Source organism: Mesoplodon densirostris, chromosome 14, assembly GCF_025265405.1.
Source record: "Mesoplodon densirostris isolate mMesDen1 chromosome 14, mMesDen1 primary haplotype, whole genome shotgun sequence".
NCBI lineage: Eukaryota > Metazoa > Chordata > Mammalia > Artiodactyla > Ziphiidae > Mesoplodon > Mesoplodon densirostris.
In genome coordinates this window covers 19,817,802-19,939,697 of record NC_082674.1, presented here as the reverse complement: position 1 = coordinate 19,939,697, position 121,896 = coordinate 19,817,802, and the positions used below count along the sequence as shown (strand labels likewise).

At 48.1% G+C, this 121,896-nt stretch overlaps 2 protein-coding genes across 3 annotated transcripts; one reads left to right on the top strand and one right to left on the bottom strand.

Annotated features, from left to right (window-relative positions):
- The first annotated feature begins 12,401 nt into the window (after positions 1-12,401).
- On the top strand, positions 12,402-15,452 carry POMC (proopiomelanocortin). The gene is made up of 2 exons (XM_060117670.1): positions 12,402-12,533; positions 14,796-15,452. The coding sequence occupies exons 1-2, from the start codon at positions 12,402-12,404 to the stop codon at positions 15,450-15,452; spliced, it is 789 nt and encodes a 262-aa protein (XP_059973653.1).
- A 2,708-nt stretch (positions 15,453-18,160) lies between these two features.
- EFR3B (EFR3 homolog B) lies at positions 18,161-107,134 on the bottom strand. Of its 2 annotated transcripts, none has more exons than XM_060117666.1 (23): positions 106,910-107,134; positions 68,761-68,837; positions 67,348-67,475; positions 58,179-58,329; positions 45,769-45,890; positions 40,950-41,099; positions 39,601-39,735; positions 38,861-38,939; positions 37,976-38,111; positions 37,535-37,696; positions 36,700-36,811; positions 36,266-36,317; positions 34,131-34,303; positions 33,534-33,609; positions 32,907-33,068; positions 31,363-31,494; positions 29,888-29,955; positions 28,863-28,990; positions 28,019-28,110; positions 24,742-24,790; positions 23,460-23,566; positions 22,074-22,123; positions 18,161-21,631 (listed from the first exon to the last, which is right to left on the bottom strand). In XM_060117666.1, exons 1-23 carry the CDS (start codon positions 106,914-106,916, stop codon positions 21,526-21,528), a joined length of 2,454 nt encoding a protein of 817 aa, XP_059973649.1. In that variant the 5' UTR covers positions 106,917-107,134; the 3' UTR covers positions 18,161-21,525. The 2 variants fall into 2 exon arrangements, with proteins under 2 accessions (XP_059973649.1, XP_059973648.1); XM_060117665.1 differs by having other exon boundaries at positions 37,976-38,084; positions 106,910-106,975.
- Positions 107,135-121,896: the final 14,762 nt, after the last annotated feature.

The following is a 121,896-nucleotide window of genomic DNA, read 5'->3' as shown; positions in this document are numbered from 1 at the left end:
AGATCACTGAATGGCACCACCCCTCCTCCAGCAGCCAGAAATCTGGAACCATTTTTAACCCTCTCCCCTTTGCCTCGCTTCCACATCTGCTCCAAGTCCTATTGGTTCTGACTCCCCAAAAGAGGCTGTTAGTTGCTTGCTGTCTGATTCGTTCTCCAGACATTAGCCAGAGCCATCTTTTCAAGAAATCCTACTGGATCCTGTCATTCTGTTGCTTAAAACCCAGCAATGGTTTCCCTCTGCACTTGGCATAAAATCTAAGTCGTCATCTGACGACCTTCATAGCCTCCAAGGCCTGGCCCCTCATGTCCCTCCTCCCAAGAATCGCTCCCCGCCCCTGCTGCCACTCCAGCAGTGCTGAGAACCTCTTCTCTGCCCCAGGGCCTTTGCATCCTCTTCCTTCTGCTAAGAAGCCTTTCCCCTCCCCTCTCCCACTCTGTTTCCTTAATTGTATTTATCACAGCTTGTCATTATTTGTGGACTACTTTGTTATAGGTTTCCCTAGAGCTGAAGTCCTCTTGGGAGCACAGACCAGATCTGTCCCGGTACATGGAGGGGTCAATAAACATTCATCGAGTGAATAAGTGACAGAACAAAACCCGGGCCCTCCAAGCCGGCACTTTTCCCACCTCCCAGTAAGCCCTGTGTGAGCACCCACTGGGGGACTGGCACTGGGCAAAGGGCACATTGAAGAGCAGCTGCTTCAAAGTCACTGTGTCTTAGCGATTCCTCACCCGACCCCACACCGCTTTCTAGTCCTGCCCTCTGCTCCCCCAGCCCCACGCCTAAATACCTAAATCCTGCCTGACTGCCTTCTCTCACCCTCTCTCCCCGGCATCCAGTCAGACCCCAAGGCCTGGCCATGGCCCTTTTCTGCCGCTGCCTCCCAGGGTCCCTCAGCTTGTCCTTTCCTCGCCAGGCTCTCTCCCTAGCTTGCCCTCCCTTCCCTCCTCCACCGCTGGGGCAGAGAGGCCCTGCCTGAAGCATGCTCACCTTCCCACCCTGCTGTGTGCTTCCCACGGACCCCCTCTCCGCAGTGCAGGGCGGGCCCGGGTCCTGCTTCCCGCCCTCCTCGCCCACTCCAGGCTCCACATCTGCTTTACTCTCTCACCGGGAAGCCCCTCTCCGTGGCACCCATAACGCACCAGGCAGGAGGCTCCCCTGTAGAAGGACACTCGGTGTCCTCTCTTCTTATCTCTGAAAGGGGAGATGCCTGGAAGGCGAGAAGCCTGCAGTGACCTAGGTTAGGGTCATGGGGGACCAGAGCCACCCCAAAGCTGCCCGTAGTCCCTGGGCTGCTGCAGCCGGGGAGGGGTGAGCTTTCCCCGCCATCCCCAGCAGGCACACACATAAAGGGGCAGGTGCTGGGCTATTTTTTTTTTTTTTTTTTTTTTTTGCGGTATGCGGGCCTCTCACTGTTGTGGCCTCTCCCCTTGCGTAGCACAGGCTCTGGACGCGCAGGCCCAGCAGCCATGGCTCACAGGCCCAGCCGCTGCACGGCATGTGGGATCTTCCCAGACCGGGGCACGAACCCGTGTCCCCTGCATCGGCAGGCGGACTCTCAACCACTGCACCACCAGGGAAGCCCGATGGGCTATTTCTAATCTAGACACATTGTGAGGAGGGAGATCACCTGTCAGTTTTAGGTTCATATATCCTGCAGAGGAGGTTTGGGGAGAGTTTTAGAGGATCGTGAGCTTCTGCAAATGGAGGCTTCAGAGGGGCTCCCTTCCTCAGTCACTCCCTCCAGCCCTCTCTCTGCAAATCCTCTTGAGCACCAGTTCTTCTCATACACTGGCTTGGGAGCTGTCCCCTTGCCGGCAAGGGGCACCAGCGGAGCAGGCCTGAGGCCCGTGTGACCCAGACAATAGCAGGAATGAAGTGCTCCCTGGGGCAGAGGCCCCGGCTGGGCCCAAGGAGCCCTGAGAAGGGACAGCTGTTCTGACCTGAGGCGGGGCTGGCAGCCTCCCTGGCTTGTCCACCGAGACTTGGAGCATAAGTGAAGATGGGCGGCCAGGACGGAAGGCTCGGATTCCCTCGCACCCTACCTCCACCCCTCACCGCACCCCTCAAGGCTTGAGTTGGTGCTTGTCCCAGAGTCTGCGGAACACAGGTAACTGGCAGCCTCATCCCTAAGTCTTCTCTTTCCCCAGTGAAATATCCCCTGTTGCCCGGCCCCAGGGCCTGGAAGCTGAGCCGTGAAAGCTCTCAGCCACCTGGTCCTTGTCCTCTTGCCTTCCGCCCAGCACTTCCTCTCCCCCAGGAGTCTGCTTCCACACCTGTCTTTGTAGTGCATTCACACCCTGGTGACATTGCTTTTCCAATTAAACCCTCAAAGGTGAAAAGCTGGGGTGACGAGAGCAGCCGTGGCCCTGGCCCACAGCCAGATGTAGATGCCTCACCCCGGCCCCAGGCCCTCAAATGAACACATCAGCTCCCTACCAAAGTCATGTCTGCTCCTGTCTCCTTCCTGCTTTCCCTCCTTCCCTTCCTCCTCCCTTCCCCCCACCCAGCCCCTCTCCTTCCCTCCTTCCTTCTATGCCAGGCGGGCTCTCCTGGGACCAGCACTTCCATGATCAGAAGGACAAGGATAATAATAACTAAGGCCAGGCCTTGCTCTACCATCTTTACATGTATTACCTCATTGCATCCATATGGCAGCCACGTGGGCTGGTGCAATCATTTCCCTCATTTCACAGATGGGACAACTAATACAGAGAAGTTGGGAATTTGCTGAGAATCACACAGCTAGGCAGTGGTTGAGCAGGATTAAGACCAGCCGTCTGGCTCAGAGCTGTGCTCTTAACCATGACATCACACTGTGCCATCCATGCACCCACGGTAACCTCAGATGGGGAAGTGTTCATGACTCCTTCCCCCACATTGATGCCACCTCTTTAGTATTTCATGAACCTGCCTCTGTCTCCTCTCTTGCCTCACAGCTCCCACTGTTGGCTGGACTGGCCTCCAGGCCCTGGAGGAGAGCAGTGGGCTTTGGGTCATCCCCTGCTGGCTCCAGGCTCCCTCCCCTCTGATCATCCTCCCCACTGCCACAGAAAGCTGGTCCTACGGCCCCTCTGACTCAGTCCCTGAAGGGTCCCCACTTCCTTCCCTCTGACCTCTGACTGTTTCCAGTCTTCTCTCTCTCCCTCTACCACCTGTACCAGCATTCCATGAACATAAGGTTTTTCCTGCCTTGAATCCTTTGCACATGCTGTTCCTTCTGCCTGGAATTACTTTCCTCTCTTCATCCTGGTGACCTATTGTATCAAGACTCAGCCCAGCTCAGCATCCCCTTCTCTGGGAAGCCCTTGCTAACTACCCACCCCCTCTACCTGGAAGAGTAAGTCGCCTCCAGATGCATGATTTGGAGACCTGTACCTATGTTTAAGAAGTTTAGCTCCTCTAAGGCTGCATGCTGAAGAGGTCACGTGGCCAGGCTGCATGGAGATAGATAGAAGTGTCTGAGGAGCCCCAGCTCTCCTTGCCCCCAGCTGAGTCTTCCCAACCAGGAACCAGTTGTGTGAGTGAGCGTCTTCAGATAATTTATAGATGTCAGCCTTTGAGCTGCCCAAGCTGCTGCCAAGTAGAGCAGGGATGTGTTGGCCCTGCCAAACCTTGGCCATACTGCAGATTCATGAGCCGAATAAATGTTTAAAACCATCAAGTTTTGGGGGTAGTTTGTGATTTAGTATTAGACAACCAGAACAACCATTATTAACACTCTGGTATCTCTTAATCTTTTTCTCTATTTCTATCTATCTCTTTCTGTATTTACAGTATCCCTCCATATTCACGAGAGATCGGTTCCAGGACCCACCTCGGATACCAAAATCCACAGATGCTCAAGTCCCACAGTTGGCCCTCTCTATCCACAGTCCCACATCCATGGTCTAACCATGATCATGTAGGACAATAGTATGTATTTACTGAAAAAAATCTGAGTATAAGTGGACCCGTGTAGTTCAAGGGTCAATTGTATATCTATATTTTATCAGTGGTCATTTTTTATGTCTAGAAATAAACATCTATTTTATTTTGAATGGCTGCAAAATATTCTATTGCATAGCTTTACCATAATTTTCATGAGTATAATTTACTGTTTTTATAATTACACCCAAGATGTTTAGTTTATTTCATTTTATTGCTACTATAAACTATATTGTATGAATAGTCTTGAACATTAGGGTAAATGTTAGATATTTCCTCAGGAAATTCTGGATCAAAAGGTAAAGGCTTTGGTACAGACAGAAGTCACTCATCTTCCCATGGCTTATCCTGTGTGTATACCCCCTTCTTTCTTGGAAGAGGAAAGCTTTCCACTGTTTGGAGGCCAGGTTCTTCCTCTGGACCCCATCTCACCTCTACTTAAGACTTGGTTTCAATTTCCCCTTCTCTACTGGATTATTTCCATCAGCATACAACCATGCTCTAGTAGCTTTCTGCCATCTTTATCCTTGATTCTATATTACCCTCCACCACTGCCCCACATTCACCATTAGATTTCTATAAGGAGTTGTTTTTATGCCAGGAGCAAAGGGAGAAATAGCTAAATTTACGAAATTAATGGGGAGATTTAAAAAACATACATATATTAGTAACTAATGGATAAAAATGACAAATAATCAGAAAGGATATGGGTATAGAAAGGATATAGAATATTTGAGCAATCATAGAATACATATTCTTTTTAGTTTACAGGAAGCATTAATCAAAATGGACCATATGTGCATCCATTAAGCAGTCCCGCAAAATTTCAAAGGACTAAAATCAAAGTATGTTCTTTGACCACAGAACAGTTATGCTAAAATTTAGTTTCAAAACAGAACTAGAAACCCCCCAGTGTTTGGAAGTTAAACAGAACACTTCTCAATAACCCACGGGTCAATGAAGACATCTCAACGAAAATAAAGTGTTTTAAACTAAATGGTAATAAAAATATGACATATCAAAACTTGTGAGATGCAACTAGAGCCATACTTAGAAAGAAATTTATAGCCATAAATACACATGTCAAAAAGAATAAAGGTTGAATATCAATTATCTAAGTAAAAGCATTTATTTAATATCCAACTCAAGAGAATAGCTAATTAAAAATTAGAAGGCAAGAAATAATAATACAAGTAGAAATTCTGGAAATAGAAAAAATGTACATGCAATAGAGAAAATCAGCAACATCAAAATTCATTCTTTAAAAATACTAATAGGACTTCCCTGGTGGCGCAGTGGTTAAGAATCCGCCTGCCAATGCAGGGGACATGGGTTCGAACCCTGGTCCGGGGAGATTCCACATGTCACGGAGCAGCTAAGCCCGCGCATCACAACTGCTGAGCCTGCGCTCTAGAGCCTGTGAGCCACAACTACTGAGCCTGTGTTCCACAACTACTGAAGCCCATGCGCCTAGAGCCCGTGCTCTGCAACAAGAGAAGCCACCGCAGTGAGAAACCTGTGCACCACAATGAAGAGTAGCCCCCACTCGCTGCAACTAGAGAAAGCCCATGTGCAGCAACGAAGACCCAATGCAGCTAAAAATAAACAAACAAACAAATTAATGAATTAATAAAATTGGTAACCCCCTAAGAAAATCAGTCAAAAAAAAGAGAGAGGACATAAATTACCAATATCAGAGATAAAAGAGGACCATAAGTACAGATTTCATAGATGCCAAAAAGATAATAAGAAGATATAATAAAAAATTTAAGCCAATAAACTTTAAAAATTTAGGTGAAATGGGGCCTCCCTGGTGGCGCAGTGGTTGGGAGTCCGCCTGCCGATGCAGGGGACACGGGTTCGTACCCTGGTCCGGGAAGATCCCACATGCTGCGGAGCGGCTGGGCCCGTGAGCCATGGCCGCTGAGCCTGCGCGTCCGGAGCCTGTGCTCCGCAACGAGAGAGGCCACAACAGTGAGAGGCCCGCGTAACGCAAAAAAAAAAAAAAAAAAAAAAAAAAAAAGAAGATATAATAAAAAATTTAAGCCAATAAACTTTAAAAATTTAGGTGAAATGGGGCCTCCCTGGTGGCGCAGTGGTTGGGAGTCCGCCTGCCGATGCAGGGGATACGGGTTCGTGCCCCGGTCTGGGAGGATCCCATATGCCGCGGAGCGGCTGGGCCCGTGAGCCATGGCCGCTGGGCCTGCGCGTCCGGAGCCTGTGCTCCGCAACGGGGGAGACCGCAACAGTGAGAGGCCCGCATACCGCAAAAAGAAAAAAAAAAAAAAATTTAGGTGAAATGGACAAATACCTAGAAATACAATCTTACTAAAACTGACACAAGAAGAGACAATTGGAATAGTGCTATTTAAGTAATTGAATCTGTAATTTAAAACCATTCAACAAACGAAAAACCTTAAAAACCTAGAGAGCATCACTAACAAATCATCCCAAACATATAAGGAAGAGATAAACACCATTGTACACAAATTCTTCTACTAAATTAGAAAAAATGGGGGTGGGTGGAGGGATTTCCAACTTGTTTTATGAAGACAGCATAATTTTGATACCAAAACCTAATAGGAATTCTACAAGAAAAGGAAATTACAGGCCGATCTCATAAACATGGAAGCAAAAATATTAGATAAAATATTAGCAAATTTAACCCAATGCTATATAATGGTAGCACATCATAATCACACTGAGCTCAATCCAGGAATGCATAGTAGGAAAATCAACAATGTAATTCACCACATTATCAGAATAAAGGGGAAAATCATATTATCATCTCAATCAGGGGCACCTGCTCCAGGCTTTCAAAAAGGGGCTAGTGATATAATGAAGCAAGGGCAGTGGTCAATCCTTTCTGGTAATATCAGCCGAAGTGGGAATGACAACCTCCCAACCTGGGTATAGAAGTGACATCTATGTCCAATGCCTGTGGTGTTGACAGTACAACTTGTGGCCCCTTGGTCCCAAGAGTGGTCTGGTTTTCTTTCTCATTGGATCCAATCAGTGACCATGATTCCAGCCCATTTTTGTCTCTGCCCATTTTTGGATCCTGGTTGCCCAACCTTCCCAGTGATTCTAAATGTGGTTCAATGGAGCTTCAATTCACATCGGCCAAAGTCGGTTTTGCTGCATGTAATTAAGAACTCGACTGACAGAGGAGGACAGAAGCTGGGTCAACCTGAACTTTTCCTGGTCTGGCTTTTCTGCTACCATCAGCTGCCTCTTAAAGTTATAAAAATAATACAGAGAAAAATGAGATAAAAATCACAATCTGAGAGGGCTCATAAGCCTGGCAGTGGTAGGGGCAGTAGCGGGTGGAAGAGGGAAGATGGAAGACCGAGTGGAATTTGTTCCAGCTGTGAAAGCTACGTGTACAGGTGAGATGGGAATGGGCTTCTCTGGAAAACAGAGATTACCATGTTTCATGCCCTGGTAGGACAAGTGACCAAGGAGGGCTTCAGGGAACAGGTGATGATGGATGAGCTAGATCTTAATGCAAGAGTCTAATTTTCCCAGGTGGCTGGAAGGAGAAAGGGTGTTTTAGTTGAGGGAATAGCATGGACAAAGAGGTGGGGTTTTGAGAAAATAGTGTTTATGGGAATGGGAATGTTGTGGATGGTTGAAGTGCCAGGACACAAAATGGAGAGGTTGGAGATGACCCTGGAAAGAGGCCAAGCCCAGGTAGTAAAGTACCTTATTTACTCTTAAGGAGCGTGAATCTCTCCTGTGGCCCAAAAGAAAAGGATTGCTGAATATAAAGCCAATGTCACCAACCAGAAATTCTCAAGGGAGTCCTGGAGTCTAAAAGAGCATCTGATTGGGAATAAAGAAAGTTCCTGCAAATGACAAATTAAACAAGCGCCTTGAAGTTCAGTTTAGTCCCAACGCTCCTGCTCGCCCCTGCTGCTCCTCACAATTTGCTTTTGCTTCTTTACTCCAGGTTAAGGTAGAGACTCTTCCATTGCAGGTTTGAGTGCTGTCCTCTCCTCCCTGGCCTGACATGTGAGACTAGCACCAAGCCAGACCTCCAAGACCAGGTTTGGAGAAGACTGAGAATCCCCAGACCACGCTATCAGCTCATTGGCACAGGGCAAGTACTTCAGCCACTCTTCACAGAGGACTCCCTCCTCCCTCCGTTAATAGGCTAAGGTCAACAGCACTTTTTCCTTGGGGTTTAGGGCACAGGAGGGAGCCTGCCAGGGACTAGGCTTTGCAGAGGAGGCCCCAGTGGGACAATGCAACACACCTTCACACCCCCAAGAAGGCAACGTGTCCTGGGCCTCAGGTGAGAGACTCCTGACCTTCTCTGCCCCTGGTCTCTCCAACCTGTTACAGAGGGATTGTGACTGCTTGTGACATTTTCACATCACAGTTTCCAAACGCTGGGGAAATCTGAGGCATCACAGACGTACTCCCTGGGCGGTGGTATTTACCTCCAAATGCGAAGGAGGCAGATGCCAGCCCAAGCACGTACACAGGTAACTTCACTCTCTCCTCAATGACCTCAGCGGGCGCGTTAGACCTGCCCCACACCGGGGTGCTAAGCCTCCCGCTTGTCCTAACTGGAGACCCAAAACCATCCTTAATTAAGTTCCTTCCTGCCCGCTGCCAGGTGTGCCCTTCGGCAGGACAGTGTTAATTCCAGCCTCCGGGGGCAGGGATCCAGCCTTTCCGGGCACGTCTGCTCTCGCGCTCAGCCCCTACCTGGAAACCCCCTCCTGCGCCCCACGGCCCCCCTTCCTGTGGACGGGGGAGTTGCCTGTTACGCTGCCGCTGCCGGTAAGTTCACTCCCGTCCAGCGCCCACCCAGGCGAGCCCCGCAAGTATATAAGGACCGCGGAGAGCGAGCGGGACAAGGCGGCGCGAAGGAAGAGAAAGGGGAAGAAAAGTGACCGAGAGGCCGCCGAGCATCCTCGCCCCGGCGCAGCGGGAGTCGCCCGAGAGCAGCCTCCCCGCGACAGGTAGGGGCGCAGCGGCGCGGAACCTCGCTCTCATCCCCGGACCCCTTGCGCCTGGGGGCTCGGGATGCTCTCGTCCAGCTCCGATCTCAGAGGTACCTTTGCCTTGCCGCGGTCCTGAGTTCTTTGAAAACTTTCTGTACTGGGTGCCGCGTGGGAATCCGCCGGCAGCGAGGCGGCGAAGCCCAGCCTCTGGACGGTGGGAGAGCGGCTGCGACGGCTGAAAGTGGTGCCTTCCACGAGCTGGCAGCCATGTCCCCCCCACCTGGGGAGGGGGGCTGCTAGGGCCCCTGAGACTCCTACCGCGTTCTGGGGAGATCTCGGGAGACCCAGTCTTTCGGGTTTTCTTCTGATTTTCTGGGTAGGTGTCACTTCTTAAAAGATACCATATACTATAGCGTACATTGATGTTGGAAATGGGGGCAGAAGAGACGAGGCTAAAAGTCACAATAAACTCCCTGCATTCCAGACTTGTTTGGATTCAGGTTTCTGAATCCTCGTTTCCCTGTCCGCCTCAGCGCACCCGACGGGGCCGCGCTCTGATGCAGACATGGCCTCCTCTACGAAAAGCAGCTGGTGTTAAAAAGAGGTGGCCCGGATGGGAACTGTCCACGGTCCTGAACCACCCCGTCTCTTCCCTCAATAGGACCTCAGAATGGACCTTCTATCCCGCAGACCCTAGATTGCAGGGCAGAAGCGGCCGTAGGAGCCGATGGAAGCTCAGGCAAGATGGAGGCTCAGGCAAGGTGGGTTCCCAGTGAGGGAGACAGAGCCTGCAGGGCATTTGGATTCCCCCCAGTTCTTCCTGAATAAATGGGGAGGGGGTGGTTCCCACAGAATGGCTGGAAGGAGCCAAGGAAAGTAAAAGTGTGCATTGGTTCTGTCCATTGTTGAGATATGTACAGACTATGGCTTATGTAATGACTTAATGTTCCTTTGACATTCTGTTTTAGGACTTGATACGTGTGTATCATGGTGCAAGGACAAAGCTCTGCCCCTCTGTTCCTCTAATCTTTACAGAGGGCATGGCCAGTGTGCACTTTTATAGTAACAAACAAAATGTTCTGGGTGGTGCGGGGTGGGGGGAGGGACTGGGAGTTTGGGGTCAGCAGATGTAAACTATTATATACAGGATGGCTAAGCAACAAGGTCCTGCTGTAGAGCACAGGGAACGATGTTCAGTATCCTCTGATAAACCATAATGGAAAAGAATACTTTAAAAATAAAATAAAATTTAAAAAAACAAAAAATGTTTTGTTTAGCTCATAGAGAATTCACATACACAAATGAATTTCTAATAAGTGTAGTTCTATTATAAAGTTAAGGTCAAGATTAGCAAATTCCAAATTTCTACTTATTTTTCCAAGCTTTCAATTATTGGACACTCCCTACGTACAGAAAGCACATTTGACATCTCCCTCTTACTTTATTGCTTTAAAAAATAACACAATGTGGTATTTGTTTTTTGTTGAAAAATAGAAAATATACAGAAGCAGAAAGAAGACAAGTTGCTTTCAGGGAGCTATCTAACTTTTTAGCAGGAGATTGCAGCTCTGAGAGGGTGGGGAGTGAGAATGTCACCATGTTATGGTGACATTAGCCAATGGAGCAGGAGAGGAAATGCTCTCTGAGGCTTTTCAGGAAGGTCTGAAATCATGAGGTAAGTTTTTAGAAAAATGAAATCATTCCAGAATGGCCAACTTTGAGAAGAACTGAAATATAGTTGAGGGGACTGTCAGACCTGTATGATTTTACTTCCTTCTTTACTAATATGTTATTTTACAGTTGCCCATAGTGATATAAAACTGCCATTTTTCTGCTTCTCTTGTAAACCTGGGCATTTTTTTCTGACCGAAATGCGTTGTGTGGTCTCAGAGCTTTAACATAAATTGCCTTGTCCACCAAATTCAGGCTTTGTACTTGAACTGGAGCACCAAAAGTCTACAACAGGAGCAGTCTGTCCCAGGTCACAACTGGACACCAAGGTTGACCAATGTTCTCCCAGTTGCCCTGAGATGCTGATAGGCTAGGTTATTGGCTGCCAGCACCACCTAATGGCTGCTCTGAAAACACTCAGGCTGTGCTTGGCAACCATTCAGAAGGGAGCCCTTTTGGCTCAGCTTTTGGGGGAAGGAGTGGGGTGGGACTGAAAGAAGGAAGTGGCTTCCTGAAGTAGACAATGAGAGCCAGGGGGAAATTTCACTTCCAGAGCCTTCCCTATAAAAAAGATTTGGCCCATGCCTCCACAAACAGGAGATTTCTTTAGGCAGATATTTTTAAATTAGGAGAGACAATTAGTCCTCCACACCTTAATGTGAATTACTTTTCTTATCTAATTAGGTTTCTTCCTAACAGCTGGTTGAAAAGATCTTCTGAAATCTAAAATGATTGTGGAGTTGTAGGTGAGCTGATGACAGAACTCAGGGTCATTTCAGAGGGCTGACCTTCATGACAGGGGACAGGGCAGTGTGAAAGCTAGAAAGCTGGGGAAAGAGTCAGATACATGGGGCAAAAGGCAGCCTTGATTCTTCCCTTCACTGCATCCTGACCCCTTGAACTCAGCATCTGACCAGAGGTACTTCCTGACTTCTCTGAGAAAGAGTCTTTGGTAGGTATTCACAATGGGAGGTAATTCCCTTCTGCCCTCTGTGACCATCTCCTTCCTTTCCACACCTACAGCATCTTCAGGTCCAGCTATTTCAGACTACATTTGAGAGACTCATAGAACAAGAGGTCTGACGTGTAATGTGTTCAGGAGATGAGCCAGTTTTAAAAGAATGGGTCTGATTTAAACACAAATCTCTTCAAAGTTACAGGGGCCTGAGAAATAGTGATCCCCTGAGTGATTTGTGTACAGGACATCAAATTGGGTTGGCTGAGGTTTTGGCTTAACTGGACAGAGATTTTATTTGCCTTTATTTAAACCTACTATTCATAGGAAACAGGGTTTCTGAGGAATAATAGAATCCTGGTGGAGAGGAGTAGACCATCTCAAGCAGGAGTTTCAGAGTGCTTTGCCTTTCCCAAGTTACTCCTTGGATCTGGAGTGTTAGAACTATAGTTTCCTGAAGATGGTAAAACAGAAAAGCTCTGTGCTGTATCAGGAGAACTTAGCCTTACCTTGTCATGAACATCTAAGTCATTGTCTCTCTCTGGGCTTTAGTTTCCTCATCTCTCAAATAAGGGGCCAGACCAAATGACCCCTAAAATATCTTCCAGCTCTAACATCCTTTGGGGTCTGATTTTTAATAGGAGATAAAGGAGAAGTTGTACATCGTTTCCCCAGGTCCCACTGCCCTCCTCTCTATTCCAACTCACACGACCACCCTGCACACCAACCTGCTCCTTGAGCTTGTCCTCAAAAAGCCTTGAGCTCCACAAATGAGCGTATTGTTAATGTTGGCTCACGGTCCTTTCTGATGAGTGGCCAACATTGTTCTGCTCCTTGCAGGGGTCCCATTAATCTTGTTTGCCTCTGCAGAGCCTCAGCCTGCCTGGAAGATGCCGAGATTGCACAGCACTTGTTCGGGCGTCCTGCTGCTGGCCTTGCTGCTTCAGGCCTCCATGGAAGTGCGTGGTTGGTGCCTGGAGAGCAGCCAGTGTCAGGACCTCACCACGGAAAGTAACCTGCTGGTATGTGGGCTGTGGCCGCCATCTTGGTTTGGGTATCAGATGGGACTGGGGCTGGGACAGCACAAAGAAAGGGGTATGGGGAACGGGAAATTCATTCCCAGAGATATGGGTAAGTCATCCAAGGGCAGGAATAGACCTCCAGAGTGAAGTCAGAATTGAGCCAAGGAAGGGAGGAAGCAGCTTCAGGGAGATGGGTCTGGTCCCCAAGTTCTGCTTGATTATCTTTACTTCCTGTCCTGTCTTCTTGTATAGAGACCCACTCCATTTAAGCTATTTAGAGACAGTGCCATTAAAGCAAACAATACTAACAATAATGATAACAATAATTGCTCCCTCAACTGATCCTATACTTTCAATCTTTTAGCCCCCAAATTATTCCTTTTTTTTTTTTTTTTTTTTTTTGCGGTACGCGGGCCTCTCACTGCTGTGGCCTCTCCTCTCCTGTTGTGGAGCACAGGCTCCGGACGCACAGGCTCAGCGGCCATGGCTCACGGGCCTAGCCACTCCACGACATGTGGGATCTTCCCGGACCGGGACACGAACCTGTGTCCCCTGTATCGGCAGGTGGACTCTCAACCACTGTGCCACCAGGGAAGCCCCCCAAATTATTCCTTTTTAAATAACCTCATGTCACTTGCCATTTCCATTCCATTTTTCTTCCCTTTCTATCTACTACCAGTTACAAAGCCAGGAAGGTAGTACTATAAACCATCTCTAGAGGGAGAAGGAAAAAACCCTTCAGCAGCCTTTCCAGAAGCATATAAAGGCCCTTTTTGCCAGGCTGGAACTCCCTCTAGGTCACCACAGTGTGTGTGTCTATGTGTGTGTGTGTGTATTTGTATTGAGAGGCATACATGAGAAACAATACCAAGTCAAGGCAAAAGACACGCTGCTGGTGTCTGTGACTGAGTTCCATCCTTCTGCCTGTACCTGCCTGGTGAGGGTGCAATGCATATCACTACATTCTGTGTATTTTGTCAGTAGAGAAGCTGAGTTTAGGTGAGGAGAGAGACTTTCTCAAAAACAGAGCAGGTTGCATGTGGAATATAAAATAGAAATAAAGAGCCTAGGGAATCCTGTGAGCTCTAGTTCAGAGAGACCCAAGAGACTCTTGATCGGAGACACCCATTGCCCAGCCTCTTCCGTTGAGAGCTCACCAGCGAAAGAGCACTGGCCGTGGTCAGAGCCCATGGCTTCTAGTCCCAGCTCTGTCACCAATGGGCTGTGGAACCTTGCCAAGTTCCCTTCTCCTCTCTGAGAAATTGGGTGTCATTATGTGTCCAGGGGAGAGGAGTATGAGACAATTTTTGTTTTCCACTGTTAATATTCTGCAGTGTTATAATTCTAAATCCCTGGAGTATGAAATCCCCAACTCAACAGAGGGGGTGGGATCATTCTGTTCCCTCCTTTGTTGTCCCCAGTAACTGAAAACTCAAGGCTGCAGCCCCAAGGTCATTTTCCTAAGCAAACGTGTGCCACAGTTGTCTAGTTTCAGGGAGAGGAGACACAGGCTCCATGACCCCTGCAACGGAAATAATCCTGACTTTCTACCCTTCCCTCCAGTCAGAAGGTGACAGGGAAGTGAGACACCTCTTCCCAAAGCTCACTGATTGAGGAAAGTATAGGATCAGCTCAGAAGACTTGAAAGAAAGTGCCAGATGGGTGTGGGAAAGTTTGGAGGGAGATGGCTGGGGGAGGGTATGAGGTAGGTTTGCAGACCACTGGGGTAAGGTTGAGGCATTATGGAAAATACAGGCCCTAGAAGCCTGGACTTCTTTTCCCACGTTGGGAGATTCTCTCCCAAATTTCAACCTGATGCCCTTCCCAGACCGAACTGAACCATGTTTGTTTATTCACGATTCATTAAGTGCCAACAACTACCACCCACCTGCCATTTACTGATGAATTCCTATATATCTGGCTTATAAGGTTTAAGACGTTGACCCTGCCCACAAAGCTACGGGACAAGTAAACCACCGAGTGGGACAGGGATTTTGTTGTAGCTGCCAGGCAGGGGTACCAGGGGACAAACGAGGCGCTGCCCGAGCTGAGTCTCAGATGTCTGTGGGTGCTCAGAGGCGGGGGTGGGCAGACGTCCTCGGCAAGGAACCCACAGTGCACTGGCGCCGCTTGTGCGGCCCGCACGTGCGGAGGGAGCAGGTGCAGTTTGTGGGTGGTGAGGGCGCCGCGGCGGGGGGTAGGGGCCGCGGGGCGCGGGGGCCGCGGGCGCGGGGGCCTGACGCGCTCGCCGCTCTCCAGCAGGCGTGCATCCGGGCCTGCAAGCCAGAACTCTCGGCCGAGACGCCCGTCTTCCCCGGCAACGGCGACGAGCAGCCGCTGACCGAGAACCCCCGGAAGTACGTCATGAGCCACTTCCGCTGGGATCGGTTTGGCCGCCGGAACAGCAGCAGCGGCGGCGGCGGCGCGGCCCAGAAGCGCGAGGAGGAGGGGGGGCCGGGGGGCGAAGGCCCGGGGCCCCGCGGCGATGGCGCCGAGCCGGGCCCGCGCGAGGACAAGCGCTCCTACTCCATGGAGCACTTCCGCTGGGGCAAGCCGGTGGGCAAGAAGCGGCGCCCCGTGAAGGTGTACCCCAACGGCGCCGAGGACGAGTCGGCCGAGGCCTTCCCCCTTGAGTTCAAAAGGGAGCTGGCCGGGGAGCGGCCCGAGCCGGCGCGCGGCCCCGAGGCCCCGGCCGAGGGCGCGGCCGCCCGGGCCGAGCTGGAGTATGGCCTGGTGGCGGAGGCCGAGGCGGCCGAGAAGAAGGACGAGGGCCCGTATAAGATGGAGCACTTCCGCTGGGGCAGCCCGCCCAAGGACAAGCGCTACGGCGGCTTCATGACCTCCGAGAAGAGCCAGAAGCCCCTGGTCACGCTGTTCAAAAACGCCATCATCAAGAACGCCCACAAGAAGGGCCAGTGAGGGCGCAGTGGGCAGGGCTTCTCCCCCTGGGAAGTCGACCCCAAAGCCCCCCTTCCTGCCCTCCTGCTGCCTCGCGGCCTGGGTGAGGACTCGCCCAGGCGGTGATGGCACCAGCTATTCCACCTTTTGAAGCTGTCTGTAGTTAGGAAATAAAACCTTTCAAGTTTCACATCCGACTCTGACTTTGAATATTGACTGGGCGAATAAAATAAAAATGCTTATCCATCAAATTAAGAGCAGCACATATTGAAGGAGCGATAGTGGTTTCCATGTGACCAAGTGGTAGTATGTTTCATAGGATATAGTGGGAATGAAAAGAAAATGTACTTCCCACCCGTGACAAATGGGTCTTCAAGGGGTCAAATAGTTTGGGTGATGGCTCAGTATGGCTACATTTCCCACTCGCCATTGGATGGGGAAGGACTGCTCAGCTGGCTGATGTGTCAAGAGGCAGGATTCTTCCAAGTGACCCTGCTTTCCAACCAACTCCATGAGCCAGCGGGAAGCTGATGAAGCCCAACCAAAACTGGGAGGACGCTCTGGGCTCAGGTGGCAAGCTGTGGTAATGCCTCCGTGAATCTAGCCATGTGGGACCTCGGGCAAGTTTCTGAACTTCTCCAAGATTTAGTTCTCTCACCTACTCCTTTCTTCTTGACTACTGTGAGGGCTACTGTGAGGGTTAATGAGAAAATGGATGGGATCATGTTATCACCGAGAGGCTAAATGGGAGAGCTGAGGGTTGGTATCAGTTCCGATTTGACTGCCTTATCAGACTCCTCTCAGATATTCTCAAACACAGGGCCTCACCCACATAGACACACACCCATGGAGACACATCTGTATAAATACAACACAAAATGCACAGATGCTTCTTCCAGTCCCTAGGGCTCGAGCCTTGAGGTGTGACTATCTTTTCCCCCTTGTCATGCCCAAGCTCTCTCCTCATGTTGTCCAGCTGCAGCCTTCTCTTCATTCTCAGCGCTCGCGGCTCAGGCCTTAACAATCCTAACAGCTTCCTAACCAACTGGTGTCCTTGTCTCCAGTTGCCTTCTTCCCCAATCCATCGTACACATTCTTCAAATTAATGTATACAAAATCTTGCTTTCTCCATATTCCCTAGCTCAAGACAGAAAACAATCACCCCACCCCTACTCTTCCATCAATTCCAAACTATTGGGCATGGCACACACAAGGGCCCTTGTCCATCAGTTTCACTCTCCTTACCAAACCCCACTTCCCCTGGTCTTCTCACTCTTCTCCCATCCTCCTCCACTCTCTGCCTGGAATTCCCCACCTTCCCCCTCCATTTGGAATGTTACCCTTTTTTCAACATGAGCCCAGGCTGAAGTCCACTTCTACTGGGAAAGTTGGGATCTCTTGCAGCTGAGCCTGCTCATTTTCAGGGTTTCTGCAGTCAGCCCCTCTGCACTGGTGGGGGGGGGGGGCATGCAGACCAGCTCAGATGGGAAGCTTCTTGCTGCACATATGTCTTGTGCTTTTCTCTCAGGGAAACTCTAAGTTCCACGAGGGCAGAGGCCAGGGATTGTGCTTCTTTTGTATGTCCCCATGATGTTTTCACAATGTTGGGGCCACTGGTTTGCAGTCACACACATTTACAATTCACAAGAGACTCACAGACACTGATACACAGAGATGCACATCTCCATGTCAATTGCATCAGACATACCCAGGGATGATGCAGATCAAAGCCGGCTGGGGAACATTTCTGTGTGGCACTTCTGTATTTACTCCCATATTTTGATGATCTTAGAAGTTCACAGTGAAAGAAAACTGGAATGCACCTGGGAAGTCCTGATGCAATCAGAAAGCCAGACTTTTAAGATAAAGTCTCCCTCAATGAGGGTTATATGAAAGGGGGCTAGATTCTAGTCACTGTAATGAAGAAATGGCCTAGGCCTTCCCATCTGAGGATGCTCCTATGCTGGGAATCCTGGGCCTTGTGTTTACATCTTGGTCGCATCCTTTCCCTTACCCTCCCTTTTGAGGCAAGTAAATAATGATAGGCGGAGGTGGCTAAATGTCAGTGATTAATACTGGTGGCATTTTCAGATCCTGTTTGCATCTCAAAAAACCATTTACTTTAAAGAAATCAAATAGACAACTGTGTGGTGACAACATTAACATTTATTTGAAAAGGGCATCATGAAGGCTCATTGGGAAATCACGACTAATAGTCCTAAAGAATAATCTTGCTAAGAGTCCTTCTTCCTACATTCCACCCCCGCCCCCCCCAATCCTCCGTCCCCTTCCTTAAACTAATTTGATTCAATGAGTTCAAAATACAGAAAACCGCCACAGGCACTAATTCTGCACTCACATATAAATACGTCAGTTATTATATACATACACTGTCAACTATGAACTACACTATACACACATGCACGCGCACGGGCACACACACACTCAGCCAGGTCATGAACGTCTAAATGGACACAGACATGTTACAATGTATGTGTAATGCTGCAGCATTTGTGGATTTACAGCTCTGCACTCCACAGGCCAGAATCAACAGCCATGGAGGAAGAGCTCGAAAGGGGAAAGTAATGGGCTGGGGTCCCAAGGGTCCCTGAAGGAGAAAAGACCTGGTCAACCTGGTTGGTGCTAAAGGAGAGCACGGAAAACGGGCCGCAGAGCCCCCTCCCACAGGCCTGTGTCCCCTCCCCACTTCCCCAGCTGGCAGGCCCCACCAAGACCATCCTTCTGCAGGCTTCAGTCCTAGGCCGGATTTGGGATACGGGGTATTTTAACTAGAAGATTTCTAGGGTTAGCGAGATGAAGAGGTAACACACTTCACTAAGCCTTCTCCCCAGACATAAGGAAGCTGCCTTATTTCAGCACAACTGCCTGCCAGGGTCTGTGGGTCTGGAGAAGTGGGCGTGGCCTGCTCAGAGGTGCCCACTTCCCTGTCTACCATCAAACTTAATATTCAGCCTAACAGCTCAGGTCTAGTCTTTTCCCACAGGCCCCAGCTGGCCAGCTGCCATTTCATGGTCATAAAGAGGAACTGGGAGAAATAGCCTCACTTCTCAGTGAGACTCTCTGTACCCAGGTGAGAAGCCCCAGGGACAATGGAATAGCAACTGGAGGGTGTCATGACCCAAGGGCCCCTAGTGAAGCCAGGAGGTCTGGCCTTTGAGGAGTCTAAACAACTGCAAGGCTGTTCTGATTCTTAGGCCAGTTGAAACATATCCTCTGGGACTGAGAACACCCAGGGCAAAGCACAGTACATCTGGGACCCCTGCACTTCAAGCACTTCAGATGGTCCCAGCCCCACCTTTTCACTGCTCATGCATCAATTCTTATGCTTGAGGCGGAGGGCTGGACAGAGGAGAATGTCTGAGGACTTTTCTCCTTCTTCTTCTGACCCACTCAGGCTACTTCTCTGGGGAGGAGATGTTTAGGAGTCAAGAAATCACTTATTTCTACTTTTCAAAAAGAGGAAAATGGGAACAGGCACAGGCCATGGGGGACCACTTTGCAAGGAAAACCGGAAGGAGCCTCCAGGGTCACACTGGGGCTCTCGTCTCATCTGCTTCTTATGCATTTATGTGACTCAACCAAGTTCACTGAAATTCCAAATATATCCATGCTACTGGGTTCTGTCAGCAGAGTGCTAACCGACCCTACCCCTTGCCCACGAGGAAGAGTCTTCAGCAGTTTTGGGGAGCGACTGGCCTGGGTGGCCTTGCTGATTAAAATTCACAATAGAGGGGGGGATAGCAAAAAGGGCTGGTCGCTGGACACGGTGCCACCAGACGCCAGCAGGCTTGGAAGGCAGGAAGAGTGATGCTAGGCTGAAGGCTGGGGTACCCACCAAACTCTGCTTGCCTTCTCTCCCAGGGCTCGGGAGGGCAGGGGTGGGTGAAGGAGGCTGCTTAATTTACCATGTAATTGTTCCAGTTAATGTTCATCATGAACTTTCTGATTCTGAGGCATTTTGGCCAGAATCCATATTCTACTCCATGTCAGCAGGCAAGTTAATATTCTACTGAGTGTAAGTTTAAATTGAAACCGAGAAGGAGGGCACTCAAAATGTGGCCAGGTCTCCAAAGGAAGCACATCTTTGCTATGTAGCGGTGACACAAAGAAAAAGCTGCTTCAGACAGAGGAAACAGCAGTGAAGTAGATGAAGAGATGAAGAATGGGAATCCTGCACCTTGTTTCTTCGATCTATTCCCAGGGTGGGGATGAGGGAGAGACAGCTGATGGACATGTAGGTCTCTGGTTCTAGTGCTAGTTCTAGAAAGAGGCTCCAGGGAATGACTCCCAAGTCCCAGAACCAGGGCCCCAGGGCAGTGCTCGGGGTGCAGTTGCCATGGGGGTGGACCCTACAGTCAGAGAAGCACCAGAGAGAAACAGGGCTTCGCGACAAAGCTGAGCAGGGAAGAAAGATGGGAAGATCCAGTGAGGAAAAGACACGTTTGTGGCTCAAGATTTAGATTTTCTCTGAAGCTTCTTCCAAAGGTCATTTGTCTTCAAGTTTGTTTCTAGTTATTTTAAATTTGGTTTCTTAATAAAGAGATATTAAAGTAAAGAGAAATCTCGGTTCATGCCTGTAAAGTTGGGTTGAGCATTAGCCAAAAGCCACAGAGCAGAGCCAAAGGCTGTGGCGGAGGGGCGGGAGCCAGGACCCCTCAGCCCTGTAGTCATGTAGACCCTCTGGAAGCCACAGGCCCACAGCACAGAGGCAGCAACCAAGGGGGGAAACTATAGGAACGAGGGTCAAGCAGCCCCCATACCCAACAAGGTTATTGTACACGCAATAGGAAAGTTCCATGTGTTAAGATTCTCCGAATTTGGACAAATACACCTATCAGCCCTGATAATCAGGCTCTCACAGTGCATCTGTGTAGGGCCACACACAGAGGTGTGACCCGAGGGTGTCCCGAGAAGACTGCCCTCCCCTTAGCAGAATCAGCCCGCTTCCGACCCCACCCCACGCTGCCGAAAATTGTACCTCAAAAGGGGTTCCTTTGGGTCAAGAAATCTACTCACCCTCCCTCTTTTCAAGAGCAAATTCTCCAGGAAGGAATCATGTGACCATTCTCACCTTCCTGTGAGTCATATCAGCTCAGAAAAGTTATGGGAAGTTAGACTGGAAAAGAAGAAGGAAAGGGCTATTCTTGGCCAGAGGGCCTCAGGAAGAGGCCCAGGTGAGGTTCTGCCAGAGGCAGCTCACATGGGGGGCCGCAGGAAGAAGAGCATCAAAGCAGGAGAACTCAACTCAGAAATACATCCCTCTGGACAAAGGAGGGGAGATACAACAGAGGGACGCAGACTTGCCCACTTCTGCCCTCTGCTCCTCGACAGGAGGCTGGCCCGAGCTTCTGCTCCCTGGCCCAGTCGGCCAGCCTGGGGACCCGGGCTCCCTCTATCAGCGGCCTGCTGGCCCCCATGGTGTCTCTACCCCAGCTTCTGTTATACAAGCTCAGTATTAATTAACAATAGAAACAATTCACAAAGAGGCAACTGGCAGGGTGAGCAGGGGAGTGGAAAAGACACCAGAGACTTGAAGGCCTTTGGACCCTCAAATGGGGAAGGAGGAGGGGACACTCTGGAGGAGATCAGTGCCCCATCTTCCAGCTCTCACAGGCCACTGCTTTACAGGAGGAGTTGGCCTTGCTTCCTCCTCCAGCTTCCTTTGAACAACTGTGTTTCTCTCTAGTTCCCTCCTGGGGGAATGGCAGCTGCACACCCACCCCCGTGAAAGCCCTTCACTTACTACTCTAAGCAGGAGTTTCCTGGGACCTCAGCCTCTCTCTGGAGACCCCCAATGACTCTTGACCCCAGGATGACACAGAGGAGGAGACAAAGGGCACAGGTAGGATGCTTCTTGGCCCCAGAGAGGCACGTGGCCGGATCTCCCTCAGGAAAGACAAAGAGGAAGCAGGGAGGCCGAGAGGGGGGCAGGGGGGCCCAGGGCTCCACCTTGCTTAGCTGTCCAAGGTGCTTTTTCTCTGAGATCCCAGTTAGATCTCCATGGCCTCGAGGTGGGCGTGAAGGCGGGCCCCTCCCTCAGGCCCCACCCTTCCGAGAAGCTGTGTCTTGGAATTCAGTATACGCACAGATCGGGAAACTTCATCTCATAGACGGGGATGGAGTGGCTCTGAGGCTGGCCATAGGCTGCGGTGATGGTTCCTGATGGGCTTGGTGGGGGCCTGGGGCAGAAACACACGGAGGGGAAAGGCATGAGGACGGTTCTGGGGTCCCGCCCCGTGCAGCAGAGCAGCTGATGGAGGTTTCTCTTTGAATAGGGACCAGAGATTTTGTCACTCCGTGGTTCCCAGGTTTCAAGCTGTTCTAGAATCTTCAGCTTGAAGTCAAGCTTTACTGCAGGCTCTACAGTGACTCTGTTGCTCTAGAAAGTACCAGCTTGTGACACTAGGACCCCCGGCTCTTTTCCAGGGTTCACTGAGCTGTCTCTTTCTCCCTTCAGTCTCTGTTTCCTTATCTGGGGAGAGTTGGTGGCCAACTCCGGCCCTGGAGACAGAGGCTGGGGGCAGGGAGGGCTGAAGACAGGTGTGAGAGGAGGACTTGGGGGGAGGGGTACCTACACTGGGCCACAGAAGTGGGGATCCCCTGCCCACGGCTGCCACTTACCGGATGGTGATTTCAAAGATCTGATTGAGTTTGCTCTGCAGCAGTGATGCCTAGACACAAACAGAGGGAAAGTGAGCCGGGGGCTGACTCCCAAGTCCCCCTGCCCAGCATGCACTGAAAGTGCTGGGCAGTTGCAGCCTTAGGAAAGAAACCAGTGTGAGCTCGTTTTCAGCACTTATCTGTGGACCCTGGCGGTGGGTTCAGATCAGAAAGAGCTGCCCAGCAAAGGCCTGTTGGGGACAACACAGAGGCCAGGAACCCCAGGAAGGACTTCAGCAAAAGTTCTGGAAGAGCCCTTAGCTCCTCCAAGTGGGGCAATAGGGCCTGCTGGGCAGAGTCAGGAGGCTCAGAGCTGGTTCCAGCTCTTTCCTTAACTCCCAAGGAGCGGTTGTACAAAGTTGGTGCATTAGGGAAGATGTTCTCTCTGGTCCCTTCCGGCCCCACCTAAGTCCATGTACACAGAGAGTGAGATTGTGCTCAACTCTGAGCTCACGAAATGAGCAGCATCTACCTCTCAGGATGGGACAAGAGGTTAGCATAATAGAAGCCCAGAAAAATGCATATTATACTTACATGTATTTTTATATATAATTTATGTATTTTTTATATATTACTATATATAATTATTATAATATGTGAGAAGTTTATGTATATATATTTGAAATATATATAATAGAAAATTACATGTGTTTTTATTGAGAGGAAAAAGTACAATAAAATATAAGTTATTTGTAGACTTTGGATGTTTACAATTATGTTTCATTGTTACGAAGATGGACACTGGGACTAACAAATCCTGGAATATAATTTTCAAGAAATGTTTGTGCTCTTCCCTTAGCCATCTATTCGTCTTTCTACTCATCTGGCGCCCTCTCATTCAGATTTCTTTTCCAGGGCCAGGCCGTTCCATTCCACCTGCCGGGGTCCCCCAGTTGGAAGTGGACCCTCTAGCAAACGCTGGCCATCTTTCCTGTGCCATGGCCCCCTCCCCCCTCACCCCACAATGTGACAACCCTAATGGCAACAAACTCACAGAGTTGTCATGAGAAGGAGATAAGCTAATAAATATAAGATGCTCTGATGAACAGCAAGTGCTACTTACATTCTTGCTCTGATGATTATAATTATTATAATCTATCTATTTGGTACAGGAGATCCTGAGGTCAGGATTTCTCCCTTATATGAAAACTGTGACCTCTGGAGGGGTGTATGACTAATAGCCTTTAGGTTCATGGGGAAACAATGTAGTGCCAAGGCACTGTTGGGATCTAAACCCTAATTTCTGGATGACAACAGTACCAGGATCTCCTAGAAACTCAGTCCTGCCCTGGACCCACATCCAGTGTCTGTCTGATCCCGGGAGGGGCACCGTTACGTCTCACTTACCCGGGCCCCGCAATGCGCTGCAATCTCCTCAAAGGGCGCCTTCTGGAACTTCTCCACCACCTGTCGCCGCCGTTCACGTTCCTGCTCCTCGACGGCCACGCTGTCCACTGCGCCACAAAGAGCTGGGTCAGCCCTCAGGTCCTACCCCAGTGATGCAGTCTGAGATTGCCCCCCAGCTCTCCACTCCGCTGACGAGGGGCAGGGTAGCGTGGAGGGTGCGATGCCATCACTTGCCCCTGGGAGGGCTAGACCCTTTTCTGGTTCTGCCTGAGGGCTCAGCCCCTTTCCTTGCCTAAGAGTTTGAAAACTAGTTGAGTGGACCCTTAAGTGGGGCTAAAGCCCCATGGATTTGCATTGACACTGGGACGCTTAGACGAAAGTTCCTGGAACAGGAAGTACTCTGGGGAGAATATGAAAAGGGACATCAACAGTGGAAAAGCCACAAAAGACAATGAAGAACCCCTATGGCAGAGCAGTCTGAGGCCATTTAGTTTAAGGCTTCTGCATACTCCTCTTGGTAGCCGAAATGAAAAAAAAAAAAAAAAAAAGGAAGGGTATGAAATATGTTCAGCATGCCCAGTTTAAGATGGCAGAGCAGTGGGAACATTTAGAAAGTGTACCATGAATGACAACAGAGAAAGATCTGTTATCAGTTATCGGAAAAATTCTCTAATTCGGGATACTTCATTGCCCAATAATCTGGACAACGTAATACTGCATTTTAAAATCTATTGCCATTATTAAATAAATATTAATAGGATTTGTTCTTATTGGCTTTCATTGGTCAACTTTTTCTTTTGTATCACACTCCACCAAAAAATTGTCAAGGTATTTATACAAATTAAAATTGCAGGTGGGAGGGAGGGAGACGCAAGAGGGAAGAGATATGGGAACATATGTATATGTATAACTGATTCACTTTGTTATAAAGCAGAAACGAATACACCATTGTAAAGCAATTATACTCCAATAAAGATGTTAAAAAAATAAAAAATAAATTGCTTTTTACTTGTCTGATTGGCTGTAACCCTCAACTGACCACTTTTAATGGCAGCGGTCAGTAGAAAAAGGGTTCCTGGCATAGGACATGGACCCCCCCCATGAGAGGGGGGGGACTTTTAATTGCAGCTTCAGTAGTTGTGAAGAGTTCAGAGGAAGCCACCAGCCTCTCCCCTCACACCTGTGTGAATCACACTTGCGAGGGCAGCAGACAGCTGTGCACACCCACACGCCTCTCCAGGATCCAGCCCTGCGATCCCCTCCCTGGGGGGCTCCCGCTTACCAATGGCCTTCTTCAGCGTCTCGTAGGTGATCTCCTCGGCGGGCACGCGCTGAGGGAGAGGGAACAGAAGTGCTCAGAAAGGGGGAGGGGGGAGCGGGGGGTGGGGAGGCAACCTTGGCTTCCTCAGTTACCTGGCAGCCACTTCACTTCTCAGAAGAACGTCCTGAAGGGAGAAACTCCCTCAGGACACTCACATTCTCACTAGGGTCTCTGGAAGCTGCCTGAGCAGGCACAGAGCCTCCAACTGAAGGAGAGCAGGGAGAGAGAGAGGAGGGGAGGCTAGCGCCTCATCAGTCACAAGTCTGGCCTGAAAGAACTCACGGGCCCCTCCTCCCCTCGCCCCCCAGCGGGTCCCATTAAGCTCCCTGGGAAGAAAACACTGTAATTCAAACAAATCTTCAGAGAACGTAACAGAAAATATTCGAAACAGGAGAAGGCAGTTAGCAAATATAATCTCATACGAAAATTTCAAGAACTGACTAACATTTTTGAAGACTTCTGATATTAAATTATCCACCAAGGTGATGTGAGTATTCAGTAAAGGTAAGGCATACTGAGGTTGGTCCCAGGACCTGGGTCACAGGATCTCAGCGTCCTGGGAACCCATAAGGAGGTGGAAAATGATAAAACCCAAAGAAGGGTGTTCTATGGATGTGTGGCCTTAGGTCAGATGCTGAAAATTGTGAAGGGGTGTGGACTAAATTCCAGGAATTCCCCACTAGACTGTGAGCTCCTTGAGGCAAGACCCATGATTTATTCATATTCTATTACTTAAATGTAATATTACATGAAAGAGGCAGACACAGGAGAGAATGATTTCATTGATATAAAGCTCAAGAAGTGACCTAAGTTGGGATAGTGGCTCCCTCTGGGGAGGGGGTACAGAGGCAGGGCTCCTGGAAGACATTTTAGTCCCTGATCCGGGTGTGAGTGCATCAGTATATTCACTTTATTCACTCAGACAATTCACTGAGCTTGGAATTCCATAAATGCTTGTTCGAGTAGGAACTGCCAGAGTTGTAGGTATGGGATAAAGTCATCCAACAAATATTAAGCGAGCACCAATTATGTGTAGGATTCTTGGCTAGTCACTTAGTTGAAATTGCAAAATGTATTACTATAGGAATTACACGCAAGAGAGCGCTATCATTCACTCTGAAGATTCATTCACTGTGAAGGTTCATCCTCTGTAGGTCTGTCCATCCACCTATCCATCCATCCATCCATCCATCCATCCACTGTCAGCACTGACCAACATCAGATATTCACGGGTAAAGTGCTAGTAAACCATGTGGTGGTGGGAGAAAAAGGAAGACAGATCACTGGGTAAAGGCAGGCAGAGAGAAGCTGATGGAGGAGATGGACCACAGGCTGGATGTTGATGAATGGGCAATTCAAGAACGTAGAGGTGGAGGGGAAGGGTGATTCCGATGTGGGTTTCCATACTAGCAAAGACATGGAGGTGAATGAGATAGCATGGGGGAGACTGACAGCAGACCAGCCAGAGAGGAGGGGAGATGGAATGAAATGGGAGGGCATCCCTGACTACAAATGGCTCTGGATGCCAGGCACTGGGTTTGGAATTTAACCAAACCAGCATTTATTGATCACCTGTTATGAGGCTGGCATTTGAGGCTACAGGGGGTTACCGTGAGATTCTGGAGGGGTTGTGGGGGGCAAGGTGGGCTGGAAGTGGAAAGACGTACAGCACGGCAGAAGGGTGGTGGCTCCCACACCCCTGCTTTTGATACCAAGCCATCCCCGGGCTAAGCTGACTCTCTGAGGGGGAGGAACCCATGATGCTGACCGGGGGGCCACGAGGGAGCAGGCGGCTGTGTACCCAGGTGAGCATTTCTCTTCCTTCTTCTGCTTCACTTTACTTATCAATTCCTGAGGGTCTCTCAACTCTCAGGAAGGAAGAATGACAACTATTGAGGGGACAGCAGCCAATTCACGCTGTGCTCCTAATATGTGAGGGTCCCATCCCTGCAGAGCTGGAAGGGCCTTGGAGGACACCTGGCTCAACCTCGTGTTGCTTCTCCAATTAGCCTGAGTCAGAGCTTCCTTCCTTCCATAGGAAGGTTCCAGACAAGCTTGGAAAAGCCCTGCCCTGGAAGATTGCCCCAGTAACTGAGGAGCTGTTGGAATGGCTGAGGGCACAGTTAGGGGGAGGCTTGATCTTTACCCCACTGACTTCTCCTTGCTCCAGGCCCATCTGGGGAAAGGCTGGGTGTCCAGGCTGTCCATGCCCAGGGATCTCGCAAGTCTCCTTGTCCCAGTCCCACCCAGATGTGCATCCTCCCTGCTTCTTGCTAAGGTTCCCCTGCGTCTCTGCCTCCGTCAACTCCCTTAATGGGCAGAGTTACCATTTAAAACAAGTGTACTGCATCCTGAGGCTTCAGTTCCCTTGGGATGCCTTTCTCCCTCCTCCCTGCCTCGCCCACATTTCTTTTTCATTTTAGTGAGTAAATTTGGTATTTCCACTAACATTCTTTATTCCCCCTTACTTGTGGGTACACCTTCTTTAGTTTCTGAGGTAGAAGCAATACTGGTAGGAGAGATATCACATGGTAATTTAAACAGAAATTAGATATTCACAGCCCTCAAGAGATGACGGAAGGAGGAAAGATCGTTAAGCTACCTCTTTCTCTTTAAAAAAGCATTTTTCTTGACATATCTGGAAGAAACATTGTAAAAGCTATTCTCGCCCTCATCTTTTCTGTGAGGCCTTCCAATTTCCAACATGGAGCACGTCCGCCTCCATCATGAATAGGGAATGACTACAAGCAAGGCTTTCAAGACTGATTTTTTTTTTTCTTTGCGGTATGCGGGCCTCTCACTGCTGTGGCCTCTCCCAATGCACAGGCTCCGGACGCGCAGGCTCAGCGGCCGTGGTTCACGGGCCCAGCTGCTCCGCGGCATGTGGGATCTTCCCGGAACGGGGCACGAACCCATGTCCCCTGCAATGGCAGGCGGACTCTCAACCACTGCACCACCAGGGAAGCCCCAAGACTGATTTTTATAACATGCTCATGGGAGTGTACGGGGAGGGGGGGATTCGGTAATTTTTTCCAGATGGAAATGTCTAGGATACATATGATGAGAGTCAGTAAGAAAACAGGACTTACTTGAGAAATTTACTTTCTGTGCAACTTTAAATGTGTGGGGTGGCTAAGGGAGCCTAGATCGTGGAGTGTCTGACCACCTAGGAGGTAGGAAGAGTCCCCTCCTGGGACTGAGCTTCACCAGGACAGTGGATCAAGAAGGAGACACTCACCTCCTCCTTCTCTGGGCTGTTCCTTGATTCTACCTCCACCTGCAGGGAAATGGTTTCTCCAATGCTCTTCCTCTTGGATAAGCGGTCCTCATCTGGGAAAGGATAGAGAAGCTAGAGTCCCCAGCCCCTGCAGAGCAAGCCAGGATCACGCCTCCAGCACCATCTCCCAGTCCCCTTGCCTCTGCCTGGTCCACAGTCCTCGGAGGGCTCAGAGGGAGTTTATACACTGGGGCTACAGCTGGAGTTTATGGAGGGCTGCGGGCCTTCACCGCCCATCTTAGGGTGGTGAGTTTTGCTTTTTAGGGCTAAGATTTTAAAATCACTGATGAGCACAAAGAAGCTGCTTATGACCAGAAAGCGTATCTCAACTTTCACGAGGGTCATCTGCTAATAGCACCAGCAGCTGTCATTTGCATAGCATTTCCTACTACGGGCATTTGCCTCTACCCTCTAAGGCAGGTGTTGTTAATATCCCTATTTTACAGCCAAGGCAACTGAGACTCAGAGATGCCAAGGGACTGGTCTAAGATTCTTCAGGAAGTAAGCTGCAGAGAACTGGGTCTCAGACTCCACAGCCCATGTGTGCTCTTTCCGGCACAGCGGGGTCTCTCCCACGCACAGGCCAGGCTATCCCATGGGCCAGTTGCTCCCAAGGACCCTGCACTGAGGAGGAGAGGTGGGAACATCAAGGATCTCACCATGGATTTCCACTGTGTCTTTCAGCTCTTATGCGACATCTAAGGTGCCATGGAAGGTGACCGACGGACTCACAAGTCCCTTCCTTTCAGGCCCTGGCCAAGAAAAGCCAGAGGCAAGCTCGGAAGTCCTCAAGCAGGGCTCCTACCTGTCAGCTGAGGGATGTAGGGCAGGCAGAGCCTGTCTGCATTGTAACCACTGCCCCCCAGGACTTCACTGATCTTGCTCTGGCGGAAGAGAAACTCAATCACCACTCCATCAACGTTTTGAGACAGCCTGGGAGACAAAGGAGGGAAGAGGCAAATGAGAACCATGAGGGACTAGGATGATTTCCTGATGACCTTCCTTATTTTAAAAGTAATGCTCAAGGGAGTTCCCCGGTGGCCTAGTGGTTAGGATTCCCGGCTTTTACTGACATGGCCTGGGCTCAACCCCTGGTCGGGGAACTGAGATCCCTCAAGCCACGCAGCAAGGCTGGAAAAAAAAAAAGTAACACTCATTATACAAAAGTGACAGAGAAGCAAAAGGAAAAAAACCACCTACAGTCCCACTTTCCAGAGAGAACCACATTCACATTTTGTGCAGAGTCCCTCAGTCACACACATTTTTGCACACACACAAACATCCCCATGGCCCCCACTGTCCTGTTCTAGGATCTATTTTATTCACCTCTTATACAGTGAATATTTCACATGAACTATTCTTTAAGAACATTTTGGATGGGCTACCAGTTGTCTATGGTGTGGATGGGCCATAATTTATAAAGCCATCCTCTATTGTGGGATATTTTGTTTTTTTTTCAGAATATCTTTCCCTTGAGTCCCTCTGATGCTGAAGTGATGTTGGCCCACACACTGCAGGCTGAGAAGGCCACCTGGATTGGTGGCACTGTCTTGTCAGGAAGGACCCCTCCAGGATTTGTTCCCATGGGCTTGGTCAAAGTTCCCAGAGGCTGCATCCCATATTCTACGGTACAACACACTGAGATGGCTCAAGGCATGAATTATGGTCAGGTGAGGGGATCAAACTTGACCCAGGACTTCTGGGTCATAGGCATAGGGTCCACTTTCTGCCCTTGAGCCCATAGAAGCCCAAGTCCCTGGCCTCAGACCGTCCACTTTCTTGCTCAGCTGCTTGGGTTGTCCTTGACCACAGCCTCGGTGTTCTCCTCACCTGGGCCTCTCCGCAAACACATCCTCAGGGAGCATGTATGGAGCCTCTTTCTTCCTGCTCTCTATCACCTGAGGTTTGGGAGGAATCGAGAGAAAAGCTGGGTTCAGCAGGGAGAGGGAAATCCAAACAGGCCAGTGAAAGAGTTCCCACTCCCCTGAGCACCTCCTCCCTCCCACGAACCCCCTGGAAGAGCACCCACGGCTGGGCTTCTGAGGGAGAAACTCAGACCAACAGGGACCTCAGGGAAGCCTGTGAAGCCCAGGAGGACTGCTCAAGCTGTCTCCAGTGACACACGTGCATTAAGTGTCCTCCAAAGGCAGGGGACTCAGCTCCCAAGAGAGTTCAGTTTCTTGCTCCTGTGTCCTATTCCTGTTTTCTATTTAAACCCAAAACGGGAGCATAGGTCTCACTGTTCCCCAAACCCAGGTGCACTGCAAAACACCCTGATGGAGAGTGACATGGTGAGTTTCCCTCAGCATCCTTTGCAAATTTTTGACAAGAAAGCTGACAGTTATTAAGATGCTGAGAAGTGGGAGGACGCTTGGCATGAAAGTATGTGCAGGAGGTGAGGAAGCCATCAGGCTACTATTTTTACTGAAGAGGATGTCGGGGCATTGCCTTTCCTGCCCTCCTGGATCAGCCCAAGGCTGGGAAGATCTTGCCTCATTCAGGGTGGTCTCTGGCACAGCAATACAGCACCTTCCTCCATGCCCGCAGCCAGCCCAGGCTCGCTGAGACCTGAGCTTTCTTGTTTAGTTTTATTTTGTTTTGCTAGTGTATTTTAAAGTTAATCCTACCTATACATAGTTCAGTATGTCTTAAAATGCCTTTTTGCAACAACTGAGAACATTTGATTATAGACCAGGTATAAAATAATACCAAGGCATAACCGATAATTTAATTAGGCATGTAAATAGCATAGCAATTAGGTAGAAAGGTGTCCATATTTTTTTGGACACATACTGATATATGCAGAGGTGAAACGACATGATAGTCAAGGTTTGTTTGAACATATTTCAGCAAAGAAAAAGAAAAGGAGACGGATGAAGCAAATGTGGAAGAATCTTCATAACTGTTTAGTTCGTGTGACAGCTGTGTGGATGTTCACTGCCCTACTCATATTGCTTTTGTGATATTTGAAAATTTTCAAAACAAAAACTTTCCTTAAAGTAGCTTTAGTCCCAGATGACCTGAGAGATGTGGGTATGTGTGCTTCCGGGAGTGGGGGGAGCATAGAGGGGCCGGAAGTAGAGGAGGGCAGGTAGCAGGTTGGGAAGGGGTACAGGATACTGCCTGTGCCTGACCCTGCCCTGCTACGTCATGTCGTACAGGAGGAGTCACTACCGCTGGGAATTTCTCATCATTAGTTCTCATGCCTAGACTAAGCACAGGGCTCATGCAATTAAGCAAAAGTTGTTCTGGGGAAACCCCAAGTCAAGGGCCTCCTGAGCTCTCAGGGTCATGAGGACACCAACCTCCCGGATGTGCTGGCAGAAGGCAGGCACTGTCGTGAGTTGGCTGATGAGGTTCAGGTAGGCGGCACCCAGTGCGTAGAGGGCACAGCGGTTGTAAACAGGCAAGTTCTCTTCATTGACCTGGGCCACGTCCTGTGGCAACACAGAGGGAACAAACTGTACTGGTGCCCCACCCTCCAGCCACCTTCTACCAACCTCCTTTAGAGGTGGCCCGCTACTCAAGACAAAGCCTTTTCCAGCATTTTCCCCACAGCTTCCTGGGGAACAGAAGTCACCCTCATTAAAGCTGAAGCAAATGGTCCTTAGAACAATCCATGAGCTGGAGGCTCATAAATACTTGAGTGGAGAGGCGATGACCTCAATGCCCCACTCTGCAGTTCCAGCTGTAGGGAGCTTGACTGTCCAAACCCTCATGAATCCCACCTCTAGGATGCTGTTACCTTCACTATAGACCTTGGATGATTCTTGGAGGACTGGATTGGCTTGCTAAGCTGGGTTCATATGTTAAACTGACAAAGTTGTGTAAGTTACTAGGGGATCGGGACACAAAGGAATCTCAAATTCTAGAATGAAGACTATCGTAGCATCTGGGTTGGCCTTGTAGGACTTAGCACCATCAAGCAGGTAGCTGAAGAGTCTCCACCACACAATTCCAGGTTTGCCACCATTCAGGATATGATGCCCACCTAGCTTCAGGACCCTGCTGACCCTGGCCTTTGAGGTCTGAAGGACCCACCCCAATTCCCAGCATCTTGAGCAGTAGACTTCCACCCAGGCAGACCGTGAAAGTCTAAAGCCCACACTGGCTGCCTGAGAGTCACGAGGGAAGCTTGTTGAATCTCCAGATCCCCAAGCTTGGGGACAGAACTGGGATTATATATTTTTATTTATATTTATTTATTTATTTATTTTGCGGTACGCGGGCCTCTCACTGTTGTGGCCTCTCCCGCTGTGGAGCACAGGCTCCGGACGCGCAGGCTCAGCGGCCATGGCTCACAGGCCCAGCCGCTCCGCGGCATGTGGGATTTTCCCGGACTGGGGCACGAATCCGTGTCCCCTGCGTCGGCAGGCGGACTCTCAACCACTGCGCCACCAGGGAAGCCCTATATATTTTTAATAAGTGCTTAAGGCAATTCTGAAGCACAGCCAGGTTTGGGAACTAGGTAATCTTTAGACAAACGAGTTTGTTTGGAGATCACTCTGGGCTTGTGAGTACCCTCTTGGCAATACTTGGGAGTCTCATTCAGACCTTGCAAGAGAGCCAGAATACTAGGGTGAAGGGATATTTTTGAAAGACCCTGTTTCCCGGGTCTCCTTTACTCTGAGGATGGGCCAAAGCCATGAATTCAGCATCCTTTGGTGGTTCCCCAAATAGGACCATGGTTTGTGGTCTTCATGGAGGAATGGCCAACCAAGGGTGCCATATTCCTGGGCTCCAGAACGGTCATTAAGCAGTAGCTACTTGGCACTCTCACTAGTGCTTGGCCAAAACAGGTCCCCTCCCCCGATCCCAACCCCTATGTCCTGCCCACAGGCGGCCCCACCTGGACAGCCAGCACCAAGCGGATGAGGTCTACCACCACCTCCTCGTTGGCCAGCTCAATGCTGATGAGCGCCAGCAGGCCGTAGAGTGCCTCGTAGTGCTCCTGTATGTTCGTTTCCTCCTTACAGCTCAGGTAGATGTGTCTGTAGAGCTGCTGGGAGTGCTGGAGATAGGGACAAGGGTGGAGCCATGGCCACGGTGGGCAGGGTGGGGACAGGAGGGGCAAGGAGAATGGGGAGAGCAGTCTGAAGGGGGCGGCACAGCTGTGTGTACCCCACCTCCGCCCTCAGGGACAGGATACCTTTAAAGCAGACCCCAGTGGAATCGGGCAGTGCAGGAGTATGTGCTTAGGGAAGGTGGGTCCAGTGAAACCAGCAACAAAAGCTGCTGCCCAAATCCAGTTTTAGAACACGGTCAAGGGATGCTCCTCACTCTGGCTCGGTGATGAGTATTACCTGGGGGCTTGATCCCCTAGAGGGGTCGGCTGGTCATCCTGACTAAGCATAGTCAAAGAGGAGGAAGTGGGTTCTAGGGGCATGGCCAGTGGCGACTTGGGGGTTGGAAGACTGGGGTCCACAGGGCCTGACCCACCCGGGGTTCACTGTGTCTTGAGGTCACGCTTGCTAACCTTCTTCATGAAGATGGTGTCCTGCCGGGAGCACTTGTCCACTTTCAGCTTCAGGACAGAGATGTCACTGAGGGTACTGGGAGGGGACGTGAGGGGCCACCTCAGTCAGCCCTTGTGTGAGGCCAGCAGAGCTCACATGGTATCACTGGGCTCTACCCCAGTGTTGTTATTGTACCAATGCCACCCTGTGTCCTCCCGCCCTGGTTCTTAGCCTGGTCTCCACTTTCTCCCAAGTTCTCAAGCTCCTGTCTCTTTTTTCTTAAATGCTGATCCAGATTATCCTCTTCCTCCCTTTCTTTCCTCCCTTTCAGCCGCCCAGTCTCAGCTGATAACCCTGCATCCCCTTCTTTCCTCCCCACCTGAGAGCTCCCTTGGGTACCTGCTCTTTACCTCCCAAATCTCCCTCCCTTGCCCCACCAGGCACAAATGCCCTTTCAGTCTCTCCTTCCCTTGTAGGATCCCAGGGTCCATGTCCGTGATTAGCTCCCTGGGGGGGTCCCACTGAAGATCTGAATTGTCTTCCCACCTGAGTGTGAGGTCCTAACGGGAGTCTCCTCCCCCATCACACACCAAATAGAGGGGAGACCCCAAGTTCACCTGATGGTGGAGAACTTGTGACGGTTGCCATGACGATCAATGAAACTGATGAGAATCTCTAGAACGAAGAGACGGATCTCTGCATCCTCCATGAGGGCGGTGGAGAGAAGGCGGTCAAGGAAGTTGCTGGGCAGAGCTGACATCATGTTGTTGCACTGGAAACCGGTGGATACCTGCAAGGGAGCCCAGGATCATGTGCTTAGGAACGCCGGCCCTCCTGGCAGCAGTGAGGAGACGGAGGGGCAGTCGGCAGAATCTGGGTCTGAAGCATCCATCCTCTCTAAACACCTCCCAGCCCAGTTTCCCCGTCCTCCACCTTAGGCAGCTTTTGGGAACCCTCCAACATCTACCTAGGCAACCCGCCCAGCTCAGCTTAGCTAAGTGGATGGGGACAGTATGCAGGGACATTAAGTTACTAAAAGCAAGCAAAGGATGAGCACTAGAAGAGAGCAAAAGCCAGGGAGCCTCTGAACCTAATGTTTCAGCCCATTAGGGCACAAATGGTGAACATTCACCACGAACACGCTTCATTAGGAGCACGAACAGTCACAAAGAAGGAGAGACAGTGGAAGAACTTACAGCTGGGCTGAGGAATTAGAACCCACGGACATGGCAACAGCCAAGAGCATACAAGCGTTTGCTTACATCTCTTCTAGCATGGCCATAATGAGGGTCTTCTGATTAAAGCCAGTAGGCGTACAGAGACATCTCACCCATGATGGTGTCAAAGTAGTTAAAAGCAGCAAAACAGATTTACTGTTAAGTCCATATTGCAAAACAATGCTTTTGATGATTCAGCAGGCCCTTGAGGCTCTGGTAAAGCCTGGTGGCATCAGTAGTAAACATCAATGTTCACTAAAGGGGGATGTATTTGAGTGTGCCCCAAACTGTCACCTTGGTAAGATGCAGGGTACAAATTAATGACGGTAAACTCAGCAAAGAAATGGCTGGAGTACATAGACAAAGGAGGTACCAGATGTGGGCAGTGTCAGCACAAAAAGCCTTTATAAAAATAGCGTGACATGAAAGGTGTGGGCTGGAGAGAGGCGAGGGAGGGCGTGACCGGGAGTGAGGGGGCTATGCAGAGCGGCATGGTTAGAACAGAGACGGGTTGAGGGGTCACATGGGGGGGTCTATAGAGGGAAAGGGGACTGAGGACCTTCCAATTTCAGTCTGAGAAGTTTGAAATCTGGATGCACATCAATTAGAAACTGAGATTAACTCCTTAACAAGGAGCAACACGTGAAGAACAACATTTCTGGAAAATTCTTCTTGGTTGTATTTATGATAGGTGAGGAGGGAGGGAGCAGCTATGAGAATAATCTAGTTCTGAGATGTCCAGAGTTTAGGCCAGGGTTGTGCCTTGGGGAGCTTGTTACAAATACAGATTCCGGGACCTCACTCAGACTAATGGCTCAAAATCTCTAGGGAATCTATATGTTAAACAAGTTGGTCATAGGAACAGCATTTGAGAACAATAAATCTAGCCTCCAGTGATGGCTGCAAAGAAGGATAGAAGACAAATGTAAAAATATTGGTAAAGGGGGGAATTCCCTGGTGGTCCAGTGGTTAGGGCTCGGCGCTTTCACTGCCGGGGCCTGGGTTCGATCCCTGGTCGGGGAACTAAGATCCTGCAAGCCGTGTGGCATGGCCAAACATATTTTTTTTTAAAATAAAAAATTAAGTTACATAAAATAATTATGGTTATTATTTTTTTTTAATGGATAAAGGGAAAGATAGTGGCTGGGAGACTGAGGTGGGCCTAAGTACCAAGGGATAAACAGGTGGAAGGGACCTGGGGAGATACTTGGAGGGAAAAAGGGCAGGAACCAATAGATTCCATCTCAATACAGAGATAATGTTTGAGTGACAAGGCCATCAGTAGCTGAGAAGGTACCTTTGTGAAAGTTAGAAACAGGCATCCTGCCTGCTCCGGAAGACCCAGCCCTGTGGGTACCCAGCCTGGCTAGTGAGTGGAACACAGGTTGGATTTCAGCCCCCTACTCACCCCTTTGGCTGGGCATGTTTGTGCAGTGTGCAACCTGCACAACTGTATGTAGTAGCCTTGTCTTGGTTCCTTGGAGGGCGCTGCCTCCTACAGAGGCAGAGCAGGAATGGGGACAGGAGAGGCTCACCTGAAGGAGGGATTTCAGCAGCATAATCTGGGTCAGCCGGTTCCTGTTCTCCCTATAGACCAGAGACACAGATGATCACCAAGATGGTGATACAGGCAAAGACCCCACACTTGCCTGCCCAGTTCTCTCTCCTGATTAGATTCTCCATGAGGCTTATCTTGTTGGGTTACCCAGGACAGTGACTTCCAGACCAGGGAACTAATGGCTTCCCCCAAGGTGGGAGGTTGTTATTGGTGGGACAGCCTGAGGAATTGTAGGATCCAAAGGCCCACTAAAGGCTGCTGAGGGATTTGAGAGTAGAATGAGAGAAGACAAGTAAGGATAGAACCAGGAAAGTTGAGGTGGAGAAGGGAGAGAGCCCAAAAACGTGGGACGGGGAGTCAGGTGGAATTTAGGCTGGGAGAGGAAGGGGGAGGAAGGCATGGTAGACTCACCCCGTCCTCCCCATCTCCATGGCGTGATGCAGGGAAGGCAGTGGAACCTTGCTCATGATGAAGAGGATCACCTCGGAGCGCTGGTAAGTAGGCAACGTGCTGGCGAAGGAGCCTTCAGGAAAAAGACAGAAGAGAGGGTTTGAGGCCGGCAGCTGCTGGAGTCCCCGCTCAAACTTTCAGCTGAACAAACTACGGTGAAGAGTGCGGGCTGCTTCTCTAGGGAGACGATTAAGATCCAGAGGGAGACGCCTATATGACGGCAGAGGACTCTTCCAGGCTCCCGTTCCTTCACTTGTTATTCCGGAGGCTGCGGTTAAGGTCTCCGGGATGGAGAAGCTCCAGTGGCGCTAGGACCAGGAGGCTCTGAAAGTGATGAGCCCTTACACGCACGTGGTGGCTTTATGGGTCTCCCCTTCCACATCCACGTGCATATCCATGGCCTGTCCCTGTCCTCTTTCCTTCCTTTTCTCTTTCTTTCTCCCACCTCCCCTCCAATCGCTCAAACGTGGAAGCATCAGGCGGGCTTAATGGGGACTGGGGAGCGGGAAGAGTTCGCCTGTCTTAGCCTCTGATCTGAACTCCAGGCTGAGAAACCCAGGGAGATGGTGCTGTGATCTAACTCGGGCCTGGCCCAGGCCACTCTGTGAGCTGTGTGCGCCATGGGTTGACTCCACTTCCCCCAGTGTCCGTGAACAACACGATTTAAGTGGGTGACAATCCTACACTGCCCTGGACTAACATCCTCGCGGGAGAGGCCCCGCCTTCCCGCCCGCCTGCCTGCCCGCCCCTCCCTCCGCGGTTCCGGCCCCGGGCCCCGCCCCCTCCCCGGCCCCACCTATGGTCTTGATGACTGCCTCCTGGAACATGCGCTCTTCGTGCTCCTTGATGATCTTGGTGCCAAGGCTGATGGCCCCATCGTAGCTCCCGGTCAAAGCGTAGTCGATGCTGAGCCGCAGCTGCCTTAGCAGAGTGTTGAACATCTCCAGCACCGTGGGCCCTGAGCGCAGCGGGGTGGGAGACCTGAAATCCGGGGCTGGCACTCCTCGCTTATTCTCCCCTGCCCTGCATTATCGGGCAAGCCCAGGCCCCCTTCCAGCCAGGGGCTTCCTCTGCCCACTACCTTCCCCGGCTGATTTCTCCTCCTGAGGAAAGCCGGCTCTGACACCTCCCTATCGTGCCTTGCCCTCTTCTGGAAGGGGAGGCAGCCTACGGTTAAGGGCAGTTCCTTGTCCTTCAGGGGGTCCCCAGGCTCCACTCCACTCGGGATCCCCCTTACCCACAGATCCCGTGGCGGCGATGACAGCAGCTTCCGACAGGACCTCCACGATGCCCGCCCGCACCGTGGCCGCGCTGCGGCTGTTGGCATCCAGGTGGCTCAGGAGCTGCTGGATAACCAGGTGGGAGTGCTGCGGCTGGGGGGGAGGGAGAGGTGCTGGTCCCCAGATAGCAGCCCCCATATGGCCTCTGAGCCAGGGCAGCCCTCGACGAGGACCCAAAGCTGGGTGGACAAAAGGGAGGTCCCAAGGCTAGCAGGCACTAGAGGTGGCACCCGGATACTCCAGTTCCTTTTCCTGAGCCCCTCCCCCTCCTCGGTCCAACAAGGAGCTGAGTCAAATCCCAATGAAGCCCTGGATTTCCACACTTTTCCTGGGCCCCTTCACTTCAAATGGGTCAAAAGTCAATTTTAAGATACTGTCTTCCTTTTCAGTTTCCCCAGATCCCAGGTCTTATTAGGGCCACAAGAGGCCAGGTGGTTTAGTCCAGTGGTGCTCAAAGTGTGGCCTGTGGTCTGGTGCCAGTTCAAGATCTGTCTGATGCCCATTTACACTGAGCTAAGTATGGAAATTGAGAGTAAGTGTTGAGTAAGCAATTTGACAGAAGCCATGGCAGCCAATTATGGTCTGTGGGCTTGTATTTTGCATGAGGTTGTCGTTTGTTTCTTCTAGCAATTCTTTTTGTGTTTTATAAAGTATGGGTCTGTGACATATTAGACATTAAACTAGTCCTTCTCCACGACTAGGTTAAGCAGTGCCGGTTTAGACAACTAGGGGCTTAGGAGAAATCACAGAGGACAGCTGGTTTTCTCCAGGCGTGCACCGTTCCTCTCCCAGAGGCGCCACCTTGGCCAGAAGGACAGGCTGGACCAGGGGAGCCGCCGTACCTGAATTGAGTACATGATGATTTTAAAGCAACGGATGGCGAACACCTTGGGTTCCCAAAGAGAATGGTTATCCAGATGGCTGTGAGGGAGAAAATATGGAGAGTAACTGTGAAACGCAAGTGATGATAGGAGGGAGAAGCTTGGTGGGAGAAAGTCACCCCCCGAGAGACCCAGCCCCCCTCGAAGCTCCCAGGTAAGTAGCAAGGGCTTTCAGATGTAGGTGAGAGAAGGGAAGCACGAGAAGTCAACGAACAGGGTTCCGTAGCTGTGGGCTCAGGAATGAAGCCGGGCGCCTTCCTCCTGCCAACTCCTCTCCCCAAAACTGTGCTCGGTCACCATGTGGTAGCTTTTTTTTTTTTTTTTTTTTTTTTGCGGTACACGGGCCTCTCACTATTGTGGCCTCTCCCGTTGCAGAGCACAGGCTCTGGACGCTCAGGCTCAGCGGCCACGGCTCATGGGCCCAGCCGCTCTGCGACATGTGGGATCTTCCCGGACCGGGGCACGAACCCGTGTCCCCTGCATCGGCAGGCGGACCCTCAACCACTGTGCCACCAGGGAAGCCCACCATGTGGTAGCTTTTGATGCCACAGTGCGGGGAACATGGGCACAGAGAAGGGACTCACTTGGCCGAAGCACCACAACTATAACACCTCCTTCCCTCCTCCCGAGTCAGCAAGGAGGTGCCGGACCTGAAACTGTTCAAAGCTGAAGGCGGGCGGGTGGGGAAGGGGAACACTCACACGAGAACAGGCTTGATGGCGTTTTTGATGTTGCCAAAGGCAGCCCGGCCCAGCAGTTCCCGAAGGCACCTCTCAGCCAGCTCTGCAGGGTTCTCCTTCTCCTTCTCTGGTGCTTGGAGGGGGGAGGGGGACCGGCTGTGGAAACACACAGCCCATGGGTGAGGGATGGAATGTACAGCTGGGCGTCGCTTTCTGCAGGCCTTCTGTGCTTCCCTCACGCAAATGGTCCCAGTAGGACAAGCAGGAATTTGACGTGGGCTGCACTAGGTCACAGGGGAGGTGTTGAGGCTGTCAGAAGTTAAATGGGGGTAAGGAAGCCCACAGTGGAGGAAGGTTGTGGGGGGAGGGATAAAGTTCTTTTTCTGGGCATCCTAGGGATAGGCCTGATGTGCCTCTGTGGGGAGGACAGATGCCCTGAGCACCATGGCCTGGGGAGGCGCAGACCACTGAGTGTCTCCATGCCCCCAAGGCTTTGGAAGGAACGAGAGATGAGATAAGAAGAGAGGGAGGCCGACAGAGTTGGAGAAAGCAGAAGAAAAGGGGAGAGAGGAAGGAGGGAAAAAAGGGAGAGGGAGAAAGGAAAGGCACGTGGGTTGGCTTAGTTAGGTGTGACTCCGTGGTACCCACCCACCTCCACCTGACACCACCAGGGAGCTTGTCAGTGAAATGCTATTCCAGGAACAACCACCAGAGGGCACACTAAATTTCCCAACCGGCTCTAGCAGCGCAGGCTCAACTGACAGAAAGTGGGGAACCCACGCTATCTTCAGTCGGCGTCATGCCGAGCCAACGTGGACAGCACCATGAAACTTTCCCTCCATCCCACTTCACAGAGGGGAAGAGTGAGGGGCAGGGACAGGATGAATCCATGTCTGGGGGTTCCCAGATTAAAACCCAGTATCTGTAACTCGTGTCAAGTGGCTGCTGGCTGGTCAAGTGGGCATTTTTAAGGGACTGGAGCAGCACTAGGAAGTGAGAGAGAAGAAAGGTCCTCCTCAGCAACTGGAACCATGAAAGGCATTTAAAAACCTCCTTGGCCTGCTGCTTCTAGAAAGACCAAGGGAACCCGACTCTTGGTTCTCTGTGTTTAGCACACACTTACCCCAGAGAGCCCAGCACCATTACTGTTTTTCCTTCAGGAATGCAGACCTTAAGGGGTACAGCAGGCTGGTAGAAGGCCAGAGCCAAGGCTCCTAGGGAAGCAGCTTTGGACTCACTGCAGAACAAGCCACAAAAGCCAAGAGCCCTGACTTTGGGGCTGGGTTTTACCAACCAACCCAGCCGTGTGGTTGCCAAGTGCCCTGGGAGGGCTGCAGGGCCGCGTGCAAGCTCCCCCCTCGCCTGCTCACCTCTCTGCCTCCTCCACGTGTTGCAGATTGAAAAGCAGGGATGGGACGATCTTGTCCATGTGCTGTGGGTCCCAGATATTGGCCTGCAGTTCATCATTCACGGTCTTCCTCACCACCCCTTGTAGACCTTTGATACCTGACATTCGGATTCTGTAAGGAAAAGGGAGACATGGGGCCATGAAGTCTCCAAGCCCTGACAAGTCCAGCTTCTGTGACAAGGAGAGGAGCACAGCGAGGGGATTAGGGAGGCACTCGTCCCTCAAAAGGCAGAACAGAGCCCACCTTCTACTCTTCATGTGACTTGGCCTCCTGGCTGGCCGCCTTCTTGTGCTGGTGGATGTGAGCAAGGAGGCCACGTCTTCTGGCTTGTCTTGGAGATTCCCAGACTGCCCTTGCCCCGTACCACCTGGGCTTCATCCCTAGGGTGCCCAGTTTCTCCAGGCTCGTTAGTACCCAGCTGGGTTTTCTCTAGCTTGAGCCCAAGATATGAGCTCAAAGTGCTGCCAAGAACAGACGAGGCAGAAACCAGGGCTGTGAGCAACTTACAGGGGGAGGGGATCTGCAGGGGGAGGGGATCTGCAGGGGGAGGGGATCTGGAGGGAGAGGCACAGAGCTGTCAGGCTCTCAGGCACAGAGAGGTCTTGTCTGGGACTAAGCTGGCTGAGAAAGCAGAGGGGAAATGAGTAACAGCACAGAGGGGACCCCTTTTGCATATCCCCAGTTCCCACTCTGCTGACTCAGGGATCAGCACAGCCCTGCAGGAGGGGGCCCTCTTTACTGGCCATTTATTTCAACCTAAAGTTCCTTTTTTTTTTTTTTTTTTTTTTTGCGGTACGCGGGCCTCTCACCATTGTGGCCTCTCCCCTTGCGGAGCACAGGCTCCTGACGCGCAGGCTCAGCGGCCATGGCTCATGGGCCTAGCCGCTCCGCGGCACGTGGGATCTTCCCAGACCGGGGCACGAACCCGCGTCCCCTGCATCGGCAGGCGGACTCTCAACCACTGCGCCACCAGGGAAGCCCCTGAAGTTCCTTTTTTTTAACCAAACCTTTTTTTTTTTCCTGATTATAACATAATACATGCTAATTATAGAAAAGTGTAAAGAAGATTTCCCCTGCCATCGCCGCTCAAAGATAATTATCATTGGCATTTTGGTGTCTTTCCTTTCTTCTGTGTATAATATATAACAGAATCAAGAACCTGCTGCATATGTAATTTGTATTGGTTTTTTTCACCTATAGCATTCTATCACAAGCATTTTCCTACATCGTTAACTCACAAACATGTTGAATGGTTATTTGATACACTGTTATAAAAACTTTCTGAACTAGTCGCCTATTGGTCATTTAAGTTGTTTCTAAATTTGCTTCTGTAATAATGCTACAATGGACACCGCTGTACAAAGTACTTTACTACATTCCAAATCATTGCCATGAGCAGAATTACTGAATCGAAAGGTAAGGAATGAAAGGCTCCCAGTTTTGCCAGATTCCTCTCCCACGCCCACTGCACAAGCTGCAGGAGAATACCATCCTTACTGTGCCTGCCTCAGCACTAGGGATCTCATTTTAAACATCTGCTCTAATTTTGTGGCTCAGAAAAATCCTCATATCTTGTTGCGATTTCAGTTCGTATCCTTTTGATGATTATTTGAGTTGAGCAGTTTTTCTAAATATTTAGTTGCCATTTGTCATTTCAGCTTCAGTTTTAAGTGCTGTTACCACGGCACTACCCTGAGCTTTATGCGGAGACCATAACTGGGTGGTGAGAGATGCCTAATGCACCAACATCCCCTGGCCCAGGACCATTAGGGCTGCTGGCAATGGACAAGGATTCCCTGGGCAAACACTTAGCTACTCTAATCCTGAGCCAAGTCAGCACCCTGAGCTGAGGCTGTCCAGACTTGAGAACGAAGTAACTGTAATACAATTCTGCTAACTATTCCTGGCTCCAGGTTAAAGGTGCTCCCTAGTGCACTACAGAAATAAATCCCAGACGTGCTGGACTCATGTCCCACCCAAGAGAGCCTGGCTGGCAGGAAACCAGGCCCAGGGGATGGAAAATTTTCTACCCAGGGCTTCCTTATGTGTGACTGAATTAATTTTTCTTCATTCTTTCAATCTCCCCAGAATCCCTTCCATATAGGTACACATTTCATTCCATGATGCCCAGAGCTGCCTGATCAGGCCTGGGGGAGAAGCAGCCTCTCACTGTTCCTTATAATGGGCTCAGTGGAGGCCTGCCCACGTGCAAGGGACTGGGAAGTCTCTGAACCCAAGGGGACTACACACACACACACACACACAAACACACACCTATTCGTGAGACCCAAGGGTGGTTCTTGGAAAGGAGCTCTGGGCTCTGCAAAGGCTGCGAAGGACCATGGGGAGAGCTCAGGGAGGAGGGGTGCAGGGAGGTTATGGATGGGAGACAAGACAAAGGGAGAAACTCCTCTCACCCCGGCAGCCTTGCTTCCATGGGTGGCAGGTGCCAGGCTGTGGGTGCTGATGGCACCGCCCGGTTGCCAGAAGCAAATCTCAGCGCCCTTCTCCTGACCTTCAGTCGCTCCCCACACCATCAGGACACGGTGCGACCGTGTCTGCTTCTGTGCCTCCTCCCCTCCTACTGTGAAGTGTGTGTGTGCGGTTGTATGTGTATGAGTGTGTGATTTGTGTGAGTGTGGTTATGTGTGTGTGTCCGTGTATGTGATTGTGTGTGTGTGTGCGGTTCCACAGGCCATTGTATGTGTGTGCACAGGTGGTTGTGTACGCAGTTGTGTGATTGTGCGTGTGTGTGTGTAGAGCGGCCTGAGGAGTGTCCCCTCCCCTCCTGGAGCCTGGCTCTACCTGCGGTCAGCACCTGTTACCGCCACACCTGGCCACAGTCCCCCCACCCCATCACCTGCTTCTGGACACACCCCACCTGCTCCAGCCCCTCCTGCCTCTTCACTGGAGCGAGGTAGCTGCTGAGGGAACCAGCGCTGGGGAGACGGGGGCTCCTTCCTCCCGTGACCCCCACTGGCCCCACTGAGGCGCTGCAGCAGCACAGCCCCAGGGAGCCCCTGGCTGGTCCAAGACAGGCGAGACTGGGGAGCAGGGACACTGACGTCAGTCACACAGGGTCCTGCCCTGGAGCCGTCTCACAGCTTGGAAGCTTTGGGAACAGGCAGCCTGGGGGATGGAGGGGTTCACGTCCTGTTTCTCCAACCCAGACCAGCAGCCGTGGTAAGGAAGCTGTAGTTTAGGGGCACACAGGGCTCCCGGGCCGTGCCATCGCGTATCACGTGCACTCGGGCCCGCTGCGGTGCAGGAAGAAGCCAGGAGCTGAGTTCTGGAACAAACCCATGGAGACCCGGTCTCCCGTGGGCATGTTGGCCACCCAGCCTCAGCCCCCAGCCCCTTCCTTCTCCGACTCCTGCAGCTTTGCCTGGTAAGGACAGCTCAGCCCCTTTCCCTCCTTCCTCCTCCTTTTCCTGCGTTTCATTATGCCTCCCCAGGTTGATAAGCACTCTTTGTAGGCAGTGGTTTACTTCTCATCCTTTATCTATCGGTATCAGCATATATTTGTGTGAATTTCTTTGTGATTTCATTGAGGGGTTTAATTTCTATGGCGATGAACGTATTTCTGTAAGTTAAGTATTTTTGTGAGTGTTAGTATGTGTGTGTAAAACTGTGCTCTATAATTCAAGATGTTTATCTGAAAAGCATCCATTCCTTCCTTCACTTACTCAGCAAGTATGTCTTGAGTGCCTGCTGCTCTCCAGGCACTGTCTTAGCACTTGGGATGCGTCAGAGAACAAAACAATGACTCCTGTCCTCACAGAGCTTACATTCTAGTGGGGAGAGACAGACAATGAATGAGAAACATATGTAAATTATGAAACATGTTTGAAGGGGATGAGTGCTACGGGGAAATAAAAACAGAGCAGGGGGCTTCCCTGGTGGTGCAGTGGTTGGGGGTCTGCCTGCCGATGCAGGGGACACGGGTTCGTGCCCCGGTCCGGGAGGGTCCCACGTGCTACGGGGTGGCTGGGCCCGCGGGCCATGGCCGCTGGGCCTGCGTGTCCGGAGCCTGTGCTCCGCAACGGGAGAGGCCACAGCAGTGAGAGGCCCGCGTACTGGAAAAAAAAAAAGAAAAAAAAAAAAAAAACAGAGCAGGGTGAGGGAGAAGGGGAGGGTCAGGGGAAGGCATTGTTGACAAGGGGACACTTGAGCAAAGCCTTGAAGGAGGTGAAGGAGTGAGCTGCACAGCTCCATAGAGGAAGCATCCCAGGCACAGGAACAGACTGTGCAAAGGCCCTGTGGCAGGAATGTCCCTGGTGTGTTTCCAAGGCAGCACGGAGGCCTGTGTGGCGGAAGGGGAATGAGGAGGGGAAGAGTGGAGGAGATAAACTCAGGAGGGCAGCAGGGATCAGCCAATGTGAGGACTTCGGCTTTTTATTTGTGGGTGTATATTTTGATGGAGAGTGGTGAGCGGGAGTGTTTCTAGGGTGTATAAAGGCATGTACTTCTGAACAAAAGAGAGCACAGGTACGTATATGTGTGTGTCACTGGCTCTCAAATTGGGCTCAGAGCACCGTCACCTTATGTCCCACCCTGTTTTCTGTCCCCAGAGGCTGTTCCTTTAGAAAGCATGTGCTGGGAGCCCAGCTCTGCCCACGCACCCACCTAAGTCCCGCCAGGTGCCCCTTCCCCACCAGCAACATCAGAGCCTCGGTAAACGCCAGTGAAATCAGACACGCAATCCGGGCTGAGAGCTCTTCAGGACCATCAATGCCTCTGCCTTTAGAGGCACAGCCGCCTCCACTTCCCTTATACTCACTTAGTCTTGATCTCCAAGTCTTCATGGCCGGAGTGGCACATTTCACTGAAGCGAGACACGAAGAAGTCGTAGCTCCGATGGTAGGATGGGGTGTCCTCCTCTATGTTGGCAAACTTCACAAACTGTGTGGGGGGAGAGGGGAAATGCATCACGAGGTGACCCGCCATGATCCTCGCCTTTGGGCTCTGGGACCTGGCATCCCCCAGGCCCTTTGGCCATAGTAAAGCCACAGGAAAACACATCTTAGGAACCATGCATCTCAGGATCTGGCTATAGTCCATCTCCCAGAGCACACTCGGGAAATCTGAGTTTCTGAGTTCTCCGTTCCTTTCTACACAACAAGAGCGGAACCCCTGGCCCTTCTCAGCCCTCCCCTGCTGGGTGAGCAGAGGATGGAAGAGAAGAGAAAGAGAAGGGGGCTCAGTCACTTAAGCTCCTCCTCCCATTTACTTAAGCTCCTCCTCCCATTTACACCTCCCATTTACTGCCCCAAACATACAGGCTGAAAGGCTGTGAGGAATAACGCTGGAAACTGAGCAAAAACCAAGGCCAAAGCATACAGCACCACCCTAGAATGCATTCTGGGAAACCAGGACAGAGCTGAAATTGGATTAAAACCCGTAATTACATTTTATTGTTAAAATTTTGAGTACACTTTTAACGTTTGCAATTTCAGTTCATTAAGTCTTGCTCAGCATTCTCAGCCTCTAGATTCCTTCTGTCGTCACCAGGCTGCACATTTGCAGTTCTAAATAGGGACTTGATTTCAGATGAGTCTCTCAGAGGAGCAAGAATCACAGACTGAGTGGAGTTAAATTACTAAAAGTTAAATAGAATTTTTATAGGTTATTTTGTTTAATGTTATAAATTTAATACCACAAACAACTCTAAACGGACTAAACTTAGACTACATTCTCCACTATTCTGCCTTGTATTATTATAGAATTTTTACAAACCTTCGTTGGTTCAAAGAGAACATACTGTTATTCCTAAAATTATCTCATCAGCACACTCTCAGAATATTCAGTGTCAATCGTCAACCTGTTTCCCCATTTAACTACTTAAAAGTTGTCAATAACGTTTTTTTTTGGATGAACATTAGCAACTTCCACAAGCATCCTTATTATTACAGTGTTTTGTTCTTGCAATAATAAATATGCATTTATTTTCTGCTGAATCATAAAACCTCAACATGCAAAGCAGATAAGGAAACCTTCCCTTCTAAGTTACATCTAAAATGCACACATATATGTGGAAGCAAGTATTCTGACATTAGCAATAAACCCAAATGACATTGCTTGCATTATTGATGTGGTAATGCAGAAGAGGCATAGTGGTAATCCATGTGATCACAAGATCATTGATTAGGCCCAAGTTCAGGAGTTCCAGAAAAAACGATAGAGCCGGCCTTTGGCTACGTGATCTTCCTAAGCCCCCCGGGCTAGAACACAGACTTAGGCTGATACAGAGGCTGAAACTAAATTTGGGTGCGTTGCTGCTCTTAACCACCAACAGGATGTTCCCAGGCTGCACTCCCCACAGCCAAAGCCTGGCTTGGTCCATCTAGTGAGAGGGGTCATGCAGCTATGCGGTTCTAACCGCAGATCTACCTCTAACTGGTGGGGTGACCTTTGGGTGGGACATTTGACTTCTCTTCTGTCTTGGTTTTTCCATGTGTGAAATAAGCAGCCCAGTCTTCATTCATTACATTTCTTTATTTTTTTTATTGATGCTATATCTACTTCAAATATGATGAGGCAGCTTAAGATAAGACGATGTATATGCGAGAGTGCATGCATTTCAGAATAATCAAAACAAGACTGAAAAAGAAAAGAGGCCAGTAATAAAGGAGAAACAGTCAAAGAAAGACTTTGTCCTTAATATATAGTGACTGTGTAAACCCAAATGTATGTCAAGAGAATGAATAATCAGACTTCATGGTCACTGGTGTAGGAGTTTATGGGCTAATAGCAATGATGTTTAGAACATATATGTATCAGGTACTACCCTAAGCATTTGACATACATCAGCTCTTTTGTTTCTTAAAATGACTCTAAGTTAGAGACATATTATTATTCTCATTTTACAGACAGAGAGACTGAGACCCACAAATGTTACATAATTGCCCAGGGTCCTGCAGGAGAAACCCAGGTCTCAACCACGAGCCTCTCCAACAGAGCTCTGCCCAGAAAACCTCCAGCTCTGTTCCTGCTCCTGGCTTCCTCTAGCGCCTCAGGCCAAATGACCCAGGAGAGTTGCTCTGGGGAGGCGAGGGTGGTGGATATTGTCAGGGAGAACAAAAAGAGGATGAAGAAGCCGCCAGAGGGGACCTTAGTTTGGCATTTTTAAGAGGGCTGCAGGAGTGAGGCCACTGGTTTCCAAACACTGCGGTACAGCAGAGTCAAGGGGTCTCCGTGACCATGCAGATATCTGCCACAAGCCCCAGATGTGCTGAGTCAGCCTTGGAGGAGATTCACCTGTTAGATGGTCTGAGGCTCACGCTTGAGAAACGCAGCAGGATCCCTGACAGGCAACCTGACGGCCTCCCTTCCCTCTGGCCCCCCTCCCGACGCTGATACTTCACGGAACGATTCCTGATCTCTGTGGACGTGACATCAAGCCTCTTCACTTTTTTTTTTTTTTGGCTGCGCCACGTGGCTTATAGGATCCTACTTCCCGGAGCAGGGATCGATCCCCCGTCCTCGGCAGTGAAAGCACAGAGTCCTAACCACTGGCCCACCAGGGAATTCCCAAGCCTCTTCACTTTCAACCTTGACTTTCCCCTTCCTCCAGTGCCGTGGAACCTCGAGCAGGACTGGTGGCCTGTCAGGTGGCATGGCCGGAGCCCTGTTCACGCCCAGTCTGCTCTGACTGTTTTCCGCACTGTACAGGCTGCTGAAGATTTCGACTACGACGCCCTGGCTGCAAGGTTAAAATGGAGATTACAATCAATTTTTTAAAATTAATTAATTTTATTTATTTATATTGGCTGCATTGGGTCTTCGTTGCTGTGTGCAGGCTTTCTCTAGTTGCGGCGAGGGGGGGCTACTCTTAGTTGTAGTACGTGGGCTTCTCATTGCAGTGGCTCCTTTTGTTATGGAGCACGGGCTCTAGGCACGGGGGCTTCAGTAGCTGCGGCACGCAGGCTCAGTAGTTGTGGCTCGCGGGCTCTACAGCGCAGGCTCAGTAGTTGCAGCATGTGGGCTTTAGTAGTTGCGGCACACAGGCTTTAGTAGTTGCGGCACACAGGCTCAGTAGTTGTGGCACACAGGCTCAGTAGTTGTGGCTCGCAGGCTCTAGAGCGCAGGCTCAGTAGTTGTGTCACACGGGCTTAGTTGCTCCACGGCATGTGGGATCTTCCCGGACCAGGGCTCGAACCCATGAACCACTGCACCACCAGGGAAGCCCCAATTTTTAAAAATGGAACATGCTGTGACAGCCACAGAGGTAACGCAGGGTAGAAAACACACATGAGGATTCCTTTCCTAGAACCATGGAGGCTTTTTTCTAGGCTGGCCCAGCAGTCACTCCTGAATCTCCCCTAGCTGGGCCAGCCACAGCTGCTACGCTCACTGGAAAATTCCCTCACTCTTTTCTCTCGTGACTCTCTGCATCCCCAGATTTTTTTTTTCTTTTCTTTTTCTTCTTTTTTTTTCTTTTTTTTTTTTCTTTTCTTTTTCTTTTTCTTTTCTTTTCCATCCCCAGATTTTTACACTTCTATAGTCTTCTTCCCTGGAAGCTTAGTTTTGAGTCTCCTCAATTTTCGATTTTAACATGGTGGTGCTTCTTTTTTTTTTTTTTTTTTTTTTTTTTTTTTGCCTTACGCAGGCTTCTCACTGCTGTGGCCTCTCCCGTTGCGGAGCACAGGCTCTGGACGTGCAGGCTTAGTGGCCATGGCTCACGGGCCTAGCCGCTTCACGGCATGTGGGATCCTCCCGGACTGGGGCACGAACCCGTGTCCCCTGCATCAGCAGGCGGACTCCCAACCACTGTGCCACCAGAGAAGCCCTGGTGCTTCTATTTAAGTGGACTACCCTCTCCTACATCTGCTGGACCCACAGCCAGACAGCTGTGTCCTCACTCTGCTTCTTGTCACTGTGTGACTGTGGACATCATTTAACTTCTGAGCCACTGTTTCCTTATCTGAAAAATGGGGGTGATGGGGCCCATGCCACGGGGTGTCACCAGGGTTAAACGAGGGGATGTATGCAGAGCCTGCCCGGAGGAATGCTCAGGACCCAGTGCCGCGGTGAGCATGGTGACAGGGGCCTTTAATGGTCTGCTCATCAACTCCGGTCCTCGGCTCTGGTGCAGTGTGACCCTTGTCCTTTCCAGCCAGGCAATCACAGAGGAGGAGCCCAGATGGGCAGCATGAACCATGCAGGTGACCATGCAGGATGCCAGGGGCAGGTGTGAATATGGAAAGAAGGAAATGAGTTAACAGCCACCCCAGTGAACTGGTGCCCGAGGGTGGGGGCTGAGGACGGTGGCAGAGGGCAGGGGAGTTGGAAGATGAGGGCCAAGCCCCCTGAAGCACCATTCAGGAACCGAAGGTCAGTTAGTGCAATAGGATGGGACAGGGCCCAGCACCGAGAGACAAGGAGGTGCGGCTCGATGGGAGCTCGGGCAGCCGGCACAGCGAGACCCGGGAAGATGTGGCCGAGCATTTGTTTTCATCTCTTTAAAATGCATATATCACCTCCTAGGAACGTGAATGAGGTAGAGATAATTAAGAAAAGCTCCCTGAGTTCCTGGGATAACAGGAACTGAGTGAATTCAAGGCTTACTGTAAGTAAGGTTCCTAGTTCTAAGAGGCTTAAACTTTTTACGGGTCTGGCAGGATTCAGCACCGCACAGTCGTGGAACGAGCGTTTGCGGGGCAATGTACAAATACATTCAAGACACTGCTTCACAGGCAGCACTCGACTCTCCACACGCCTGCTGCTCCACTTCATCAGAAAAACAATTTCAAATATGGTTATCGTGAAGCATGTCTGCTTTGTTTCGACTCATACTTTGTTCCATTGGGAGCCTTCAAAATATTCCTTGAAGAAGCTATTTATAGACACGGGAGTTTGTGTCTGGAGGAGCCACACCAGGCCCCGTGCCCCGTCTCTAACGCCACGTGTGGATGGCAGCACCCTGCGAAAGAAGGAGTTAACGCCTATATTCTGAGAAATAACAACATTAAATATTTCTATGGCACTTGCAGCTCAGGCATCATGTTAGTTTCCCGGGGCTGCATGCCTCCAGTCTCTGCTTCTGTCTGCACATTGTTTCCTCCTTTGTGTCCAATCTCCCCCTGCTTCTCTCTTCTAAGACTCTTGTGATTGCACTTAGGGCCGACCCGGATAATCCAGGATAATCTCTCCATCCCAAGATCCTTAACTTGATCACGTCCGCAGAGACCCTGTTTCCGTATCAGGTGACATTCGCAGGTTCCAGGGTTCGGCACGTGGACATCTTTTGGGGGACCATTTTCCAGCCTACTGAAACATCCATTACCTGACGTAATTTTTGGCAAACCAGTGAGTTTAATAGGAGCGATATTGCTCCCATTGTGAAGATGAGGAAACTGAAGCTCTAAGGGAGCTGCTGAATTATTTCAGGTTAACCCGCTTGTGACAAGTGGAGCTGGGGCTCAAATTTGGGAATTCTGATTCTTTGATGCTCTCTGCCCTCCACCAGTGGTTTTTAAATTTTACTGTATATCAGAATGACCTGGGGAGCTTGTTGAAAATGCAGACTTTGGAGCCACCCCAGGCCTGTTGAACAAGACTCTCTGTGGGTAGGACCTAGGCATCTGCATTCTGAACAACCCCCCTGCCCCACCAACTCCTACCCTGGAGATTCTGGGGCAGGGCATCTACAGACCCCATGTCCTTTGTTCTTTTACTGGAAAGCTGGACCAGTAGCTGTGGAAATGATCCAAGGCAGGCTAGGAGGGAGAAAGCTTAAGCAGTACATTTTGGCCTCCTGTCCTTGGTAACAGAGGCCAGTCAAGGCTGGAGAGATGGCCACCTCCTTTGAACTGGGGTGGCTTGGGGTTGAACCAAGGGGTCCATCTCTGAGGCCGGGTAGGCTGCAGCCTGCAGGCTCAGGCTGTCGACCAGCCAGGCCATTGCCTCACTCTCCAGGACTCTTGCTCTGTTACGAGATCTGGTGATGAGGCTGCACTTGATGTTATCCAGAGGGACTGAACCCCATTTATTACACTGTGGGTGGCACCAGGGCTAATAAAAGAGGCAACATTTGGTCCCAGGATCTCTGAGCATCCTTGGGAACCCTTGGTTTGATAGCTTGTCAGGAGGAGCTTCCCTTCCCTGAGTCTGAAACTATGATAGCACAGATGACCTGGTCAGGGAATGTTGGCCTGCAGTATCCCCATGGGGGCAGCTCCGAGGGAGCGCACCTCAAGCTGCTCCTGAGTCCTCCAGGGCTGATAGGAGGAGGCCAAAATGGAAACTTTGGTAATTGTGGTTCAGAGGATCAAATCCAGGGGACCTGGTCATGGGACCGCACCCACTATAGGAGTCCACTTGGGAAACATGCCCAAACCTGGCTGAGATGGGGTTGAGACTCTAGGGTTTAAAATAGAGCCTTCGGGGCTTCCCGTGGCGCAATGGTTGAGAGTCCACGTGCCGATGCAGGGGACACGGGTTCGTGCCCCGGTCCGGGAAGATCTCACATGCCGCAAAGCGGCTGGGCCTGTGAGCCATGGCCGCTGAGCCCGCACGTCCGGAGCCTGTGCTCTGCAACGGGAGAGGCCACAACACTGAGAGGCCCGCGTACCACAAAAAATAAATAAATAAATAAATAAATAAATAAATAAAATAGAGCCTTCAACCCTCCTATTAGAGGTAGAATGGTGTTATGATTATGAGAAGGGGTTTGGAGCCAGAATGCATTTCTGAATGCCCCCTCTCACTTAGTAGGAGGCTGACAGGAGGCACGTTTCTTAAGCTCCCCATGCTTCGGTCACCCCATCTGTACAATGGGGCCAGCAAGAGCAGCTGCCTCATAGGCTTGGTATGACCAGCCCATCAGAGTTAACAGTTATACCTCATTTTCCCCCAGTGGATTTCTGGCTTGCTGTCAACACTCCATACGTTTTCACTGGGCCCGTTTACCTGTATGACTGACTAATGTTTTAAACACTTGATACAGCAGGAACTTCCGGGCTACTTCACCCCTACCATTGCTAGGTCATACCTTACAAATGGCTTTTGTTAAAATGCTACTTGCCTAATGCACAAGATTGTGAAATAGTAAAGTTGGGGTTTTTTTGTTTTATTTTTTTAAGATATTGCAATGATGAGGAAGGTCTCCATAGCAACAAACTGGCGACTGTGAAGATGTGACACTTCAAAGGTCAAGGGCACCACTAGGGCCACGCTTGCAAGATCAAAGTTTCAGCTCTTCATATACAACAATGGGTGCCGAGTTTGCTGGAGGAGATCACCAACCCTCTGGCACAAGCAGGAAGGAGACACGGTTGTGTGAAAACTGAGAGTTACTAAGGGGCTGGGTCAATAGAGAGAAAGCAAGCTCCAAATATTGACATTGCAAAACCAGCTCTCCCTGGGTCTGGAGAAGAAGCTGAGCTGGTCAGCCTCACTTCAGCACTAGCCAAGTCTCTCCAAGCAGAAGTCAGCCTTTCTCTCTTCTGTAGATGGGCATTCTGAACCCCACAACTCCCTGCCATCAACAGTAGAACCACAGTGTAAAATACTGGGCATAGGGATTCCCTGGTGGTCCAGTGGTTAAGACTCCGTGCTGCCACTGCAGGGGCCACAGGTTCGATACCTGGTCGGGGAACTAAGGTCCCACATGCCGCTCAGCACGGCCAAAAAATAAAATAAAATAAAATGCTGGGCATAGAGAGAACCCCAACTCTTTCGTGGTAGGACTGCAGGCCTTTTCGCTGTGTTAACCTACATAAGGAAAAATGGGAACAGTTTTTCTGTTGCACTAAGATGAACCCTAGCTGGAAAAGACCTTGTAAACCACATGGTTTTGGCTTTAACACCCCCTACCCCATCCTCCCACCTGCTCTTGTTTATAGCAACTCCCGGGAGCAGTTTTCATTAAAGACAGAGGAATAATGAATTATACAGTTTTCATTAAAGCCAGAGGAACTGTGACATGATCGTGCACTGCAAATCGCCTGCCAACTTGGGCACAGTGATTCCCTAGACCTAGGATATCCTCCCCTGTCTACCCATATTACGTCTTTCCTCCTTCAAGATTCTTTGCAAAACTGACTGTGGTTTTAAAAACTCCTGGGAGGGCTTCCCTGGTGGCGCAGTGGTTGAGAATCTGCCTGACGACGCAGGGGACGTGGGTTCGTGCCCCGGTCCGGGAAGATCCCACATGCCGCGGAGCGGCTGGGCCCGTGAGCCATGGCCGCTGAGCCTGCGCGTCCGGAGCCTGTGCTCCGCAACGGGAGAGGCCACAACAGTGAGAGGCCCGTGTACCACACACACACACACAAACTCCTGGGAAAGCCCAGTCTTGCTGCCCGAGAAGGTGATCCCTCTGGTCCCAGTAGTCCCATGTGCTAGCCAGCCTCCAAGGCCTGCCCTTGGGAAGCGCAGACCTAGGGAAGCCCTGGCTGCCTCTGCTCTAAGGTCCTCGTCATCTGCTGGTGCCGACCCCCGTGACCTGAGCTGTTCCACTGGCATCACAGTTCTGCTCTGACCTCCCTTCACGGAACCCACTTCTAGGCTGCTGGTCTTCAGCAGTGCTGATTTCTGTCCTGGTGTGGAAGATGAGAGAATTTCTAGTCTATAGATGACAAGTTGCAACCACAGGAGTTGATAAAATTGTCCAGAGGGAGCATATAGAGTGAGAAGAGGGCAGAGCAGCAACCTTGGAGACCACGGACACTTCATGGGGACGTGGAGAAAGAGAATCATTGAAGGAAACTGTATTCGTTTCCTACTGCTGCCATAATAAATCACCACAATTTAGTGGCCTAAAACAACACAAATTTATTACCTTGCAGTTCTGGAGATCAGAAGTCTAAAATGGGTCTGCAGGGTTGCATTCCTTCTGGACGCTTCCAGAGAAGCATCTGTTTCCTTGACCTTTCTAGCTTCCAGAAGCCACCTACATTCTTTGGCTCCTGGCCCCCTTCCTCCATCTTCATGGCCATCAGAGGAGCATCTTCAAATCTCTTCCTCTCTGTCTCTCATCTTCTGTTTGACTCTGATCCTCCTGCTTCCCTCTTTTTTTTTTTTTTTCTTTTTTTTTTGTGGTACGCGGGCCTCTCACTGTTGTGGCCTCTCCCATTGCGGAGCACAGGCTCCGGACGCACAGGCTCAGTGGCCATGGCTCATGGGCCCAGCCGCTCCGTGGCATGTGGGATCTTCCCGGACTGGGGTATGAACCCGTGTCCCCTGCATTGGCAGGCGGACTTTCAACCACTGCGCCACCAGGGAAGCCCGAAAGAGCAATTTTTAAAAATTCAGGTAAAGTTCACAAAACATAAAGTGAACCCTTTTACAGTGCACAATTCAGTGGCATTCAATACATTCACAATGTTTTGCAACTAAAGCAAAACTCCAAAAGGAAACCCACTTCTTAGTCATTAATCAGTCACTTTCCATTCCTCTCCCTCCCAGACCCTGGCAAACACTAATCTGCTTTCTGTCTTTATGGATTCACCTATTCTGGATATCTCATCTAAATGGAAATATAACATGTGACCTTCTGGGTTGTTTCCACCTTTTGGCTATTGTGAGCAGTGCTGCTATGAACGTTGGTGTACAAGTATTTATTTGAGTAACCATTTTTCCGTTCTTTTTGGTATATACCTAGAGAGAATTGCTGAGTCATATGGTAATTCTATATGTTTAACTTTCAGAGGAACCACTAAACTGTTTTCCGCAGTGTCTACACCATTTTACATCTCCGCTAGCAACGTACAAGGGTTCCAATTTCTACACATCCTCACCAACATGTCATTTTATAGGATTTTTAAAAATATAGCCATCCTGGTGGGTGTGAAGAGGTATCTCACTGTGGGGTTTTTTTTTGACTTGCATTTCCTTAATGATTAGTGATGCTGAGCATCATTTCATGCGCTTGTTGGTCATTTGTGTAACTTCTTCCTGAATGTCTATTCAAGTCCTTTGCCCACTTTAATTGGGTGTTCTTTTTGCTGTTGAGCTGTAAGAGTTTTTCGTATATTCTGGTTACTGGACCCTTATCAGATATACAATTTGTAAATATTTTCTCCCATTTGGTGGTTGTCTTTTCACTTTCCTGACAGTGTCCTTTGATGCACAAAAGTTTTTAATTTTGAAGAAGTCAAATTATCTATATTTTCTTTTGCTCCTTTTGTTTATATTGTCATAATTAAGAATCCATTGCCAAATTCAAGATCATAAAGATACACCCCTATATTTCTTCTAAGAGCTCTATAGGTTTAGCTCTTACATTTAGGTCTTTAATCTATTTTGAGTTAATTTTTATATATGTTGTGAGGTAGGGATGAAAGTACAAACTTTAAATCCATGATCTTTCATAATAATTTCATTATTTACACTAGGCTAATATAGTAGATTGTTTATGTAAAGGACCTCGGTATTCTCAGATTTAATATTTTCAGTTTATCCTCACAGAGTGACCTCAGAAGATCAGGGCACATGGTCATTGCACTGTCCCTGAGACACACATTTGGACCTCTCAGGCAGTAAGGCAGGTATGCAGAAGCAAATCCCTAAGCAAATAATTGAGCTTAGTAGGCTCTGGCCCCCCCTCATCCCCTGACTTTCCTGGTCCCTCACTGTCATCCCAAGTTCAGAGATCCTCATTAAAGACCTAAAAGCATCACTTAAATTTAAAAAATTATACTTTACTGAATATGATGTGCAGGAATGGTATTAGCAAAACCAGACTCTTTGCTGACAAGTTTTACCATAGCTTCAATCCTTGGGGTGGTCAAGAACAAGCTGGATAAAGATCCATTAAGGATGAAGAAAGAAAGAGAGAGAAGGTCCCAGGCTTAGAGAGCTGGGAAGAGCATCTGGTTGAGGGACACCGCTAGCAAAGCCTGCCTCTGAAGCTGAACTCTGAATCTATTGCAATTATCTGACTCAACTTACTTATAATCACCTCTCCTTACATAATCTCCATTGTCTGCAGTATGGTAATCATTAGTCAACTGCTTTCTTGCTAATACTGTGATTCACTGTGATGGGGAATCTAGGAATTTGCAGAATTCTTAATTTTCAAGGCTGTAGCTAACAAAATGCCCACCCTAGGCCAGGCTGTGCTGTGGGGAATGCTAGAGCTGGCAGCCACATGCTTCTATGTCTCCCCCGCCGACCCCTGGGGAGATACCCTCTGGATGCATTGATGACTGGTTTAGTTTCCATGTACATGTTCTCTTCTAGACTATAGTTATCTCAAACAGGGCAAGTGAAACAGTAACTGAAGCTGTTGCCAGGGCAACATGACAAAAGAATTTACCCTCAGCTACTGTATATGTAATTTGTCAAAGGCAGCTGGCTCACGGAGAGAGGAAAGAGGGGAAAAGGTTGTTAGTTTTGGTCTTTGCAAGAAGAGTTGAAAGACTATCTTCTGGTTAAATCAACTTAAATAGAACAGGAAAGCAGCTCTGACCTGTGCAATAAACATTCAGAAAAGTCAGGTTGGGAAGGCTAAGAAGACAAACCTTAAACTTTTTTTTTTTTCCCCTGGTGATATTTGTAAAATAGTTGCGTGTCAGGGCTTTTAACACCAAGCTGCTTGAAGACCTGGAGCTGAAAGTATTCCCTAAAGGGGAAGGAATAGAGAGAGAGCAAGAAATGGAAGAGAACCACTGGGATATTCAAGTATGTTACATACATACAAAGCTGAGAGTTCTTGACACATCTAATAGCTCTTCTCTCCCCAAACCATAAGCCCTCACGGTAGCAGCCACTTGTACTGAGACCAGTTACATTACAAAGCTTGGACTGAGTTCAATCCGCTCAGGGTATCAATGAGAAGCCAGGCTCATGAAAGATAACCCGCTCGAGGTTACCCAGCTAGGAAAGGGCAGAACTAAGCCAGAAGCCCTGTTTCCTGCTTCCCTGTGATCTGCCTACTTATCTGATCCCTCTGTCCTGTGAACATCCGTTTATTCTGTCTTCGAAAGAAGCACAACCTGGACAGCTTTCAAAGTATGCCCCATGGAGTCAGGGGCCAAGCTCTGAGGGCACTGGGCACCCCCTCCTCTCAAAGAAATACCTCCCTTTCTATTTTTACATCTATTGGGGCCTCACCTAAACTTATTTAAGGGAAAAATCATTTTTAAAAGTCAGAAACCAAATAGGAATGGACCAAAACAATGTTGACCCAGAGGTTCTACACCCCCTCCCCACCATTCCCCCTTCCAAAGCCCCCTTGGGGCTCCTTACCGAGTTGGTGCCAAGGATCTGCAGGTTGGGCTTCTCCGACTCAAGCAGCTTGGCCACCATCTTGAGGAAACTCTCCACGAAGAGGTTGATGCTCTGGCAGTGACAGGCCATGAGCAGCTGGTCCAGCGCCTCCATGGCGATGCACACGTACCTGGGGAAAGCAGCACCATTGCCATCACTTAGCCTCACGCCTGTTCCGCCCCCACTGCATGACTGGGGCAATCTACATGGCAGTGCAGTGACCACCTGGGCAGCACCCAGCGAATGCAGCTCTTCCCCAGGTTGTTGATGACTGGACAGTTGTTCCAGCAAGTGCTCACTCCAGCCCAGCCCTGAGAAGCAGAATGAAGCAGAGCTGGAAGGGAGCCTAGAGATGGATTCATCCAGCCCCTTATTTTACACATGAAGAACATGAGGACAGACAAGGTGAACCATTTCATGAGGAAATACAAGCAGAAAGAATTGATGCCCAGAAGAGCAGCTTCTGGACTCAAACCCAGTGAGGTCAGAGAATTACTCAGTCATAGTCAAGACGTGTTTGTTGACACTGCCCTCGACAGTGCAGGGGTGTAAGGATGAAGAAGTCCTTTCACTTAAGGAACCTAGAGTGGGAGGGATAAGATAAATACACAGATATCTCCTCTAAAGGGAAAATAAGAAATGTTACCAAAATAATGACATCCCACGAGGGTTCCAAAGAAGGAAAGAGGCTCTAGTGGGGAGGAAGCAAAGAACTTAATGAAGAAAGTTTATGAAGAATCTGAAATGGGCCTGAGGGCCAGCCAACTGCAAATGTTAAGGAACATAAAATTGCAATTTTTGTAGCTGAAGACCTCAGAAGCTCTATAATGAAGTACTACTCAGACAATATGGTTGACAGTGTTACCATGTTTGGATGACACTCAGCTTGCCCAGGGAGCATTTTTACCTCATGGAGAATAAGATAGACACAGAATGAAAATTCTTTTCTCCTTATGAAGAAGGTGCTCTGTGTCAATTCTAAGTCTCTAACCACTTAATTATTCTAAAGACCAAAACCCGGGCTTCCCTGGTGGCGCAGTGGTTGAGAGTCCGCCTGCCGATGCAGGGGACACGGGTTCGTGCCCCGGTCCGGGAAGATCCCACATGCCGCGGAGCGGCTGGGCCCGTGAGCCATGGCCGCTGAGCCTGCGCGTCCGGAGCCTGTGCTCCGCAATGGGAGAGGCCACAACAGTGAGGGGCCCGCATATAGCAAAAAAAAAAAAAAAAAAAAGAAAGCAAGGCAGACATCCATAGAAAAAGGTTATCTTTTAACTTCTAATAAGGGAGACTGCAAAACTATTCTGGTTAAAATCTTTACAGTTTTCATTAAGGAGTTAGGTGTCTGGGGCAGAATGCTAAGTGTCTCCCCTGGAGTCTATTTTTGCCCTTTTCACTAGTCATTTAGAAGTTTAGCTGAGCTGTGGCTGCTCACTGGGAACATTTCCCAGCCTCTCCTGCTGCTAGGTGAGGCCACGTGACTTACATATTGCCATTAAAATGAGAGGGAGTGATGTGAGCCACGTCAGCATTGCTTGCTTAAAAGACAGGATTGTCCTCCGGGTTCTCTCTTCCCTCTTCCTGCTGGCTGCAGAGTGGCAGCAAATGGATGGCCAGAGGTGAAAACCCCGGATGACCTCATGGAACAGAGCCCACCAACCCAGACTGGACTATTGCATGAGAGAGAAAAAATATTTCCACATTGCTGGAGCCACTGTATTTTCAAGTCTCTTCATACCCTAAATAACACAAGTGTCTGATAATCAGGTTTAGGAGTGCTTTAGAAACCTGAGGGCACAAATAAAAGTGAAGCCTGAGCAATCCAAAGCAACTCAAGTGACTGCCCTCACAGGAAAGAGAAGTAAGGGCTGAACATGACTCCATCCTGCAAGAGGGGAGATCAGGCAGACTCCATTACTCGGAGTGTGGCTCATGTGCCCATTACAGGTTGGTGACCCCTCTACTCATACAGCCATGTGGAACACAGGAAGTACTTCCTGATACAAACAAAATGCAGGCAAGGTAGAGTGAGAAGAGAACTCCAAACCTACCTGGGTGCTAAGGAGTCAGGCTGATGCCTCTAAGTCAAAGCAAGTAGCAAAAGGCCTCTCTTTAAGAAGCTGCCTAGAGGGACTTCCCTGGTGGTCCAGTGGTTAAGAATCCACCTTCCAATTCAGGGCACACTGGTTCGATCCCTGGTTGGGTAACTAAGATCCCATGTACTGCAGGCAACTAAGCCCTCACGCTGCAATTACTGAGCCCATGCGCCACAACAAAAAACCCAGTGTGCCACAAGGAAGATCCCGTGTGCCACAACTAAGACCCGAAGCAGCCAAAAAAAAATACAAATTAAAAAAAAAAAGAAGATGCCTAGTGTCAGGTTTATATGCCGTGTATATAATAGTGGATGAATTAAAAGATTTATTCTTTATGTTTTGATCCAAATCATATCTCTTTGAAGGTTAGGCAGATAGTACAAAACTCTTGATTAGCTAGTCTTTGTTTTAAAACAGAGTTTGGTTAAATAAAAAGAATGCACAGGAAGCATGACTATAGGATGATTTTTGAAGATACTACAAAACCACAACACAAAGCTCCACAAAGCTCTTGTGGCAGCCACTCAGTTTCAGACATTGTGCATCTGAACTGCCTCACACATAAGCCAGCTTTGCAAATCCACGTGTATAAAAGTAACAGCAGCCATGATGTTTTCTAAATGTCCTTTTTTAAAGACATCAGTCACCATTTTTTCAGTACCCTTGCCTTAAATTCTTTACCAAGCAACCATAAGTAAAACAGCCTCTCTACTCTGAAATTTTCCTTCTCACTTTTGTAAAATGTTTATTTCTTTTATCTATATGAACTGAGTCAGCTATTATTATTGTTTAATATTATTAAATTAAAATATTATTAAATATCATTAAATAGCTGTCTCTGGGCACATTCACAAATGGATTTGGTCATGCTCTTATCTACAGAGTGTCTTTCAAATACAAAGGCAGGGCTTCCCTGGTGGCACAGTGGTTGAGAGTCTGCCTGCCAATGCAGAGGACACGGGTTTGTGTCCTGGTCCGGGAGGATCCCGCATGCCGCGGAGCAGCTGGGCCTGTGAGCCAAGGCTGCTAAGCCTGCGCGTACGGAGCCTGTGCTCCGCAACGGGAGAGGCCACAATAGTGAGAGGCCCGTGTACCGCAAAAAAAAAAAAAAAAAAAGGCAGCATTCGGTGTTTGGGCTCGTTTGGTGAACTGGAGCCACGTTCCTCCTGCTCTGGAGGGCCCGCCAGTCCTCGATTGCCTTGCCCTTCACAGGATGCCACAGCCACAGTTCAGGATACCTGTCGTGCCTTGCAGACCCAGGCCTGGCATGTTCCGGGTCCACTGTATAGGCCGTGAAGCAGACTGATTCCTGCAGGGTTGGGGAAGCAGCCTGGGCTGGGGCCCTTCCAAAGGGACAGGTTTTCCCTGCGGAGAAACCTGGACACATTCTGGCAACAAAACATGGCGGATGGGAAATGGGAGCAGGCAGCATGGAATTCTCTTCTTCTATGAATCATCCCAGCATCCTTCTGCATGAAGGGTTTCACCATTATTTTATAGAGTTTAAATGAGGGAAAGGAAGGGGCGGGGTGGGGTTTGGCAAGAGAAGAAACCAGAAGGCCTCCCAAACCCCAGAGCTTAGATTGCTGCTTTTCCCTTTCCTGTAAAAAAATTCCCAGAAAATCCTGATAAGGAAAACCATCCTTTGCTAGCCAGAAAAAAAAAAAAATTGGCTACTGACCAGGAGAGGAAATTTTGATGGAAAGTGAAAATTATGGTAGAAGTGACACAGAAAAGTAAAGAAGTTTAAGGCCTAGTTCTCTGAATACACACTCCTTCAATCCCCATCTTTGATCCCAACACTAAGGATGGAAGGATTATAATTGCGAACTTGAACTTTTCAAAGTATCTTATTAGAAGATCAGAAGTCAATGGGCTTTGGAACCTCCTGCTCGCTGCATTGGTCCTATCTTATCATAACCTTCCTGGGTACATCTTATCCATTAAGTCTATACTTTCAAAGGGAATAGAGCACGGGCTTCTCAGGATAATGTCCACTTAACAGGACTGGGGCCAAATAGGTTAGTCTCAGCAGAGATCTGTTCTGGGCTTGGTATCCTGAAAGCAGTCCAGTGTAGTAATAGGTCTGAGAAACTGGCCTGACTGGGTAGTTGGAACGGGATGGGGAAGAAAGGAGCTGGTGAGGACTAGCCCACCACAGGGGCCCCACGCAGAGGTAAGAGCAGGGCATGGACCACAGCAGCAGGTGATGACCAAGGATCTTGGATCTACTAGTAGGGCTTCCCAGTAGGTGAAGTAGGCAGAACTCAAGGAATCTGGGATGGATTGGGGTTCACAGGCAGCAGCTGAGGTCAGGAGAGGCTACTCAGCAGGTTATAACAACAGGAACTCAGGGTCATGGGCCAACCAGAGCCGAAGGTGAGTTATAACAAGTGAGGAAAATACACAGGGGGCCTGCTGCTTAGGAGTGAGGCAGGAAATGCCTTGAATTGAATTCCGGAACAGGCAGCTGCTTCTGCTTGAACACCTTTCACTCAGTCAGGAGTGGGCTTAGGAGCCTCCAGGAAGGGAGGAACTGGCAAAGTCTGAGAACCAGACTTGGTTGGAGAGGAAAGCAGATCTAGGGTCAGAGATGGGAACCAGCACCCAGAGAGAGGGGGCAGCTTTAGCAGGGCCAGTCATTGCCCAAGAATCACTCAAAGAACCTTGACAAAGAACCTCTTATTCTGGGCAGTCTGAATGTACTTAGTCATGTCCCCGCTGCTGGACAGAAACTTCTGGGTTTTAGGAGCCAGAAGTAGGGGTTGACCTCAGCCAAGGGAGGGAAGGATGAACTCCTCATCTAGTAGGAATCTGTGACATCTCTGTCTGAAGGGTCAGCTCCATCCTCCAACCAGGTTCAGGGTCCTTCTGGGGACAGTGTATCTCTTGGGAGCCCCACCAGCTCAGCTCCAGGGTCAGGCTCCTCAAGGAGTAGCCCACCCCTCTTTGGCATGGGCGTCTCCATCCTCCAGGCACTGGGGAACCTGACAGATTCTAATGTGGCCTTCTGGACGTGGTCATTGCTCCATGGTCATTGTCAGCTGACCCTGAATCTCACCCAGCACTGCTGTTGCCTCCCTTGCTCTCCAGTTTCTAGGGGTGTTCTAGCAGCTGGGCTGAACTGGAAGGAGAAGAATGTGAAGAATTCTCACTTTTTGCTGCTCTGCACATCACTGCCCATTATGGCCCACACTGAGGAGCAATACCTTGAAAGTCGTGTCTTATCCTCTCTCTGCCCACATTTGGTTATCACCCTTGATGCTAAACACATACGGGCAGAGGAGGGTGGATCTGCCTCTGGGTCCAACACCCAAGGTTCACGTCCACATGGTCAAACCATAAACACAGACACCTGCACGGTGGTAGGGAGACAGCTCCTCAGACTGTCTGCAGGTAAATATTTCACTCTTCCAAACCTGCCATCAGTGATTAGGACAATGATGATGAATGTGGCATTGGGTAAGGAAAGACGGGGAGGGAGAGGAGAGAGAACAGGAGAACAGATCTAACAGATTTTTCTTCTCCAAATGTTTATGATTAGAGCCCCCAGTGAGGCCGTCAAGGCTTTAAATACTTAGATGCTGCAATGGCTATTTTTAACAGAACGATACCAATTTTGAGTCGCAGTTCTAAGGGCAGTGGAATGTTTCTAAGTGGCTCTGCTGGCTACAGGACATTTTTACTGAGAGAACCATCACTGCAGAGAGGGCAGGAAAAATTAGTATTAAATGTTTAATGGTATTGCTTGCATATTAGTTTCAGGTTCAGTCTAGGATAAAGTCATTTTTACTTGCTTGAGCCTGCCTTATAATATGTCAAGGCGACTTATATAATCAGCATGTTCATTATATTCATGCCCTTTTTACTGAGCATGTAACCTAATTTTATTATAGAAAGGGATCATAGAAATGAATTGTTTCTGGTCTTGCTTTTATACCGGGGATAGCTCGATGTAAGCGTGGCTGGTGGGTCCTGTGGAGGTGTGGACCTCTATACACTGTCAGCACAATGCAGATCTTTACACTCTGGTTCTCACTCCACCTTCCTCACCAGGAGGAAGGGACCTTGGAGGGTGATGGGGCTGATGGATGGTAGTAGGGGGGGAAAGAGGGTCCAGGGGAGAGATCACTGCAAAGGCTCAGAGGCCAGAAAGCCAGGGGGGATTGTCAGCTAGTCCATCTGGAATGGGTTTAGAGCAGCTGTGGCAGGTGTGGCTGGGTTAAAGGCAAGTTGGGGGCAGGTAGTGAAGGAGCCCAGAAATCAAGCTGAGACCTTGGATTGTACGCTAAAGAAGCCAGCAAAGTATAGCTTGGTCTGTGTTTTGAAGATCATAGTGTTGATCTGGAAGAGCCAGTACAGGAAAGATGGGAAGGAGGGAGACCATTTTCAAGGCCACTGCCATAATCTGGAGCCTGCATCAGGAGAAAGGTAGGAGCAGAGGAAAGTAGAGGATGGACATAAAAGGCTTCATAGAGAACAGAACCAATGGGACTTAGGAACAACTGCCCTAGATGTACCCTTCCCTTTGCTCCAACAGCCGTGCCACCAGCGACATCTTAGAGTTCTCTTTACATCCAGCCCCACTCCAGATTGTGGCATGACGGTAGCATAACAAACATGGTAGGTCCTGCCGTTGACTTTTGTCATTGAGGAAGTAATACATGCTCAATAGAGAATATTTAGGAAACTCAAAAATGAAGATAGAAACCAAAAACCCCAGCCACATTGTTCACAAAATATTAAGAGTACTCAATGTTTTGGCATATTTATTTTTATTGTATTTTCCAGGCATTGAGATTTGTTATTGTTTTTAACTTGATTTAAATACTGTGTATATAAGTATGTATTCTATTTTCCATTTACTGATGGCATTTTCCATATTATATGGAAAATATGTTTATAAACACCATTTTTATTGACTAGGTAACATTTCCTGAAGCGATAAACACCATAATTTACTATTCTCCTCTAGTTGGGCATTTAAGTTACTTCCATCTTTTCAATATTATAAAAATTATCATAATGAACATCTCTGTGTATAAAGTTAGATTATATATAAGATTGATATGGTAGGATAGATGAATAGAAATGGAATTACTGGATCAAAGGGCATGTGTTTTTGAAGCTCTTGACATACATTTCAAAATTACTTTCTAGAAAGCTTCAACCAATTTGTACTCATTCTAGAAAAGTATGAAAATGCCTCTCATTTTGCCATCCCTGGGTTAACACTGGAAATTATATATATTTAAAAAAAAACAATTTGATAAGTGAAGGTGGTATCTTAGTATTTCAATCTACATATTTGGCTGTTTAATCTATTGATCAGGGACTTCCCTAGTGGCACAGTGGTTAAGAATCCACCTGCCAATGCAGGCGACATGGGTTCGAGCCTTGGTCTGGGAAGGTCCCACATCCAGTGGAGCAACTAAGCCCGTGTGCCACAGGCCCATGTGCCACAACGAGCCTGCGCTCTAGAGCTTGTGAGCCACAACTACTGAGCCCACATGCCACAACTACTGAAGCCTGTGCGCCTAGAGCCTGTGCTCCATAATAGAAAAAGCCACCGCAATGAGAAGCCCGCATACTGCAACAAAGAGTAACCCCCGCTCGCCACAACTAGAGAAACCCCGCGCGCAGCAACAAAGACCCCATACAGACAAAAATAAATAAAATTAATTAATAAAAAAAATCTATTGATCAGTCATTTTCTTTAAGATTCCTCCCTCTTCTAAAGGCAGCAAGTCCTTCCCTCCTAGAAGATAAATACTTCACTTAAGTGTATTTTTTTTTAAATCAAGTTATAGAAAATTTTTTTTAATATTTATTTATTTATTTGGCTGCGTTGGGTCTTTGCTGCGGCACTCGGGATCTTCGTTGTGCCACGTGGGATTTTTTGTTGCGGCGCGTGGGCTTCTCTCTAGTTGTGGCGCGCGGGTTCCAGACTGCTTGGCCTCTGTAGTTTGCAGCATGCCGGCTCTCTAGTTGAGGCGCATGAGCTCAGTAGTTGTGGCACACGGACTTAGTTGCCCTGCGGCATGTGGGATCTTAGTTTCCCCACCAGGGATCGAACCTGCGTCTCCTGCATTGGAAGGCAGATTCTTTACCACTGGACCACCAGGGAAGTCCCTAAGTGGTTTTGTTTTGTTTTTTTTTTTTTTGCGGTACGCGGGCCTCTCACCGTTGTGGCCTCTCCCATTGCGGAGCACAGGCTCCGGACGCGCAGGTTCAGTGGCCATGGCTCACGGGCCCAGCCGCTCCACGGCATGTGGGATCTTCCCAGACCGGGGCACGAACCTGTGTCCCCTGCATCGGCAGGCGGACTCTCAACCACTGTGCCACCAGGGAAGCACCCTCCTTGCTTTTTAAGAGAGTAAGCTGAATGAGGCAGGGTGTGTTTGGTGAGAGTAACGACACATTCTGGGTTCAATGGTGTGTGAGGGCTTCTGGATAGAGACATGGGGGTAAATGGAGGCTAACAGAGGTGCTCCTAGGAAGCCAACACCCCCTTCTTCCCACATCTTGGCAACAGCATCACATTTTACCCTTTGGAAAAGCACAGGGAACCCAGTCCTCACTCCCAGTCCCCATTTTCTCAGGCTGTTCAACAATCCAGTCTATTATCATTTCTTAAAAGGACCCTGGGACTTCCCTGGTGGTGAAGTGGTTAAGAATCCACCTGCCAATGCAGGAGACACAGGTTCCATCCCTGGTCCAGGAAGGTCCCACATGCCGCAGAGCACCTAAGCCCGTGCGCCACAACTACTGAGCCTGCGCTCTAGAGCCCGCGAGCCACAACTCCTGAGCCCCTGTGCCACAACTACTGAAGCCCGTGCACCTAGAGCCTGCGTTCCAAAACAAGAGAAGCCATCACAATGCGAAGCTCGCGCACCGCAACGAAAAGTAGCCCCTGCTCGCAGCAACTAGAGAAAGCCCATGCACAGCAACGAAAACCCAATGCAGCCAAAAATAAATAAATAAAAGGACCCTATGTTTTGCCCTGAAAATATATAGTTTCTGCAAATCTCTCTCCACCCTCCCATACTACTTACCCATATCGATGACGACCCACGTCACGGATGAGCCTCTCAGAGAGGTAGGCGCCAATGCGATCGAGCTTTTCTGGAGCTGACAGGGCGTAGAAGGTCAGCTTCTCCATGTTGGTCTTCACCAGGCCATCCTGTAAAGGACAGATCATCCTCACTGTGGCCATGCGATGGCTAGAAGAGTTCAAGTCTAAAGGTAAATGGTCATTCAACTTAATCATCATTTACCAGAGTGCCTATAATGTATGCGACACACACATGTGGGTTTTGGGGATCTAGAGATGATTAAAACATAGACCCTAAAAAAAAACAAAAAAAACTCAGAAAAGCATAGACCCTGCTCTTCAGGAACTCACAACTTCACCCAAAGTGTGCTAGCTATAAGCAAAAATAGTCAGTGATATAAATGTACATATGTGTGTGCATGTGTACACTATATGTATTTACATATGTATATGTGTATGTACATGAAGGTATTTATGTATGTGTGTATATGTGTGGATATGAATGGATGACAAGTCTTCAATGAAAGCAATGCAGAATTAAAACGTATTGGAGGGCTTCCCTGGTGGTGCAGTGGTTGAGAGTCCGCCTGCCGATGCAGGGGACACGGGTTCGTGCCCCGGTCTGGGAAGATCCCACATGCTGCGGAGCAGCTAGGCCCGTGAGCCATGGCTGCTGAGCCTGCGCGTCTGGAGCCTGTGCTCCGCAACGGGAGAGGCCACAACAGGGAGAGACCCGCGTACCGCAAAAAAAAAAAACAAAAAAACGTATTGGATATCCAACATTGAGAAGTGAACAGGAAGAAGGCAGCTCTGCAGCTTTCAGGGAATTGTCCAGAGGATGCTGGAAATGTGACCCTCCACTGCCTATCAAGAAGAGGTCATTGATTTCCAGAGAAGAAGTCAAGTACATCAGACCCTTTCCGAAACCACATAACCCATAATGAAGCCTGACCATAGAGTGGCAGCTTGGAAACCAAGAAGCCAGGTGTCCCCTGTGCCCACTTGACACCTGGCAGATACCAGAGGGAGCGTGGAGAGGACACGAGCTCCAGAGCCAAAACCCAAGAAGGGAAATGCTCACACCTGACAACAGGGAAATAGTACCATTCAGAGTTAGCGGCTCAAGGAACTATCACCCAGAGAGACATGAGTGAAGAAAATGCTCAGCAGTGGCCAGAAGCACCGAGCACACCGAGACCCACTTCCAGAACCCTCTACGGATCCTGCCTGCAGAGGGGTCCAAAGCTCCTCAGCCTTCAGGCTCCCAGCTGCCTCTGGTCACCGACGGGGCCGTGGCCAAGGTTTCAGTGTGTCTGAGTGAGCCCCAGGGCCTGCCCTCCCTCGGAGCAGCCCCCAGGGCCCTGGATGGGGTAAGGTGGTGAGAGGTGTGCTGGCGGCAGGAGACGAGACCCACCTCGGGATCCTCAGGGAAGATGTTGTCCACCAGCCTTTTGTACCTGGGGCGCAGGGCACCGCAGCAGCCACATACACCTGCAACGGCAACGAGAAACACCGGGGAGCTAAGCCTCCTGGTTAGGCTGAGGGGACCAGGTTGGGCGGTTTGTGAGAAACCAGACCCAGGCTGCAAACAGAAGGGTCCCTCCCTTACAGCGCCAGGGCCTCGGCCCTTCCCACTGCTTCCCCAGCCCCAGCCCCACTCCAAGATGTCTGCCTTTTCCGCTGGGTGTCTTTGCTTGGAAATCAGGCATAGGTGCCAGCAGACCAGCACCTGTTCAGGAAGCCAGGCCATAGAACACACACATGTGTGCATGCGTGTGTACACACACACATGCACACACACGCACGCACACACATCCCACCCCCCCACATACCCACTCACACCCACACCCACATACTCCCACACACACTCCCACACTCCCCCCACACTCACTATCACACACTCCCCACACACCCACATACTCACTGTCACACACACTCACACACTCCCCCCCACACCCCCACACTCCCACACACACACTCCCACACACCCACTCTCACACCCACACACACTCCCACACTCCCCCCACACTCACTATCACACACTCCCCACACACCCACATACTCACTGTCACATACACTCACACACTCCCCCCACCCCCCACACAACCACACACTCCCACACTCCTACACACCCACTCACACCCACACACACTCACTGTCACGGACCCACGCACACACACTCCCCCCACACACAACCACACACACTCCCACACACGCCCACTCACCCCCCCCACTCACCCTCTTTCTCTCTCTCTCTCTCTCTCTCTCTCACACACACACACACACACACACACACACACACACACACTCTGTCTCTCTGTCTCTGGGAGAAGACTATAAAACTGTCTCCTGCAGCCCAAGACTCTTCCCCAGTGTCCTGGAAGATGGACACAGCTTGGAAGAGCGGTTGCCGCACCTACCCTGCCCCCTCGCTTGATCCCCGCTTCTTTTCTACTCTGGTCCTCAATCTCCTTCACCATCCTCTCTCCTGGGGCCATTGCCATTATAGAATGTTATGTGAAACTATGATAAATTAACACTGACATTAATTATTAACATTTGAAAATGCATCTTTAATGCAGCATGACTGCGGTGTTTGAAAGCCTTGGTGTTTCAGAGTTGGAGGGCTTCGGGGGGCCACCCAGTCGGTGGTTCTCACCACTAGCCCTCCCCCACCCCAGGAGGTTCTCACCAGTCTGAGGCAAAATGAAAAAAAACTAAGAATAATGTACTACGTTTTCAGAAAGCTGAAGACTGACATGAGCTCCTTCTTTGTATTTTGGTGCTGTGAAACGACAGTGTTAGGAAATCAGTGATAATAAAACAAACCTTGGGAAAATAAAAAGCTGATGAGTCTAGGTCCCACCGTAAAAAAGTTTCAGTTGGAACCACTGATCTCCCTTCCTCCTGACGCAGACGCCTCCCCTGGCACATCCCAGCCACACCCTCCCTGCATTGGGGAGGGGAGAGGATGGCAGGGAAGGGCCTGGGAAAGTCCCCACCCCCAAAAAAATAATTGCCCCTCATTCTACCAATTAAAGCTTAAATCTGTTTGTACAAATGCTTTGCTTGAAATGCAAATGTGCCCTGGAAGGATCAAGCCTATGGGTCATTCAGAAAAGAATGAATTACTTTAGTGGGAATTACTTAAATCACACAAAGAGCCACAAAGAGCTTTACAGCGGCGAGCACGGCCGCTCTCGGGGACCAGGATGGGGAGGGCATGAGGGCGGCACCACCAGGAGGAGAAAGGAACCGCGATCTGGGCTCCAGGGGAGACTCGGTTGTTAGGGGATGGGCGTGTCCTTGGAGAAGCCAAGGGGCACCCTGAGGACAGGATATCAGATTTGCAATATCCAGGGACTACTGGGTCCCTGTGTGCCCTCAGCCTCCCACCCACCCGGGGCACAGGGAGAATTGTGGACCTAATCCTCGGCTGCAAACCGGACTCTGGGTTCGGTCTCTCTGGGCTGGGCTGGCACTGGCGTCTCCCCATCTCCTCCCTGCCTCTGCCTGGGAGAAGGTGTCCGGGCTCCAGCTGGCTGGCATCCAGGGCTATTTCTTGTGACAGGACAGCTCCCTGGGGCCCCTGGCCCCAAGGCCCAGGATTTAAACCTGCCCTCCTGCCCTCTCTCTGCCCACTGCGGCTGTCGGCACGCTCCTTCCCAGGATGCCCAGTGGCACGTGCCCTACACGGTCCCTAAAACAGGAACACCGGCCCTTTGCATTTTAAGGGAGTGAGAACTAGAGACAGTGAGAAATTAGGGCCCCCAAACCCCACTGTCAGTCCCTTCTTCAACCCTTTCTGAAGAGCCCGCGAGCTGGGACCTGCCCTGGACAGAGAACAAGCTCATGGTTGTTAGAAGCCCCAACTTGTCGAGAAAGCACAAGCCCATTTTGGGTACTCAGGGTAGAAACCTCTGGGCAGGGGCTCCCCATCCCAGCACAGAGGCCACGACGCAGGGCCCCCATGGGAACCCATCGCATTCGAGGCCCGGGTGTTCTCCTGCCTGTGGGGAGAGGCGAGAAGGCCAGAGAACAAGAGATGGGAGCAGGTGCCCCTATCAGCAGAGCTGCACTGCTTTCGGGTGCTTCCTGACCTACACCCTGGCGGTTCCTTCTAGTCTGTTCTTTCTTTCCAACCTCCTCAGACCCTTGGAGGGCAGGGGCTGGGGAGGCAGAGTGGGCAGCAGCATGGGTTTCAAACCAAATCCTGGCACTGCTGCTTCCTAGCTGTGTGGTGTTGGGCAGGTAATGACATTCTGTGTGTGTGGTGTCCTGGGCTTAGCACACGGGGCTGCTGTGAGGCCACAGCGAATTTATGCAGCAAAGCACTCAGAGCAGGGCCGGCCTACTAGCACCCAGTGCAGGTCCCCACCAGCAGCTCTCCCCTCTGCATTCCCCAGCCCAGGGCAGCTGAGCCCTTCCCGAACTGCTAGCTGGTCGGTGCTGGTTGGTACATCTTAGTGTGGCTTTCCCACTGACCACTTACTCAGCTACGGTGAGCAAGGTCAAGGGGCAGCTGAAGGTCTAAGAAGGAAGAATCCCAGAACGTTCCCAGAAGATCAAACTTCACTAGCCTGTGGGTCTGAAATGATCATCTGACCTCAACCTCCAGTCACTGCCTGGCCACCTTCTCAAAGCCAGCATCCTTGAACTTTCCTCCTCAGCATCAGCTCCACAAACCTCAATGCAAATGTGACATGTTACCAGCGCACACAACAGACTGGAGTCAAATGCTGTCGACAGATAAAGCAAGAGGCTCCCTGGAGAGAACCCATAGGACTGGACATTGGAGGGTTGCCAGGAGAGTAGGTATAGTGGGTGACTAACAAGCATTCGTCAGAAAAAGGGTCTGTGGACAAATAAATCTATGAAACCTTGCACACCAAATCCTCCATTTCAGATTTGCAGGCAAATAAGCTTATTAAAGCCTCTGAAGAGTCATAAGGTAAAGAAATCTATTTAAATTTGTTCAAATCAACATCTCCCCATTTTTCACTGTTATAAATAGCAGCATGATGAATACTTTTAATATTCTTTTTTCAAGGCATATGTATTGGCTGCTATGTGGGAACAGAAAGGTATATACTACTATAAATGGAGTACATTGGAAACTGCTAATTTTAGAGTTTAAAAAGTCCTGGGTTCAAGTCCTGGTTCTACCATTTGATCTTTGAGACTCAGTTTCCTCATCAATATAATAAGAGGAGATTTTCCCTAAGGTACAATTCTATGATTGAAGTCCCAGACCATTTGCAATAGAATCTGGAAAGGGAGAAATCACCTTGAGCTCTGCTGGTTGGGGGAAGGCTTCCCAGGAGAGGAAGGACAAGAAGACGTGGGGCAGGAATCACAGAGGGGAAAAGGACAGTGGGTACTTTATTCTTTATGTGCCAGACACAGTGCTAAAATACTTTACAAGCATCAACTCATTTAACCCTTACAACAACTCCATGGGGTAGGTATTGTTTTTATCCCCATTTTACAGATGTGGAAGCTGAGGCACCAAAAGGTTAAGTTACCTGCCTAGAGCCACACAGCTAATAAGTGGCAGGATTTGAACCCCCAAATCTACCTCTAGGGGCTACGATGTTCTTAAGTACTATACCAGGGAAGGGATGCATTAGCTAGGGAACTAGGGAAGGCTTACACAGAAAGGGAAAGACCACTAGGGCAGTGCATCTTGAGGGAAACCACAATATGTCAACCCCAAATGTGCCTCTTGGACATAAAAACTGTCTTGAGCTGAAGGCAATTAAGTGGCAGCAAAAGGCAGAAACGGCTCCCCCTTTTCTGCCTAAAGAGGGGAAATAAATGCTCCTTTTACTGGAGACAGACTTTAAGAAGTCACCAGAGGAATCTGCAAACAAACCTTGTTAAGCTAACCCTTATCTTCCTAGTTATTTCCTCACCATTCACTACCCATAGCCCAAACCCCTTTGTCTGGTCAGTTCTTCACAAATGTATTGTTTCTTTGTCTAAAAGGTATAAAATCTTCCTGCTCTGGTTACTTCTTTGGGTCTTCATTCTCTTGTGAAGGCTCCCAGGCACCTGTAAAAATTCAGTCAAATTTATATGCTTTTCTCCTGTTAATCTGTCTTTGTCAGTTTAATTTTCAGACCCAGCCAGGCACCCTCAGAGGGTCAAAGAAAACTTTTTCCTCCTCTGTAATTTCAACCTGTAAAGTGCACACTCATCATTTGGGGATCTTATTAAAATGCAGATTCTGCTTCAGCAGAGCAGGGGTGGGGCCTGAGACTCTGCATTCCCACCAGACTCCAGGTGATGCTGATGGCCGTGGCCCAGCGACCACACTTTGAGTCTGCAAGCCACCAGAGCACAGTGGCTAAGAATTTGGGCTCTGGAGTCAGACAGGCTTAGGTTGACATCCTAGCTCTTCCAATTTCTTATTGTTTGATCTTGAATAAGTTACTTCACCTAAACCCACGTTTCCTCATATGAAAAATGAAGATGATAATGGTTCCTTCTCAGAGGTCTGTGGTGAGGATTAAACGATAACATCTCCCTGGCTCCTTTTTCCTTTCTAACTCCCTTGAAGGAAAGATACAGAGGACCAGGCAGGGGCCAGACTGAGGACAGCCTTGAACAACAGGCTGAAGAGTTTAGGCTTTGCCTACATTAACCGAGAGCTCTGGGAGCCTCCTGAGCAGTGGGTGACATCAAAGATCAGTCCAGTCTTACCCCTAGGTAAGACAGGAATAAAGACACAGACCTACTAGAGAATGGACTGGAGGATATGGGGAGGGGGAAGGGTAAGCTGTGACAAAGCGAGAGAGAGGCATGGACATATATACACTACCAAATGTAAAGTAGTTAGCTAGTGGGAAGCAGCTGCATAGCACAGGGAGATCAGCTCGGTGCTTTGTGACCGCCTGGCGGGGTGGGATAGGGAGGGTGGGAGGGAGGAAGACGCAAGAGTAAAGAGATATGGGAACATATGTATATGTATAACTGATTCACTTTGTTATAAAGCAGAAACTAACACACCATTGTAAAGCAATTATACTCCAATAAAGATGTAAAATAAATAAATAAATAAAGTAATTATTGATATGTAAAAAAAAAAAAAAAAGATCAGTCCAGAGGTGGCATGCAAGATGGGATTGGACAGAGAGATTTAAGGCAGAGATGTGTGAGCGAATCGCCCCAGGTCAGGGGCAAATACCTGCACTGAGTGATGATATCAGGATGGGAGAATAAGCTGTGAGGAGGACCAGGAGGAAGGTACAAAAGATGACTGTGGGCTTCCCGGTCCAGCCACCAGACGCCACAACCCCCTTGACTGAAATGGAGAAGAGAGAGGTAGCTGGGGCTGGGGGGAGTGGGGACGTCCAGGTGGGATCATCCAGGGAGCTGTGAGGAGGGCTCAGACTCATGGGAGAGACCGGGGCTGGAGCTCTGAGGGTCACTGGCCCTCACTGACCACTGGTGTGTGAGAGAGGACCCGACTGCTCAGGGGAAAGGGGCAGAGCCCCGGAGGATGGCTGCCTTGTCCACTCCCTCTGCCACGTTCTTCCTGTTTTCCCCACCCACTACTTTTCTGTAAAGGCTTTCACCTTTCTTTTCCTCATTTCTCTGCCCATTCCCTAAGGCCCTCCAAGCTAAGGCATTTGGGGACTTCATGCTGCTCACACTGATCCTGAAACAGGAGGGAAGGGGGCAGGGCACAACCTTTGAAAGAATGACATAGCCCGAGGACATGACATAAATGGATTAGAACTAAGTGGGTCCAAGGTGGTGGACAAGTCGACTTCCACTAGACCCTGAGCCTCAGCATATGCTCACTGTACCACATCAGCAAGCTAAATGACACACCCACAGGCGCCATGACAGTTCTAAGGCGACAATACGGATCAAAAAGTGGGCAGTGGCCCAATTCCTGGAAATCCCCACCCCCTCCCCAAAATAGTTGGAATACTCCTCCCACTGATTAGCCTATGAAATTACCCACCCCTATAAAAACTGACAACCCCATACCCTGGCGCCTTTCTCGCCTTCTGAGATGGCCCACGCTCTGTCTGTGGAGTGTGCTTCTCTCTAAATAAATCCACTTCTGACCAATCACTTTGTCTCTCACTGAATTCTTTCTGCGATGAGACATCAAGAACCTGAGCTTCATTTAAGTCCTGAAACCAGGTGTGTGATCTCAGTTGGAAGACTGTGGGTTTTGGCTGGGTTCGAGTCCCTGCCACCTGGGTTCAAGTCCCAATCACGGTTTTGGCCAGGTTTGAGTCCCAGCACATGGGTTCAAGTCCCAATCTGAGGTGCACGGTTTCAATCCCAGAAACATGCCCTTATGGGCACACCCCCCACCCCCTGCTGAAATTCAAAGTCCCCTGTCTGATTATCTAATTCACGAGATGCTACTAGCTGATCAATAGTCTTCCAGAGGGTATATGCATTAAGGCTTAAAGGCTTAAAAAAATAATCTCTAATAGTTGAACCTTGGAGACATTTGGGTAGGGAGGGTGTTTTATATGAGGAAACCAGTATACAAGTGTCTACAAACTGTTCTGATATGTAGAGCTCTGGAGTTTGTTTGCTTGTGTTTTAACCCTTTCACACCCAGTTTTAAGGAAAATAAGGTAGGGAAGCAAAGTTAATAGGCTTGTTTGGGGGGTTGGGGAAAGTATAGAAAAAGTTAACAGTTTTTTGTCTGCTTTTAAGCAATCACAGTAACTTTCAAAAGAGAATGGGGTAGACAACTATGAAGCCATATAGCTGACCACGTCCTGATTAAAGGAAAGAAACACAAGAAAGGATCATTGGGGAAAATAACCTAAAGCTATTTACCATCTTATCTGCTCTACTTTAAAAAGGGACCATATGACTAAAGAGATCATATGACTAAAGAGATTTTTTTGGAATCTCAGCCAGAAGTCAGAAAAGCTCCACACTTCCTGCATAGGTAATCAAAGCAGCAAATAAAGGTCTCCTCTCTGATAAGGCAAAGAGCCAGAGGGCTTTGTCAGGAGCCCCCAGCCTCTGGGTGCCAAAGCAGTTCAGGAGGTGACAGAAACCCACAGGCACCCCTAGAAAGCTTCCAACAAGAAAAAGGTGAATTCAAAGTAACAACAACCAGGCCAGGGGGTAAAAAAAAAACAAAGAATAGAAGACATTTAAAAAGAAATTGAAAACAGTTCCTTGTTACGAGAGATTAAGTCATATATTTTCATGTATTTCTTTAGTCTTGCTTCTAATGGTGTTTGTTCTTAATGTTTGTACACAGAAGTATATGGAGTTCAACTCGCCATTTGCCTGTAAGAGAACCTTTTAAATTATGAGTCATTTTATTTCTAAGAGAGAAACACTCTCTACCAGGGCCCTCTCTCACTCTCTGGGGATCATGTCTGGCATATCCAACCACTGATGCCAGAAGTAAATTTAATAAGGATCCTCTTCTGTCACTAGGACTTGTCTTACCTAATATTTTTTTTTTTTTTTTTTTTTTTTCCTTTTTGCGGTATGCGGGCCTCTCACTGCTGTGGCCTCTCCCATTGCGGAGCACAGGCTCCGGACGCGCAGGCCCAGCGGCCATGGCTCACGGGCCCAGCCGCTCCGCGGCATATGGGATCCTCCCAGATCGGGGCACGAACCCGTATCCCCTGCATCGGCAGGCGGACTCTCAACCACTGCGCCACCAGGGAGGCCCTTACCTAATATTTTTATACTTATTTTAAGAAAGAGAGGGAAACGTGATATGGCCAATTTCACTAGTATGTATGCAGCTGCTCTGGTTACTAAAAAATCCTATCAGCGGGATTAACAGAGTGTCCAATGACACTCAGTGGCTTCATTTCAGTGGCTTCCTCCAACTTCAAAACTCTAAGAATGGTTAGACCTGCACCAGTGGTCCATCCTGCCATCTCCCGATAGTTCATCTGTCCCAGCCTCAGGGGCCCCTTGTACCATCCTGCCTTGGGGCCCTTGCACTTAATATCCCCCATCTGGAATGTTCCTCTCTGTATCCTCCAGGCTCCCATGCTCATTTCCCTAAAGCGTCTGCCCAAATGTCACCTAACTGCGGAGAACTTCCCTGACCATCATTCTCCTTTAATTTTCTATCCCTGATCTATTCCTCTTCGTAGCGCTTTTTACCAACTGACATACTTCGTATGTGTCCACACTCTGTCTCCCCCATTCAAAGGTAAGTTTCTGGAGAGCAGGAGCCGTGCCTGTTTGTCCTGGCCTATCCCAGAGCCTGAACAGGGTCTAACCTGTGGCAAGGAGGAGGGAGAAATAGTCATACACATCTGTTGAATGAAGTAAGAGTGTGTGATTGGGAGGAAAGCGATCATGAATTTCAAAGTCAGTAAGAGGATGACAGGCATTTAGCAAAAGGTCTCTGGGTGCTTGCAGGACCTTCTCCTAGGAGGACTCGGGGAACGTTTCTATTGGAGAACTGTTGGCTCCAATTCCTGAAACCTGCCCGGGATTCTGAGGTTGCTGCCATCTGCGGCTAGGAGCCAGCCTCACTGGGGCCAATCCCCCTCAGGGTGTGTGTGGGGGAGAGGGACTTTGGGCAGTGGGTAGCCTGGAATCAGGGTTCCTTCTGCCCTGCCCCTCCCTCCCTCTGGCCCCCTGCCTCCTGGCCCCCAACCCCCTAAGCCCCGTTTGCTGTCTCCTGGCTTGGCCTGTGGCTAGTCCTGCATCTCCGACAAGGGGCCAGAGGTGATCCTCTGTGATTCTGGTGCATGGCCAGGATAAGAAGCACTGGCCCAGCTCTTTGCCTGGCAGCAGGTGATGGCAGATCTGACAACTGCTGGCAGCCTCCGTGGACTCTGGACCGCTCACTCGGCAGCAACTGTGTCTTCACACCTCCTGCACGCTGCAGCCCTGTCTCTCCTTTGCTCTGCTTGCCTGATCCTATTTTCTCGACTGATCTGTCCACTTGATCAGAGCTACCCACTACCTGGGGTGACTGGAGGTCTGAAACAAGCAAAAACTCTCAAACACTAAACACATCATGCTTTTCAACATCTAGGCCACTTCCCCCAAATTCCCTATTTCTAACCCAGCATCACCTGCCAGGCCCCCTGAGATATAATATTAGTTCCTTTAGATTCCTTCCTCTCTTTATCACTGATCCAGCCTCTGTCATGCTGATCTTTAATAACTAAAAAATCCACGGTTTACCACCTCCTCTGTGCAAAGCACTAGGCCAAGCAACTTTATAAACATTTTGTATGTATAATACTCAAAACAAAACACTAAGGTTTGTACTATTATTCTTATTTTATAAAGAAGCAGCATCAGAGAGGTCAGATGCCCTGCCCAAAGTCACACAGCATGTGCCTTTCTGCAGTGAGGCTCCCCTAATTCTCTCATCACTTTCCCCAAAATACAGCCTCAACAATTTCTCAGGTTCATCTTGTGCTCTCCTTTGCCACAGCTACCATACTAGAACCCCTCCCTTACACCTGATATCCAGTCCTTGTAAATGCCACTCGGCAAGCCTCCTTGCTTCAATTCACTCTCTAGGTAGTCTTGAAGCAAATCTTTGCTTGATTTAGTTTGCTTCACAGCTAAGCCATTTGTGTGGCTCGCCATTACACTACACGTCCACCCTTCCACTTGGCATTCAACAAAGGATGCCCTGTAAAAGTGGGGGTCGTTCCGTCTTCATGTCCTTCCTCCTGGCACAGCTCTTGTCCAGCAGCCAGAAGCCACATCAGAGTCCAGCTGTGAGAAGGGCTGGGTGGTCTGAGGAGCAGACTGGGGGAGCCATCCAGCCACCGAGAGCCCCACAGCTGCGGAGGAAAGGATGTTAAGGTGACAGGGACAGGGCAAAAACTGGAGACGGTAAAGGAGCAGGAAAGTCAGAGTCACGGTCCTGGGGGTCTTGAAGTCATCACACTGCAGGAGGCGGGGGGCGCTGGCAGACCCCAGCACGTGCTGAGTCTTCATTAATAACATCCAACTCTAGGCATTACTTGCCCTCTGCCAGCTAACTTCTGTATACCTCTTGTACCATATTATCTTACCCAATCTTCTACCACTGCTTGCTCAGGCTGTTATTTCAGTGAAAGGTATTTTCTCCCCCCCAGATGAACTGTAAATTCCTCGGGTCTCATTTTCTTCTAACCTCAGTACAGTATTTGGAGCCCAGCAGGACTCGAGGAAAACTGTCATGACATGTGATGCCTTTGATCAGCGTGAGGTCCAGGGAAGTCACCTCCTCTCCTAGACCTTGGTTTCCTTTTTATAAACATCAATGCCATTATTCCCATTCACCAAGAAAAATGCCTTTTTGCTTAAAATAGTTCATATTTATTTTCTCAGCTTTACAATCCCCTTGTAAAGGCAAGGGCTGGACTTGCTCGTCCCTACCAAAGCAAACTGAATTCTTTTTAAACAATTTACAATAAAATTTAACCCAAGGCTAATGGCACTGACACTCCTTTCAACTGAATTGGAGGAAACAGAACAAAGTTCAGAGAGAAAGGGGCGTTAGGTTCAAGTACCTCCCGTGAGGACCAGGTCTTGTGTCCAGCTGATGTGAATTGAACTTCAGCACTTTGTACAGCACTCTCTGGGTGGGGTGGGGAAGAGGAAAAAGTTTAAATATATAGGTTCTGCCATCAAAGAACTTACTCTCTAGTTGGGGACATGAGACCCACCCACATTTAAAGTTGATGATGTGTTGCAATGAGACTAAGAAGTCCATAAAGCTGAAGAAAATCTCTGGGAGTTTGATGAGTCCAGGAAGGCTTCCTGGAAGAGGCAAAACCTGAGCTGGATCTCTATGGGTGGAAAGAGCTGGTAAGAACTAGTGAACCTATGAAAGGAAAAGTCAACAGGACTTCAAAGGGAAAAACTTTAAGAAAACCATAAAGTTTCCCTTTTCTCTTTTTCCCTTTTTCCTTATTTCTGATTTTAAAAGGAGTACATGCTTATGTGTATACGAGTATAAAATAGGAAAAAATAAAAATGAATGTAAGCATCACTTCTAATCGCACGATTTGTGATTATTAACCTTATAATGTATTTCTTCTGGGTTTTGTTTCTGTGTTTATACATATTTTGAAAATGTGCACATAAAATTGGGATCATACAGTATAGCATTAAAACCTATGTTCTGGGGCTTCCCTGGTGGCGCAGTGGTTGAGAGTCCGCCTGCCGATGCAGGGGACGCGGGTTCGTGCCCCGGTCTGGGAAGATCCCACATGCCACAGAGCGGCTGGGCCGGTGAGCCACGGCCGCTGAGCCTGCGCGTCCGGAGCCTGTGCTCCGCAACGGGAGAGGCCACAACAGTGAGAGGCCCGCGTACCGCAAAAAAAAAAAAAAAAAAAAAAAAAAAAAAAAAAAAAACGTCTGTTCTTCTTATATTGTGAGCACCTATTGTCTCACTAAATATTTTTCAGAACCCCATTTTAATGGCTACTTACTATTCCATCTTTTGACAAGACCCCGATTTACTTAATTATTTTCCATTGCTGTTTCCAATTTTTCATTATTCTGAATGATGCCGTGATTTGCCCTGGATCATTAAAGCCAGGAATCGTACAGGCAGAGCCTGGTCTGGTTTTATCGGTGATAAGGAAATCAAATGGCGCCATGTGGCTGTGGGGACAGTCGTGCAGTGGAGGGGACATCTGTAGGGCCAGGACCCATCTCTCATTGTCCAGGGAAGATTCGGGATCGAAAGACCAAGAGGAGGGGCTGACACAAATGTGTTTGGGGAACGAGGCAGAGTCCGAGTTTCCAGACGGATTTTATTGGAAGTGGAATTAAACAGTAGCTGAATTCTCCGTGGGGACACAGTTTGGACCAGACTGTGTCTGAATTCACAGACAACCAGGAGCTGTCAGTAACCTGACCTTTTGGAACTCCCTCACTTCCAATACGCTCACTGCTTTCCGGCCAATCTTGGCTAATCTGATTGCCACCTTAATTGAGGGTGGGGATTGAAAAACAGAGAAATGTGTCCAATTGATTGAATGTCAGTGCTTCTGTTCTTTACTAACTGTAAGCTGCCCTGGGCTTAGGTATCACACTTCCAGCGAGTAATAGGTAAAAATAAACAGAATGTTTTTCCATTCCTTGTCTCTTGGAAACACTAACTGCAGGACAAATGTATCCCAACTATTTTCAGGAACCAGACAGCCTGACTTCCAACCTCAGTTCCAGCTCTCACAGCTGTGCAAACTTAGGCAAGGTTTCAAGGTCTCTGCGACTCGGGCTACTCATCTGCAAAATGGGAACAACAGAACCTACTTCATAGGGTTGTGGTGAAGACTTGATAAGTTAACACAGGTGAGTTCTTAGAACTGTTCCTGGCATATAATAAGCACTCAAAAAATATTAGCTGTTATCATCATCGATATTACTATGATAACTGTTATTAAAATCTCTTCCCTAACTTAGGAGAGAGAAGGCAAGATAGAATAAAATGGAATTTCAGAGCAAGAATGGCCCTTAAAGCCTTTTGGTTTCATTTTATACTTGGAGTGTGAAGCATAAACAGCTCTTAAGAAATCTAAATCCAAATCCAGGTAGACACACATCCCCTCTCGAATGCCCAAGGACAAATCTCTGAGTAGAAACACAATTGAGCAGGGGTCATCCTGACCAGCGGCAGCAGCTACCGTGCTTTCAGTTGGTCTGTGCCAGGCACCACCCTAAGTGATTCACCTGCATTCATTCATTTACTCTTTACAAAAGTCTATGAGGTTGGTACAAGTATTCTTGTTTTACAGATGGCACCAAACAAAGGCTCTTATCTAGCTTGTTGACTTGTAAATTAAAGCACTGAGGTCTCAGTCCTCAAATACCATATATTGCTGATAGGTAAAAATAGAAATGAAAATGTATTCAACAGGAATGTGGACCATGTAATCAGCATCATTCTAATTAAATGTCACACATACACAGAGCAGGATTGCTGAGAGATGGAATTGGAACATGTCGGAGGAGACTAATTTTGAACGTTATTTATAAAAGGATTCCATTCAATTGTGAGAAAAAGAGGGCTTTCCATGTAGCAAGTGGGTAGAAAGAAAACACTGACATTTCCTGAGTGCCTATTATATCATGTGCCTAACTTAAGCACTACAGTTTTTTTAAAAAGCCCATGAGGTATTATCACTTTACAGGGGAGAAAACCAGAGCTCAGAGAGGTTAGTTAATTTGCCCAAGAGCACTCAGGGTGCAGGGAACAGGGCCAGGAACAGAACAAGGAAGGCCCTCTGACTTCAGAGCAATACCATGTATGACGATTTGAAGCAAGAGTAATTACGGTAGGCAGGGATATGAAGAAAATGTGCTCAAGTAGAAAAAGATAATTTCTAAGATGGATTATTTTAAAAAAGTCATGTATAACTGATGATGAAATCTGGACCACCTCTGTGGATTGTACCAATGTCAGCTTCCTGGTATTGATACCGAACTATTGTTGTACAAGATGGTAACATTGGGGCTTCCATCCTGGTGCAGTGGTTAAGAATCCGCCTGCCAATGCAGGGGACATGGGTTCGATCCCTGGTCCAGGAAGATCCCACATGCCACGGAGCAACTAAGCCCATGTGCCACAACTACTGAGCCTGTGCTCTAGAGCCTGTGAGCCACAACTACTGAAGCCAGAGAGCCACAACTACTGAAGCCCACGTGCCTAGAGCCCGTGCTCCGCAACAAGAGAAGCCACAACAATGAGAAGCTTGCGTGCAGCAACGAGGACCCAATGAGGCCAAAAATAAATAGATAAATAAATAAATTTAAAAAAAAAAAAGATGTTGGGGCTTCCCTTGTGGTGCAGTGGTTGAGAATCTGCCTGCTAATGCAGGGGACATGGTTTCGAGCCCTGGTCTGGGAGGATCCCACGTGCCTCGGAGCAACTAGGCCCGTGAGCCACAACTACTGGGCCTGCGCGTCTGGAGCCTGTGCTCCGCAACAAGAGAGGCCGTGATAGTGAGAGGCCCGCGCACCGTGATGAAGAGTGGCCCCCGCTTGCCACAACTAGAGAAAGCCCTCGCACAGAAACGAAGACCCAACACAGCAAAAATAAATAAATTAATTAATAAACTGCTACACCCAACATCTTCTTAAAAAAAAAAAAAGATGTTAACATTAGAGGAGGCTGGGTGGAGCATACAGGGGCCCCGCCCTGCACATTTCTTTGCAATTACCTATGAATCTATATTTCAAAATAAAAAGTTTTTTAAAACGTGGTGTATAACAAAGGCAAAGTTCACCTCCTTTTGAGCGGAGGTGGTAACTGGCAGAGGAACTTGACAGAGAACTCTGATCTACTCATGGGCGGCACAAGAACCAGTGTCATGCCAGAGCCTCTCCCACAGCCTCAACTGTGGGAGAAATAAGGCTTGCCAGCACACATACTGAATACCTATTATGGGCCTCAGTTGTACCCAGGGCTTCCTGGGGATATGAAGCATTAACAAGACATAGGTCTGGCTTTCGGGGCTCTTACAGTCTAGCTGCAGAGAAAAGGCACAGTCGCTTAATAAAATATAAGCTGGCCTAGGTGTACTGATGTTTCTTAAGGAAAGTTTCATGTGTTATAGCGACTCAAAGGAGAGTGCATGGGCTTCTCTGGTGGCGCAGTGGTTGAGAGTCCGCCTGCCGATGCAGGGGATGCGGGTTCGTGCCCCGGTCTGGGAAGATCCCACATGCCGCGGAGCGGCTGGGCCCGTGAGCCATGGCCGCTGAGCCTGCACGTCCGGAGCCTGTGCTCCGCAACAGGAGAGGCCAAGACAGTGAGAGGCCCGTGTACCGCAAAAAAAAAAAAAAAAAAAAAAAAAAGAGAGTGCATGCTCCTTAGGCTGGGTTGGTTAAGGAAGGCTTCTTGGGGGTGGTAGAATTTAGGCGGAGCCTTAAAGGATGTGTAGGGGAGGGGGAGAGGCAGTCCAGGCAAGAGAAACTGTTAAGTAAAAGATTATGTGTAGACATGGCTTTGGAGCCTAAGCTTGCCTGGGAGCTAGCTCCTTGCCGTCTACCTGTCAGTGTAGAATGGGCATTCAATAAAATTGTTGAATAGCTTAAATAATATTCGCAGAAAACAATTTAAAAAGATTCATCCTCAGTACTGTTACTCCAAATAGGAATTGTATCACATAGATACAGTTTTGTGTTTTAGAGCGTAGAAAGAACATGCTTTGGAATTAAGCAAAACTGGGACTATGAGCTGTGTGACCTCAGGTCATCCAAGCCCTCTGTTGGTTTCCTCATCTGTGGGAGATGAGTAAGGCACCTAGCATGAGCTGGTACACAGTAGGTGCTCCATAAATGTGAACTCTCTGGTCCCTTCATCCTATTTCATAAGCATTTTTCCTGTTGCTGAATTGTCGTCATAATTACCATTGTTAATGTGGCTTAAAATTCTAGGGAGAAGATCTATAATCATTTACTGAACTGTTTCCATATTATTTGACATTTATCTTGTTTATACTTTGATGCTTTAAAAATAATGTTGGGACTTCCCTGGTGGTCCAGTGGGTAAGACTCCGTGCTCCCAATGCAGGGGGCCCCGGGTTCAACCCCTGGTCGGGGAACTACATCCCGCATACATGCCACAACTAAGCCTGCATGCTGCAACTAAAAGATCCCACATGCACCTAAAGATCCCGCACGCCTCAACTAAGACCCAGCACAGCCTAAATAAATAAATAGATAAATATTGAAAAAAAAAATAATGCTGAAATGAGTGTGTATACATTACAGCTTTTTTCACTGTCTGGATTATTTCCTTAGGATAGATTTCCAGAAATTGAGTCAAGAGGTATGAATATTTTTAAGACTCAAGAATGTGAACTGCCTCTTCAGGGACAGGAAATGGCCAGGGGTAGATGGAGAGGAGGTTCCAAACAGAAGGCTCTCAAGTCCTTAGGACACAAGAAGCTCTGACTGCCCAGGTAAGGACTCCAGACTTTATCTTGTAGGTGAGGGAGAGTTATTTAAGGGTTTGTTGAAAAGGAAGTATAACAGGATGAAACTAGTGTATTCTAGGAAGACCAATCAAGAGTAATCTGGGGCTTCCCTGGTGGCGCAGTGGTTGAGAGTCTGCCTGCCGATGCAGGGGACGCGGGTTCGTGCCCCGGTCCGGGAAGATCCCACATGCCACGGAGCGACTGGGCCTGTGAGCCATGGCCGCTGAGCCTGCGCGTCCGGAGCCTGTGCTCCGCAACGGGAGAGGCCACAACAGTGAGAGGCCCACGTACCGCAAAAAAAAAAAAAAAAAAAAAAAAAAAAAGAGTAATCTGGCCGTTGGAATTTGAGTTTAGAGACAGCAGAAGAAGGAAGGCCATCAAGAAAAGGAGCTGGAACCAAGACATAGGGAAATATTGGTGGTGGGAAAAGAAAGAGAAAGGAAGAGCCAGACGGGCCAAACCTGAATGAGAACAGCGCACAGCTGTGACTGACAGCACAGGGAGGGGCCGGGAGTCCAGAGCTTGGAATTAGTGACAGAAATGGGGATGCCTCATCCCCAGTGGTGGCTCCCTGCCCACACTGGTTCTGGAAATGGGATCAGAAACTCTTCCTGCTACTGTGGAATGACAGTATCAGTAACATCACATCACCACAGTGACTCGCGAGGTTTGGGACCAGCCATGAGAAAGAAGGTAGGTTGGAGCCAGAGTCTGAACACTGCCCAGTAAAATCAATGCACCAAAAGCCGATTACAAATCTGGAGGGCAAACAACAGAGAGAAGCCTTCCAGCATCCGCATTCTATTTTTCAGAGGTCTACTAACCGTAAGCACAGCATACACTGCCACCATGACGTCTGTCAACAAAGGAACCCAGTGAAACTTAGCCAGCTGGCTGAAATGTATTTGAGTAAATAATTTAAGTGCAAACCTCACTGGCATACTTTTGAAGACAAGGTGACAGCATGGAAAATTTCCTAGGATGGAGTGTTTAAGGAGAAAGGTATATATGTGCTAAACTATAGCCGCAGTATGGCCCAAGCTATGAAAATTATGATTAAATTAGGACAAGCGATGTGGAGAAAAGAAAACAGCTTGACCTGTTGGTCTATCAAACCACAGTGAATTTTCTCCTTTGTTTTCATCTCCATGAATGCTGTATGGATATTTGCAATTCCCCCTGCCCTGATCTTGCTTGTCTGTAAGCCTGGTGAGCAGGGCCTGTTCCCTCTGAGCCTCTGCTTCCCTCTCCTGTGCTCACTTGCACTCCTCTCTGCCCCCAGCTCTTTGTTGGACAGGGGCCCATTCCCACTCCTGGCTCTGGTGGGACATTTCTAACTGAAAGGGTGTTACGGGCTGTTTACCACTTTCCTCCTCCGTTCTTCATCCCAGCTCAGCCATCACTAACTCCTCCAGGGTTGAATTTTAAATCACCACTGGGAAAAAAACTGGGTGTGGAATCTTTAATAATTTTTATTTCAGCATGCTTTGAAATTGGGGTGGGTGGGGGGAGTATTGCATGAAGTACACTGTGACCACCAGAAGCAGGCAACGGCTTCTCCTCTCACTTTAATTTACACTGACTCCCAGCCACTCCCAAGGCCTGGACCTCCCTTCCCTCATTTCGAAAGTGACTCTGGTGCAGGTCGTACAATGAATCTTTGTTTTACTCATTGCTCAACATCCAATATCCAATGCAAGCTAATACATGGACCTTTAATCCCATTTATCTTATATTTGTGTCCCAAGATGGGTCTAATGATCACATTTGGGAACTCTAACTAAATATGAGGCACTTGACATTCCAGATTGTCCTCAAGTCTGCAGTGAACTCAGCTCGCAGATGAATGCTGTCTGTGTCTGTCACCTTCAAATTGTTATTAAGTGTCTCAGTATTTTCAGAGCTCATCACAGTCTGTTTGATAAAATCTAGGTTTCAGTTTCTCAGCATGGGGAGTGAGAACAAAGATCAGAGTAGAACACGGCTGCCAGCTTCCTACAAAAAAGTAATAATATTAACGGCTCCCCTGCACTGTCTCAGACACAGGGGCTTGTAGGACATGTCAGCCCTGACCCTGCATGTTCAGTCCAGGAGAACCAGGGCTGGGAGGACCACAGGTGGAATATTGGTGCTTTTCCTCCCCTTGGTCCACAAATCCCATTCTCAGTACCTGCACCTGCTCAGATGCACAAGAAAGCAGGTAAGAATGGATTGGTGGCTTTGTTTGGAGACAACCTAAATGTTCATCAATAGGAGACTGGCTAAATAGACCAGGGAGCATCCATGCAATGGACACTGTGCAGCAGCTGAAATGAATAAAGCAGAGCTGAGAGCACCACTATGATAGCTCCTCAAACACACTGCTAATTTAAAAGGAGGCTGCAGAACTCATATGGCATGATGACATTTGTGTGAAACACTGGCCCAACAAACTTGGCACATATGCAAATATGTGTGTGAAATACGCTGTAAATGCACAAAGAGAGACCCATAAGGACACACAGTGCAGGGTCATCAGTGGTTACCTCCAGTGTGGGATGAGGAGATGAGGTAGCCACCAGTCACTCGTGGTTATTTAAACTAATCAAATTTAAAATTCAGTTCCTCGGACACACCAGCCACACTGTATGTGTTCAATAGCCACACTAGCCACACTGTATGTGTTCAATAGCCACAACTGGCTAGTGGTTACTTTACTGGACAGCGCGGATAAAGAACATTTGCATTCGACTTAGAGCCTTAGTTTTTAGTTGAATTTTCTCCCCCAACAAAAATGTTTTTATGTACTCCTCACTGAATTTAAAATAGATATAATTTAAATTTTTTTCCCATTTTCTCTTCAGGGTGGAACACATCACAAAGTCTGATGCGAATAATTTTCTGTTCAAAGATTTGGAATCCAAGAGTTTAACACGCACACACACACACACACACACACACACACAGAGGGACTGTTTTCTGTACTTGCTCAGCTTGGTTCTTGCTGGAGCTGATTAAAGACCTGGCAGTCATCTCATTTATTTATGCACACACCAGGCATGCAACACAAATGCATCGAGTCCATTAGACGTAGATGAAGAAAAAATAATAATAAAACCAGGATGCATGAGTCCCCGTCCTCTCGGGCATGGGCTCAAGCAGCCACAACTAAATGACAAGTGTCACTTGAGTCAGAGAGCCAGCATGCTGGGACATCAGAGGGTGGAGGTGTCATTTCAGTTCAGGTGCTTCCCAATGGAAATGAGGTACAGATAATGTGCTAACAAAGAGGAGAGAGGAGGGCTTTCCAGGCAGTGGGAACAGCATCTGCAAAAGCTCGGAGTGAAGTCCAAGGGAGCCTTCTGAGAGAAGTCAGCGGGCCAGTCTGTCCAGGGCAGTGTGAGGGCAGCTGGGGTGTCAGGGAGGGGCCAGGTGGTGAGATGCCCTGGATGCCAGGCCAAGAGGGGAGAACTGTCTTTATACTAACAGCCACGTCACCTTTGATTGTGCCTCAGAATGTGTAAGGAATCTACTTCCAGTGGATAGATGGATGGGGCGTTGCTGGGCGGCCACAAAGAATGTGACGCCCTGGCAGAGGAGCAAGACAAGGCCTTGAACTAGGAATGTCCAGCTGGAGGTATGACAAACGTGGGGAAGTCACACAGGGTGAGTGTGCGACCCGGGTCGGTGGTGGGGGGCGGCATATTCAGTCTCCAGCCCGTGGCGAAGCAGAAATAAATGGAAAGGGAAATCAGGAAGAAGCAGAGGCTTCTGATGAGTGTCTCACTGGCCCCAGAGCCAAGGGATGACACGTGGGGTAAAGCTCAGAGATGGGGTGGGCGGAACGCAGGCTAAGCTCGGCCTCTCTCCCTCCCTTTACATGTGAGGGCCACCAAACAGGGTTGACAGCCGAGGGGCAAGTGGAGGGGCTTTCTAGGGGCGACCATAGAGACAGGAATGGCCGGGCCTCACAGCACCTGCACAGCGCCCGCAATCACAGAGGGAGGCAAGGACCTGGAGGGCACCGTGTCCTGGCAGTTTGAGCGGGGAGGTGAGTTTCAAAAAGTGAAAACGGTCAGGAGAGGAAAAAACCAGCAAGAACTGAGAAGGCGAAGGCAAAGGGCTCGGTAATCAGGCCTCCACTGGTGACCTTCTGGACAGGTTCTCAGTAGAGATGACCTTGGAATCTCAAATAGAGTGAGTCAAGTGGGGAATGATTACTGAGGAGGAGAGGCGTAATCTCAGCTTCCGTGATTGCTGGTTTAGAAGCCTCAGAAAATATTACATGAAACACTGAGTTAAAGATGACACAACCACCACCGGCGGTGCCTGGTTTGCCTCTGCATGGGTCACAGGGACACATGGCTTTGACAGGCTCAGCCTTCACTAGGTGTGAATAATTGACAAACTCCAGGCTGCTTCTACTGTCAGAAGCAGCGCAGGCCGCCAGGCCACGCGGGTGAACTTCCGAAGTGGCCCTGAGACCTCCTGCTTCCAGTGTAGCCTTAGGACCCTGGAGGTATTCTGTAACTTTGATGATAGAATTACTGCTAACAGAGCATTGTTGGCATTTTATAATTTAGTTGGTTCTACTTTATAAACTTTGTTCATCAGTATAAGCAGTGTATGGTTTACACATATGGAAGGAAGTAATTTGTGGGCCTTCAAAACCCAGGGAATCCTAATAAATGAGATCAAGGGTGGGGTGGGGTGCGGTGGGAGGTTAATGCCTATGTGCATAGCTGTCTGTAAGGTGTTCTGAGCTCATTGTGGGAATTCATTCATCTGAAATTTATCCATCTGAATACCTACCACTTGGCATATTGAGGCATTCAGTTTTGTTTTTTTTTTAAGAACACATGAACCAGGGGAATTTCCTGGTGGTCCAGTGGTTAGTACTTGGTGCTTTCACTGCTGGGGCCCAGGTTCAATCCCTGGTCGGGGAACTAAGATCCCAAAAGCTGCATGGTGTGGCCAAATAAATAAATAAATAGAATAGAATAGAATAGAATAGAATAGGATTAAAAAAAAAAAAAAAAACACATGAACTGTGGGGGTAAGGTTTCCAGTGGATAACTCCCGCCCTCAAAGAGTTTGCAGCATAGGGAGTAGAATCCATCACATGAAAACAATAGAGTGCTTGAAATTTCACTGCTGATTTGGTTTAAGTTTGGAGCTAAGAACTGGAAACCAGGACTCAGGATTTATACCATGAATGCTTTTCCCCATTCCCATAATATGTCCAGTTTCCTACTGTGGTCACCAGGCAGCCTATAAAAAGCAAGGTTACTCACCTCTAGCTTTCCAAATGAACACACAGTATCAAATATAGAAACCAGAGGAAGCTTCATTGTTATGGAGCCAAAATGATTGAGAGTAAGTGTGAGTGCTTTAAATATACAGATGAACTAACAGATTTAAGACACAGACTCATAAAGGCTAAGATTCCAAGATCAATCATTCAAAAGGTCAAATATATAATCAGAGAATCTGTCACAGCATGAGCAGTGGTGATGGAACACAAAACAGGCACGTGCCCAGAGCTGCTAAAAGATAAAGTCAGGACCAGGGTGACCATGGTGCCAGAGGGGACTTTCAGAAGCAACACTTTTGAAATGCAAAACAGAATTAGGAGCAAGCACCAGAATTCGGCAAAAAAAAACAAAAAAAAGCAAAACAAGCGCTAGGTTGAGTCCCACTAAAAATGCCAAGTAAGCATCAGGCCAAGCACAGCCAAGACCCATTTTTAATGAGGCAGTTCTAGTGGGCATGGGCATACTGAGTATATACCTGCACAAGGAGGAAAGTCCCTCCAGCAGGTTCTGCCCACATTGCAAGAAGCAAAAAGCAGACAGTCTGAGAAAGCAGCTAAGCAGAGTGGGTCCTGAAAGCAGAAACCCAGCTGGCCAGGGACAGCTTCTTAAAAAGCTCTGAATGATGAGTGGAGATTGCGAGCTCCAAATCAGATCTTCAGCCTCTGGAGGGGTGGCTCTGTTACTGCTATGTTGTCAATAAAAAGGATCTGTTGATAGTAAGATACATATTACAACCCCTCCTACTAACATCAGCATCAGCTAACATTAAGCTCTCCTTATGCATCAGGAACTGTTAAAGAGGTTTGAATGCACTGTTTTATTCAATCCTCCCAACAACACGGAGGTGGGATCTATGTTCCCATTTTACAGATGAGGAAAATGAGGCTTAGTACACACAGTTGAGAAACTTATCCAAAATCACACAACTGTTACTTGGGGTAGTGGGATTCAAACCTAGGCCTATCTGACTATAGCGTCTTCACACTTAACCCCGGGGCTGCAAAGGAGACACTGAGATTTATTCACTTCCATGTGCCATTGGAAAAAAAATCCATTTTTAGCTAGGGAGATGTAGGTCTTTGTGCAGAGATATCACAAACCAGCACATTATTAAGAAACAGGTGAGTAATAAGGCCATTAAAGGCTATGCATTCTTAGGAGAACGAGATCACTGCGAGGTCACAGAAGCCCCAAGGAGGAAATGGAAAAATCAATCCTGCACACACACCCAGCTCTGCTCAGCCACCCTCCGTGCTGGTGCTGGTGCTGAGACGGGGCTGCAGGCCTGGTCAAGCCAGGCTTTGTTCTGTCATTTAAGGTCCAACAAGAGTCAGCAGTGCCCATGGCAGTGCTCCAAAGGCCTCGCACCAGATGGCCCTCCTTACGGGCCCTCTGCCCCCTGCCCTGCCAGCACCATCAACCTCCCAGCTGCCAACGCCGGCCTGGACTTCCTGGGTCAGCTTCTTCCGCTCTCTGCTCAGCACAAGTTTTTCTAGCAGCATGCGCCCCGACCAGCAGCTCTCAATGAGCACTTTTCCTGGGGTGCTGGGGACCTTGCTGGGCTTCGGGTGACAGCCCGGTGCTAGCTGGCACAGATCCCTGGCTGTCATCTGGCACACCAGCTGCCAGCAATGCAAAACAGACCTGCGATTGTTTGCACGCATGTTTTCTTTTCCTGGGTTTCCTGCTGTCTTATTGCAATATAATTAACATGCAGTAGATGCAAAGATCTTACCAGTTCAGTGCCTTGAGTTTCGACAACTGCTTATACATGTGTGTAACCACCACCCAAACAAGAGAGAGAACATTTGGGATGTCCCCAGAGAGTTCCCCTTTCCAGTCAAGCCCCTCACCCAACCACTATCTGATTTCTAACTTCCATCATCATTGATTTGTTTTTGCATGTATTCTTGCCTAATCATACCTAAAACATAATTAGAAGATGTTAGATAACCATCCACAGGCCTTTGATGGTGAAAAACACTTTGGATTATATTTATGTTCTGCCATTAAAACACATGCTCATGGGCTTCCCTGGTGGCGCAGTGGTTGAGAGTCCACCTGCCGATGCAGGGGACGCGGGTTCGTGCCCTGGTCCAGGAAGATCCCACATGCCGCGGAGCGGCTGGGCCCATGAGCCATGGCCGCTGTGCCTGCGCGTCCGGAGCCTGTGCTCCACAACGGGAGAGGCCACAACAGTGAGAGGCCCACGTACCCCCCCAAAAAAAACACATGCTCACTACACAACACATAAAAAATACCAAATAGTTTGTTTGTGTTTAAAAAAATTTTTTTAAATTTTTATTGGAGTATAGTTGACTTACAATGTGTTTTTAACTAATTAGTTAATTGATTTATTTATTTTTGGCTGCGTTTGGTCTTCGTTACCATGCCCGGGCTTTCTCTAGTTGTGGCGAGAGGGCCTACTCTTCTTTGTGGTGCGCAGGCTTCCCACTGTGGTGGCGGAGCAGGGGCCCTAGGTGCGCGCAGGCTTCAGTAGTTGGGGTACGCGGGCTCAGTAGTTGTGGCGCACGGGCTTAGTTGCTCCGTAGCATGTGGGATCTTCCTGGACCAGGGCTCGAACCCGTGTCCCCTGTATTAGCAGGCAGATTCTTAACCACTGAGCCACCAGGGAAGTCCCTGACTTACTATGTTGTGTTAGTTTCAGGTGTACAGCAAAGTGAATCGGTTATACATATACATATATCCACTCTTTTTTAAGATTCTTTTCCCATATAGGCCATCACAGAGTACTGAGTAGTTTCCTATGCTATACAGTAGGTTCTTATTAGCTATCTGTTTTATATATAGTAGTATGCATATGTCAATCCCAATCTCCCAATTTATGCCTCCCCCCCATCCCCTGGTAACCATAAGTTTGTTTTCTACATCTGTAACTCTACTTCTGTCCAAATAGTTTTCTTTTTTTGTTATTTTTAAAATAAATTTATTTATTTTATTTATTTTTGGCTGTGTTGGGTCTTCGTTGCTGCGTGCGGGCTTTCTCTAGTTGCAGCGAGCAGGGGCTACTCTTTGTTGTGGTGTGCGGGCTTCTCATTGTGGTGGCTTCTCTTGTTGCGGAGCATGGACTCTAGGCACACAGGCTTCAGTAGTTGTGGCTCGCGGGCTCTAGAGCAGTCTCAGTAGTTGTGGCACACGGGCTTAGTTGCTCTGCGGCATGTGGGATCTTCCCGGACCCGGGCTCGAACCCGTGTCCCCTGCATTGGCAGGCGGATTCTTAACCACTGTGCCACCAGGGAGGCCCCCAAATAGTTTTGGAAAGAAAGTTTAAAAATCATCTGGGATCCTATCACCCAGAAATAACCACTGTTAGTATTCTAGATGGTTTCTTTCAGGGCTAGTATACATGCATTGATGACAGGCTGGCTTTCTAGTGTGGCATTAGCTTTTTTTTTATAAATAAATAAAGCTTGCTGCTGCTGACCTCAGAGCAGGCCACTTAGAGTTGCCTGTTGTGAGAGGCAGCTTCACCAAAAATCAACCTGCAATTTCAAGCGCCAACTCTTGTGGTTCATTTGGGGCCGACATCTGAATTCACTGCTTGTTTTCTTCAGAGGAATGTGTCTGGCACTCTTTTTTCCACTGGCAGTCACATGACCTCTCCTGGTACCTCACTTTCACTGCTCAGGACAGTGGCTAGCTCCTTGAGACGCATCTTCCCCCACAAGGTGAATAATGCATTTGCCATTAAACCAGACCATTTGTAACAGAACCTCCAAATTTGATAATCATTCCTCCAGCCACTTTCACAAAAATGCAGTCACAGACATGCCCTTGATATTATTCAAATTTTCTTTCTTTGAAAGATGGCACTTTAATAATATTCTTAATTTAAGTTGGAGGAGTTTTCTAAAGATCCCAAGATTATGATGGTGTCAGTTTCTGGGTCTCCTTTTATATACACCCCAAGCAACAAGGTGACTAATGTTAGGTCATCAGCCTAGCCTTATTTATGCTCCAGAACTCTTTTTATCTTGCAAAACTCTGTACCCATTAAACAACTCTCCATACCCATCTCCTCAGCCCCTGCTGACCTCTATTCTATGAAGTTGACAGCTCTAGGTACCTCATATAAGTGAAATCATACAGGGTCTGTTGTTTTGTGACTAGCTTATTTCACTTAGCATAACATCCTCAGGGTTTATCCATTTTGTGGCATGTGTCAGGATTTCCTTCCTTTTTAAGGCTGCATAATATTCTACTGCATGTATATACCACATTTTGTTTATCCATTCATCTGTCAAGATATAATTAGGTGGCTTCCACTTTGGGCTATTTTGCATAATGCTGCTATGAGCATGGGTGTACAAATATCTTTTTGAGGCCCTGTTTTCACTTCTTTTGGTATATATCTAGAGACAGAATTATGGGATAATACGGTAGTTCTGTTTTTAATTTTTTGAAAAACTGCCATAACATTTTCCATTCCCACCGGCAGTGCACAAGGATTCCAATTTCTCCACACCCTTGCCAACACTTGTTATTTCCTGTTTTTGTGTGTGTGTGTGTGTGTGTGTGTGTGTGTGTGTGTGTGGTACGCAGCCCTCTCACCGCTGTGGCCTCTCCCATTGCGGAGCACAGGCTCCGGACGCGCAGGCCCAGCGGCCATGGCTCACGGGCCCAGCCGCCATGGCTCACGGGCCCAGCCACTCCGTGGCATGTGGGATCTTCCTGGACCAGGGCACGAACGTGTGTCCCCTGCATCAGCAGGCGGACCCTCAACCACTGCACCACGAGGGAAGCCCCTATTTCCTGTTTTTTTTATCATAGCCATCCTAATCAGTGTGAAGTAGTATCTCACTGTGGTTTTGATTTGCATTTCCCTAATAATTAGTGATATTGAGCATCTTTTCATGTATTTGTTGGCCATTTGTATATTGTCTATGGAGAAATGTCTATTCAAGTCCTCTTCCCATTTTTAACCAAGTTGTTATTCTGTTGTTGAGTTGTAGGCATTCTTTATATATTCTGGATGGAAATCCCTTATCAGATGCATGATTTGCAAATATTCTCTAGGTTGCCATCCTGTGGGTTGCCTTTTCACTCTGTTGATAGTGTCCTTTGATGCACCAAAGTTTTAAATTTTGATGTGGTCCAATTAATAATGGCATTTTCAATGAGTCCATTTGGACTAGAAGAGAAAACAGTGTTGGGAAACAAACCAGACCTCGTTCTTTTCTTAGTTATGCCACTCAGTGAGCTGGATGACCTTGGACAAGGCATTTAATTTCTCTGAACTTTATTATCTTTATATGAAAATTGGAGAGGGGAAAAGAACACTTACCACACAGGATTTTTGTGAAATGTGAATGTACGTAGGGCAAGAATCATAGCAGCCAGCACTTAGAAGGCACACACCTTTTATCCATGCCTACCCCAGCATACTTGTCAGGAGCATCATTTCATTCAACAGGACCCCAGGACAGACACTGTTTGAATTAACAAAGGGATCATTATCAGTGGTCTTATCAGTGAGGAAATGGATGCTTGGCCAGGTTACATAAAGAACCCAAGACCCCAGTGCCTACATTACCACTTGGATCTCCTGCTGTGGATGCACCCACAGTCCCCGCTGTCTCACCCACAGGACAGACCAGTCACCCCAACCCAGGTGCAGACGTAAGAACTGGGAAACCCTTCAAGACCATCCAGTCTGGCTCTCCCAAGTTACAGATGGTGAACCTAAATCTGAGGGAGGTTGAGAATCTTGCCCGGATTCACACAGCAACAGAGCCTGAATCACCCTGACGGCCAACGCTCCCTTCCAGAGCAGAAATGAATGTCCTTGAGAAAACAGAAGGGAGTCCTTGTATGATGTCCAGTACCACCCACTCCTCTCCGGAACACTCAGCCCTGTTCTGCTCCGACAGTGTTGTCTGGGGGAGAAAAGGACATTCCCAGCAGTGCTGGGGAATATCTTTGGGGTGAAATTTCTCAAGATAGTCAAACAACCAGACATGTTTACTCTATTTAGCAGCCCCTGGGCCCAGGCCTGCTACAAGGACCATGCCCCTATCAGGGGTTTGAGGGAAACAATGGGACGACCCTGGTATTGTTTCCCTTTTCTACTCTACCTGTATAGGAACCTCAGCCAAAGTCAGCACACCTGCTATTCCAGGTGCCCCCAAACTCTAGCCCTGAGACCAAAGGTGCACAAGGGTGCAGAGTGCTTTAGCCAGGAACATTCTGGCCAAGTGCTTCGAGAAACAGACATTTCATGGCCTTTGCCTCAAAAGGCCTTTTCATCTTTCTTGTTTCGTGAAAGAATACTGCACAAACAATATGAATGGAAATCAAAATAAAGATTTACCCATAATTATGCCACTAAGTAACCTTCCTTTCTGAAGAAAATGATTGTAACATTTATTCCGAGCTCTACAAACCAAGAAAGAAATATGTAAGAATGACTCTCTAACTGCTCTAACCATCTCATCAGTAGGCCAAGTGGCTATTTCTCATGATTAACACCATTAAAGTCTGGAGGAAAAGGCAAATGGTTATATTCTGGCATATTCTTTATGCTATACAAAATTATGATTGATGCGGGAAGGCACAGTAAGATGGTAAAATATTATTGTCACTACAGGATTCTCTCTGTCCTTAGAGAGATTCCCCAGCCCACCATCACTGGTACCTTGGAAACTTGGGCTGCTAGGTATGTACATATGGTTGAATGAATGACACATAAAATTATGTTATAGCTCAATGCAAATATCGGAGGAATTACTACATACCGAAGATCTCCCCTAGATGCTAGGAAAAACGAAGATTAAGGTAGAGGTTGTGTCCTCAAGAGGTTCACAGATCTAGTGTGTAAAGAAATAAATGACATTCAGTTTGACAAATACATGAAAAAAATAACAGCCAAGTATAAGATACAGTGGGGACACAAAGAAGGCTTGGTGAAGGCTGCACAGCTCTGGGTTTTTTCAGCATCCATCCTGTATGACTCAGCTCTAGGAACATACCTCCTGCACAAGTGGTAAGAAGCTAGGAGGTGTGGGAATGCATCGCTTTATTACAAGCAGTGCCTTTCTAAGAGATCTTCACCCAAGGTCTTTATAAATGTTCTTGTAACTTAGGACTTATGAGTTATAAATGTTATTTCACGTATTACTCACCTGAAAAGAAAGTTGGGACATGGAGAGAAATTGTTCTGAATAGTTATGATGAAGCTTGGAGCCCTGCCAGGCTAAGAATCTAAGACCCCTGGTTCCTAGATGCTTGAATTTATCTGGGTTCTTCTGTAGGGTAATGAGAAAGTTAGCATTTGAGCCCAGGAATCCTAATTCTCAGATTTATAGGCAAACTACAGCATGTGCATTAGGGCACTGAGCTTCAAAGTCCTCATCAGGCACCCATATTCCTAGACGTAAAGCCACAACTAAACTATGTAAAATCTACTAAAATATTCAGTTTGGAATTCTCCTGTGGTGAAATCTGCCATTTGGCATAAGGCACATGTAATTGCTATCAGGTATAAAAGCAGTGTTTTAATCTCACATGCAGTTCTGTGAACACTTGCTTACGAGACAATGGAGAATGAACTTCAACCAGCTGCATGATCTTGGGCAAATTATTGGTCTTCTGAATCTCTGTGTCCCCAGCTCAACCATAGGTGTAATGACATCCACCACCAAAGGGTTGTTCTGAGTGGAGGTAATGAACAGAATGACACAGAATAGACATCGCTACATTTTAGTAATGCGTAAGAATTTAGCGTAGCCTAAGGACTTAGATGAAGATGTCACACCTGTCCTCTTTGTGGTCTAAGAGATTTTCTCACCTTTCTGGTACAGGGATGAGAGGGACACAGTCACGGACCACCAATCTGTGCATGGTCCTCGAGGAGACAAGAAAGTGCTTGACGGAATCAGTGTTATGGTTGTCCCTGTTCAGGGTCCCCATCTGGCAGGTAGGCTTCCCAGAGGCAGGGGCCCAGCTTGTCAATCCTGCAGTAGCTCTCTGGTTTGACATTCTTATTATCAGACCCTTCTGTCTAAGGATTTTAATGAATACAGTCTAAATATGACATACTCATCCTTGTAAGCAGGGACTGTCACAGTTTCTGGAGAGGGCATGGCCTTGCCCCAGCAGCGTCCACAAGAATTGCTCAGATGATGATAATATCCCCTTTCATAGGTAGGATGTTCTATAACATAAATACATGTATGGGGACATTTTCTCATTACAAAGCAAAGTATCCCCATTTTATAGGGGAGGGAATGGGCTCAGAGAGAGAGGAAATAACTGTCCAGGGTCCTATGGCTAGAAGGTGGCCACTGGGGACTTGGACCACCGTCCCTCTCTAACACACAGCCCAGTCCTAACCCCACCTCTCAGAGGCAGCAATCACTGCTTCTAGGCTGGCTGGACCTGAAGATGTAGGGAAGGAGTTTTAATTCAGAGACAGACTATCAGAAAAACAGAAGCTCCTCCTGTGAATCAAGGTCTCAGTCTCTGGGGTCCTTCTGGGTCCTCCAGGCCAAGCACTGACCACGGACCACGTTGTTAAGAACGCTGCCCACAAGGCATGTGTGTGACTCAGTGCTGGTTGAATGACAGCCCCATCCGCCTGCCTGCCAGTCTCTCTCTCTGAGATGCACGCCCAAGCTCCCTTGTGTTTCATGCCATCACTGGCGCTTGCGTTGTCTTCCGCCCTCACCAACCTACTCTCCTTACTCTCTCTTACTTACCTTTTCTCATCTAGGTCCCCCAGACTCTTCCTGGGCCATTTCTCTCTCTGACAAAGCAAAACGATGATAAAGGAGGCGGGGAGGCTGCCAAGAGGCAGAGGCTCCAACCTGAAGTGAGCTCCCTGCTTCCCTGCTGACGGGCTTGGGACCAACGAGAAGGCACGTCCCCCTCAGCAGTTCATCCCTGATGCGCACACTCTCCTCTCTCCCCAGATTAACATGTGCCAGTCTCTGTGGTGCAGTGAGCTCTGCAAAGGAAAGACCCATATTCTCTGAAATATTCAGAATATTCTAGGGACAGCATTGTAGGAAGGGGGTGAGTCTGCACTGTGGAGCTGGAATGCCGAGGTTCAAATCCCAGCCCAATCACATAAGCGTGTAGCCACGGGTGGGTCACTAAAACCCTTAGCTCCTCAGTTTTCTCATTTCTAAAGTGAGAATAATAATTACCAACCCCTAGAATTTGGGGAGGATTAAATCAGCAAATACCTAAAAAGTGCTTAGAACGCTGCTTGGCCCATAGTGGTGCCCAATGAATGGAAGCAAAAGCAAGCGTAATTGTTCTGTTATTCAAAACAGTTAAGGCTGAAACACAGAGAGGGTCAGAAGTTATAAAGAGGTAAATTTCAGAAAAGACATCTAGCTCAGGATTCACCCATTCAACAAGGATGAATGAGTAGCTTTTTGAGCACCTACTCCATACCAGGCAGTGTTCTGTGCCCTAAAGATGCAGTGGGGAACACAGAGAAGAGGAATATTAGATTGTGGTCAATGGCTGTGCAGTGAATTAAAATAAGGCTTGTGAACGACAGGGACAGACAGGCCTCCCTGGATTGTGGAGACAGGAACAGCTTCTCCAGGGAGCACACTCTCAAAAGACTCCCATTCATCCGTGGAAGGAGAAAATAACATCCACAGCTGCGAAGCGGGGCAGGAGCCTCGGCAGGTCCTGGCTCATCCAAACCAGGAAGGAAGCCAAAGGCAGCGCCCGTGGCAGTTTCAGGGAGGAATCAGAATCCACAAACGTGTATTTGGACCAGTCTTCATACTCTACAAACTGGGATAGAGCTGATTAAGGGAACTATATTTTCAAAAGAAAAATCTAGTTTAGGCCAATATTTTTGAAATATCTCCTTTTTAAGGAGGAACTCAGGGAGGAATTTCTTTCGGATCTTAGCATCTCAAAAAACTGTATTTGTCCCAGGCAATTGCATTTTTAAAAAAGTTTTAAAGATGCTATGAGTTTCACAAATGACTTTTCTCCTCTTTTTTTGGCCTACAGGAAGCTCAAAACTGAATTTTGCAACAGGGCTGGTTGGTAGGTGCTTTTTCCTTGATACAACTTTATTTTTGGCTTTTTTTTTTCTGTTTTACTCTTAGATTTTCTTTGCATTGATCTCTTTATTTATTGTAGCACAGGTGTGTGTGTGTGTGTGTAAAATATATGCTCCAAATCCTCTTTAGAATTAGATTATAATAAATTTACTGCTCTAGGTAATTTAGCACCTATTTCACAATAAACTATTTTTTATATCTGCTTATATAACCCACATTTTATGTACCATGGGAATTTTTTTAAAGTTTCAGTTCACCTTATCCCCACCCAGTCCTACTGCTTTTTTTTTTTTTTTTTTTTTTTAAGGGGCAAACATCTTCCACCGCATATGCACAATTGTAACTGGTGCAAAGCTTTCTCACTCCTTAGGCTACTGCCTGCATCTTCAGCATCTATCTCCTCCTCTTTCCTTCATTTCCCATCATCCCCCCACCCATTCTGCACAGTGCCCCCCAGTTTCATTTCTTTAAAACATTAATTGAGCAAATCAGCCATTTGACAGTTTTCAACTCTTCACCGGCTCCGACAAAATCTCCTTCTCCAGCACATAATTCATCATCTAAACTGCCCAATCCCTGGTAATTTCCCTAACTATCCCTGGACATGGCTTTTCTTTCCCCACCTCTGTGCACTTACCCAGGTGTGTCTCCCAGCATGCTCCCCGGACCCCTACCCCCCAGCCCTCTGAACGTCACACAAATGCCTGCTGTCCTGCAAAGTCCTCCTAATGGCTCCACCTCCCAGTGGGCTCTTCCACGTCCAAATATTGCTGGCTAACCATCTGAAGAGTAGCTCCATTCCACCTTGCGAAACTGTGTAATTTTACTGAACCTGTCTCTGTATCGTTTAATTTTTTGCAGGTTTTACAACTCGTTTGCGCACTGAAACTGGAAACTTCTTGATGGAAGGAACTTTTATACATTTTTTATCCCTCACGATGCCCTGTGTAGTATCATATATAGTTGACACTCCACAAATACTTGATAGTTTATGTCTATTTCCCTTCAAAATACAAAGCATAAAGCAAATGACAGGCCAATGGTTAAGTCCTCAATAAATAATCATACTCACATGACAATTCACTAAAATGCAAAAGATTAGAAAATATAGGAAGTGTTTAACTTCACTAGTAATAAAGAATACAAATTAAAATTATATAATGTTTCTTATCAAATTAGTAAGACTCGGAAAAAATCTCAACCTTTAATGCTTTTGAGAGTGCAAGGAGATAGGTACTCTTATAACTGCTGGTGTAATCGATACAAATTGAAAACAATTTGACAATATGTAACAAACCTTTAAAATGTTTATATACCTTGATCAACCCATTTGGAGGGCTAGGGAGATACTCCAAGGTTCAGAGAAAGCTCTGTGCACCAGCTACTCTTCCCAGGGTTATACACTGAATCTTTATGAACAACTTAAATGTACAATAAGGAAATTATATGTCCATTCAGTGGACTGTTACATAGCATTAAAATGGCATTAAAAATGGCAGCCAGTGACTTCGTGTTAACTTGGGGGTGGGAGAATGCTTATATTCTAATGTTAAGTAGAAAAAAATAGAATACCAAATTATGGGAAATGAATAATTCTAACCACATAAACAAATGCATGGAAGGAAAGATATCAAAACAGTAAAAGCAGTTATACTTGTTTATTGTTTATGGCATTTTCCAGATTTTCTAGAAGGATTGGATGACTACCAGGGGGGAAAAAAAAGATGCTTTTTTTTTGGCCACACACCTTGGCTTGTGTGGGATCTTAGTTCCCCAACCAGGGATCAAACCCAGGCCCCCTGTAGTAGAAGCGCAGAGTCCAAACCACTGGACCACCAGGGAATTCCCAAAAGATGCTTTTCAAAGTAGATTTTTCTTTTGTTTATACCAAGAACAGTATCACAAGCACTGTTCTTAAGCTTATGAGACATAAGCTTAATTTTCTTTTTTTTTTTTTGCCCCTTCTTTAAAATAAGAAGTGGAGAGAAGAGAGAAAGTTGAAGAAAGGGAAGGAGAAAGTGCGGGCAGCTCTCTTATCCTGATTAATCCCTGCAGGAGGTGGGCATTGTCATCCTGTAGAGCCAGGAAACCGGCTCAGAAAGTCAGGTCCGAGGTTACCTGAGGGGCAGAGCCACCATCACAACCAGGGTAACACGCGAGGAGCAAGGCAGGAAAGAGAAAAGAAAGGGCAAAAGCAGGTGAGCACAAAATCTTAGGGGCAATTTATATAACAGTATGAAAGGTTGGTTCTAGTGGGTAGAATTGTGGATGGTTTTTTTTCCCCTCCTCCGTTTTCCAGATTTTCCATAAGGTGATATTAACTTTTTGTTTTTATTTATGTGCGATAAGGAAACTGCAACCGTTTGAGATCATTGAGCTGTGAGCAGCAAGAGAGAAAACAGGCTCTTCTCACTCCACCCCCTGCCCCCCTACAGGGAATAAAGGAGTCAGGAGGAGAAGGGAGGGGGCGGGGGGACAGCTCCCACCTGAACAAGCCACACGCTGCACCGTAGGACTGCCTCAGGATTGGGGGGATGAGGTTGGAGTGTGTGTGTGTGTGTGTCTCCTGCGATGAGGAGAAGCAGGATCTGTGGAGCTGTCTGCCAAGGTGAGCCTTTGTGCCTCACGTGGAGTCGGCTCCACCCTGCACTTCTCCCCGCCACCCACAAGTCACACACACATGTGCTCTGTAACGCACATTTACAGAAATTTGTGCGCTGTTGCTGTTTTCCCTACAGTCGGCTTTCTGAATCACAAAGCATGAAGAAAGGCCTATGTTGGGCATGAGGCACAACCTAGAGGTGACGAGGGGTTCGTTAGTGCAGCTTTTGTTTAAGGGAGATTGGGCTACACAGACGGTGGTTCTGGGGAAATGCTTCCCAATCGTCTTCATGGCCTGCTGCCCTGATTCCGGAGGGCAGTGTTTCTTGGAGAGCTCGGCCCCGCCTTGGTGCGTAAGTGGGACGCTCCTAGGTGCGACCACCGTGGCTCCAGCCCAGGGGAGAAGGAGAGGGAAACTTTTAATTATGTAATTCTAACACACACACAAAAACCCTACTGGGAATCCACTTTTTGCAGAGAATTTGCTCACAATCTTCCTACCCGAGGACAAAGGGCTTTTATAGTTTCCCAGATCCCTTGTCAGCCTGTGTTCATAGGTAGAAAAAGAGTGTGGGGGGGTCACCTGTGTCCTTTCAGAGAGCCACTTCCAGAAAGTGGCTGGGCTTTAGGAATGAGTGAGCGTGAGGAGCAGCTGGGGTGAGTTTGGGGAAGGGAAGGAGAGTTCAGTGGCTTGAGTGGCCAGCTAGGTCGAGGTGACTTGTACGTTAAGCTGGGGTGGGAGGTTATGCCAACAGGCATCTTCAGGAGCCAGCAGAGAGGACAAGAGAAGGGCAAAGGCCCAGGAGGACCTGAAGGGCACAGGCTCTTGAGCAATTTGTCCTGTGAGTGTAGAACCTCTTATAATGCACTGTCACATCCAGGGTCCAGCTCTGAGGCTCACACAGACCTGGGAGGTGGATGGGCCTCTCGCTGTTTTATACAGAGATATCATTCTGAGAGACAAACCCACTGTCTAAGATGAAACAAACATGAACTGACTCTGGGTTGCGATGGGCCGGCCCCATGTCTAGGATTCTTTCTGTCCCAGATGGCACCGTGTCCTCTAGCAAAGACAAGGGGCCCTTATTCTCCCATAGATAGAAAGAAGAAGATGGGGGAAACTGAGGACACAGGGAGACTGAGTTGTCGGGGGCAGAGGTAAGGTGAGGAGGAGACGAGAGGGGAGATGAAGATCTGTCCAGCATCACCACGCAGCTGAGAGGCAGCAACGGGAGTGAGATTATGCACACTGATAATGGATCCAGTAACCAGGATGGATGGTCAGGGGACACCTTTACCTAAAGCTCTTAGGTGACTGTTGGCTCCACACAGGGGCCTCACTGCCCATCAGTTAATAAAATCCCTGGTGGCATTTTCCCAGTGAGCATTTACCCAGGGCATCAGGGGAGGGGGAGGGGCACTGAGCTAGGAAGCTGTGTCACCTTGGATAAATCACTCAGAAAATAAGAACCAAATATAAGAAGTCTAAAATTCTATGCCTTCCCAACCTCCTTATTCACATCTTTTTTCATCACTTGATTGTCGCTGAGGAGAGAATGATTATAAGTATGACATGGACCCTTTCTTTTCATGAAAGTCAAGAAAATACTAAAATCCAGGCCAACGAGCCCTCCCCTTGGAGAGTGGGCACCTCTCACACCTCCTAAGACAAGGCTCTGCACTAAGCGAGATTCAGTAATCATCTCCCAACCAGCGCTGGCATGACTTTGCTGCAGGCAAGTATGCAGAGGATTCCTTCATTACAATCTTTCTATGCATGATTCAGGGGTAAGTACCATCTCTGTTTGCATCTGGAGGAATAAGAACATATTATAAAACAGAACTGAAAATCTGTGGTGTATCCAAAAATAGCACGCAGATATGCCAGCCTCCCGGTTCACCTTTCTGTACCATCCAACTCTTCCTTGACTTGCTTCACACAACAGAGGCAGACTGGGACTCCCAACGCTCAGGTATCCTGGGATCAGTTGTCAAACTGTCTCGGACTAAATGCCTCGAGGTGACCCAGCAGAACTAAGGTTCCTAATTCCTACCCATTCTGATGGGCCTTGTCCTAACTCCTTCCCCACTGCAGGTGCCCCTGCAGTCACATGCTTTTATCAAGTGATCTGCAGCTTTAGGCTGCTCACTCTGCAGAAAAGAATGGGGGAAAAACAGAGAGTAAGAAAATATAGCTCTCCTGGGAACCTCACAACCTCCTAGCTTATAAAACACAACCGCCTTGCTACCTTCCTGCAGACTCCCCATTGGCCAGCAGCACACGCTCTGAAGTCAATCCCCTCCCAACCCACTCCCCAGCCTTGGCCCATCCAAGAGATACTTGCTGAAGGGACCTGCTGATGTTCCAACCTGGTTCGGAAATGCACATGTGTGACCAATGGGGCAGGAAGGGAGGCTGATTAAAAGCCTGAGTGTCTCTCTAAATAATGAGGCCCACTGACTGCTGAGCCTACATACTACGCTCTCAGCTTCCTGTGCCTCAAACTTTGTGACTCATAGCGCTTGCTTGCAGAGTGAGGCAGCTGAGCGGCCTTGGCGATGGGTTAAATCGGGAATGTGCTTTTCTTCCGACACTCACCCGTCAGGTGCCACCTGAGCCCCTACCTGGCCATGGGGGTGGGAGCTGAGCATAGCTTCAGCTCTTTTGCTGGCCCTAAATAGCTGCCAGAGCCTGATTTCCGATGGACTTAGATCCATGGGGATCCTCTCTCTCTTTCTCTCTGTCTCTGTCTGTCTGTCTCTCTCTCTCTCATACACACACACACACACACACACACACACACACACACACACACACACAGTTCAGAGTATCTGGAGGCTCTGTAATGCCGTTGATTTCTAAACTGGTCTGGGTCTCCAGTCCTCCATTCCTCAGAGCTGCAACCTGAGACCCAGAGCGCTCTTTTCTTCACCCACACTGCCTTCAAAACCAGAGGAATTCCTGGAAATTTTAAAGCAGAACAGGGTATCAAGAGGGTCTGGCTAACTGTTGCACATCAATTGAGGGGACGGCCGTGGAAGGGAGCGAGAGAGGTCAGGGGACAGCCAGAGGTGGCCACCCAGAGCTGTCCGGCACCCTCAGCAGCGTCTCTCCCATTCATCCCTGCGGAGGGCATATCTGGAAGTTCGGGAGCTTGGGTCCCACGGGCGGCAGGGGCAAGTAGAGGGCAGGTCCATCCAGGGACGGCGAGACCAGGCTCCCAGAACTGGCTCTCTGGCCAGCCCTCTGCACCGCGGGCGCCGCCTCCCACATGCTCGGAGCCGGCACAAGGCAGGCAGCGAGCGTCTCCCCGCAATCCCGGACCGGCTTCCCGCATAAAACTCCCCAGCACAACCTGCTTTTGTTAATTCTGCAAATGCTGTCACAACACCCCCTGTCTGCTCGGCTCCAAGGGAGACTCGCTTTCCCCAGAACCCAGCCGCTTCGGATCCCCCGAGCCCCCGCACCCCGACGGACCACCGCCCACCCGCCCCAGAGCCCTCAAACGAGCGAGGTCCGAAGGACCTCGAGGACCCTACGGTCCCCGGTCCTGAGCATCTTTGTCCTCCCAGCACAGACGCGAACACAGAGCGACAGAAAGAGCCCAGCCGGGCACCGAGTCCGCGCCCCTGGCCTCGCCGGGGCCCCGCAGGGGGACAATGGTCCTCGTTCTGCAAGTTTGCGAGCCCGGAAGCAGAGCCCTCCTTACCGTACATCTTGGCGGGGCGAGTGCCTCCCGGGAGGCCGCGTCGCCTGCAGCCAGCCCCCGGCGGCGCCGGCCTTTCATTCACAGCCGGGGTGGCCGATGGCGGCGGCCGGCGGAGGCCCGGGCGGGGCAGGAGCAGGAGCTGGAGCAGGAGCGAGAGCGGGGGCCGGACGCGAGAGGGCAGGGGCCGGGAGCCGCACGCCCATTCAGCAGCCCCGGCTGAGCGCGGCCGGCCTCGGCTCGGGTTTCTGGGCAGGGCTGCGCCGAGAGGGGCGGAGGCTATGCTAATGACCGTCCCTTCCCGCAGGCTCGGCCACTGCCGGGCCGCCCCGCCCAAGCTCCGCCCCGCCCCGCCTCGCCCCCCGGCAATTCCCACCCTCCGAGAAACCCAAATCCCTAGAAGCACCTTTCCCAGGCTGTCGCCCCCAGGTGCTGGGTGGCGCATTTTCCAGAGGCAGCGTCCCGCAGAGGAAGTGACCCACCCTGCTCCTGTCGGAATGCTCAGGCCTACAGCTGAGATCTCCCATAACCCGCGGGCACCGAGGGTCAGCAGGGGTGCTGGAAGCTGCAGATGTAGCCCCTCCCCCAAATTTATCCAGAATGCGTTGTCTGATCCAGGGGGCGCCAGGAAGAGGAATTGGGGCATAACCTTCCGCCCTCCCTTGGCCCCCTTAATAAACGCCATTCCCTAATTAAGCCCTCAGCTATGGCCACTCTCTTGCCAAGTGCTCGCTACCAAAGCGCGTCTTTCCTCGGCCAGGTACGCAGGAAACGCACACCGTCCCACCGCTCAAGTGCTGCAGGAAGTCAGCTTGCCTTTCCTCTCCCAGATTCACAAGTGTAATTCACATGCTTTGTGACCAGGATCCGCCGCCTTCACCCTCTGGAACCAATTGAGAAACAGACACAGAGAGGCAGAAGGCTCACGCCCACAGCCTGAAGACAAATTCTAGCCCAGCTCAGGGCTTCCCTAAGGCTTCTCACCCAGCCCCCTCTACATTTCACATTTACCCCAAGGTTGAGGGGATTTGTCCTCAAAATATTCTACTAGTAGAAGTTAGAGAGGAGAGAATCTTAAAGATGCTGTCATGTCTCTCATTTTAATGAAGAGGAAACTGAGGCTGTGAGAAATTAAATTGTGTCCTTTTTCCTAGATACACTGAGCTGTGTGTCCATAGGCCAGTCATCTCCCTCTCTGAACCTCAGCTTCCTGCAGGACTGTTGGGAAATTTATATAAAACCTACATGCAAGTACACAGTGGGCACTCACATATTCATTTTCTTTTCTTCGTCACCCAAGGCAGGGACAGAGCCAGAGAGAGACTCTAGGTCACTGGACTCTTGGAACAGTGCCCTCTGTTGTGCCCCAAACCCATGTTTCCCATTTCTCTCTGCCCTCACCACCCCCTCCCACTCTCTTGATGTTTCCAAGTTTTGTTCCTGTTCCTTTACCTCTTTACCTCTCTCAGCAGCACGTGCAAGTCTTGAGGCCCCATGGGAAACTCTGGGAAGGTTCCTGGAGCTCACATTTAACCTAGACCCTCAGATGGCTCACAAAGCAGCTCTGTTTTCTATGTCCAGTTCTAGGACCAGGTCAGGTGACTCTGAGATTCGCTGAGAGTCACTTTTGCCCTTGAACCAGGGCAGAAGGGAGAATTTGGAGTCTAGTTTGGTCTGGATACCCAGAGATACCCCTACCCCCGCAATCTGTGCAACACAAAAGATATTCATTAAACACTGGTGTCTGCAGCACAGTGGGAAATGCAGTGTCTGTCTTCACAGAGTGAAATCTCTAACAGGGAGTATAAGGCTAACAAATACTGATAAAAACATTACATGACAAGGAAGAATATGGTAAATTGTGCATGAGAAGCACAGACCTCTACTTAGACATTCAGAGAGCTAAGAGCCTAATTCATTCTTTTTATCAAATATTTACTGATCACTTTATATTATGTGCTAGACACTGTGGAAGGTGCTCAGGAGAAGGGAGACATGCAAAAATGATAATAAAATGTAATAATTACTATGGTGGAGACCCATGGAAGAAGCAGAGTAGAGCTTCAGGAAGGAAAAAAACATTCAAGATGGGCTTTGAAGAATGGGCAGGATTTCTAGATGTGGAGATAATGTAAATAATTCCAGCCAGAGGGACTACAGTTTGCAAAGGTCAGGATGGTAGAGGGGAAAGAGTATGTGAGCCATAGCCTGGAGTCTCATCTGGCTGGAACAGAGTCGAGGACAGGGAGCAGAAGTAGGAAGGGAAGGGAACTCCCTGGCTGTCCAGTGGTTAGGACTCTGCTCTCTCACTGCTGAGGGTGCAGGTTCAGTCCCTGGTTGGGGAACTAAAATCCCACAAGCTGCATGGCGAAGTAGGAAGGGAGGCTGAAAAGGTAGTCTGGTGCCATGTTGGGAGGACCTTGAGCACCCGATCCAAAGGCTTTCCTGTTAGATCTAGGGCTGCCAGATTTAGCAAATGAAAATACAGAATGACCAATTAAATTTGAATTTTGAATAAATAAGGAATAATTTTTAGTGTATGTCCCATGAAATACTGGGGACATGTTATACTAAAAAAAATTTTTTTTGTTTACCTGAAATTCAGATTCGACCTATGTTTTATCTGGCAACTTTAGTTAGCACCATCCTTTGGGAGGGTGCTCCTGGATCCTCATGACTGAACCAGGCCTGGAGTGGTCCTCACCCTCACCCCAACCTGTATTCCCAGTTAGATCCCATTGGTATGTGGCCCCTAAGGGCACAGGGATGGGGTCACTCTGGCCAACCTGCACTCTTTGCCATGGGTGCTTTGGCCCGAGCACTCAGGCCCCTCTGGGTCTATATGTTCAGTGGTGAAGGAATCCGGCCCATATTCAGCTTCTCTGAGGGGTAGTCAAGATGTTTAGATAAAATATGTGCAGGAAATGGTGCTGTGGAAATCTAGGGTAGTGGTGTTACATACAAGGAAGCTGGAACACAATATTCCAGCTCACGGTTTAAAACAAAAGAGCAGAACCCAAGGGCCCCAATATCCAGAATAGTGTGCCCATGAAAAGATGCCAAACAGATATCAACTATTTGGGTGAACTATGGAAAGGAGGGAAAGTCAGAATTGGGATTCCTACCCTAACTAGGTTCTTACTCTATCTGTGGAAATCCAAAACATGGGATGAATGTGACAGTAAGGAAAGTGGAGAAGAAATAACATTTATTGCGTGACCACTGAGCCACAGGTTCTGTGCCAGGCACTTTACACAGGTTATCTGATGTAATGTTCTGGGTGACCTTGCAAGGTCCATACTATTATTCCCATTTTACAGCTGGGAAACTGAGACCCTATCCTACTTTAATCATAATTTTTACAGCTTGGGCCGTACTGTGGATGCAGTTTCGTTTTTTTCTTCATGAAGCTCTACTCTGCTTCTTCTATGGCCCTCCACCATAGTCATTGGAATTCTAGTAAATGAGCAGGAACTCAAGCCCAGGAAACTCTTGCCCAAGACGCATTTTCTTTCTACCACGCCATGAAGCCTTACAGTCCACACTGAGAGTCACATAACAACTGCACTTTGGACTTCCCTGGTGGTCCAGTGGTTAAGACTCTGTGCTGCCAATACAGGGGGCACAGCTTTGATCCCTGGTCGGGGAAGTTCTGCACATGGCCAGGAAAAAAAAAAAAAAAAAGGCAGCTGCACTTTAAATGAAGTTTTTTTCCCCAATGACTTCTAAGATGGTCTAAAGCACCGTGCCCCCTTCCCTTGATTTACCTGCATTTGCTACTCTTTCTCACCCGTATTTCACTCCTGCATTTGGAGTGAAGGAGGTTAGAGATTGGAGAGAGTCTCAGGCTAAACAGACCAAAGCAGGTGCTCTAATTTCCACCCCATTCCTAGACCATCATTGGTGGCCCTACTGTGGCATCACCTGCCTTTAGAGCCCGGGGGCCTCCTGGGACTAGTTGGGTCAGGCGGAGGAACTATGCCTTAGAAAAGGTGATTATTCTTTGACCAAACTTGCCCTGGTTACCACAGTCACTCTGAACAATGTCCTTTGTTGCGACAGCTCAAAGGATCCCCTCTGCCATGAGCAAGCACCACAATTCCCACAGTTTCCTTTTGAACTAGAGGCTGAATTGCCCTGAGTTACAGAGAAAGGCAGCCTAGAAGAAAGAGGCAATCTACAGTCATCACATAAAACCCAGGAGCCTCACTTGCATCCGTGGTTCCACACCTCCAGGCCTGTCCTTTAGTCCAGGAGTCTGGCTTCCTGACACTCCAGCCTCCCATGGCCCCCAGGGGATTGACTTTGTCTGCTCAAAAGCCTCTAATCTCCCCAACAGCCGCACAACTGCAGCAGCTCTTACTCTGGGTACCAGCCTTGAACGGCCAACAGCTTTAAAGGGCCTTTTCCAGAGGGAGAGAAGAGGGAAGAAAGTAACAGCCCTGGGGAATACAGCTTCAGGGGAAAAAAATTATGAGACCCAGTGAAGGGCTGAGGGAGCCAAGGGGAGAAAGGGCCCCTGATATTGTCAGGTAGCTGATTAGCTGTGAAGCCGGAAATAGAACTTGGGATTCCTGACTCCCGGCCTGGTGACTTGAACCCCTGGCATTTCTCCCTTAAAGCCTGTACCTTGACCTACTTCTCAGAAGCCGCAGGGAAAGAATGGCCTCTAAAAATGATACCCAAGTATAGGAGCAGGTGGGTATCCAAGGACTGAGGAAGGTATCTCCACAACCCAGAAAACAGCTCAGGAGCCAGGTCAGGAGGACGCGCTCTTGGCCAGGTCCCTGAGAGCTGCCTCGGGCTGCAGGAGGGTCTCAGGGGCACCAAGCTGCCTGCTGCTGTAAGAGCAGGGCCTGAGTGCCTGGGGTGGAGAAGGCTGCTGCAGACAGATTTTACCTCCTCTAAACCAGATTTCACCAGTGAGTGAGTGAAGTTTGAGATACTGATTATTGACAAGTCGAGGTTTAAATGTACTAAGGCAGATCTCCAGCCACCACCCTTTTCACTGCCTTTTGTTTACCCTGTGTTCACTCTCCAGAGAAGGGTCAGGCTCCCTTCATTTGCTGCTGTTCCCTATGGTCCCTGGAAAAGAGGCTCCTCTTCTACTTGAAGCTCAGATCCATGTTTCCGGTAAAAAACTCAGGCATTATCATGCCCTTAGCCCTGACTCCTCTGTCCTTTCACTCTCTCCTTGCTCCAGGCTGTCAAGAGGCACCTGCTCGCCACTGAGCACCACACTCCCATCTCCAAGTGTGATACTTGTCCCCACGGGGAGACCCAAGCCCACCCACGCTCTGAAGTACTTGAAAGCCCATGGTGTCATTTTTATTTGTTGCTAGACGTGACTTAGAAAACACAGGAAGTGGGGTGCTGGTCAGGTAGATGATCTCAGAAGGTCAAATCTGGCTTTCCAAGCCATAGCTAAGGAGACCTGCACCAAACAAGGTTTGATGGAACCTTGAAGGAACAGGCTTGCCCAGAGGCTGGCCAACCTGGTTAAAGAAAGGTTTAAATGAAATTGGAGGAGAGGAAGAAAAACAGCTCCAGAAAGTTGCAAACCTGGCTACTGGGGAAAAAACCAGAAAGACATATGAGATGCTGAGCTCTAAGAGCTGAAAGTGGAGCCGGTGGAGGAGGAAGAGCCTGAGGACCTCACTGGGGCCAGATGCCAGCTCTCCGAGGAAGTTACCCTGGCCTGCCTGAGCCAAACCCAGTCTCCCTGGCCTTGTCTATTCACTGCCTCAGATTGACATTGGACCCTGAAACCACCCCTCCTTCTCCCCCAAATGATGCTGACTTACACTCATCTTCTCAGCTTTTGGCAGCCCTGCAGTGAAGAATCCCTGGCCCATTTCCCCCTCCCTGGACTCTGCCTGGCTTCAGGACTCCTCTTTGATAATCAGTCCCAATTATCAGCTTCTAAATCTCTAGCCCAGTTTTCTCTTTTCTGGCTCAGGGATGACAGATCACTTCAGTCTCATGAGCGGATGCTCAGCAATTCTCAGGTGAAAATAATGGAGAAGCTCAGACATCTATATGCCAACATGCATATAACCAAAAAGTCAATTTGATTTTGAACCTGTTAATAGCTGATGTCTGTTAGGTTAGGACTCATTTGTGTTCTAATTTACAGAACATGCATTTATCGAGAGCCTGCTACATGCAAGAGACTCTGTTAGACACAGTGAGGAGAGACAACTAAGAATGTCCTTGCCATTCAGAAAACTGACATTCTAGGAGAGAAGGTAAGTCAAGACAGAAATATGACATGTCAGAAAAGAGATAAAAATAGCTCTAGGACTTAGACTCTGAAAGCTGCAAAATGCTGCTTTAAAAAATTAAAGAGGGCTTCCCTGGTGGTGCAGTGGTTGAGAGTCCGCCTGCCGATGCAGGGGACACGGGTTCGTGCCCTGGTCCGGAAGGATCCCACATGCTGTAGAGTGGCTGGGCCCGTGAGCCATGGCCGCTGAGCCTGCACGTCCAGAGCCTGTGCTCCGCAACGGGAGAGACCACAACAGTTAGAGGCCTGCATACCGCAAAAAAAAAAAAAAAAAAAAAAATGAAAGAAAACATAAATAAATAGAAAGACATCCATGTTCATGGATTGGAAGATTTAATATTGTTAAGATGCCCATAGTATCCAAAATGATCTTCAGATTTAATGCAATCCCTACTGAAATTCCAATGGCGTTTTTCTCATAAATAGAAAAAAACAACCCTAAAATTCATATTGAACCACAAAAGACTCTGAATAGTCAAAGCAATTTTGAGAAAGAAGAACAAACGGAAAACATCACACTTCCTGATTTCAAGTTATATTACAAAGTGATAGCAATCAAAACAGTGTGGTACTGGCATAAAGAAAGACATATAGACAAATGGAATAAAATGGAGAGACCAGAAATGAACCCTCACATGTATGATCAAATGATTTTCAACAAGCGTGCCAAGACCATTCAATGAAGAAAGAAAAGTCACTTCAACAAATGGTGCTGGGAAAACTACATATCCTCATGCTAAAGAATGAAGTTAGACACTTATTTTACATCATACACAAAAATTAATTCAAAATGGATTAAAGATTTAAACATAAGGCTTGAAACTGTAAAACTCTTAGAAGAAAATATAGCAAAAAAATCTCCTGGACATTGGTCTTGGAGATAATATTTTGGATATGACACCAAAAGTATAGGTAGCAAAAGCAAAAATAAACAAATAGGACTACATCAACCTAAAAAGCTTCTGTATAGCAGGAAACAATCAACAAAATGAAAAGGAAACCTATGGAATGGGAGAAAATATTTACAAACCATATATCTGATAAGGGGTTAGTATCTAAAATATATGAGAAATTCATACAACTTAATAGCAAGTAATAATAATGATAATAATAATAATAACTAACCTGATTTTAAAATGGGCAAAGGAATTCCCTGGCAGTCCAGCGGTTAGGACTCCACACTGCCGCTACAGGGAGCTCGGGTTAGATCCCTGGTTGGAGAACTAAGCTCCTGCAAGCCACATGGTGTGGCCAAAAAAAAGAAAAATGGGCAAAGGATCTGAATATACGTTTTTCCAAAGAAGACATACAAATGGTCAACAGGTATCTAAAAACGTACTCAACATCACTAATCATCAGGGAAATGCAAACCAAAACCACAGTGAGATATCACTTCATGTCTGTTAGGATGGCTATTATCAAAAAGGCAAGTGATAATAGAAGTTGGTCAGAGTGTGGAGAAAAAAAGAGCTATTGTACACTGTTGGTGGGAATGTAAATTGGTAGAGCCAGTATGGAAAACAGCATGGAAGTTGCGTAAAAAATAAAAAATAGAATTACCATATAACCCAGCAATTCCACTTCTGAGTGTATAGCTGAAGGAAATGAAATCCGTATTTTGAAGAGATATGTCCACTCCCATGTTTGTTGCAGCATTATTCACAATAGCCAAGATATGGAAACAACCTAAGTGTTCATCAAAGGATGAATGGATAAAGAAAATGTGATTGATATATATATATATGTATATATATATATATATATATATATATATATATATATATATATACATATATATATATAACTTTGTGGCCCAATATATGATCTACCCTGGAGAATGTTTCATGTACTCTTGAGAGGATTGGATCCTGGGTAGCCAAACATCCACATATATGTCCCTTCCCAAATTTCCAGCATAAAAGCATTCCTACTTAATATAATGCAACAGTTCCTCCTACAATTAAAAATATACTATATCCTTCCCAAGAGGAGAAAGCCCTAGCCTGTCAGTTACTGAATTCAGCTCCAAGTCTAGAATCTCAGAGTGATATCCATTATTCCTCTGTTTCATCATGACTTGTCTCAATATTTGTGTCCTATAAATTAAACGACTATTTTAAATAATACCAACATACACTATATAGAATAGTAGACAAGACAGGAAGAGGAAATTTACCTGAAGTAGATAAATTAAAGTATTTAGTATACCAAGGAAGGAAGCACAAATGAAAATGGACTTGGTAGGGGAAATTTCCCTGTAGTCGGATTAATGTACAGCCTCCATCCGTACCACCTTGGCCACTTTGTTTGATCCCACTGAGCAGGCATTGGGGTAGCTTGGGAAGGAACCTGAATGATATTCTCAGAGTGAGTAATCTGTTCACCTGATTAATTGGGTCCACTCCATTAGGTTATTCCACATTCTTCTTCCCCAAATGACTTCAGTGCTGTTTCTGACCAAGATGTCACTCCAAATACTTCTTCCTCAAAATTCTCCTTCAGTCTCGTTGCAAGTTCCTAACCATACAGCCCAAACACCAGACACTGCCCATGACTCATTGTAAATTCTTACTTCAGGTTATCTCTTCTTTTGGGTAGAGATATGCTGTGTGAAGTTCTGCCTACTGGGAGTATATTTCATCTCCACAGTCCTTTGGGACTCATCTGAGTGGGGCTGCTACTAGATTTGGCTAGTAGGGAACTAACTCCATATGAGATCGGGGAGTTGAGGAAGGGGCAGCAAGGCAGCAGAAGCTGGCATGCTGGAAGTGTGAGCAAACTTCTCAAATAATTTATTGTGCCTTCAGGACCTGCTTGGATGTCTTCTCATATACATTGCTTTCTAGCGTGCTGCTAATCACACCCAACCGTTAGGCATTGTGGCTCCGAGGATACCAAGTTCATGATGGATGGCTCAAGATAGCATTGTCACCAGGTGCTCCACAGTTGACATTCACTGCTTTTTCAGAAGCAGGCTGAGAAGTATCTCTTACAAAGACAACAGTTGCTTGCTGAAGAGGTCATAGATGGATGGAAAACCATAGGGGTCTCCACAGTGATTCTCTTAATTAGGCTTGCCACAAGCTCCATTTAGCAACTCAATCTGCCATTGATAACTCAAGTACCATTTGAATCCACTGGGTCATTAAGGCCACATATGCTGCAGCCTAGAAAAAATTTTCTTTCTTTGGGCCTTACTCAAAACTTGGAAGTCTTTTAAGTCACTTGGTAAACAGTTTGGAGAAGCACACCAAAATGTGAAATATATTACCTGGAAAGTCCAAGAAGGCCCTTTTTCTTTGTGATGAGAGTACCAGGGGTTACAAAGTGTTCTTCATTTTTTTAAAATTAATCTATTTATTTATTTATTTATTTATGGCTGTGTTGGGTCTTCGTCTCTGTGCGAGGGCTCTTCCTAGCTGTGGCAAGTGGGGGCCACTCCTCATCGCAGTGTGCGGGCCTCTCACTATCACAGCCTCTCTTGTTGCGGAGCACAGGCTCCAGACGCGCAGGCTCAGTAGTTGTGGCTCACGGGCTTAGTTGCTCCGTGGCATGTGGGATCCTCCCAGACCAGGGCCCGAACCCGTGTCCCCTGCATTAGCAGGAAGGTTCTCAACCACTGCGCCACCAGGGAAGCCCCAAGTGTTCTTCATTTTGTATGAACTCTCCTGACATGACTTACACCACTGAACCTCTAGAAATCCCTGAGGCAACAGACCCCTGTACTTTCTTAGAATTTTCCTCCCTCCCTCTTTCTTGCATGTTTTTTGTTGTTGTTGTTGTTGTTTGTTTGTTTTTACCAAGGTACCTAGGGTACCTGATACTTCTGGGTCTCCATATCTGATCATCATGATGTCATCCATATTTTACTGTAGCATGATGTCCAGTGGGATAGAAAGACAATCAGTGTCTTATGCATTTAAATTGTAGGACAGAAACAGAGAGATGACATAGTGCTAGGAAAATGGTGTATTTCTCTACCAGGTGAAAGCAACCTTTTTCTCTGGTGTTTTCTAATTACTGGGATAAAAAACATTAGAACATTAGAGATAAGCTGCAGTCTTCTGGGTACCAAAGTCCACATTGTTTTGATCTAGTAGGAGACCCCAACTGGAACAGCAGATACAATCGGAGGCATCACCTAGTTAAGTTTATAATAAACCAAGGGTACTGAGGACCCATGTTATTCTCAGGATCCAGCCAGATTCTTCACTAGCTCAACTAAAGAGTTAATGGAAATATGATAGAACTCTGTACCTTGCATCTAACAAGACTATTATGGTGGCAACTGTATTGATGACTTCCTTGGGGAGGTAGTATTGCTTTTGACTGTTTTTTGGTTTGTTTGTTTAGTAGGAGGAATTGCAGGTACTTCAACATGGCCCTGTTTACCTAATAAGCCTTAGTCCACAGGTGAGGAATCCATTTCTATGATTATGCCAATCTCTGAGACTGTTTAGTCCAACTCTAAACTCAAGAACTGAGGAAGTAACTGTGGGATTTCTCTGGGATTCTAGGGCCCACTATGAAGTAGATTCTGGTCAAAATTCCACTTACAAGCTGGCTCCCATAAGCCCCATTCCAACCAGTGGGCAATGGCAGTATTAAGTGTTCTGAAGAATTAGTGTTAGCTCAAAGTCAATGTCCAATAACCCATAAATGATCCTTTTACTTCCCCTCAAGTTACCTCGGTAAATGTCCACAATTCCCTTTGGGAAAGGGTACAGGAAATATAAACAGTTTGTACTTTTGGTGGCTGCAGCGTTGTTCCTCAAAAGTACCCAGGCTTGGGGCTTCCCTGGTGGCGCAGTGGTTGAGAGTCCGCCTGCCGATGCAGGGGACACAGGTCCGTGCCCCGGTCCGGGAGGATCCCACATGCCGCGGAGCGGCTGGGCCCGTGAGCCATGGCCGCTGAGCCTGCGTGTCCGGAGCCTGTGCTCTGCAACGGGAGAGGCCACAACAGTGAGAGGCCCGCGTACCGCAAAAAAAAAAAAAAAAAAAAAAAAGTACCCAGGCTTTCCCTTTATTTATGGAATCTTGGATCTAGTAATTGGATGTGGGGCTGTCACTCTATTGTATTGACTTGAATCAAATGTTTTTGATTGGAGTTTGGTTTTGAAATTTTTGAATTATTTATTCAAAATAATAATTTTAAAATTATTTATTTTAAAAAATATATTTTAAATCAAATGGGATCCCAGTGGCTAATTATTTATTTTGGTACTGAGGACCCATGATAAAAAAAAAAAAAATGAAGGTCTGAAACTTCATGCTGACCTTGCTGCCCCAGATGGAAATCATGTCCCCATATCACTGGCAATTAAATGCCAGCATAAAGCCTCTGCTGTGCCAGGATCTGTCCACTGTGATTGAAATAAGAGGGGGAGGAGCTTTCCATCTGTAGCATATCACAGGCATTCCTGGCCTACTTAGAATAGCCACTAAAGCACTCACAAAGATTTCTTTCATGAGCTTTTTCTGGGCCTCCTTAGAGACATAGAAAGAAGACATGATAAATGCCCTCCAATATTTCTATCTTCCAATGTCTTTGAATTTCTTCCTCAACATTATACCACACTGTACCTCAGCTTTGTTTAGTGTTCTCTATTGTGACTAGGTTTTAGGCAACCCACTAAGAAAATATTTAGAAACATTTCCAACTACTCAAGCCAAGCTGTTAAATTCAAATTTCTAGCAAATGCACCCTTGTCGATAAATTCAGTCTGAATCTAAGTTTTGTTTTTTCCTCCTTAGAAAATCCATCCTCATGTGTGTTTCCCCCATTTTCATGTAAATTAGCAAATCTTGGTGTGTGGATCTGTGTATGTGTGTGTGCCTTATCCACAGTATGTGCTGATCCCTAATCCCAGTTTATACCTTATAATTGGCCCCTTGGGTGTGCTGGTACCTAATTTTAGTCAAATGTTTGGAGATAATGAGGAGTGAAGGCAGTAGAGCACAGGATAATTGGCTTCCTTCAGTAAGGTAACTCCCTTTGGTGGATCTTCATGTAAACCAATAAGAACCTCATTAGATATGGCGGATTCTGTTTGGGCTGGTGATGGAGGCTCAGTGAGGTTTAGGGGTACAGGGTTCCCTGAGTTCTTCAGATATTCACATATATCCCCATTGTAGTTCTTGAGGTGCAGCACTTTCCTGATCAATGCCCTAACTTTCACATAAGAGACCTGGTGAGGCTGTACATTCAGTGGACTCTGTAATTTGACAACTCATGGAGTCTGGCTTTCAGTTATCTCGGTCATGCAGCTGTAAGAAATGAGTTTCTTTTTAGCACAGTCTTAGAAAACGTTACAATTTGTATTATGATCTGAAAATTTAAGGATTGGAGCTTGTCATTTATTTTTGTTTAAGCAAACTAGATGCAACAGAAGTGACACCATCCTGTAGTCCTCTAATGCTTTTTGACTCTCCTGGTTTGGCAGGAGCAAATAGTTGCTTCTAATGAGCAGCAATCAGAGACTTTATTTACCTTTTAATTTTTCCTACCATTTTATGTCATGGACGTATCATTCCTATAGACTAACAGAATATTTTCTGCTCTGGGTCTTAAGTAACCAGCTAGCAGATTCCCTGTCTCATCCATTTCCCCAAGGTTCTGTTGCCTGCAACCATCTCCCAGCACCAATTTCTCTGTACTACTCAAAGATCTTGGTCCAGATAACATAAACTAACTCTGGCTAACTTAGAAAAGAAATTCCTTTCCTTTTCTAAGAAAATGGTATAGGATCACAGAGTCAATGGGAAGGCCAAGATCAAAACCCAGCCAGGAACCAAGAGAGATCGGGCATACAAATACAATCAAGATCATGCCACCAGGATAAGGCCACCATCATTGGCACCACCACTGCTGGCTGCTGTCACTCTGGTGTCACAGACTAAGGATGCCCCCTCCCCACATCTGTACTCTAAACTCTTCTACTATCGAAACGACAACAAATAAAACCTCTCACCTTCTGTGTCTTCACATTCCTCATTCAATATTAAAAATCCTGTGCAGTAGCCTCTGGCTCACTGAGCCTAGATCACATGCTAATACCTTTGGTGGAGAACAAGGAGAGCTGTCCCCTTTGGTTTCCACAGTGGGAGGTGGAACTCTGTCTCCCACATCTTTTGGATTCCCTCAGATGAGAAGGGTGTTTAGATGCTAGGTGGTCCCACTCCATTCCCCCCAGGAAAAGTCTACTGTAGTCCTTAAATGGAAAGGATTTAGAATAAACATCGCAAAGAGAGAATTAAAGCCTAAGGTAGGCAAAGTAATTTAATAAAGTTAATTATTTTAATACATTTAAAATTTTTTAATTTATTTAAAATTAATTACCAGAACCCCCCATATCTAGACAAATTTCTTCCTAAGATGCTAAGAAGACTTGGAAAACGGATTGCAAAGTAGCTATCAATAAACTTTAAAAATTCATGAGAAACTAGAGAGGACTTGAAACTGGGTTGACCTTGTATGAAAGGAAAAAGTAGGTTCTGCTAATTACCAGCTTGGTGGTGAATATTGACAATTAATAGAATCCCCTGATTAAACAGAGTTGCTTGCTGTGAACACCTAAAAAGTAATTAAGTGAACAGCTGGAGCCAGTATGAATTTGTTAAGGACAAATCATAGTACCCATCTTTTCTTCCTTTTTGAATCAATTGATAGATTTGCAGGCCATTGGTGGACAACATGAGATTGTTATAAAAATTGTTAACTTTAGAGTTAAAAATATCTTTATTTGCTTTTAGTGTAAAAATAAAACATGGTAATTATGGAAAAGGTAGATAGAGTTTTCTAGTTTAATAACCCCCGACTATTATCTCTGCTTCCTTTCCACTGAAAAACACTAAAATTACACTAAGGGAACAAGAAAGATAAAAATTCATAAGGATAAAGAGATTAGGAGAGGAGATAAAAGGATCAATAAGGACACCAAATGTTTGGAAGATGAAAAATAAATTGACGAGTGGTAACTGATTTGGCAGAGAAAAATAAGCTGAAAGCAGGTGCCTACAGAAGAAGATGCCAATGAAAGACAATTTGGGCAGCAGAAGCCCAGAAAAGCTCAGGAGTCAAAGGCACTAAGAACCTCAGACGTAAAGAGTAGAGTTAAAAACAGGTACAAACCCTGACCATCTACATTTCTGATACTCATTTTAGTGAGTTGCTTTTAAATACGCAAAAAAAAAAAAAAAAAAACAAACAGGTACAAACCCTGACGCTCTACATTTCTGATAATCATTTTAGTAAGTTGCTTTCAAATATAAACTATCAGCCAATCAGACCTTTAAGAAAAGCATCTAACATGAAAGAGAACAAAACACAAAACAAACAGTGAAAAGAACTTGTAGGACATAGAGACAGAAGAACACTTTATATTTTATATCAACAAAGAGAGAAGATTTTATATCCATGAAAGATGACATTTTACACTTAGAGCTTTATCAGTTTGTTGTACAGGCAAGAGGTAGCCAACTGGGTAAACCTCCCATATGCAAGAACACTCTTGTTTTATTTTGTTTTACGTGTTGGGATTTTTTAAATGTCTTTAAATTTTTTAAAGGGTTCTAGAGTTAGAGTTTTTTATTGTAAGCAACAGAAACTAAATCTGGATAACTTAAGAAAAATGCAATTCGTTAGAAAGTTATGGGTAGTTCACCAAATAAAAAGCATAGGTGAAAAATCAGAATCAGAAAGGGTAGG

What these genes read in the sequence shown, in the direction of transcription:
- EFR3B (XM_060117666.1), bottom strand. An exon ending in CGCCGCCACGGGATCTGTGG is followed by an intron (nt 37,697 to 37,975) that starts GTAAGGGGGATC and finishes CGCTGCGCTCAG; the next exon opens with GGCCCACGGTGCTGGAGATG. An exon ending in GCTTGGTGCTGGCTGTCCAG is followed by an intron (nt 31,495 to 32,906) that starts GTGGGGCCGCCT and finishes GTGTTGCCACAG; the next exon opens with GACGTGGCCCAGGTCAATGA.
- POMC (XM_060117670.1), top strand. Translation starts at nt 12,402, where the DNA reads ATGCCGAGATTGCACAGCACTTGTTCGGGCGTCCTGCTGCTGGCCTTG. An exon ending in CCACGGAAAGTAACCTGCTG is followed by an intron (nt 12,534 to 14,795) that starts GTATGTGGGCTG and finishes GCTCTCCAGCAG; the next exon opens with GCGTGCATCCGGGCCTGCAA.